This window comes from Empidonax traillii, unplaced genomic scaffold (genome assembly GCF_003031625.1).
Source record: "Empidonax traillii isolate 1590-97213 ecotype Southwest subspecies unplaced genomic scaffold, ASM303162v1 scaffold453:size478658, whole genome shotgun sequence".
Lineage (NCBI taxonomy): Eukaryota > Metazoa > Chordata > Aves > Passeriformes > Tyrannidae > Empidonax > Empidonax traillii.
The window spans coordinates 172,912-317,090 of NW_020955646.1; the positions used below are offsets into that span (position 1 = coordinate 172,912).

At 34.6% G+C, this 144,179-nt stretch overlaps 1 protein-coding gene across 4 annotated transcripts; it reads right to left on the bottom strand.

The window, feature by feature from the left end:
• Positions 1–3,909: 3,909 nt before the first annotated feature.
• CDH19 (cadherin 19) lies at positions 3,910–116,509 on the bottom strand. 4 transcript variants are annotated; one of them, XM_027895234.1, is made up of 12 exons: positions 116,395–116,509; positions 45,188–45,414; positions 41,666–41,960; positions 35,622–35,741; positions 34,820–34,984; positions 33,690–33,874; positions 32,358–32,611; positions 29,755–29,891; positions 20,047–20,168; positions 12,006–12,123; positions 9,613–9,864; positions 3,910–6,225 (listed from the first exon to the last, which is right to left on the bottom strand). In XM_027895234.1, exons 2-12 carry the CDS (start codon positions 45,383–45,385, stop codon positions 5,735–5,737), a joined length of 2,337 nt encoding a protein of 778 aa, XP_027751035.1. In that variant the 5' UTR covers positions 45,386–45,414; positions 116,395–116,509; the 3' UTR covers positions 3,910–5,734. The 4 variants fall into 4 exon arrangements, 3 of the variants coding, with proteins under 3 accessions (XP_027751035.1, XP_027751036.1, XP_027751038.1); XM_027895235.1 differs by lacking the exon at positions 116,395–116,509 and adding an exon at positions 70,315–70,431; XR_003572514.1 differs by lacking the exon at positions 3,910–6,225 and adding an exon at positions 10,716–10,869 and having other exon boundaries at positions 9,754–9,864.
• Positions 116,510–144,179: the final 27,670 nt, after the last annotated feature.

The window sequence follows — 144,179 nt, forward strand, 5'->3', positions numbered from 1 at the left end:
AAATGTATGTGAAGGTAGAAAGACAAAGTAGAATCCCTATACCCCTTATAAGATTGGTGAAAGAAGATGAAGCTTTGGCCATGATTATTCAGCAAGTTAGTGCCCTCAGTGACATGAAGGAAATGTATTAGTAGGAGGTCTTTGCTGTGGAAGGTCTGCCATGTATAATGCAGTCCCATAAGGACAGATGACTCATTTTGAAGCACTGGAGAGTCCATCTTGCCCTGAATTTCTGTGGTGCCTGAGGTAGTGGCAACACAGGATGGCAAGGAAGTTGAACAATTTACTCCAGTTTTTAGGTGGTTGTTGGTGGGTGAGATGTACCACAGTGGATGCAAATGCCTGTGGAAACTGAGTAGGATGTTTTGGTTTTCAGTGATGGAAAAGAAGGGTAAGACTTTTGTGACAATAAGATGCCTTGACAAGAAGAATCTGGATTATGCATTCCTATAGTCGCTGTAATGGATCTTTAAGAATGCTCATAAAATATTTGTTAAGTAATTGTAATAATATTTTTAATTCATAAGTGTTGTAAGCAGACAGGCATTTGCAACCATGAAATGAAGTTCACTGAATATAAATGAAATGTAGCCATATTAAATTAGATGTTTGAAAGCATAGAATAAGATGTTTAAGTATAAGCTTCTTTTATTACCTGTTTTACATCTGTTGAACATCTTGTCTGGACTTGTCAAAGTATTTGTACATATTGAATAAATAGTAAGTTATTGACTAAGCTATTTTTATAATTATTATTAATAATAATTAATAGTAATTAATTATATAAATAGTAATTCTATTTATATAAAAATATAATATAGAATACATATACAATTAATTATTAATTATTATTATTATGGGAAATATCTTTGGTTTACTTTGATTTAAATGAATCTGCAAATTTCAGAGACAATATTCGCGTGGGTGGTCAGAGTGATGAAAGATAATGGGATGTCAAATAATTAAACAGGTAGTCTAATACTAATTTAATTTCATGGTCAGCATTTTATTTTATCTACTGCATTGTACAGCTTTGGTTCATATTTGATTTTTCTTTTCTTTTCTGGACTGAATGTTGCTGTCATTTCATAGTTATTTTAGAAACTAGAATATCCTTGTCCTGTTTAATTACTCTTCTGGATAAGTGCCAAGTATAATAGCAGATTTATTTTTTTTTTAAGTACTATTTCCAGAGTGGATGATCTGTATTTCTGTCATTACATTTTATCAGTTTTCTTTCTCTCAGGACATCCAGGTTCTTACATATATCTCAGGTGTCCTCACTATTAATAATGGGGAATATTTTTGATATTTTTAAGTCCGGTTTACAGAATCAGCATATAAAAAATTCTTTCTCCACCTCCTAAGCTACTAAAATATTTGTCCAAGATATCCTTTATAAAATCCCTTTTCAGAAGCACTTCTGATGACAGAGCCTAATTTACCCACAACAATGTCAGAAGGAATTTTTTGTATATCTGTAGGGAGGCTTGCATCCTTTTAAGATTTAATCCAACAACTTCTGCTGTATTCTTTTGGTCAGATATATGTAAGCAGATTTTATTATCTCTCTACAAGCCAAATCTACTTGAACCTCCATATGCGGAGTATTATCTAAATTGTAAACTTTAATATTATGAAAGAATTAGCTAAATCACAATTAAAATGTATGGGCAATTAAACGCCTTTGAAATTCCAGTCCTGTTTCTGCTATTTGAGAGTTTTGTGAAGTAGTGATGGCTTCTAATTTTATTTATTAATATTTGTTCTTAATGTCCTATATCTAACTACCTTTACTGGCAAATATCCTGTTGAGTCCTATGCATATTTCTGAGTAATGCTATTATATCTTTTCTGTGGATAAAGTGTTTGATACTGATCCAAGCAGTCTCTATGCATGTTTTATCCTTCTGTGCATTGAAGTTAAATGTCACTATTTCTTGAATTCTGTATATAAGGCTGATATGGACCCTTATATGAAGAATTTCTCTTTTTCCAAACAAATATGAAAGCATTCAAATTATTGTTGTAAACATACTGTTTTAGTGCATATAAATTTACTTTATTTTTCTTTATAAATACAGGTTTACCAATTTTCTGGTGAAGAAATGTTACAGATTTTACTAATAAATACTGATATTTTATATATATAACTTCTATTTGCTTACAGTCTGAATCAAGGCTAAAATGTATTCCTTGTCAGAATGCAAAATCACATAATCTCCTTCTTCATAACTTCTGCTCCTTAGAGAGCATATAGTAGATCTGACTTTGAAACATAAAATGCACAGTCTTTCGAACAAATTTTGCTCTCATCTGATAGGGTTACCCATAAAATTAAGAATGAGTGTTAAAACAACCAGATTTCCAATGCAAATTTTGAAAGCAAAGCTATGAGTGTAATGACAATACCTGTGAGAAAATGAAATAGTAAAATTATGCAAATTAAAGACTAAGACTATCCTCAATGGTGTGGAGGATTTCTTCTCAGTGTTATGACAGTAAAACACCTACATCAGGATATAGAAAGTGAAAAACAATTCAAAACTTTTTATTTTCATTGAATGGATAAAATAAATACGTTTTTCCTAGCAGAACAATGAGTCTGAAGCTGCAATACATTATCGAATAATTTATACTTTTTATAACTTCGAACATCTAAATGTTAAGCATTTATTAGTATATGCATAGTTTTAATTTCCTTGGTTTTTAAATAATAAAACCAATAACACAACACTGAATCTGTAGGAGTGAGGCTGAAACAGAATGCCAGAAAAATCTCTTCAAAGAATCATACAGAAAAGCAGCGTGTATGAGCATACTGCCTTTGACAGTCAATAAGTCTTCTTTATATTCCCTTGGGCAGGTCATGAACAGCTGAATATTTATTTACTATCTTGTACCATACTTGCACTCTTCATATCAGCCAATAACATGGTGAGTTCTAGCTACTAATCATTTTTTAAAAGATTAAGGTAGTGGAGGATTCTATTGGTAAAACCATTGCACAATTTAATAGATTTCATCATCAAGAACTCTGATTTATAGCTTATCTTTTATTAATTTCATGGCATTCATTATTGTGATGTCTTTAGGTGAATAATTTTTGCTTCCTCAGAATGTTTACTTTCTTCAAAAAAGAAGGCAATTCTACAAAATCTTTTTCTAGACATTGTTCATCTAAATGACAGGAAGTATGAAATTATTAGGTCAGTTCAGTGGTTCTTTTCTTACATGTGGAAATGAATTGACTTAAGGCATGACTTAGATTGAATACCATGAATCCAATCAGATGCAGCCCAGTAACAGCTAGGAATAACTTTTTTCAGATCAAAACATACCATTTCTCTGTTATGCAAACACAATTTTAAGCTTTTTTCAGTTAAAGACCATTGTAGACCATTATTCTCTTTCATATAGAAATTACTGACAATGGCATGCATTGGTAGCAAAAATTGCATGGCCATGGTAAGCACTAGTTACAAAATTATTTATTGTTAAGTACCTTATGGGAAAAAGGGAAAATTATAAAGGCAAATACGGTTGAGTCTTCAAGGTTATTTCCCCACATAAATGGACAAAATCTCTGGGTTGAGAAAGGATCAGACACTGTTATCCTTTTTGTGCTAAATACAACCTGAAAACATGAGGAATTCTCTTAATTCCACTGGGACCATCTGTGAAATAAGGATTTGTTTAGAGTATAACACACTTAAATCTATAGACCTAATCCTAAAAATGTAGTTTTCACTATTTCCAACAATCAGCACATGTATAGTTGTTCTCTTTTTCTCTATTCCTCTTCATGGAGCAAATGACTAAGATGTATGATCTTAAATAAAAGTTACTTTGCCACATCTGTTTGAGAGTGATTGGAGTAAAAAGTTAGAGCCATTAATACAATATTTTTACTTGTGAAGCTTTTAAAGCTTTTTTGTAGCTGTTTATCCATATTGGCATCCCAGCATGAGACTGGAAAGAATAATTTATTTTTTTTTTTTTTTATGAAGCAGGTGCCGCTTCATCTGCACCTGTTTGGATGGCCACTCTACCCCCCACTCCCCGTTACATATCTTTCCAACTATAAATATAATGAATAATGTTTCTGTCCTTATCAGACCTCACACTGGAAATCTCTCTTGATTTTCAAACTCCTCCACATATTTTATTTTTAGCTACCAGGAATTTAAACTTTGCACTGGCACCTTTCCACTAAACCTACATGCCTTGGTTTTCTTCAGTTATGAATAAACATGATGGAAACATTGCAGAGCTTGTATTTTGCACGCCTTTTTTTGTGTTTTTGTTTGGGGTTTGTTCATTTGTTTGTTTATTCCTTGCATAAACTTTCCTGACTCTCTGTAATTCAGTTGAACTTACCTAAAATCTTACTTAAAAACAATAAAAAAAGGAAAACAGAAAGAAATATGTTGTATAATTTTCTTTATCCTTATGCCAGCCTTTAGCTGATTGAATCAGTTGATTACGTGATGTAATTTCTGTAAAATGAGTACCTGATGAATGAGAGATGAATGAAAAACAGATGGGTTGTTTTCTCCAGACAGACCATTTTGAAAACATTTGATGACCCCACTTCCAAAATTGCTACAGGGTAGTGGTAAAAGTAAGAGTAAAGATATATTCTGTGACAGCTTTATATTCATTACAGAATGCTTGGAAAAAATACAGTGGGAATTTAATTTGGAAATCTTACTTGAGACTCACAGAATGATTCAGGATAATTTTCAAAGTGGATTAATATTAAAGCATTTTATTATCTTATTATCTAATGTCATACATAAAATTTTATAACCATCAGTTTAGCATTTTAAAGATTCTTAATATTGTTATAATAAAACTGACTACTGCAGCTAATTTTATATTCCATAGTAAAAAAATAAATCTGTGCTGGTAAATCAGTCACCCTTTAAACTCTTAATAGAACTAAAAATGCCTCTATTTGGACAACATTTTGTTCTAAGTCAAGTAATATATATTATGTGGTCGGTCGCAGTATTTAAGTTAAATATTGATTCTTTTTTCTATCTTATTTGCTAAATTAAGTATCAGTTTACACATCTTCCAACAGTTTCATTAAAAACTAAAATGGCAGCAAATACTTGCTCGTGTTGTAATTGGTCTTGATTTTTATACTGATAGGAAAAGACATTTGTTTTAGTTTTATCATCTTAAGAATAATAAATAGATGATTCTATGAGCACTTCTAACAACTGTATTAGAATATCTAGGGTCTACTTTTTCACACAAGTATATTTATATAATGAAGCATTATACAAATATGTATGTTTAACTTTGGTTAATGAATGTATTCAACTGCAACAGCAAAAGTCTGCCTTAACTTTGGAAATGCTTTAAAGCTTATGGATGATAGAATGTTTTCAACATCCATTTATGGCTTCTACTCCTCCTTTTTTACATGCAAGAACCAAGTTTTCAGTATCCAGAAGAAGACCTAGATATCCAAAACAGCACAGTTTGCATTCAAGCACTTAAATAACCACAAGCTTTTCAAACAGCAGGCTCCATCCCCTCACATCATGACACCCCTGGTGTGATTTTTCAAGAGATTTCTACATTCAAGACTTTCTGTACTAAAACCCTTTGGCTCCTATTTTTCCATGTTTAAATGCGGGATGATCTCTTTTTTTAAAAATCCACAGCAGGTTTTTTGTTGCTGAGATTTAGGAAAATAAAAGAACCAACCAAAGGGTACCTAATCCACCACACTTCTATGGGAGGTGTACATGCCTGCAAGTTGTTTAAAGTGAGGTCCCCAGTCTGCAAGGTATTCATAACTCTGATCCGCATCTGACATGTTTGAACCCAACGAGCTGAGGGATCCTGCCAAGGATCCAGTCCCCTCAAACGCATAGGTCTGAAGTGAGTCATATGGAGGAACAGTAGGATCTGTATTTGCTTCTTCAAGCTTTTCTGAAATGAATTGCCTGAAGATTGCACTGTCGGGGCCAACCTGCAGAGACTGTCTGTAGAGGCTGTGGATTTCGGAGGTGACCGTCCTCCGAGGTTTGTGTGTTCGCATGAGAGTCCGTGTCCTCAGTGCTGAAATATCAAAGGCTTCTGTGTCCTCCTCACCACCTCCTTCATCATCATAACTGACAATGTTCTCTCTGAATTCTTCCATTTTCTCTGAAAAAGGAGATTTCTTCTTCTGCTGCCTTATGGTTACAATTGCCAAAAAGAACACTTACCAAGGGAAAAAAAAAAAAAAAGAAGAGAAGAGCAAAAGGAAAGATTAAGCAGATAAAAAGAACCAGAGAATTTGAATATGCTTGGAAAGACTTAAATGGTAACTTTTCTTAAGATCAGTGCTGTTATAAAGTGAAACTCCCTTAGTAAATTTATAGAGCTGTAATTTTTATGGATTTTATGGTTTTGAGATGAGCAATGGGTGTGTTGGGAAAACGGTTACAAAGGGACTTATAAAATAGTTGAATGAAATGGAGCAGTTCTTTTTGTAGATGTGAGTTTGGAACTGATGGATACACAGGTTATGCTTTTTGAAACTGCTTTTTTTATTACATAGTATATCCATTTCACATTCAGAATTTAAATTGTTAATCTCTTACTGTCTCTCTGATCAAAGCCCCAGGAAGATCAAATGAAAAATGAGACAATGAGTAAGATATCCTCCTCATCTAGTTGAATCATTCAGTTCCACAGGCTATGTAGAATGCAGTCTAACTATTTCTGTTATGTTGTTTTGCAGACTCTCACTAAATTTTGTGTCGTTTATTTGTCAAGGTCTATGAAGATGATCTCATTTCTTTCATACATGAAAACTTTTTAAAATTTTTTTTTAAAGCATTATTTTTAATCCCACCTAAATTCATTTTTAACTGAATGATCTCTTTGAATTAGTCTATGACGTTCAAGAGATTAATGATTTCAGTTTTTAACTATAATCAGGTGAAGTTCTACTTAAAAAGTAAGTAGTTTGTGGTCTGTAATTTTTCCTCAGGACATGAAATGATCCAACTGCCAACAATTACAGGATTTTACTTAACAACCAAATAAAACTTGAAATGAACACTGATCTGCCTGTAAACTTTAACTGTCTAAAAGGCACAAGGCAGATCTAACCTCAAATTTAACTAAGGTGACTGGAAGGGCAGGCAAGCCTGTTCCTGTGTTCTCTGTTGGAAACCAGGAGATGGATGCAGAGTGCATCTCTGGACTTCGTTATGGAGTTAAGAAATGGCTGATATCTTGCCAAGAGGACTCCCATTTAGACATAAAAATTATGAGGTTCCCTTCCATTGTTTTCACCCTTGCCCTATCTATTCAATGCCTAAGTACGGATAAATAAAACCAAATATATTATTTTCGTAGGCAGTTTTGGTTCTGCAGTTTCCTGTATGTCATCAGATCTTGAGAGTTCAAACCCATATGAAGTTGCTGAGTCATAGCTACCAATTATGTGTGCTGCTTCTTGACAACCCATTTTAGTCTGAGACTAAATTATAGGGTTCTATTTTAGGAGAAATTTCAATGAGTTTTCATCAAGATATTCAGTCAGGAGGTGAAAGGTACAACAGGAAATTATTAGAGTTGGCTCCTATTCCATATTCATATTCCATATTCATATTCCATGTGCTAAGGAAAATAAGCAATAACCTTGTGGATAGAATACAGAATATATGTGATATAAGCTCAAATTAATTCCATTAAATTTATTTGATTTGTCTTTTCTGTCTTCTGTTGCTACTATAGCAGATCAAAACACATTAGTATAGAGCTGCAAGCCTTCATTTTCAGGCCTCAGCTTTGTTGTAGGTAATGGTGATAAATATATTGTATGCTGTAATTTATAGACTAGTAGAGGTCAAACTATATAATGAAGACAGAAAAAAACCCTTCTTTGCTTAGATATCCTTAGATACCTTTTTATATGTAAAAAAAAAAAAAGTGTACTGTATAGTTGTGTGTCTTTCTTTCAGTAATATAAAAAATTAAAATATTGCCATTATTATATTTGCTCTCATTAACAAACATATTGAGAGAATAATTTTCACTGAATTTTTTTGTTTCTTAGGGCAATGTTCTTTTTGTTATTATTGCTTCTTTCTGTCTGGACATTGCATTTGTGCAGCTAGATATTATGCTGCAGTTTTCTTGTTTTGATACTAATTTTTTTAAATATTATAGAAAATCAGTTTATGCTAGATTTGCACAATTTATAAGTTTGTACCCATCAATTATTTTGTGGTATTTTTGGATATGGTGTTTTATAAACATACTGCTGTATGGCATATGCCCTATTATTACACAGGTAACAGAGACTTAAAGTCTTCCTATGTTGGTTTATTTGCATTAGCTTGAATTTGGTATTGAGGCCCATGACCATTGTCACTGACCAAGATCTAAGGTTAATCGTTTTACCTTGCAAAACAAACTACCTGTCTCTGCCTCTTTTTTTCCTAGCCTCAAAAGCTAACACACCTTACCCTCACAAACTCAGGCAGGTTCAGACTTTCAGAACAGATATTTAACCTTTAGCAAGTGATTAGTGCACCGTGCTTGCTGTTATAATGTGTCAGTGTCATTAAATCACTCACGGAGCACTGTGGGAATATCTTTTTGCTAAAAAAGAAAAATGCAATGTTTCAGCGATAGGTGTGTGCTTTATCAGGTGATGCAGGTCTTTGCCTGAGTGCTGGCACTCCAATATGTCTTGCAGCAGCCATAGTCCCATTCAGTGTGGGACCAGCCAGCCTTGGGTCATCAGTTTGGTTTTGAGTACCATTTACCAACCGTGCATGACCCTTTGCAGGGTTACTAGCACAACTCTCTATATAAATATTTATATGTCAGACTTTTCAGTCATGGTAGAGTGAATTACTGCATGTGTGCATACCTCTACATAGGGAAACAAAACAAAACAAAAAGCAACCATGTTTCTGCCATTAGCTATCCAACACATCTATCTAAACTCTGCATTTGAAACACTCTAAAACCCACTTTTCGAATCCACAAGATCCCAAATGTAATGGAGGTTAAGTCTATGTCTCCTGATAGGAAAAAGGAGATGTCCAGCATCTGGAGAAAATGCTGTCTGGAGAAGTAACCTTATTATTGACAGAGAAACTCCCTATTTGTGCCTGAATTTTCTTTCTGAGAATATCATTCTGTTTTTCTTTTATTATTTATTATTGATCTCAGCTCTTTATTCATCATTCCTAAGGCAGAATGAATGCAGTGCTGCTCCTCCTAATATACTCTTACACTAGCAAATTTTCTTGTGTAATGCTGTCTTCAGCTTTACCTGGGCTCCATACAGACTTTGGGCTCTGAAATCTTTATTATTGGAATGCTGAAGGGTTAAGGAGGTCCATGACTCAGCTACACCCAAATTTTAGTAAATAGTGTTAGAATTCAAATTTTACTGAAAAATGGGGAGGGGAAGGGAGAAATTGTAGTTAAGAAAACAGGAAAAAAATTGAATATTTGTCTTATTTCAATTTTTGCTAATGGCCCAGTCCTTGCAGTCTTCCAGTCAAGGAAATATGTCTTTGTCACTTAACTAACCCCCCTGTAAAACAAAAAAACCTAATTTCTCTTATTTGTTCTTACCTAGGAGTATTAGTATGCATGCCAAAACAGCAACTAATGCTTCTGTGCTGAGACCCAAGGAATACATGAAAGCTCCGTATCGACAATAAAAGGTGTTTACTTCAGTGTCACAGTCGCAGACAGTGACAGTGAGAGTATTTGTGCTTGTCAGCGATGGGGTCCCTTTATCCTCAATTAAGATTGGCAAGTAGAAAAAAAACTGCTCTTGCCTCCTGAAGCCACTTTTTCTTGTGAAAATTCCGGCTGTGTTATCTAGAAGATAAATTATGATGATGATATGAGTTTATATGTTTTCTAACAACAACAATAATATTCCAGTGGAATCTGACCTATTTATAATCAATGGCACTGTGCAAAGCTACCTAATAAGAAAGTTAAAACAGCAAACCCAGGCACTCATATTTGGTGAATATTTTGTCAATCATGAATAAATTGCATTTTTTTTTTTGATGTACATTCCATGGGTAATAATAGAATTTGTCCTAGGAGCTCTGTTTTTAATGTTCAGAGCTAAAGAAATTTGCACCATTTTCAGTATCTGATGCCTGCTCAGATTAATTAATTAGTTCTGAAAATAATTTCATATAACCAGCTGCTACTAAGCCAGCAGTTCACAGATAAAACATAGACAGTTTACCAATCAAAAGAGTTAAACAAGTGTGTCTAGCACCACATTGGGAAAACAGGTGGTAAGAAAAAGAGACAAAAAAAAGGAAAAAAAAGTCCATGAAAACAGTCTTTTAATTCTTTTTCTAGCTCAAAAACTGTAGCTAGTTGGATTCATACTATCTGAAATAACAAAAAAAGTTTTAGAGGTTTTGACTTTGCTTTGTATTTAACTATTAGTATTTAGAAATCTGTTCTGTGCAAAACACAGTAAGCAGCTTACTTTCAACTCTGCTGCATATCAATTAATTCAAATATGAAACATAGCTTGTACCAGAACAAAATACTCCTGTCTACATCTATGTGTAATGATAAAAAAAAAGAATTATAAATATTTCTATATCAGACTTTTTGTCCTGACAGAGTGAATGTGTCCATGCGTATACATAGAAAACCCACACACACACCAAAACAAAACAAAACGTTTCCACCATTACCTGTCTAATACATCTATCCAAAGTCTACTGAAGTTAACTCCCTCACATTTAAGTTGTTCTACGTTTCTCTCATAGTTCAGAAAGCAACTCTGAGATAAAATGCTGCAGTCACTTTTGCTCTTCCTTAGGATTATCACAATTCACTCAGCCATTTCTGTGGAATGTAACAGAAAGGGACAGATTGAGAGCTGATTGCATCATATTTTAAAAGGTGGGTGTTGGCTTTTTTTTCTTTTTTCTTTTTTCTTTTTTCTTTCTTTTTTCTTTTTTTTCTTTTTCTTCCCCGTTAGTAGCTACCAAAAGGGTCTGAATATGGTGCCCTGTGTGAGGGTCTGCTTGGGTTTTGGGCAGAGCAACTCAAGGTGGGAAAGGTTCATGGCTTTGTACACAATTTGACCTTAATGTAACAAGATATCTTTTCCTGGCAGGTAGTAAGAGGTTAATAGAGATGGAATTGAAAGACTTGTTGATACACTGACTAACTCTGAAGAAAATTGAGAGAGTAGTTTGCTGTTTTAACAGACAGAACTTTCCAAAACTTACGTCTATTGATTTGTTCCATTAGCCAGAACATTCAAATAATTAACAAAGTCAGTGAGAACAATGTATACTTTAGCTGAGTCTGAAGAAGCTTTTTTCTGTAGTCTTATGAGACTGACCCTAAAAAGTCATCTTCTTCGAAATTCCGTCTGATATTTCAACTATACTTTCACTGCAGACTGTTTTTGCTTGCTATTTCTCTATATCACTCTTTTAATAAAATTCTCAATCAATACTAGTTCTGAATAAAAATAAAATACATAAAAAACATGATGTGGTGTCATCAATAATCAGTGTAAGCAATTTAAAGTATATTATGAAATAAGAATGCATTCCTTGTTATCTGTTTTTATAATTTTACTGACGTAATGAAGCAACAGACTTATTAATATAAATCTTTTCTTACTGGTGATATTGTTTTTCAAACAAATAATTTTAACAAGAAAGTTGGAATTACCCATCATATTTTACATTAAGAAAACCAGTTTTGAGGAGTACCACTTTATTTTTTATCTCAACAGTTTTTCTTTCCTTGAAATAAAAACTGTCTTTTGCTGTTTATGTTATCCTTTTGAGAAGGAAAATAAACTCTGATAGTATGAAATTATTGTTTTGAAATAGAACTCAGGACAAGTTCATATCTTATAAAGACAATTTCTATTCAAGCGAAAAGTTTTACAAAATTGAGGACCTCTAGAAGCATGCAGCTTCCGTTAAGAAGGTCTTAAAGAGCTACATGAATGCCATTACCTTGATTGTCTTTGACAGTAAAATGTGAGTTGTTTGTGGCCTCTGGAGCCAATGAGAAGTTAAAATGGTGGCCTTCTGCTGAATCATCTCGATCCACTGCACTTATGGTTTTAATTAGCTGGAAAGACAGAAGAACAGAGTTGCACAAGAACAAAAGAATTTCCTTGTCCTTGAAAACAATAAAAGGATATAACAGGCATGTGAAACTACTGATGCTGAAGATGTGATCTGTGAGTCTGTATTGAGTGCCTGTTATGTAAATATTCACCACATACCCAGATAGACTTATTGAGACTCATAATCTGCAAATACTCTGCTTTAATTTTTCATCCTTTTGAGACAGACAGGCACTAAAATCTTGAGAAAATGTAAAAGATTTTCTAGATCAAGTGACCAGGAGAAAATGAAGACTCTATAAATGAAACAAATAATCATATATATAGTGGGTTGGTGTTTGGTTGTTTGGTTTTTTTTCCTCAAGGTAAAGAGTATATCATTCTACATTTCAAGAAATCCTACCATACAAAACTCATTTTCTTCCAAGCCACAAACATATTGACACTATTCAATTGATGTATTGTAGCTCCAGTAAGTGAGACTTGTTGAAAAATTCATGTGCTGAATTGTTGATTCTGTATAACAGATTGAATATGGAAATTTTTGGCTGCTTTTTCTCAAGAAATCAAAATACTCTTCATTTAGAAATATGTCAAACCAGATAGTCATTGCAAGATAAAAGAAAAAATGACATTCAAAAGAATATCTTTTATGTCTGTAAATTAGCTCCCACACAATTAATATAATTACCAATATTTCTGTTTTAAAAGAGCTTATATTTATTACTTTTATTAGTAAATATTTAATGCATATAACAGTGAGCATTCCTACTGATCAGGAGGAAAGCAAACTGGTGAAAGCCCACCAATTTTCAGAAAAGAGAGTGTTCTATTTGAGCTTGGGCTCTGTTTTATGATGTTTTATATCATGCCTCATAGATATTTGTAAACAAGACACTTGAGACCTCAACTTTTCTCAAACCAGAAAGCACCTGTAGGTTTTAAAAGCAAAGCAGTAAGTCAACAGAAGTGACTACTGCATCTTTCCATCTTTGCCTTTGAAAATTCTTCTGATTACAGCTTTTTTCAAACAAAAATCTGACTTCAGCACACATTCTTTTTCTTTTCAATCAAGCTAAGTTTGATGTAATCATCAAAGCAGAGAGCAAAAGGTGGCTTATACCACAGAAGCTTTGTATTCTTAACACTGTTCCCTTTTTATATGGGAAATTTATTTTAAATCTGTATTTTCACACTACAGACAAGTGAGGACACTTGAGATTTATTTTTTTTTTATTTCCTTTAATGAGAAGAGTAACTCTTCAGTAATATCACAGTGTACAAAGGATGGAGACTATTAAAGCTTTTTTTTTTTTTTTCTTTCTTCAGAACTAACGAAATCACTAAGGTGATGCAAATACAGGTATAAACACGCAGGTCAAGAAATCAGAGAGGAGCAGTAGCTGACTGCTAACATTACCTTGGTTACCACAAGCTTCACTTTTACAAGGAAATACAGTTCCTAGAATATGCTCAATATGAACAGCAATAGAGTATAAAAATATATATATAGTCTAAACTATGAAGACTGAAATATTTTTGTTATAAAATTTTGCCATATGCCTCAAAAAACTAAAAAAAGACCATACTAGCCTTTCTTGACAATTTGCTGGTAAAATGTTTGTGGTCACAGGTGAGAAAAATCTTGGTATGGATTTATATCTGTCCTTACAATTCAGGGTTTATAAGGGTATACTAAATATGCAGAGTAATATAGTAATCTTCAAAGGCATCTTAGCCTCAGCTAATTTGTTTTATTTTGTTTTGTTTTCGTTTTAGTTTAGTTAATTGTTAGAGTAGAATTACCTAATTACATAACAAAAAAGCCAAAAAAGCATGTGTGACATTTATAATTCCAGTTTTCATTCTGTTCAGCCAGGTATTAGCTCTGTTTTTAGAAAGTATATTTTTAGGAGCCTATCATATTTGAAAATCATAAAATTATTGCAGTTGTAAATTAGATATTGTTTTGCTTTTTCATTATTGACTTCCATATTCTACATACAGAACATATTTGGCCCTATAAATTTATAGGGTCTATATCTGATTTAATCCATTACATTCTGAGTAGTATGTGTCTAGCTTAAAAAAAAACAAAACAAGCCACTTTCCCTTGCTTTGGTCTGTACTGTCTTGTTCTACACAATTCTGAGATTCTTATGATTTATTCTATCCGTATTCATATGCCTTTAAGGATTCACCTTAGCAGCAGGGGAAAATCTGGAACATAAGGACAGGGTAAATCCTTTTTGTTTACTTCTTGCTGTATCACTTCCATTAAGATTCAGCAAAACCCAGATTAGTCTATAAAATATTTAGAGAACAATAGGTACCTCTGATTTTGCTGACTCTAAAGAAAAAAAAACACTCAAAGAGAAGGAAACTGCTGCGCTTTTTTTCCCTAGTTTTCTATATTTTTGTACATTTAACATAGGAAATACTAGCCTTTTACTGGGAAAACTGGCATCACAAACTCAAAAGCTGCACTTAAACCTGTGTGTCTAGCTTTACAAATTCTTACATTTTAGTGTGCAAGCAAAGGAAATATAGTGAATGATATGTTGCTTCTGCAAGGTTGTATCAGTTGTTGTATTGACTAGGCTGAAACTTAATTGCTTTAAAATTTCTAATTTCAAATCTCAATTATCTAGAAGCTTTAATAATCCAGCAGTCAATTTAAAACAGAGATTAATTTACTTGATTCTTGTTGAAAAACTGATTTAAGTTTATGGTGGGTGGGCCTCATTTACAATTTCTTTGCAAACACAGTAAGATCACATCTGGGAACAGCAGGGTCTCCTTTGATCTAAGGTCATAACAAGATGTGGCCTTCTGTACTCGACTTCCCCTTTCAGCTGAGTAGTGGGTACATTCATCTAATCATTATCAGTGAGAGAGTCTAAGATATCAGTAAGAGCTCTGATCTCCCATTGATTATTATTTTGTACAGAAGAGATTTTCAGTAAACCCCTTTACAAGACTGTTCGTCTTGTAAATAAAAAATTGTGGATTATGGAGTAGTTCACTGTCAAATAATCTTGATGAAAATTCATTGAAAATTTATTTTCTCAACCCCAAAGGTTCTCACTGAATTGGAATTATGGAGATTTCCAGAAGGAATGACAAATCTTCTCTGTTACAACCCTGTCTGCTTCTGCAGTTTTCTCTCAACCAAATTCAGCCTATGGCATAGATTGTCCATCTGAAAAACAATCAGTACTGTTCATTTTGATGCTAGGTACTTTGAATGTAGAATTTTGAGTCCTTTGGGTGTTATTCTACACCCAACTATAGTCTTGCCAATCCCACTGACGCACTGAAGGAAGTAGGAACATATTTGTCACCTCTCTCTACTTCAGATTTTTTGTTTTGTTTTCCAATAACATCCTTCAACAGGTAGACCTTCTACCTCAAGACCAATATTCTCCTGTTGACTGTTTCTGTTTTGAAAAGCAAATTGGCACAGTATTGATCTGTTTTCTCAGGCTCTACTGTAAATGTTTCTGCTCAGCTATAAATAACGTTATACTTATCATCATAAGATTAACAATTGAAAAGCTCATGCCATGGCACTGAGATGCTTTTTTTATGTTTGCTTGCATATGTTGATAAACTTGTCCCACCTGTGCCATTTGCTAAGAGGTAATGTTGTTGAATCATGGTCCATATAAAAGAGGATATAAAAGCCTCTTTGCCTACTATTTTAAAATGTCACAAGTTACATTCGGTGCATCTGCAGGTGCAGCTTAGAGTAAGAGTCTGCTACAATAAATGTTGCTTTCACTGCTTCTTCTTGTTTTTACGCTATAAGGGATGCATTCATTGCTATTTTTTTAAAATTTTTTTTTCTATCTGTACTGCTCAGACGTTTTTTGTAAAGGATGAAGAGCGCAGGCAATGTGAAATAATAAACATTGTATACTAACCTATCACTTTCACTTCTCTGCTATTAAAAATAATTTTGCATCATGATTTATTAGATAGGATCTGTTTTAGCAAACTGTTCATTTTTAACATTAATCATATACTCCTAGAAGATGTTTAAAGATTTCCTCTCTTTTCCTCTGTCATTTCATTATGTAGAGAAGAAATATCAAATGAGTATTTTTCACTTTCACTGTAGCTGATTATTATTTTATTGTGCGTTCAGTACTGAGTAAATAAACTTAGTTCTTTTCTCATCTCTAACTCAAAGTGCTCTGCATACTTAGTCACTTATTTGGATCTAATAAAAATTGATAAGCAAGCTTCAATATCAAAGTCACTTCATACATGATCCCCAAATTACAGGAACTCAGAATTGCCAGAATAAATACTCATTAGAGATGACAGCATGAATTCAGAATGTAGGCATGTTCCATGTAGCTTATCTTGAGCTGAAATGGGCTTCCTGCATGATATGAAGAAAGACCAGCATTCACAAAAGGGTTGAAATTCCTATGTATATAAATAAGTACACTCTGGAAGGTCAGGTTTCTTATATTTAAAAATTTTGCTATGATCTGCATCAAACTTTAAAACTACATTTTCCAGCTGAGTTAATTTATGAATGGAAATTAAGCTTTTAGGGTCAGATTCATTCTTGCTGAGATGCCCGCAGTGTTACCTTTGGGATAGATTTGGTCCACTGACTATTTGTATAGAATATTTTCTCTGAAGTTCAAAGGTTTATAGGTACTCTATACAGACATAAATAGTAAATATAAAAGAAAATATTGATGAGCACATTGTGGCCATCATTTACCATGTTTACATAAGTTACAAAGTTGTAAGGTCCAATAAAAAAGAAACCACGGGTTTAAATACCTTATTAATGTTGTTCTATTTGATCTGATAATAACTATAATGTAAATAGGATAGAAGACTACTTTTTATAGCCTTTTATCCTATAGATGTTCAATTTATATTCAATAAATTGATGTTCAATTTATTTAAACATGTTCAATTCAGGTTGAAATGTTCAATTCATTTTGAAATGTTCAATTTTAATCTTCATTTTGAAAATAATATATTTAATATTGGGAGTGCAATGAAAGTGGTTTTTCAATGTGCAAAAGAAAACTTCAGTTGTGGTTAGTATACAGCTGATTTCTGTATTATAGGACAGTACAGAACTATAACATTAAATGGATAGTGAAAAATCCATTCAAAATGTCTAATAAACATGATAAATGGATTTAGTATGATGCCAAAAAACACCTATCTGTCTTCTTTACATCCATTTTTATTGTCAAATTTAGATTATAGTCCCACAGACAAATATAATCTTTTTGTTTGAATGACTTTTGGAGGCTAAGCCAAACGTATCTGTAACTCTTACAAAAACACCATACAGGGACTTGAAGACCAGCACTCAGTCAATAAAAGCAGACAAAGGATTTTTATAATCTTTCAGAAAATCCAAAACTTCAAAACAAGCCTTCTTCTCTAGACTGAAGCTACTATTAACTGTGCCTGAGTTTGGATGATTAGGACAACAATTAGTTTTATTCATGATGTATTTCATACTCTATATCACAACCCAGCATGCTCTTAAGCTATGTAAAAATACCTTAATTGCCACATGACTCCGCATAGTAAACCAGACAGACACCAAGATAAAATCTAGATTGAATAAGACATTTCATTTTTTGTCAGTATCTTTCCCTTTGCCATGTCTTTCCTTCCATTCCCCGAAACACTATAAACTGGGAGATGCAAATATATCTGAAAGTAGAAAACTCAGATCAGATCAGGAAAATAAGTGAAATCTAGAATGTCTCTGAGAACATCTCTCAGCATACTATTTCCAGCTAAATGGATAGACATGGCTGGTTTAGAAACTGAAATGTGATAGTGTAGCTATACAAGCTTTGATCTCAACTCAACACATAAGCAGATTCCTGAGCTATTTAGAATCAATTGCAGAAATATAGCTAAGATAAAAAATATTTGATGTCCTGATTAAGTCCTTCAGCTGCTTAAAATGATTCTTCTGAAATGTAAATTTTGTTATTCAGCGGACAACCATGCCATCTATAAAATCACTTTTGAAATTTTGGTTTCTTTCTGATGAAAATAAAGGATCTTTTTTCTGTGATTAAAAATTAAAAAAAAAAAAAGATTAATAGCACTGAAGATACATGAGCTAACAATTCTGTTTAAATTATAAACACTGAATAAAATATCATAAACTCTGACTGTGATAATTATGCACTTCAGTAGCAATTTCCTGTTGTTCTTCCTAAGATCATTTGTTAATGAGAAAATTATTTAACACTACTGTCACAGTCTCCACAGGCTAAGCTAGAGATGCCTATAATTCTCAAAAGCCTATAGCAATGAAAAAAAGCAAGAACTCCAAAATGAAAGTAGCATTTTTCCTGTATGTAAAATGAAAAAAATAACATATACATCTCTCATTCATGTGTTACAATGTTAAAGGGGAATTATTCTGTGTACTGTGCCCAAAGCATTTATAATTATTGTTACCACTGTTACCACTGCTTTTACAGAGTAATTTTATCCATTGATTCCTAAAATATGTAATATACATAGTTAATTTACATTGAAAAGTAACTATTGATAGGTTAGAATACAGATACTATTTATTAGTAAGCAACTGCAGAATATTAAATCACCAGAGGTTTTATATCGTAAGCAAGTCCAAAACATGAATTACAAATATCCATTTTATAAACATCCATATTTAATTCATGGTGTCTTGAAGTCAGAGAACACAGAGTGCAGTTGATTTAATGCCTGAACTTTGATCTGTCAATGAGTTACCTAAAGACCAAAAGAAATGGTTTGTTCCAAATACCTCTGAACCAGAGGTACTCTTAGCAGACTGGGAAATTACCAAATGCAGAACAAACAAATTAAATGCTTATAGAGGAACATGGATGCAAAAGGCTGTAAAGAAATTATTTGAGCAACAGGAAAAGGTTTAATAATTGCAGACAAATAAAGGTCAAAGTAAACCAAAATGTCATAAAAAGAGAGGGGTTTTGATTTAGAAACCATAATACAACAAAATGTTTGAATGGAATCATCAAAGGTATCCCACAGGTCTTTTTTTGTGTGTCCAAACAATGCTTTAGAGTCGTGGGAAGACATATGGATTTTTCTATCTACAACTTTTACTATTATTTGTTTTTTGTTATTGCTTATTTTGTATCTTTTTCTTAAAAACCAAACCAAACCAAACCAAAACACAGAAACAAGAAAACCTAAACCAAAATAACACAAAAAAAAACCCCTAACCTCCTCCTCCAACTTTTAACATCCTTGTTTTTATTTTTACTGGAGGAATATGGAAAGACAGCAGTGTACCTGGGGAGTAGGGCAGCTGACTGATGCTACTCCATTCAGCAGGGGAAGAGTAGGAAATGCAAAAAATCTCCAGGGAAGGATGCTTAATACAATAGCTTAAGCTGCCAGTTGGGGAAGGTGTTGCAAAGGCCATGCTTTAAACATTTTCAGACTTCCATGGAACTAGACAGGATGTGAATTGAGTTCACAAAAAATGATTTCTAATTGAAGGATGCAATGAATCTGTTTTGAATCTGGTCTAAGCCTGGTTCTTCCAGACTATGTTGTGCTGTTGTTGAAGTTACTAGACCTATATTTAGCATCTGGGACATTAACTTGAAACAAATCTGTGCCATATGTTTCTTTGCATAAATGTCTGTACTTGTCTTATTACCTGGTTTTGGAGACAAACAAGATATATTGATTTTCTTTTAAAGGGGGAGAGATACCTGTCAGTGTTCTAAAATTTAAATTTAAAACTATAGATATATCAAAAGAACTAATTTTGGAAATAGACAAAATGTAGCCTGTACTCATAGAACGGAAATAATCAATTCTAAACAGAATAACAATGTCTCAGACCAAATCTTTATTGTGATGAAAAAACTGATGGCTAATTTCTCCATGCTTACCTGTCCAGAAACTGCATTTTCACAAACAAATGTTTCATAATATTTAGGGAATTCTGGTGCATTATCATTAATATCAAGAACTTGGATATACACATTTGCTTCTGAAATTTTTTCAGGATTTCCTAGTGGTTAAAAAAAAAAAAATCAAGAGTTATAAATAATCTACTACATATTTTAAGGTAATGTAAGCATTAGAAAATTTTACCTATATTCTGCAGAGAAGAAAATAATCACAAAGACCTACAGACACATTTTTATACTCTTATAATAGTATACCATTACAAGAGTCTTGAAAAAAGACATTCCATGTAAAATTTTGGATTTGTTAATACTTTTATTTACTAGATCAGAAATTAATTTAAATGTTAAAAAATAAAACCAGATCTGGAAAAATTAAATGAAGTTTTGTTCACACAGAACAATCTATTATACTAGCCATATACAAGGTCGTGTGTGAGAAGAGTGTCAGCTCCTCTAAGAATATCTGATCAAGGACCTTTTTTCAGTGCAACAGGAGTTAATAAGAAAAAGAGGAAGCTATAAATAGGAACATACAGGAATAAAAATCTGAGGGACAAATGATAAAGGGAGGGGATGAAGAGGCCCAAACCTGGTCAGATACACTAATTGTTGGTAGAACCTGAGAGTGTAAGAATGTTTATTCCCATGAAGTTGTCAGGTCAGTGACCTTGACAACTGATAAACCAATGGAGAAAAAGGGGAAAACAGAAACAAAACACACAGAGAAACAGACCTGACAAAGTAAACATGGAGACAAAGACAGGAAACAAACCTTATGATAACTGACCAGCTACCAAGAAACCACAGGGCTACAGTTCCAGGTAGATCAACTTGGACTTATAAGACTATACATCAGAAGGATCCCAGAAGTTGGGGGGGATGGGGAAATCAGTGGAACTGTAGGGACCCATGGGGAACATGCAGGGGGCTGTTTGTGTACAAAACAGGTCCACTCAGTGCATTTGCCTGGCTGAGCCCTGCACCTGATCACCAGTCTGCCCTATCACCTTACATTTTCTCAAATCTTTTCTCACTCTTTCTCATCGCATATATACATGTGCTGCAGGGACTAAGTGCCAGCTACTGGTGAGACCTGTATGTGTGTGAGTGAAAACCGGTCTACGGGGCCCTATGAAGCCAGTTACTGGGGTGACTGGGGAGAACAAGGGCAAAATGTCTGCATCTTCCCCAGGCTTGTTGTGCATGGAGTGTGTGTATGTTTTTGCTAGCAAACTTTAAGCTGGACTGAACAGTGAATAGGGGTCCTTGGATCCAGGACAGGTGCTCAGGGGTTCCATGCAGATATGCTCAGGGGGGGATATCAAATGTGGGGAGCATGAGGGACAAACGTGTGAGATCTGTGGGTTTGCAAGTAAGTGTCAACTGTGCACTAGCTGGTGAGCTGAGGACCCATGAAGCATATAAGAGGACTTAGGATACAGGAAGGGATGCTGGGCAAACAGAATTAGGTACAGAAGGGATCCATGAGTGTGTGTGTGTGCTTGTGAATCTATAGAGTGTTTAACATGTGTGTATATCTGCACCAGTGATGTTGTCTGTGTCAGTCTGCGTGACTGACCATGTCAGGGTCATCGTTGTGGGTTTCTGAGATGTGCTCAGCTGTGCTACTGGCTGAGCCTGCAAACAGGAAAGTGTCAGCTGCAACCCTGAGCCTGGGCAGAGGCTTTGGGCCCCAGGCACCACGTTGGGCTCCAGTGGACCAGTGGCAGGAGAGTTTTGAGCTGAAGTGACTGGAAGAGCTGGCTGGATTTTCTTACATCACCTAATGTCATGGTTACCACAGTGATTGGTCTTTTAAGAATTTCTGTTACTCTTCCTCATAAGTATTTTCAAATTTTGAAGCTTTGGGAGAAAAAGACCACCAAAATTTATATGTTTTAAAAATATTTTTGCCACTGCTAGACAGTGAAATAGCAGTGGGCACTGACACCAAACTCTAGCCAACACAGAAAACTAAGATTTAATTTAGAATGACAGAGCTCTTCAATCCACTAGTCTCCAAACACATACTTGCAAAGAAATCTAATTTTGCTCAAGCAAATCTAAGGCAGAAATGCTGATAGGCTTCTCAGGTTAAAGTTTTATTTTTGTTCCAAGTATTATTGTTTTTCTGAGTGTTATTTACACCACAGGTTTAATTCCTAGGCATTTTGTACTCACGGAAGACATACTGCTGCTGTTATGCAACTATACTTTATTACTGTGGCTTTGTATATAAAAGATTTGGCAGTAAAGCTTATTCCTGTATGAAAAGGAAAATAAACTCTGATAATATAAGGTACTTTTCCCCTACCTTTACTGCATTTACACAAGATTATATTGCTATTACTACCTGAGACAAGGAAAAGCCAGACATAACTATACCAGTATCATGGTACAAAAGTTGTGTGCAGACTAGGCTGAAAAAAACCTATTTTTTTATGTAATGAAGATGTTTATAAATACGCCAACTGAAAACAAGGGAAGGAATACTTGCAGGTAGAACATTCTCCAGGAGAAATCATCTCAAGGCTTGGACAAATGCACTGTTTTCTGGGGCAAAACTGGCTGGATGGCTGGGCCCTGAGAAAGGTGGTGTGCAAAGTTAAACTCATTTGGCACTGGTCACAAATGGTGTTCCCAGCAGTCACTATTGGGGCTAGTCATGTTTGATACTTTTATCTATCATCTGGATGAAGGGAACACATACACCTTGCCTCAATTCACAGTTGACATCAAGTTGGTTGGGAGTTGTTGTTCTCTTGAAGGGTAGGAAGGCTCCGTAGAGAGATGTGGACGGACTATACTGATGGGCCAAGGCCAATTGCATGAGGTTCAACAGGGCCAACTGCCAGGTCCTGCACTTTGATCAAAACAACCCCACAAAGAGCTATAGGCTGGGGCAAGTGTGACTGGAAAGCTGCCCAGAGCAAAAGGACCTGTGGGGTGCTGGTACACAGCTGGATGAACAGGAGCCAGTAGTGTGCCCAGGTGGCCAAGAAGGTCAGTGGCATCCTGGCTGGTATCAGAAAGACTGTGGCCAGCAGGACCAGGGCAGGGATCGTCCCCGTGGGCTCGGCACTGGTGAGGTCACACCTCAAGTACTGTGTTCACTTCTGGGCCCCTCACTTCAAAAAGGTCATTGAGCTGCTGGAGTGTGTCCAGAGAAGGGCAATGAAGCCAGTAAAGCGGCTGGAGCACAAGTCTTATGAGAAGTGCCTGAGGGAGCTGGGTTGTTTAGACTGGAGAAGAGGAGGCTCAGGAGAGACCTTATCACTCTCTACAGCTACCTGAAAGGAAGTTGCACGGATGTGTAGGTCAGTCTTTTCTGACAGGTAGCAAGTGATGAGAGGAAACAGCCTCTAGTTGTGCCAGGGGAAGTTTAGATTGGATATTAGGAAAATTTTCTTTCAGGAAAAGATTGTCTAGCATTGGAACGGGATGCCCAGGGAAGTGGTTGAGTCACCATCCTTGGAGGTATTGAGAATACATGTAGATCTGGCAGTAAGCACATGGTTTAATAGTGGAGCTAGCAGTTTTAGATTTACAATTGGACTCAATGACTTAAAGGTTCCTTCCAATCCAAACTACTCTTTAGTTCCTGGATTCTATATTGAGTATCTCTTGGAAGTATCTGACAGGTATCAAACCTGTCAGCACATTGAATCATCACTTACACAACACAGCTCTAAGAAATGTCTGCCGTCCCCTCGGTGTAATCTATTATTCTAGTAGGCAAGAAATTTCTCTGCAATAGCAGCATTCACATTAACGTTGACATGTTATTGTTTAAGAATCATAATGAAAACATTTTTCCAGTGAATAAAATAATCTTAAGACATTCCAAGAATACTGAATATCTATCAACTTAAATGTCATTATCTCGATCTGCCCTATCTAAACCAGAGGTATGTCAATCATGAGAATATTCATTATAGTTAAAATATGTCTCAGGATTGCTCCTAGTGTCACTGCATCTGACCAGTTTAGAGGTCGTTAAGGTATTGTCTTAAATTAGTTAAATAAACCTTTAAGACAAAAGGAAAACTCCTCTCTGCCTTTTTTCCAACTGCCTCACTTTGGTTGATTCTTATATTACTTTTTTAATGTATAATTCACTAGTTGCTTGGAGCAAACATTTGTTTTCTTGGATCTTATGGAATCTATGCTGATAGCTTTGAGTCTTTTGCCAAAGGAAATGGCAGCAAGAGCAACTACCACAGAGATAAAGGGGTAGATAGTCAGCAGTTTCTCATTTCTATTTCTCCTGTGAAGTCATTAAAGCTGTGCTAATTTTCCAAACCTTATGATCTGTCAGAGCCATCTCAGAAATAATTCTTTGTGAGATAACATTTCTCTTGTTGAATCAAACATTCATAATAATACAATAGGAAATGAAATAATGCTCAGCTTGTCTTTTAGATAAACATAAAGAGTAGCCCACATCCCTTTTAGAAATAATATCATGAGTCTGGGGTTACTTAAACTCTTTTCCTGAAGTCAGAATTGGATGTGTAGGGTAGAGATGTAACTGCATTGTCATTCAAAGGAAAACTTTGTAGCTCTTAATAGAAAGCAGGGAATACCTTTGGTGGCTTCAGTTGTATAGAAAGTGGAACAGGAAGGATCCAGCTAGCTTTGCCTATTCTTACTCTATTTTTTTGTGAGATTTATGGATACTATACTACCTTTAAAGCCTATATTTTGTGTACTTTGTTGGCACAAACATTTAGATCTGTTTTTGGAAGCACATCTGTTTTCTTGAAGTAAAAAAAAAAATATTTTTTTTCAATAGTCTTTTTTCTAATTCTTTAATATATTTGGGTTATTGTGTCATGGTTGTTTTGGTGTTTCAAAGAATCAAAGAATCATAGAATTAACTGGGTTGGAAGAGACCTCCAAGATCATCAAGTCCAACCCTTGATCCAACCCCACTGTGATTTGTTTGTTTTTTTCCTCTAGCATATGGTTAAATGACAAAAAATACAATTTCTGTATGTATGGAAGTTTTTAATGTTTCTGAAATCACAACTATTTTGTTTTGATAGCAAGCAACCTATTACAAAACCACTCCTGGAATCAGTGTCTGGTGGATATTTAATGATGGTTTTGGTGAAGCAGACGTGCTTTGGTTTCCATTGGGGAACAAGGTAGGCAAAACTTACTTTGCCTTTTATCCCTCACACAGGAAAATTATCAGAACTTCAATTCAGCTCTTGTACTTATATCCTATATTAAGCCAAATATCTTTCAATGAGCAGAAAAATTCTTTGTCACAACCTCTATGATAGAGATTAGAACTTGAAAGACAAGGTGTAAGAGAAGAGTGTGTCAAGTGCAATAGGCTGAATCTGTGTGAAAATGAAGATAATGCTTTAATTGCTAGGGACCAAAAGGACTAACTTGAAAAGAAAAGCAGTAACCATCTCTAGAGATAAAATAGTACTCAATACTTGCAGGGGATTAAAAAAAGCTTAACACTATCATCAGCCAGAAAAAATAAACTTGAAATAATAACAGTAATACTAGCACTATGTAATGCTGGGAACTGAAGTACTGGCCCTTAACCAAAGCTGAACTATAAGATGAACTCTCCAACCTAATATTCTATTTAGCCTAGTATTGTATTTAGCTGTATATCTGCTTAGTACCAAGATGCTATATAATCCTTAGTAATGCCTTAAGAATACTCACTTATACTTGTTAGCACAGCATATTATGAGTAATTAGTAAGGCCTGTATGTGTTATAAATATGTCTTTTCTTTGCTGCCAAGGTTGTGAAGAACAAAAGGCTTCACAGAGTCACATCTGGTTCATATTTGAGATATCAGTGTGGCTGTAAGTTCTTTATTTAGTGACAAATCAAGGCCGTGGGGGATCTGATAGCAGATGGGCCAGATTGGCTCGCTGGGTCTCCCTCCAGGCCTTAGCCAAGCTTCAGGGGAATACCAATGGAGGAAGAAAGTCAGATTATTTTTGCACGCCATTCAAGTGATGTAAACTGGTTTGTTCAACACTGTATAAGCTGAACCCTTTTACAGCAAAGATGGAGGCTTCACTCTACCAGTGGACGCACTGTCCAGGATTTCCCATTTACCAGGAAAGGGTTCTCCAGTCCTTTGCTGTGATCAGGGGCCTCCCCAGCTGAAGCGCAGTCTGTAATGTATTATTTAGGGTAGCTGGTAATGTATCTCTCTCTTAATCACTATAAGACTTTCTTTGTTGTAATGATTAGATGCATTGCTAAGTGTATCGTTTCATAAGCCACTCTTTTCTTTTGTAATTCCTCACTATTTTGCTCTATGGTAAACTTATACATTTATTCTTTAAAATTGGTGTCTCTATTCCTTGAATCCATCCTCAGTACTAGGGGGCGGGAGGGGGAAAAACAGGCTGACAAAAAACGCTACTACTAACAATAAATGTTGTCATAATTTATTGTAATATTCTTATAGTATGACTGTGTTTTGGTTAAAGCAAATTTCTTTACTTCCTTAAGAAATTTCTTTACTTCCTAAAGAATGGAAAATTTTTTTTAAAAAGGATTACTTCACCAAGTTAGAAGTTTGTCAACAAGTATATACATATATATGACCAAAGCAAGAAGACAATTAAATATTGAATTATTATATTATCCGTTATTTAACTATACAAAGAATTGTCGATTTTTTAGAAACGTATTAAGTCTGCAACCTACTATGAAAGAAAATCTGCAAGACTCGGTGGTAAAATTGCTTTGCTTTTTGTACATTAATTTGCTTACGACTGGCAGATCAAGTAAAATTGATTGCAGAATCATACAAACATGGGATCATTGAGGTTGGACAAGACCTTTAAGTTCATCAAATCCAAATGTTGCCATAACACTGCCATGTTCACCACTAAACCATGTGCCCAGGTACGACATTCATGGTTTTTTTCAATACCTCCAAGGATGGTGACTCAACCACTTCCCTGGGCATCCCGTTCCAATGCTAGACAATCTTTTCCTGAAAGAAAATTTTCCTAATATCCAATCTAAACTTCCCCTGGCACAAGTAGAGGCTGTTTCCTCTCATCACTTGCTACCTGTCAGAAAAGACTGACCTACACATCCGTGCAACTTCCTTTCAGGTAGCTGTAGAGAGTGATAAGGTCTCTCCTGAGCCTCCTCTTCTCCAATCTAAACAACCCAGCTCCCTCAGGCACTTCTCATAAGACTTGTGCTCCAGCCGCTTTACTGGCTTCATTGCCCTTCTCTGGACACACTCCAGCAGCTCAATGACCTTTTTGAAGTGAGGGGCCCAGAAGTGAACACAGTACTTGAGGTGTGACCTCACCAGTGCCGAGCCCACGGGGACGATCCCTGCCCTGGTCCTGCTGGCCACAGTCTTTCTGATACCAGCCAGGATGCCACTGACCTTCTTGGCCACCTGGGCACACTACTGGCTCCTGTTCACCCAGCTGTGTACCAGCACCCCACAGGTCCTTTTGCTCTGGGCAGCTTTCCAGTCACACTTGCCCCAGCCTATAGCTCTTTGTGGGGTTGTTTTGATCAAAGTGCAGGACCTGGCAGTTGGCCCTGTTGAACCTCATGCAATTGGCCTTGGCCCATCAGTATAGCCTGTCCACATCTCTGCATAGCTTTCCTGTCCTTCAGAAGATCAACACTCCCACAGCTCAACTTGATGTCAACTGTAAAGTGAGGGAAGGTGCATGTGATCCTCTCACCCAAATCATTGATAAGGATATTAAACAGGACTGACCCCAGTACTGAGTCTAGTGGAACAGCACAGCTGACCATCTGTCAACTGGATAATGGTGGCTTAAGGATTTCTTGTTCTCAGATATGTTTAGAATACTATTGTTTATGCTTCAGCTTTGTACTAGGTGAAAGCTGATTACAACCAAGTAAAAATGGATCAAAGGAAACTTGATTTCTCTTGAAAATCAAGAAATATTTTAGACACAAGTTGGAATAAGTCTCTACAGGTTGCAAGTTCTGACAGCTTGCATTTATATTCCAATGAATTAGACCTACTTCTGGATGCTGTTAAAACATGCTCTCTCAATGGCACAAGGATAGGATGATCCACACCACAGGCCTGCGGTAACAGAGGGAAGCTTCTCTTACTCATCTCTGATCTCTGTCCCTTCAATGGAGGGAAATTATAGTGTATTGTATGAGTTTCAGGGCATCAACAGGCTCCTAGGGAGGTTGCTGGTTTAATGCAGTTTTAATATGTGCTTCAGGTGCAGTGAATATCTTGTTTGAGTGAACTCTAATGGCATTTTGATTTGGTTTCAGTGGAGCCACAATGTCATCCACCAAATGTCTCATGCCCAGAGTATTTGTTATGACTATATTAAAAGGACTAAAATTCTACTAGTTCAAGGTATAAATCATTCCAGGTATGCCAGACCAAGGTGACCTAATTTCAGGGCTTTTGAACAGAGTGTTATGGACAGTGACCATATCATCATTAAAGAAATAAAGAATAAGAATATGAACATAATGAGGTCTCCATTTCTCTACAACAACTTTCATTGCTGTGAGAGACTCATTTTCTTTTGCTGCAGGAGACAGTTATTCACTTGAAACATTTAGTTCATTCCTGTTTTATTGTTTAACTAAACAGAAAAGTCTAAACCAAAGTCATCCTGCTGTGTTTCCATAGTGCTATTGAAGACAAGACAAAACTACACCAAAGATCAATTTTGACAACACCTACCAGCTGCCTAACAACATGAGAAGGAAAGCACATTTATGCTTAAAACCTCATGGAAAAGCTAAAAAGGCAGATAATACTATAAATTTCTAAATACAAATTAAAGACTTCAATGAAAATGGATACTGACTATCCTGTAGCACAGTTCCAACAGAAATGTTCTACACATATACAGAGAGGGGAATAGTGTTGTTTATGAATATGTTTTTAAAATGGCCTTAGCAATAAATAGCATTTAACTGAGTTTCAGGATTAAAAAAAGTGTTAAGAGTATTTGGCAAAACCTCTCTGATTTATTGATTGGTCTCCAGTTTCATATGATTTTTCTCCTTCCCGAGGATGGATGGGATTAATTTTTAAATAACATCACATAATATTTTGTTAAATTGTCTTATAAAGCAGTAACTGTTAAATTTCTAGTGTTGCCCCAGATTTAGGGAACCGAAAGCATCAAAAGCATAAACAGAGGTAATTTGCATTTGACTTTCAAACAAAATTGGCAGGTGAAATCTATGTAAAAGTTGCTTCATAGATTTAATTGTTACTGAATAGAAGTCTAGCTGATTTGGGCCTTGCATTCACAATTAATTTGATCCACAGGTTTCTGACTGGTGTTAAATTAGACCCTGGCTAATTTCACACTAGTCAAAAATCTGGTGTGAAATTAACCAGGGTCTAATTTAACCTAAGATCTTGCACTGCAGGAACAATTCATATGCTTCACTGTAACTTGAAAGCGTTACACTCTTGATCCTATTACAATTTCTTTTTTTTTGTAAGGTCATCTTTTATGAAAAAGCACAGGACCTTGGAGCTCAAATCCATTCTGCTTCTATTTAACAAACCATTTTAATAATGTTCCTTATGTAGCAGGCAAGAGAAAGAAGCATGTATTCTCTGCTTATAAGAAGGCATATTCAGTGGATAATTACAGTTCACAGTATATAAAACACAGCATTCCTTAAATTTCTTACTCACTTGTTTCTGTGGCTGTAACAGTTATGTTGTGCCAAGAAGCTGTCTCTCGGTCCAGAGGTTTAGTTGTGATGATTGTTCCATTGTGTTCACTGATGCTGAACAGTCTCTTTAGAGGCGTGCTTTGGACAATAGAGTACCTGCACCCCAAAAAAAGTAAAGAGATTTCCTAATACCAAAATTTTTCATCAGAGGCAAGGACATGGAAAGCTACTGCCAGTTGAGAAAACAGAGCTGTGTATATATGCATATAAATGTGTGCTGCAACAACTCAGAAATCATGAAAAATGTACACTTATAAACATTTAAAACTCACTGCTGCCAAGATCAAAGCTCTTCTTTTTATAAAACTAAATATGTCTCAGATCTATATTAATGTGAACTGAATCTGAAATGTATTATTCATTCATACTTCTAAGTCAGGCTCACAGCAGGTGAATGACTTCGTTGAAAAGAAACAGCAAAAGTGCCACTTGTGAAATGAATAACAACAGCTAAGTGGAGGTATAATGGCAAATCTATTTTATCATTGCTGACAAGCTCTTATGCCAAGGGAACGGGCATTATAAAGACAGAAAACTATCCATAATGAGGTGTCTAGGCAGGGTACAAAATCCTAATGTAGGAGATGATTGCAAATGAGTCCTGTGTTCCTGAGTGTTCTCTGAAAAGGCTCCAGATGCCATGTCCATATGCGGGCATGCACATGTGAATGTGCATACATATATACCACTCAAATGGTTGAAGTCTAACCACTGATCACAGATCAGAGGTGGACAGAAAAACCTGTCCAAAGATATTGGTGCAAAAAAGGATATTTACTAATATTGTAAATGACCTACAAAGAAATATATCATATGATGCAGTTCCTAGTAGAGTCTATTCCATGGAAATAAAACCTGTTTGAATGTTGCAAGGTTCTTTCCACTCTAAATTTGAATTCCCTCATGAAACTACTCCCTTTTATTATACCTTTAATTGTGCTTGACAAAGCCTTTCTGTTTCCTGTTGACACTGGGGACTCCAGCTCAATTAGTGTACCAGAAGTTGGATGACTCTCTAACTTATTATTTATAGTTACGTTTTATCTGTTTTGGAAAATCAGTAAAGGATAAATCAAGGAACCATCACAACACTGTAAGTGAAAGTTATTACAATTTGAGCTGAATTTTTAAGATTTATAAACATCTATTTTTGGTTTTTTGTATTTTTGTGTTTTTTTTTTTTTTTTTTTGTATTTTTGGTTGGTTTTTTTGTTTATTTGTTTGGTTTTTTGTGTTTTTTTCCTCTTTAAGTGAGCATTCCTCATACCCTACATCAAAGCTTGTTCAGGGTTTTCTAATATTGTTGTGTTTTTTGGTTTTTTTTTTAATTAATTTGAATCTTGATAAACAATTGCTAAATATTCGTTATTTTTTTAATATTAATAATAATTCGTTATTGCTAGATATTCGTTATTTTTTATTACTGATGTAGTGAGGTTTTGTTGCATGGTTTTTTTAATTTGTTTACTTGAAACCTGGGGTCCACAAGGAAACAATCTTGTTTTCTATATTATAAGTAACTGCTGTTGTTTATGGTAGCAATGATTTTAAAATTATATTTATTTGCATGGCACTTAGCCCAGTAAACACACCTATATATTAGAAGTGACGTGCTCCAAAGAAACTCAGTGAAGCAATTTATGTATCACTGTTTTGGGACTATGCAGACATATTCACTTTGAGGCAAGTGCTTTCAAAATATTTCTAACTAAGAAGTCATAGATATGCATTAACATTTAACTGTTCCATAGGAGATGCTTCAATCATCTAAATAAACTACCAAATGATCCCTTTTTGGGTGGGAATAAAAAATTGCATGTATATTTTTATTCTTTCTTATTTAATGTAAGCTTACTAAATAACAGTAAATGAATATAAAATCATAACAAATCATTGCCTAAACCTCTGAAGCCATAACATAATATATTTATATGCCTGCTTTTAGAAGTGTACATACCATAAATTATTTTATGTCTCAACCATTTTTCACTGTATCCTAGCTTGTCTACATTGCATAGTACAAAGTGATGTCAGGCAATTCAGGAAGTTATTTAAATTATAATTGTATGTTAAAGATTAATCACCTGTTTTCTCTTTAAAAATTATTTATTATTAAAGTTTGAAAACAGGATCTGCTGTTACTGAGTTGAGTGGTTGGGTATCAGCTGGCTGGCAGTGAGCAATTGTTCTGGGTTGTTTTGCATCACTTGTTTTCTCGGGGTTTTGTTGTGCGTTGGGCTTTTTTCCCCTCTATTACTTTCTTTTCCTTTTTTCTTTTTTTTTTTTTTTTTAAATTATTATTAAACCGTCTTCATCTAAACTCATAAGTTCTCACAATTTTACCCTTTCAATTCTCTCTTACATCTCGATGGCTGGGGGAATGAGTGAGCAGCTGTGTGGTCCTTTGTTGCCTAAGTGGGTTAAACCATAACATCTTGAGTAACGTAGGCTGTCACAGTGAGAGCACAATTAACTGTGGTTATGAACCAAGGTAAGGAACAAAAATACAATTTGGAAATCTCAACTACATTTATAGTTGAGACCTGTTCACATTTTAAGTACCTGACTGGACTGTCATCATTATCTGGATCTCTGGCAGTTACGACCCCCACCAGGGAGCCACTCATAGCCCCTTCAACAACCTCCATCACATAGTTCTCTGAGGTGAAAACTGGAGGTTCATCAGCATCTTCCACATTGATTTTGATAATGGTTTTGTCTTCATATGGTCCTTCTTTCAAAAAACGCTCATCAATGTACTTGTTCACAACTTTTGCGTGAATACTGTATCTTCTTTTGCTCTCATAATCCACTGTCTGTTAAGAATAAAAGAGAGATTTGAAATACTTCTTTCTTTATATTTGAATTAAATATAGTTCCATAAATGGTGTGAGATTAAAGACAAAATAGTGTTATAATTCATTTGGGAATATTTGAAAAAAAACCAGTTATTTTTAAAACTAGTTGATTCTCATATTTCTTTCTTTTTATGTTAGAAACACTTCAAAATTAAACTGGTTTTGTTTGCTTTCATATTTAGGCTGGTTTTAGTGCTACAGTCAGACAACACTGTAAAAAAAAATCCTAGTTACATAATTATTTTAGATAGTCTTTATCTACTCAAATAATTAAAAAAAAAAAAAGACTTGTTAAATAAATAGCTTTCTGAACAAATTCACATAGCAAAAGAAACAAACAAACAAACAAACAAGCCCCTAAACCAAAATTAAATAAAACAAACAAACAAACAAACAAAACCACCACACTTTTAGCTTTCATTTCTTCCAAACCCTGGATTTCACTACACTATCAAACTCTATTTCCATTTCAAGTGATGTCCTAGATGCCCCAGAAATACTCTTGTGTGATCCAAAAAAAAAAAAAATTACACAGTATCAAAGACTTATAAGTATCTTAATTCATAAGCTGGTATTTTTGAGTGTATTTAGTGTCTTTTCAAAGTTATGTCATAACAAAACCTTCACTGTCTATCTAATACTGTAATAAATTCTGGCTTCACGTAACAGGAGATGTTGGAAGTAAGTAATATTGTTTGCACTGATAAAAATTGATAAAAATTTTACAGATGGTGCACAGAAGAGATAGAACATTTTCTCACAATGGGATACACTGCGTTGCACTGCTAGAGATGACATTAAGATACTCTGACTGTCACTGTTGTATTCAGCAGTAATAGGAATGAGTCAAAAAGGTAAACAGAAAGAAAAGCATTTTTCTTTTCGTCTGCCTAATATTCCAATCAAATCACAAAACTTAAAGAAAGAAAAAAAAATAGTAGAATCCAAAGAAAAAGGCCTTTTTTAAACACCCAGCTTGTTTGTGGAAATTCTCTCTAGTATTTAGGTATTTTTTAGAAGGTTTCTGAGATCTCACCTTTTTTAATAAGATAATTCCTTCTTGAGTCTCACTGTCAGTAATGATGTCAAAAACATGTGAGCTATCTCCTTCAATGGAATAGTTCATGGCTGCATTCTCCCCTATGTCGTTGTCTTCTGCAAAGACTTTACCTACAGTGGTGCCCACAGGAGCCTCTTCAGAGACACTCATATGGTAGAGTCCTAAAGAAACAAATACTGGCACAGTTTAGTGATTTGTCTTAGTTAATAGCTGCTGTAGCTATCATGGCATGTGGCTCTCAGAAAGCTGGGGAAAGTTCTCAACTTTTAGTAGAGTAAAGGATAAAATCTAGCATTGTATAGATCATGGGTACAGGGCATGACAATCTTTCCACTTACAGGTCCTCCCCTCTCAGCCCTCCTTTAGCAATAAATAGAGCAAAGGGCAAGAGGCAATGGTTTTAAAAGGAAGGAGGGAATATTTGCATTAAATATAAGAAAGAGGTTTTTTACAATGAGGGTGGTGAACACTGGCACAGGTTGTGCAGAGAGATGGTGGATACCCGTTCCTGGAAAAATGCCAGGTCAGGTCGGATGGGGCTCTGAAGATCTTTGCCCATTGAGGGGTGGTTGGACTAGATGACCTTTAAAGATCAACACAAACTATTCTATGATTCTATGAACTAGCAGAGTGAAAATACAGTGGAGGACTGCACTTCACTAGTTTATCCTGACAGCCCAGTGAGCAGCTCCCACATCTGCTAGAAACTCCCTGGACAGATAGGTTCACATCATTTACCAAAAATTTAACAGTATCTGCCAAAAAAGAATGAAGAGAGGAGAGGAAGAAAGAAGGTGCGTGAAAATAGTGCTTAGGTAGGGCAAACTAAAGGGAAAACAGTTTAGTAAGTGATTTGTCTCCAAAGTCTTGCAGTAAGTAAAAACAGCAGGCCTGAAACCTTTTGCAATGATATTTTTTTCTCATGATTTTTGAGCTTTTGTGGGGGCTTTTTTTAAAATTTTTTTTTAATTTTACTTTTATTTTAATCTGTATTCTGAAGTCGATCCACTGTCCTGTTCTGAAAAGACCTGCCCGTGAACCTAACAGAACTACAATGGATCCAAATTTCTTCAAGACTTCAATTAGTGTAAACAACCTATACTCACGCTGCTGAAATTTAGGTGGATTGTCATTGATGTCAGAGAGGTTAATGGTAACAGTGGCTGTTGCTGAAAATGCCCCTGGTTGCCCAACCATGTCTTTGGCTTGGATGATGACCAAATACTGGTCTTTTGTTTCTCGATCCATTTGGGCAGCCATCCTGATGACCCCTAAAAATGAAAAGTATAGTGTAATAACATATAACAGTCTCATTTTTTCCCCATCATCTGACAGTATAATATGGGTATAAAAATGTATCACTGGACCTAGCTATCAATTTCCATTCTAGACCATGCACAGCAAAACTGTCCTAATACTGGGAATTAGTACTCATGGTAGCAAATGTGCTGTATGAGAGATCCATTCTGCATATTTAGAGTTCTGGGAAGCAGAATACTCCCTATATTTCCTTTACCATATATAACCATACTAGAAAGTAGGTTTTTGGAGGGATGTCCCGTATCTGTGGTTCCTCCAACATAGAAGTAGAAATGTCACATAATGAGTCATAGAGCTGTTAAATGAGAAGTGTTCCTAGATGCATTTGTTGAATGGGGTACTAGTAATCCAATTCTTTTTTTTTAACACGATATTTTGCTAACTAAAATTTGGATGTTTTAGAGAGAAAGAATTTCGACTTTCTATGGGAAAGAAAAAAATAATTTTTTTAGATCTAGGAACTATGCAAAGATGTAAGAGTGTAGGGTGTTATCAGTTCATCTTTGTATTGACATGAAGAAATATTTTTGCTTGTATCCATTATATTAGTTTATGAATGTTTTCAAGTTACAAGTTCATTTGTAATACCTGTTTTTGGCTCCACAGAGAAATATGGCTGTCCTTGAATGAGACTGTAAAGCAGACGGGCACTATTCCCATAAGAAGGATCATCACCATCTGTAGCTGTTACCTGTATAACTGAAGTACCTCAAGGAAAAAAAAAATAGATTATGTTTATTTTCTTCTTGTATAAATTATCTCATAATTATAGAACATAAAGTCTTTCAAAACCTTTTAACATACCAGATATATTATCAGAGTCCTAAAAATTTACAAAAGCAAATGACATCTTCTAAAATTTATCATTAAAAAGGGAAAATATTTCTCCAGCAACTATTCTCGCTGCATTCAAATTTAAAAATAATTAAAAAAATGTACAATTTTTTAGCACTACATTTATGTTGCTTAAAATACTACACATATTTTCCCTAATTTCTGATATGTGAATGGACTATAGCAGATTGTTTCTCAACCCCTTCTATATTCTTCAAAGTATTTTATGGGAGTTTCCCACAGGAATAAGAAAACACAGATACTTTATCACCAGTAGACCCATTGGTGCTAAAGAAATTAATTGTTAGCAAGCAAAGCAGCCAGGAAGTATAACAAGGCTCAGATAAAATTTTTTATCGTTGACTCTTTAATGAGCTATCCCAGTGTAAAAAATGATGGCAGAATTCCCAGTACAACAACCAGCAAGATCAAACTGTAGAGCTTGATTTCATCTCTGATGGGAAGCTCTTTATATCCTAGGTAGAAGATTGACTGGCACTACCAGTAATGACTGTCCTTTAAAAGAAAACATTCCCAGTAACATAATTTTGTAAGGTAATAATTATTTTTATCTTTTTTCCTCACCTAGGTTCTGCATTAGAATACAAATATCACTTCTCATGAGGAATAGTGGGAAATCAAGATACTTTCTAAAAATTTCTGGCAATATGTTCACATGGTTGCACTTGCTTACCAATATAGCTTGCATAGTTATGCTGTAGGAGAAAAGAAGAAGAAACAGTGGAGTGCAAGGGAGTTAGATCAGAAACACATTTTTTATGACAAAGACAAAGTTGATACTTGTCTCCAATAAAACAAATATATTCATTGCTGAGTTTTCTAACAGTTAAACCGTTTTATTTTTAAGCAGAAATGAAAAATGATTTCTCATATAAGAATATGCTAAATTAAATATTTTGATTTTTTTAAAAAGTATGTTTTGCATTTTCTCTCAATTTACTCAGCAACACTGCAAGTGATTCCATAATGCATGTTATCTTCTCTCAGGTGGAGAGCACAATAAACTGTTAATAATTTTCGTGAAGTTTTGGACCTATATGTCCTTCAAAACGTACCTACAATATTGAATATCTGATGTTTATGTGAGCTTTAGATGTGTGTATAGATGTATAAGTATAAATACAGATCCTGTTGCTCTAGAGAAATGTTAAACATAAAATTACAGATGCATATTTAGTCAGGGCACATATATGCTTCAGAAATTACAGAATTCCGTGATAAGACTGAAGGGTTAATGAAATCTTTAGCTACACAACTGTTAACTTTGTATCAGCTGTGATCTATGGAAATTACTGTCAGTATTACGGAACCCTCATCCTCTAAGACAATTTAGCATAACTAGAATGCAATTGCTTTGAAAAAGAAATGGAGTGCCAGTTAGGAAGGGATCAAGAACTATGAGTAATCCAGTGAGTACGGTCTGTCATGAATGCTATTTTCTACTAAATAAACCCAGCTACCTATTTCTAAACTAAGTTTAGAAATGGAGTTATTTGCAGCACCATAATTAGTAAATCAGCAATAAAATCCAACGTATTAGGACTACAAAGTTATTATTATAGCATTTGTGCATCTCACACATTTAAAGGTAGATTTAATTTTTACACAGTTTCTAATCATCACATAGAAATCTTGAATCTAAACCAACATTTCCTGCTTCTCTAAGAACCAAGCACATTTGTCTGCTTGCCTGTTGACTCTTCTAGTGTATGGCAGAAGGCAGAAGCATGGAATTTGTACAGTTCGGCTCAGTGAGATGCAACTAGTAGATGTAATAGAAAGGCAAACAGGCAAGAGGAAGCTGACCTGGAGGGAAAAAATAACATCTCCTACACTCTCAGGAGGAAGGACATTTCTAAAATGGAGTGACAGGAGGCCACGCAAAGAGCAGGCTATAGTTTCTCCCACTTTTTTTAGAAAAAAAGGTTTTGTGATCACTATATGAACCTCTGCATTAACTATAGACTATACAGTAAGCAGAAGAAAAATATTATGCGATGGAACCTATATTTTTTTATACATTTAACAATCAGGAAAAAAAAAACAACCACCAAAACCAACAAATCAACCAAAAAAGAAACCAAACAACCCCCCTCCAACAAAATAAACAAAGAAAAACAAAACCCAGAAAAACCCCACAAACAAAGAAACAACCAGAAATCAACACAAATCAGGAATTGAATGGAATAATGTTTACCATTTTTATCTGAGAAACAGATATTGCAATGTTAATATTCTGTACTCAAAAACTCTCAAAAGACATTATTTATAAGTACATGGTTGTGAGAAAATACAGATACAAATCATATCTTAAAACAACCAATTAACATATAAATATGCACACAAAACCTCCCCCCACCCAGGAAACCCCAAAACCCTAGCTTCTAACATTGTAAGCATGACATGACGTAATTCACAATTGAACTTTTTGATCAGCTTTATTTAATGCAAACTATTTTTTATCTCTTCAGGCTTGAGTTTGCCCTTCTTGGGCAAAACATGGTAGTGCAATTTATCTGTCTGCTGTAGTCCATTAGGTACGCTATGGGGTCCTCATATGGCAAATAGTTATTCATTTTTCTAACTAGAGCTTGAAATCTATAAGGACATTAAGTACTGATAGATTATTGTATCTGACTCCTAGCCATTCCATCAGATATACTGCATTTGTACAAGTTTAACAGCTATATGGAAGACACTTTAGGTAAAATTGCACCAAGTGCCTGAGGGAAAAGCACAGACCTGTATTCTCAGAAGAGAGTCCATTTGCTGACATGCATTTCATTTACTGTGACACTTCCTTTTAAAACCCTAATAAAATTTAGTACTGAAGATAGAAGAGAGTTAATAAAGAATTGAATTATATTTTAATTTGCTGGCACATTAGTATATATATTGATATTTGCAACTAACTGCAGGCAAAATTATCCATGTCAATTTTCTGATTTTGCTGTGGTTCTCTGAGGCAAGTGACCAGTTCTGAATTATTCTCTCCTCTCTTTATTAGTTCCACACAAAATTTTTACTAGCAATGACCTGCTTTCCCAAATATTGACCACACTTTCTGAGTGTTTTTTGTGAGGAAAGTACTAGGAGATCTAGCATCAGTAAGCTGAGCCAGTGCTAGAGAACTCTGAAACAGAGCAAAGGGAAAGGCTCTCTGCTGCACTGTATCACTTAAAATAATTCTATTCTTCATCCCTTATTATGCAAGAGTATGTTCTAGTTTATTGGGAGAAAAGCACAGGTATATTGAACTGTTATGGTATCAGTGCTGTAAATTTTAGTTGGTTACTCTTTTTGTCTGCTAGGAGGTTATAAATTTCCTTGTAAGGTTGGTTTAGGATACACGTTGAAATAGGTTTTACTTCAGTAGTGCAGTCTCTACCTTTTGAGAAGCAGGGTAAGTGAGCCTAGAGAAGTACTCATGTTGTGTGGCTCAGCTGTTTCATGTGTTGGAGCTGACCACTATCAAGGTATAAACTCCACTTACATTGTATATTCCAGACATACATATTTGTATTCTAGTAGCATCTATAAGAAAGAAACAGGTGAAAGAATGATCTCTGGAATAGCTATGGTGTTAGTGCTATAGAGGTCAGGCACAGAAGACGCAATGTAGAAAATATTTCAAGATCCAGGATGACCTAGATTCACATATCATACGCTGGATGGTTGTGTATCTGTGAGTGTACTATTTCAGGCAATGTGTGTCTGAGAGAGGAGGCACTCAGGGATCTTCATTTTCCACTCATTCTGAAAAATGGAAGATGGCATTACTTTTGATTTTTTAACTTTTTTTTCTCATGTATTTCTACATTTCACTAGAATATTTTTTATTTATAATTTCACAGGAATATCAGAAAGTATATCTGCAGCTTAATTAATCTTATTCTGAAGTGATATAGTATTTTAGGAATTTAAATATATAATGATGACACATGAGAGTGGATAAAGACAGCTGAGCCTTTCAATTTTAGGTTATCTGTTTATAGCAAACTCAAGGTAGTATAGAGTAAAACTTCTCATTTATCAGTTGCTTATTAATGGTTTCAGGTGAGAAACAGAGGCATATGATAAAAGGTTCCTACTGTTGTTTTACCCTTGAGTACTGCCCTACCTGAATATTTTTCTTTTTTTTTTCCCCATATAGCCATCATCAAAACAGAAAGACAAAATAGAAAAAAATTGTCAGTTGTTCATACAGTTATGTGAAGAGTTACAAGTCTCTGTGAGTATAAATGAAACCGTACTAAATCACCAGCTATTTAAATAAAAACATTTTATAAGAGACTATGTGCCTTATAAGCAATGCTTTCCCACAGGGGAAAAAAAAAAAAAAGGGAGTCATCAAAGTCCTACAATTATGCAATGCCAGATAATTCTCGACAATGAACTATACCCATTTTTACTGTGAGCGCACAAAAAAATAGAAATAAAAAGGTTCTTTGCAAGACACCTGTCTTCTCATCTCCAAACTTGAGTAAATGAGCAAGACGTAAAGTCTAGAAGAACCCTCTGAACAAGCAACTGATTACGTTAGAAATAGTTATTTGACCAAGATCTCAAATGCAGATGAAGTCTGTCTGGATGGAAAAAAGTGGCAGTGAAGAAAAAATCAGAAGTGATATCCCTGGTAGAAGTTGGTATACGCAGCGTGACTAGCAAGTAAACTAATTAAATGGAGGTCTTTTGTACTACTCGTAGTGATGGTGAGCTGCTGCTTCCTCGCAGAAATTAGGATACTAACCCCATGATTAAACCCCAGGCATGAATATCGTTTTCTTGCAACTGCTATTCTGAATGGTAAAAGAACATAAAGTTTACGATTCGCTGTGAAAGATTCAATGATTCTGCCCTAAAAGTTGAACAGGTAATGCTTAATGATACATAGTTTTTATTATCTTTTATGATCACTGATGCTATTGCATTAATGACCTCATTAATTCATACTGTTTAAAGTAGCACAATAATTTCTGTTTAATATCAATCACAAATAGAAATAATCAAAAGAGGTAGGGGTATGAATTAAAAAGATTATTGGGATTCTTTCTGTAAGAATAAAATAATCTAGTTTTCTTTTGATTTTGAAGATAGCTACTTGGAGATAGCATGTATAACATGCTTGTTTATGTCAGCTGTATTCACACTTTGGGGTTTCTGAAGGCTTTAAATGTATGTGTCCACATATTATGCATTCATATGTGTATGTACACATAGATATATATATACACCTATATTTGTTAGATGTTAGCTTTGCTTTGTATTTGCTGAAATAAGTTTCCAGATACATGACAGATCCTAGTACAGGTCTGTTTGATCATTTGGATGGGAGAAAGAAGCGGTGCAGGGATTAAGTTGTTCCTCTTGACAGGAAAATTACAATTCACGTCCTTAGGAAAATGGAAGATAGTCCTTCATTGAACACAATCTAATCCAAACAAGAAGAAGCTGACTGATAGGAAAGAGGCTTGGTAGTGTAAATAAGTAGGCAACGTATAGAGAGTGAGAGTGGTCATCACATCTCCTTCGCAACTGGCTTCAGTGCTCTACCTATTTTTATTGGTAATGCTGTATTTGTAAACAAGTACAAAATAAATACTCAAAACCAAGGATGTTAAGTAGAGGTATTTATAACCTTTTCCAAATCTGTAAAACAGTTTGCTTTCATCTCACTGAGAAGTTGTCTGTTACTTAAGTTATTAAGATTTTTGTATCCACAGAGCTATCTAGAAAAATATCAGGAAATAAAGATTTTGGTTCACAGCATATCATACCTTCAGGTGACATCTCTGGAACAGTAGCCTCATAAGGCCCATCCAAGAACTGTGGTTCATGGTCATTGACATCTCTAACCTTGATAATGAATTCTGATTCAGGTTCAACAGGAAGATGAGTGCTCTTATTTATTGCTTGTGCTTTTAGACTGTAGAAAGGTTTTTTTTCTCGATCCAGTTTTTGTTTCACATAAATTTTGCCATCGGTTTCATTCATGAAAAAAATGCTTCCTGCTCCCTCTCCAGTCAAAACGTATTTTAGGTTGCCATCCTGCTTGTCTAAATCTGATTTCAGCTGAAAGCATGAAACAGAAAAGTAAGTCACACTTTGAGAGGAATAAATTTTTGAAATATTAATTTGAACATTTGTTTCCATGTTTCAGTGAACCCTGTCACTAATGAGCCTTCTTAGAAACTAATATTTAAAAGATGGTATTGTCACATTTTCAGCCAACCATTTTAATTTTAAAGTATATTAAAGTATTTAATTTTAAAGTATTTATATAATAGACTTATGAATGCATGATAAATCTGAAAAGAGATGCTTCAGCTACTTTGAAACAAAGGGAATTAATGTAAGTACCTACTTTAGTTTGTTGCTTTATCAGCTCCCATACAACTCTACTGAAAACAAGGCAAAGGCCATTAAACATTATCTAGAGTTTTTATTATTGCAAATGACAAGTGTACTTTGTAAGTTTTATGTATTTTTTTTCTGTACTCAGCAATACTAAGTGCAAATGTGAGCAATAGTGATGTTCCATTTCTGTTGAAATATTAAGGAGGTGAAAAGCCATTCTGTAGTGTAAGCCTATATTATTTGTTCTGAAATAAATTGATAGACATTTTCCATTTCCTTCCAGGATGATCTATATCCTCTGTTGTCTTGCTAAGTTGAACTTTATGATGATGATTCCTTTGATGAAGCTGAGTCTTGGAGACAATTGTGGTCCAGCTACATTTGTTCATACCCGGTTAATGTTAGCAATATGTAATACAACCTTTTTATTAGCAATAACTTCATTTCTTAACATGTTAAGCATGTTGAATTTTATGGGACCAGCAATTTCTATCATAACATGAATTCTCTATTTTTCTCTATTTATTTTGGTTATAGAAAAAAAGATGTCGAATTCTCTAAGAGCCTGGACAATAATTGAAAAATCCAAAGTTAAAAAAAAAAGAAAATTATTTAACCTGCTTCTCTTATGGAGCAACAAGTTCAAAATGCAAATAATATGCCTAACCACTGACTTCAATTACATCACTGTTTTATTTCATGCTTATTGACCCTACAGGTTAGTGTAGGATATGAGGACACAGAATAGGAAAGAAGTAACTAGAGGGTGTAAAGGACCTGTTTCACTACTGGATCTACTCAAATGTTTTGTAATAACTTCAGAAGTTGCAAAAATAATTTTAACTTTTCTTTGGAACAATGTCTATGCCTTTTGAAGATTTTCCTAAAGTGTAATTGTCTGCATGCATCAAATGGGTACTTTATTCAGAATGGGATGGGGACACTGCTCTGGGATATGAGGAACAGTTTTGAATTCCTGCTCTGAGTTCTCTCAAAGTATTTAAGACCTAAAATATGCAGAGTTAATTACCGTTGACAGTACAAAAGAGAACTTCCAAGTCTAGGGAGCTAAAAACCATTAAAAATATGAACAACTTAAAGTCAAATATTTTCAACATAAGTAGTTGTGTGAAAAACACGGTCTAGTCAAACTCATTTTAACACCATTGAAATTGGCAACTGGCTAAAGGACAATTCTGTGTTATCCCCAAAACTTGGTTTCCTTGTAATGAACTGCAGGGCACAGGAGAGGTGATGTATGTCTAGATCTTTAAGCTAACATGGGGTTTGGATGTGACCACAGAGTGCACAGAACCCTTATTTTTCTTGAAACTGCCTTGAACTGGCTGCTTAGACAGTTTAAGTGACTTCACTCAGGATCTTTTATCCACATTCATGACCTTGAACATGTAAAATGAGAATCTCTTGCATATGACATTTGCTGAGAAAGCATACTAAAGGTTCTCAGTTTACTTGGTTTGTTTAGGCTAAACACAACAGAATATATGGTCTTCTCATTGTAACTGAGAACTGAGAACAAGAATTTTTGTACTTGCTCTCAAATATCTGTCATTGTTTTTCTTAAGTTTGATAATGGAAAAGGAGTCAGGAGTCTATGTTAAATAAAATTTGAAGATTTAGCTCTGACTGTGAAAGGAATTTTATGTGGAATAGCAACTTAAAAGCAGACTCTCTACCTGTGTATTTGTATCGACGCAGTTTTCTTCAGGGCCTTAATTACTAAAAATTCATGTGTTGATCACAGACTACCACTTAATTTCCTGAAAGCAGAGTATATTGTGCTCAATAAAAATTGTCTAACTAGACCATGGTAACACTGCAACAAATTAATGATAATCTTCAATAAAATTCCCAGTTTACCTGTGAGAAATAGAAAGTTGAGATCGTGAAAACACATGAAATTTATGAAGTTTCTTTGCAGGAAACTGTTTTTGACGTACTGTAAGAGTAATAATGTTTAAAAAAAATATACAGCATGTCTGAACTTGTTATTTCAGAAGTGAGACATCACACTTCCATAGCAGTTACTTCGAAGGGGCTGGAAAAAAGTAATTAATGAATTTTGAACACTTCACCCTTTGGGCTCAATTAAATTTTAGTGCTAGTTAATTAGCAGTTAAACTTTTTCTAGTTCATTCATCTAGAAAGAACCTTAAAGAAAGGAAAACTAGATCTCAAGATTACAGTTATTTTTATCACACAAAAATAAATAATAATAATAAGAAATATAATAATGATAAGCAGAGAGAGTAGAAAGGGGCAGATAAAGCCTCATTAAGGCAATTATCTTAAAATACATTTTTAAAGGAGGGTAAAAAATAATTGCTCATTGTGCTAAACCTACATTAATCTAATGAACCATGCAGATTCCTGTAGTTTCTCAGTGGTAAAAGGATTTAGTATTAATCTGCTTCATTAAAAATTAATGACGGGTAAATCAGCTGCTACTTAGTGTAATAGAAAATCATGCTAAATAGTGTTTGTAAACTGCACTACACTCAGTATGGCTGCTCTGATGCAAAGCCAAAAATAGCACAAGCAAATTGCCAGATGTTGATAAATGAGTCCTTAACTTTCATTCAGAAAAGAAAGGAACTTTTCAGCTTTATACCTTCATCTGATGTGTATGGAACTAGTTTTAGTAACAGATTGAAAGTGAAATTTCCTTGACAGTAACCTACGTGGAGAAGGTCCTTGGTACTACCATGACCTTGAACTCTTGGAGTTCTCTGACCCTCAGTAAGGTCACAGGAAAGGAGAGGTGTAACAATGCCTAATTACAGCTTCCTGATCTCCTGTTTCTACCTTTCTTACTGTTTCCAGGTCACTGGAGATGTTTGGTCTTCCAAGTCAAGGCAGAAGCTGTTAATCAGCATGCTAAAGCTAACCTTGTACTGTCCTTGAATCATTACTTATCATACCTGTCCAATATAAATAGGACTGAGTGAAATCTGTTCCTCAGTTGCAAAAAGTGGCTCCCACAACCAGTCACGTTTCACTCTTCGGACTGCCATGAAAGACAGATCTGTGTTTTGAGCACTGTGGTTCTGCATGCTGAGGGAGTAAGGCCAAAGTTGAACCAGCATCACCATGAGAGGTAGCAGTGCAGAGAAATTCATACTGAAAGCTTCTTTCAATCAATTTTAATCTGTGGAAGAGGAAAAAATAATTAAAAAAAAAAATTGACAGCGTCACTTTTGTCTTTCCGCTTTTATATATTGATTCTGTGCTAATTTAAGAGCTGATTTGCAGTGTTAAAACCTCCTCCTCTCCCTAAAAAGAAAGAGTGGAAACAAAGTCTGTTTCTGTTTAAAATAGATATTCTTTCAGAGTCTCTGGCATGAAAGTCAAGTACTCAACTGTCCTTTATGAATATCCTATGCAGGGAGTTTCTATGTAAAAAAAAAAAAAAAGGAAAATCATACTTCAATTAATTCATCTTTCAAATTAGGCTGGGTAATTGTATTGTGTAGCCCAGGAATAATCTGATTGGAATAATTGTATGTTTCTGGTTAGGCAGGGCTCATTTTGAGCTGCAGTCACAGAACTGCCTGAAGGGTGAACATCTAGCCTCAGCGGACCTGATTTCTGGCAGCTGAAACAAAGTGGTGCAGATATTTGTTTAACCTCTTCTTAACCACTTTCCCAGTGGTTAACAAAATCCCTGCAAAAATGCTGAAAGTGGTAGAGCATCATGAAGAAGCAGAAAAAATCTACACCTTTCTCCTTCCTGGCCGATAGAAATTGTCTTAACTGATTTTACCACCTCTGACATTATTGTCTGCAATTAAACAGTCAAAAGGCAAATGCATCTTAAAAGATATAGGTTTCTGCAGCTAGTTTCATAGGCACAAAACACATGTTCAGAAAATAAAGTCTTTTCACAAATTATGAGCTGTTAATGACTTTTCAGTGATTTTTGGCAGAGTAAAGGAACCTCTGAATTTTAAGTATAATACAGTGCTCCATTAAGAATAGCCATCTTCCATGAGGAAAAAAGGAAAATTTTGAAAATACACACATTTCAAGTCTTAAAACCCTATTTGGCAATGCCATTATCTGTTCTTTTCAAGGTTTTAGCCTTAAAGAATAATATTTTCTATGCAGGAGCAGTTTGGTTTATGAATTTGTCAGTTTTTACAGCACACTGGAAAGAAATATTTGGATGTATTTTTCTTAGGCCTGAAAAATCCAGAAGTCTAATTGTCTAGAATAAAATATAAAAACATTTATTTTAAGTTAATGATTAAAGTAATAATGTTATAAATGCCCATCCTTATCCAAAGGGAAACACCATAATTGCTTACAAAGACAGATAACACAGAAAACTATTTATTATCTTCCAACAATTTTGTATGATGTAGGACAACAGTTTGTTAAAATGTATATATATATATATATATATATATATGTAGAGAGAGAGAAAAAAAAAGATAAGGAAATTCTAATAGTAAAGTCATGTAGATGTTTAAGTGTACCTTCCAATTTATTGATGTTTTCTGGGTTTGGACTTTAAAGCTGTAACAGTGCAAAACAAGACTTAAATAGAAGGAATGTGACTTCGGTACTCTCTAGTTTCGATTTCCAGTGGAAAACATCTTATTTTCCTATAGCTGAAAGAATAATATTAGTGACATGGAAAGCAAGGCCAACAAAGCTCAACTTGGCTCTTAAATAAAGCTTGAGTGAGGCTTAAAAGGCCTAAAGACCTTGGAGAGGCTCTATGCAATGAGTGTACTTAACGCTAAGCAGTAATCTGTACAGAAACTAACCTTGAAAATGAACATTCATTTTATTGCAGCACATACCAAAAGACAGACAACTCAAACAATGAAAGCTGAACAGTCAAAGAGACCTTTCTGAGGAATCGTACAAAAATATACTTTCAACATTCAATATGAAGAGACAGGTGTTCAGTCTGGGCCATAGAAAATACTCCTGCCTACCCTTTTGCTGTTGTTTTTGGTGCTTCTTGTGACATTGTCCACATTGTTCAACCAGGTATTTCAGGTTTGTGGGGCAGTATTTCACGCAGAGTTAATGTCAAACAATCATTATCAAATTCATCTGAAGACACCATGTATACACAGTAACATAGTGAGAGTACAGAATATGGCTACACAGATATATTGCTGGCCACCCTTTTGCAATGTGCTCAGCAGTTAGATATGAACAGTATAAAGAATAAAATTAGTATTTTGGTCTATTTTGGTGTCTCCTTTTTAACAATTTATATTAATAGTCCGTGTTACATGAATTCAAGCATTACATCTCAGACAAACTGGGAACAAATAAACATTTTTAGATTTTGACATGTTGCACACTGTTACGGTATAAAAAGATTTTGACTTGAAAATACAGACACTAGGCAAATTTCTGTAAAAGACATAAAGCTATGTAATGGAACTGAGAGCTATGTTTATCTCTGCTATATCAGACATACTCAATTTGCCTTTACTTTCAGGACCTTTCAAAACATGTTTGCTTCCAACATCTCCCTACTTATTTGGCGTTGAGATTCTGCCTCCAGCCTCCGGTCAGCACATGTTCCCATTCTTTATAAATGCAGTTGTTCCCTTGTGAAGTAATCATCTTCTTTCTGTTCCACTGACTGTAGCTAACTCTTAAAAGTGGCTCTCATAAAATATACGGAAATTAATTTTTATTCCCTCCTCTATTTCTAGTCTTTCCTTAAAAATCTAAATTTCAATGTTACACACTTAAAGTTAAAAGTAAAAAAAAAAAAAAAAAATGCTCACAGTGTTTAAGATGATTCTGTACTGAGACTACTGCCAATCACTATGACTAGTACTGTCTCATTATTCCCTTGTTCTCCCCTGTCTTTCCCTATCCATCAGTTGTCTCTTGTTTTACACTCATTCAGTAAGGACTTTGTAAACAAAATGACCTTTTACACTGTTTCAAGTATAATATTCAGAAGAAGGGATGATTTGGAAAAGCCCTGAGATTTTGGTTGCTATGCACAAATAGATTTTTTAGTAGAATAATCTGTAATTGGAAAATAAAAAGAAAATACATTTTCAGAGATGAACAAATGATTTGTCAATAATGATTTCCCAAGGGAAAGAGAGAAATGGGAACCACTCTTCTATTCCTAGTCTTCAGGAAGTATGTCTCCACTCCACACATGCAATGGATTACAATAATAAAGGCTGATGCTTAGAATAGAGTAATGAGAATATCAGTTTCATTTGTTATGACTTTTAAAGCAGCATCTTCCTTTTATATCCAATTGAAAATAATGAGTTTCCTGTAGACTTATGATTTACCTTCTTGACACGAAGTTGAAACATCCTTTGTTGGGTTTGTTCTGGAATTATCACCAACTGACGTCTTTTCTCCATTTGAAATAATACCTGTTACTGCCTAACATTTCAAGAAAAGCAGTAGTGAGAGTAAGAGGTCTAAAAAGGATACAGGGAAGATAAATATTTGTTGATAGAGAAAATAAAAGGCTAAAGGTGAAGACAAACAACAACTTACTAAAGCACTAAAAATACCCCAAACAACAAATTACAGTGAAGATGATGAAAATTCTGTTTCAATTCTGTTAGCTGGAGGAAAACAAACTTAAGTTTGGAAAACCAAACTTAATTTTGTACCAACCCTCCCATAATTTGATATAAGGATAGCCTTTTAATTAGGAGGTAGCAAAACAGTGAAATATGGTAACATTGGATGTGGTAGATATTCCTTAACTTGACACCATTAGGACCATCTTGTATATGTACTTGATCTTATTTATATCTGAATTTTGAAACAGTGACTCCTGATAAAAACAAATCTCTCTGTCCTTAAACTACTCAGCAGTACCAAAAATGCCAGACTGGAAGACATTCCTTTTGTGGAATTTGGTGTTGTCTTTGCTTGTTTTAATAACATCAAGCAAACAACAAGCGGAACAATTTGTGTAAACGAATCTAATTCATTAATATGCAGCTTCTGAAACATTTCTTATCTCAAGAAGAGCCCTAAGATGTTTCAGTTACATGTTCTGTTTCAAGCATCCATGTTATTATAATTGTAGTTAAATTTGTCTCCCTTGTATGTTGCATCTTTAATTTTTTTTTTCTTAATAGGATAAAGAAGAAAGGATATTAGTAACTAACCCCTACAGATTACTGATAGTTCTAGTGTATTGTAGTGCTACTGCTCTATTTTCTTTCCAGAAAACACTATATATAGACTAATTTTTTTTGATGAGTTCAGGTTTTGCACAACATGGTAAACACCTAGGTTATATTACTTCTGGAATTCTCAAATAATAATATATAATAATATATATATCAATTAATGCAGTTAATACATATGTTTTGGAGGGGGTTTGTTTGTTTATGTTTGTTTTATAATCTGTACAGAACAATGATAAAATCTTCCAGAGTGTGCAAAGTAATGGGCCTAATCTTATTCTTGCTGCTTCTTACTGTTGCTGAATTTCACATAGATTAGTGTAATAATTTTTACAGGTGTGGTGTGTTAAAACTCTGCATTATCTTTTTCATTGATTTTGTCTGTGATTTGAGTTTTTGCAATCAGTGCCAATTTTTTTTTAAAGTAAGTTTTTCATTCTTCATGTATTTTAAGTATTTTATTTGGAGACACTACAAAAAAGCATACTAAACTCCTAAGGAACAAATATGACATATCTAGCTCCAGCTGGAAGCCACTATTATGACTGTAATATTTGACCAACTTGATAAAAAGCAACAATTAGAAGAAAGGACAAAAATTAATAAGAATTTATTTTTTTACGTGAACTTAATTTTTACTAAATGTAATCACAATTGCTATATGTCATACATAAGTATTGTGTAATCAACTGATTGATTAAGTGATTTTTGTGAATAGATAAAATTGATTTTATTGTGGTAAAGGTCACCTTTACCACAATCCTGTCAGCTTATGGTTATCTGCCTGGTTTGTTCTCTTCATGGTTATTCTAGTATTCAATATTATTTTAGGTTTAGCTATTATTTTTATTTAATCTAAATATTTTGACTTTCTTGTATTTCACACATTTTTTCTTTCTTAAATTTTGACTGCTGCATCTAACAAGTATTCTTAATTTAATTATACTTTGGTTATCAGAACTAATATCTAAATGTAATAGTGTCTTCAATCAATTAATTACAGGTAACTCAACAATTGTCTTGCTAGTCTGTTGCAGAACTAGCTATTTTAAAAGCTTCTACTTAACCTTGAGAAGTGTCTTCTGTAATGTACATCCAGATGTGACATTTGACCAAATTATGTTGACTGGTAATGCATCCTAACACAGTATGGCTTCATGTATCTCCACTAGTCACCCAGAACAAAACACACACACTAGTCACCCACAACATCAACTAGTAATATTTATTTCTTGAAATCCTATATCTCCAACTAAAAACTCTAGGGAAAGGTAGGAGATTTTTTTTAAAAAGAGGAGAAAGGGTGCAAGGTGAAAGGTGAGATTTCCTGCAGTGAGTAAAGAAAACATGTACTAGATCTGTTCCCTGTTCAGCCTAGGAGCCAAAGGAGGTAGTATAGAGGATGTGGTAATATATTGTGTGTTCTACAAACTCATTCCTCAGTATCATCGGTAGTTCTCATTTCCTTAGTGGAACTATATTAACCACCAATAGACATGAGTAAACCAATACTGAGAAATAAACCTTTTTATGAATTGAAGTCAGTGACTGCTGTTGCTACTCTATTACATTTGAACTTTGGAATATAACATTGGCTGCACAATGCCTATGTCCTGATGGCTGTGAGCATACAAGATGAGGTAGCCATTCTCTTGCCTTTTGCAACCATGTTCTACCAGTATTTTTAGAACCGTGGAATTGGTTGCTGTCCTAAAGTTTGTTGGAGATGTATGTAGCTGGGACCAGCTCAGTTTTTCTGTGTATGGTTCAGCATTCTTATGTTTGACTTCCCTTATGGGACTGCTGCCATTGATGTGACTCTGTAAACAAAGACTCTCATGATTATGGAAACATGAAATCATTATTTCACTCACTGTTATCAATCATATTATGTAGACCTGAAAGTATAGCCTCAAAAATTTCAGTCGTGCCCAAGGCAGCAGGAGACCCAAGTCTTCTCATTGTAATTGTAATTTCTTCGCTCCTTGAGAGAGAACCTGGAAAAGACAACCCAACTCCCCTAAAGTGTCTCTGGGTACAATGAAAAAGTCACTCACACCATTCCCACCTGCAAAATACATCATGTGTAAGGGCAAACTTCTGGTGTAAACTTCTCTGTCAGACAGCTTTTGCTTTGCAGGGGTGATCTTTAGAAATGTTGGTTAAGGTAAACACTGTGTAGGCATCAAGCCAAAGGCAAGCCAATATTTCTGTAAACTTCCTCTGAGAATGCTTGTGTTACTTTTTCTCAGATAATATCAAAATTAAATCTGCAACATCAGAAATTAATAAAGAAAAATTAGGCCTCTTTTTTTTTTTTTTTTTTTTTTCCCAGTCTACTGAAATCCCCCAAAAGGACCAGTAGGTATCACTAAGAATGTAACACAGATACAGTAGATTTCCCCAGAGACAATTAAACCTTAGAATTGCTCCCTGGTTGGTGTGGCATCTTGTCTTCTTTGGAAGTATAGCTTTTCTATATGTTATTAGCTAAAATATGAAGTTATTTGGTGAATAGTTTCACAGATTAGACACAGATATTCCTACTTTACTTTCTTGAAGGGAAGAAAAATGATAGAGGAATATCTATGTCTCTTGTCTAAACACTGGTAAATTAATGATTATATTTCATCTTTTTACACGGACTTTTTGCCATACAGCTGTTTCCTACATCAGTCCAGATGCTTCCTAGATAAAGAAAAATTAAAATGTTTACTTAACTTTATGAAAAAATATGTTTATTTTCTGCAAACATTCAATAGCTTCAGGAATTTTATTCTGATTTGGTAATTGATTTGGTAAACAGATGCTGAGATGCTAAAAGATTCAATTATGCCAGTAGGTGTGGTAAACTACACTCTCTACACTAAAAATAAACAAACATTTAGCTTTAATTGTAGGTTTCTTCAACTGTGACTACTATTTATTTTTAAGATAGTTTGCACTATGGAAAATTACAACTAAACCCTTGTATTTTAGGTTAAATATTTTGCTGACTAAAAACACTATCAAAAGTACACAATAAAAACAGAAATTCTTGCCTTCTGGCATTTGCTTTTTATTGTAAGAAGTAGCAAATCCAATTACAAGGTGTTTGATTCACTGGGCAAATCCTACCGGAACATTTTCGGCTCTGCAGGATACCACTCAGTACTGAAGAACCACTTGTCAGCATAACCATGTAGAGGACCACATTCTGTGCTTCACACTTGAATCTGTTTGCCAAATGATTTTTGAGATGACACTTCATGAAATGCTCCAAAACTCTTTTCAGGATTTCAGTCCCTTTTATTGCATTCATTCATAATTATTCTTTGCATATGTTAAATTTACCTTTGTCACGGTTTTGGGGGAGATTTAATACATCCAAACATGAGATAAAAAGAAACTTCAACATTTCATTTAAGATGATGCTCTTTGCTAGAATTTGACCTATTGTTAAACTGTTGGGTTTGGCTTTGGAATTATTTTTCCACATAAGATGAGATAAATCAGAAAACCCCTTAAGTGAAATCATGCAGTCTATGTCAATGGGAAACCAGAATTAAATCAGATGTTAATGTTTATCTTTGATGAATCTCATATTTGTAAAGTAAATAAATATTCAAGAAAACAGTACCCTAAAAAAAAAAAAAAGGGAATGAGAATTGTTTGTTGTTTGTTTGTTTGTTTTTTTTCATTAACATCATTTGTTCTCTGTTTATTCATAAAGAACAATAAGGTAAATATAGCAGGGAACATTTATTTTATCAGTATTAAGAGTTTTCATTATAAGCTAGAAAATCTGCTCTGATACATAATCTATGGGCACCACCATAGTGGAAGCCAGTTGGAAAACTGCAATGGAATCACCTCAGTTTCAGTTCTGCTTAGGTCTCAGTGATCAGAGGCTTGTTTCTCCCTTACTCCTGATTTTAATGTTTCGCTGTTCTTCTATGCTACCAGAACAATTTTTTTCTTCACTCATTCTATCAATTACGTTAAAAGCTGATATCCTTTTTCAATCTCTCATATATAAAAATTTATCAAGAAAATGCAGTTCTTATTTAATTCCATTAAACTTTGTAAGCACTTTTCAGGCACTGAGGTGTTCAAAACAGCATAGGAACAGAACATTAGGTCATCCAGGCAACAAAAAGGGTGTTGTATAATCAATTTTATGTCAAAGATATTCAAAAAGGATTTCTTTTCTGTGGAGGTTTGGAAAAAAATTTCAGGGTATAGTCCAGCAAATTCCATCAGGTTTGCGAATTATGCATTTTTTAAATAAAATCATTTTTATAAGAGTCATAAAGGAAGCAAATTCTAAAAAAAGAATGTTTTTTCTAGCTATTGGTACTGCATTCTCCAAAACTTTTTGACTTAAAAGCTATTTTTAGAGGATAAGTTTTACTTTAGATGTTTCTATCTGTTTCTGATGTTTCTATATGATCACATAACATCAAATAATATTATCTGGTTAAAAAAGAGAAAAATTTAAACAATAAAAGTTGCATAGTGTCTGGGACTTAGATCTTGACACTCTTCATAATCAAGTTGCCTTTTGATGTTTCAGAGCATAATTTTTGTCCATTACTTGCATACTTACTAATTTAAAAAAATTTGCTTTCTCTTATGTTGCTACTTGGTACATGAAATATATTTCATCCTATAATAGGGGAAAAAATACTGTTTCTACTTTCATTATCATTCAGTGTAGTCCTTACCTTGAATCAAATAAAGATATCTTTGGACATTCTTATTAATTATTAATTCCCTTTGACTAAAAATTCATAAATAAGAAAGGAACAGCACATAGAAACTGTGTTGAAACTTCCCTTTTTAAAAGTCAAGCTCAGGCTGCACTGTGTTGTTGGGTGGGTTTTGTAAGTATTTCATCAATGTAGGAAATAGCCTTTGAAAAGTTCCTAGCTACTATTTGGTGCCTTGAATACCCATGCATGCTGCCCCTTCAACACATTTTTATCTTGGGTCCTTACATTCTGGTTATTATTCAAGTGTATTATATTGTTTTAGAGGGGAAAAGAAAGAACAAAAAGGTATGAGAGCGGTGGAAAATTGGATTAAAAATTCAACATAGTTAAAGACTTCAAAATACCCCCAAAATTCAGATGATGTTAATTCAGGTAATTTTTATTATTGTCAAGATTACTTATCTCCTGGACCAATGCCCTTGACAGGAGATAGACACCTAGATATCTTTGAAGCTGACAAAATATTTTTTTTTATTTCTCCATATTTTCTGTTCTGATTTTTTAAACTTTTCATTAATTTCTTTCCTTTTCTGACCATTTTTTTGTCTTACTACAATATGATTCTTCCTATTTCTAACCTACATTTAGGTCTTCTTTCTCACTGAGAAGCCGAGGCACTGAATGTCCCGCCCCACTTTTTTTCCCTTTCTTCATTTGAGAACTTTTTCTGTTTGCACAGAAGATTAATGAATTACCTATTCACCTGTCAGCTCTGTCCCCACTGCTATAGGTCACCTGGAATAAGTTTATTGCATCTTTAGACAAGCTTTTTCCCTCTTTATAATCTTTATGTGACATTCTCCTCTAGTTACCTGTGTGAGCCTCTTTTGCTTCTCTGCTCAATGTTATCTCTCAAACAGACCTCTCTGTGCAGATTTCTTTTGATATTTTACTTCATAGAAGCCTATTGTAAAAAATAAATTGTGCTGTATTATATTGTTGAGCCAGAATCTCTGTGAGTCATTCAGAGGGTAATTTTGCCTATTTCAAGAGCTCTTATGCACTTTGTAGCCTTAGCTTTTGTATCTCCAACTGAGCAGGTATCCTCAATACTTCATGTGCTACAAAAATATTAAAATGCACAATCATACTCAACATTTTTAAACTTCATCACCTACTCTTTCTTTCAATCGAAGAAGCTTCTTGAGCCAAGAAGCAGATGGAGGAGGGAGGCAGAAACAGGAGGAGTTAACACAAAAAGTAAATCCTGGCTAGAATGACTTTAGTATGGTAATAACCATGGTGAGGGGTAAGTGACAAGAAGTGAGAGACTAGAAGAGTCTGATGTTTCAAATGTAAGACTTGATTTTCATGTAGTGACTAGGAAAGAAAGGAAGAATCTGTAAATGGAGTCAGACCTGCATCAGAAAGGGGCACAAACTGTGCTGAGCCAGGGACCTTCCAGTCCAGAGGAGGCATTCAGTGGATAACTTGCCTTCTGGTTAGTGCAAACTGCTGTTGAGCAGGAAACTAACAGACAGGTCCTTTGCATGTTTCAATTTTCTACCCATCTTTAATATCTTAGCTAAAATCTATAGATATATCCAGTATAGCTAAATTGAAGTTATTCAGAAATATTACTTCTGCTTGGTTTTGTATCCTTTCCTCTGAAATATGTAGGAATTGCCAAAATTCAGTGCAAGAGCCTCATGTTTGGTAGAAAGAAGCTAGGTACTCTGTTAATTGTGAAGCACTCCCCCAGTTTCTTAAAAATAATATTAAAAACACCAAAGGCTGGTGTTGATGCTATGACATTAGTGTGATGTTCTGCAGGGTCAAAGTAGTTCCTCCAGAACAAAGGAGGTAAGAGAAAGGACTAAAAAAACTACAGAAGTTATTGTCCTCAGACCTTCATGATAATGTGGCCCAACACATATTACAAAAAGAAAGTTTTGCAGTCAAGAAAGGAGCAGAGTTCATGGAAGGCAGAAGTAATCTGAGCAGATTTCAAGGGTCCATGAAGAATTCTGTTGACAAGGAGGAGATTTGGGAATTGACCTAAGAAACATGAGGTCTTTGCAAATAGCAAATTTTTCCACAGATGATACATGTTTAAAGAGCTGACATTTTCAGGATTTGTGTGTTTATTTTAAGTAAGAATATGTAAAGGTGAAATTTCCTGGAAAAAAAATCTGAATAAAGAAACAAAGTAACAAGGTAAACTTTAAAAAACCCGCAAAACAAAAACACAATCCAGAAAATAAACAACACCAAACAAAATGAAATTTGAAAATATGAAAATAATTGAAACATATTATGAGTAAAATTGAATGTATACAACTAGTTTCATATCATTATCTATACTGATTTTCTTAAATAGAAACCAATAAATAATAACCAATATTTGATCTTGGAATTTTGCCTATAAAAATTAGAGACTTATGGCTTTTAGTTGGCAAAATAGGACCATGACTATTTCTACTATGACCATTAACAATTTATATTAGTAACTTCTATATATCTCTGTAAATTCAACCAGCAACTCATGAAGAAGAGCAGTAAAAAAAAGCATGGATTGTAATGCCCATCCCTCACTGCGTTAATTACTATGATTGTGAGAGATATGGGGGAATTTCTTCCAGAAAGCAATGTTTTGATAAAATCTCAGCATAGGATATAGGAGATCTCCTCATATTTTCTAAAAGTTACGTGCAAGAATTTGGGTACTTCTTTCAAAATTAATCCCTTCATGGCGGTACGTGAAAGTTTTCAGTGAAGAAACTGTGCTTCAGAGTTCATTGAAATGAGTGGATATTTTTAAACCACGTCTTGGCCTTGGACCTGGCCATTGACATGCCTGCTTCATAGACATTTCCTTTCCTTCATCAGACTCTAGAGCATTCTTTCGTTCCTTTGCAGGTGAGTGGATAACTTCAATGCATACAAACATACGAATATGCATGAATTTTCAGAGATCTCATGATTCACTTAATCAGAATGTTTAAATTTCCCCCTCAAATAAGTTTTTACAAAAGAAATTACTGTAATAGGTTTCTATGGATATCTCACTTCTTTAAAGCCAGTTTTGTCCACATAATTCCCCTTCTTTCAGGAGTCTGTCTGAGTTTCTGACTTTAATTCATTGCAAGCCAACTGAAACTGGAAAGTCCATGAAGTTGCCATAGTAACTCAATGGACAAAGACTTAATTCACTGGTTTATATAAGCCAGAACTCATATCCTGCAGACAGTAATGATCTTAAATTATTTAGGTCTGTAAAGTCAATGGATTATATATATTTAATAAACAAGAGTCAGTTCCTTAGTTAGTGAAAAATGGGCTTTAATTGACCCAAGCTATCTCAAAAGAATTTGTATGTTAGATAGTAAGTCCATTAAAAAGTCAAGGAGAATGAAAAGGAACATGAAACCAGGGTATGGTAACAGTAGTGTTAATAAAGGTTCTGAGTTATGCTATTAATGTATTAAGAATTTTTTGGAAAAAAAATCCCAAATTTAGCTGTTAAGCTCCATAAAACCATGTGGATTTAACAGAAAGAGAGGATGGCATACCTTTTTACAATCTAGTGAAAACAATGGGACTGGAGTCAACTTTTACTGTTCCCGTTCCACAGATATAATTTTCGGCAGCAGTGCTGAGGGAACCAAATGTGGCACAGCAAGACTGAAGGAGAAGTCTTTGGAACAATTGAATTTTAGAACAATTGTGTAATGAACCACATCATTTTGTCCTGGGTATCATGATTTACTTAGGGTCACTGCATACTTTTGGATTGAGTATGGCCTAGTCAAAAATTATACTGGGTGGAGTCAAGATGAATGTGACAAAATTAAGTAATAACAAATAACTATGTGTTTGCTTAGTTCAGACAATTCCCTACTTCTCAGCTTCTTGATCACAATAGGAAAATCTTAAAACTGGTTTAAGATCACCACTAACTGAGAACAGTAACAGGTTGTTTCTGTCTGTTTAATTTTTCCCTCCTTCCCCACACCTTCTGCTTTATGCCACATTTAGGAACTGGGCAGATTGAAATCGTAAACCAGTCCTGCTGCATTGCAACTTCTCTAAATAGCATTGGTAAATATTATAGATATAATAAACATTCTTTGGGAACATTACACTAGTAAATAGATAGGGAAATTTTAATCATCAAATCTACCTATAACTTCAGATGTCTTAGAGAACAAATTCTATTTCATTTAATTCCCTCAATTAATGAATTCTGTATTACATTTTTATGAGATTCCTGAGTACAACAGTTATTTATTTTAATCATACGTGTGAAAAGATCAGCTCAAATGGGAATTGCCACTACAGCTTTATTCTGTGTTGCTTCATTTCATTCTTTCCCTGTATTTTAATTCTAGTTCCAGCTTTCAATAGGATATTGAACCTGTAAGTTTTCTCTGCATATTTAATTCAAGGAGTAGATTGACATCTATATTTCTCTCTGGATGAGAGCTCATCATGTCATTAGATTTTATCCCTGGATTTATATTTTGACTCATTCCAGTTATCTCTGATCATTCCAGGCAGTTCTAGTCCTTTTATAGTTTCCTGTCTGGGACTTATAAAGAGTAGATAAATTGCATGAGAGGCAACAGGATATGGAAAACTATTCAGACAAATAAAAAGAATATTGTTAAAAAAAGTGCAAGAAAACAAGAAACAGATATGCCACAATCATGAATTTCTATATTGTCTCATACAGTAATAGAAGGGTTGGTTGGTTGGTTGGTTGTTTTTTCTGATTTTAGTTAAGTTTTGCTTTGTCCAGGAACTTCTCATCAGTTTTGAGATAACATAGGCAGTTGCCTTGCTGACAGATTTCCTCTCATCTTCCTTCTTCAACCTCCACTGCTATTCAGCACGTTATGAGTTTTTAGAAATTTCTTATGGAAAATATTTTTTTATTAGAAAATGTTCTGTAATTCTGAATTCTGATATATATATATGGGCTTGGGTCTTCTTTTGGTTATATGTTTTGGATTTTTTTTCTCTCAAAGGCTATTACAGAGTATATGAACTTTGTATTGTGCATGCTACAGCCTATTTAGTTTTCAACTGTAAGCATTAATTTTAATGAAAATATCTGTCCTCTAGACACTCAGAATTAAAAGGTCATTCTTAAAGCTAGTGTCTAAATCACAGAAATAAACTTAACTGCTTTCACAAAGTACATCATATTCCTTTCCTATGTAAGGTGTTGGCAATATACAGACTTGTTCTTACTTAGCTTGGATTGAAACTTCATTCAGTAATGCATCATAATTTCATTACTGCTTTGTTTAAAAAAAAATCAAAGTACTTATACAACTGGATGAAAATTCAAGGAGAGAAACTGAGATTACTCCCTGGTTTCATGGTTTTGAGGAGCATATACAAAAGAGTAATAAAAATATTTTAGTCCTGAGTTCTTGCTGTTATTGCCAGTGCCTGTCAGCCAGGAAAGTAAATTCTGTACATTTTCACTCTCATTTTCCTTCAAATTACTTTTGTGACCTTCTTGCCCGTAACTAAAGTAAGACTCAAAATAGAAGTCGCTAATGCTGATTATGTTATTGTACTATTTCACCCTCACTGTGTAGCATCAAAGGAGTAGAAAGAGAGACAGAGTATTGGCATGGTACTGTGGAACCTTTAACACAGCACAGAAATCCCCCTCTCTGGGAAGGGGCCAGGGCCATTATCAATTCTAAGAACATTAGCACAACAATATGAAAACAAAACAAAACAAATCCCTACTGGATACAAAGTATCATTTTCCAAATGAAGAAATACAAGAGTTTCAAGCTTTCTTAGTAGAACATTAAAAATAAGCTCTACTCTGTAGAGTAATAAATAAATCTAATGTGTTGATTCTACTTGTTGCTGAAATAGTGTCAAGAAGGATAAGGCAAAAGTAAAGGAAATAATTGCATAAAACATTCACATACAACCTCCAAGAGAAAAGAAATATGTTTCTCTGTGAAAGAGAATGAGAAGGGAAAGAAATTATCTTCTACAATTCCAGTTGGTTCATATCAAACAGGAAAAGATGGCAGGTATTTTTATCTGAGGATCACATCACTTGATTTTTCTCCAAAAAACTGACAACAAACTGGATGTTGAACTACTTGCAGCTAGGATCAAACAGAGACCAAGCAAGGTTTGTGAAAGGGCAACCTTAAACCAAAATATGATCTGTTATCACGATTCTTACAGCTCAATCTTACAACACCATCTTTGTGGAAACAGCAACTGATTTAATATACAGGGCACATAATTCCTCTGTAATGAAAGCATTTCACCTTGAAGAGCACTTCCACCGGCTTTCAGTAGAACATTGTTCAGTATTGAGAGTTCAGGGGAGTTTTTTGATTAATGGCTAATGAATTGTAAGAGTCCCCTTTTTACCCCCTTAGAAGAATTCCTTGCTCTTTTGCTATCCTCTTAAAGGATAGTTTGCAGTTTATTGCTTAGAGTTTAACAACTTTTTTCAATAGCATTGTGATTTTAGCCTGCCTTTTCCCTCTCTTTTATCTAACACCAGACCCTTTTGCTGCCCCATCAGTCTCTCTTGTTCTTTGAATGGAGACATTGCATGCTATGAGTTGAACAAACTAACAAAGACAAACAAAAAACCCTCAGAAATAAACTCCAAAACTAAAAAGGTGTTTGATTTTTTTTTTCCCCAGGTTATTTACTACTTGTACAATAGAGGAGAAGGTTTGAAGGGAGAAAATGCCTGATAAGGTAGGATGGTGACTGGGATGGTTGCAGCATGTTTATGGCTTCAACTCCTTAATAAATATGGTTTCTTTTGAAGCCTGAGGTTAAACTATTCATGTCACAGGGCTTTTTCTTTTATAGTGCTGAGTATATTGAGCAACTTAATACAATATCTAAGAACTACTTCCAACACCATTACATCTAAATCCTAAAGCTCATTTCTCTTTAGAATGCTTCTACAATATCCCCAAAACTACGGAGTTTATTTCTGTGTAAGAAGCAAAGGGATGAAAATAACTGAAAGAAAAATATAATTTTAAGATAATATAATTTATATTATTTAGGCACAATATCCTAGCTGATATATAAATATCACAATGCAAAATAGAAAATACTCAGAGCTTAATCCCTTAATCCATCTGATAATTAAGATCTTTCTTGATATTCTTTATAGAAAGAGGTCTTTGTCTGGGTTTGAGTTCAATGGAGTAAATTGAACTCCATAAGTTTTACTTGATTCTATCAGCAAACGACAGATTAATTGCAAATCTTGGCAAAAAATTTCTCCTGCTATAATTGTAACCTGCAAGAAAATTACAAGTGAAAGAAACTATAATTATTTTTGTTTTCTTTATCACAGATGCAGAAATGGAAGAGTTAGAGTGCATTATGACTACTGAAAAACAAAACAGGAATTAAATATATGGATACTTTTAGAACTAGTTCAGAAGTTCATAGTATAAAATAGCTTTCAACACTTAACACATTATTAGCATCACTGGTGGACTATTCCTGTACAGCCAGGTTATGACCCTGTAAATGACAAAAAAAAGAACACCAACTTATGTTTGCAATCTGAAGAGCTTATATGTGATTTAATGGGCATGCTATCAGATTGTTTATCTTTTATATATTTGTATACGTAACTTATTTTTCAAAAAAATTATAAATAGTTTTAAACCTACAGACCTGTATGCAAACTTGCCATTACATGTCTATAGCTAGGTAACTACTGTCCTGAAGATATAAAGCCATTACTGCTGAGGTATGCCTTCTAAAAATCTTTAAGTCATTGTGTCATCAGTGCTAGGTACTAGAAAGAAACTTTTTTTAGAAAAACAGAAAATTGTTTCTGTGGTATTTCACGACCATTATTAATAATTAGGTTGGTGTTTAAAAATTATGGCAGAGGGTTTTGTATGTGAAAACTATACAGTTTAATTTAAGATTTTAATTTTTCAAAATTTGTTTTCTTTAAATTAATTTCCCCTCTTGAGAGGAGGATGTGGGAATATAAATCTTTACATTTGATTTTCTTTTTTTTTTTAAACTGAGTTATAACTGATTGTGAAGGAATTTCAAACTAATCTTTAACTAACTGTTAACTTCGTGAAGCAATATCAGGCAAGACAGACCAGGTTGTGACTAATAAATCCCCCGTGATTAGTCAGCAGCACAGTTGTATCCTGCATGCCTGAGCTCAGTGGTGTGACTGGCAGCAGGGCTGGCTCAGAACCCCAGTTATCTCCTTCCCCCAGCTGTGGGAGGCAGCAAGCCATCAGCAGCTGCTGAGGCTTCACCCATGGTGCTGCCTTGCATCAGGCAATCCATGAGTCTCATGGGCAAATACCTTACAGTGTCTTTTACACAGATGAACTTGCTGCCACTTGACAGAGTTCCAACCTTTTATACCTATTAAGGAAGGAAACAATAAAGCTGCCCTCTTCTCTCCAGGGTTTTCTATATGCTGCCTCTGACTGTGTCCTAAATGAATCAAGAAATCAATTTGCAGCCTCTCACCTCAGTTAAATCAAACTTATTCACAGTTTCTGCTGAGTAAAAAACATCCACTGCTTTTCCTCAGTACCCACTGTCACTTTAACAAGCTATATCACTGTCCAAAATGTTTATTTTGCTTTTTTGTGGTTTTTTCCTCTCTTTTTATCTTTTTACTTGTTACCTGTTTACTATTTTATTACATTGCCCTTATTAATAATATTTGTGTCAATTAATTCTACTCCTAGAATCATTGTCAGCTAAATACAACTGCAAAATGAGGTATAAAATTAATTTTATCACCAGAATAACAAACCATCATATTGGAATAAAATTCTTTTATTGAAAAATAGTGACTACAAAATGAAATATTACAGTGTTTATTGTGAACTCATAGATATTGTAGGTCTGGTAATAACCTAAGACTTTATCTAATTTTTTTTTCATACCTGTGAAAGTTTATTTTATGGCACTGATAGTGTTTTTCCTCTTAATAACATAAAGCCTCAGGTTCCCATTTTTTCTTGAGACAGCATTTATTAATTTAAGCACCTGAAAATTAAATACCTAGTATAACACAGGTTCCCTCAATAGTCAGTGGAAAGAGAAAAGCGTCTGTGTTTTACAACAGTGTAAGAAAGGTAACTAGCATGTGGAGTCTAAATCACTCTCTTTCTGTCCAGAGTTAATAAATTACTTAAAGACATCTACAAACAGGTCACAATCCCTCTGTTCAGAATGTTTTTCATTTTAGGTAGAGAAAAATTATTCCAGTAAAGGAAATTACACCAGAAAAAAGTTGTTTCATAGATTAACTAATTTAAAATAATGTTTGAAATTCTTAAAAAAATATGCTATTTATCTTCTTGGTATTGATTACTTTGAATTATAATACAAGAACATTTTTTAAATCATTTGTCTCTAGACTGGGCTAGAGGAATAACATTGTCCAAAGGAATTGACTTTTCTTCGTATTTTTCAGTAGATTAAAAAAAAAAAAAAACAACAACAAACAATAAAACTTCAGATGACTTTTTGCCTAAACATTTTGCATCTCTGCTTAACACAGCTGATTGCCAGAATACTTTCCCTCCATGTGATTACTAAGATTTATTATCAATATGATTGTAAAGCCATAATATTATGGTGTCATATTATCGTGTGTAAATCCTAAATGTTATGTCATGTAGAAAGAGAAGAAGTATCCAACTTTCGGATATGAGAAAACATTGAAGCATAATTAAATTTTCCTTATTACCTCACTTCAGAGTTTCCTTTGATTTTGTCACATAAACATTAAAAATCTCACACTTTGCATTCATTACAGGTAAATATGATTTCAGTCTTTTACTGACATCAATTAATTCTCCAAAAGATTCTACCATATCAGCCTGTAGGTTAATTTCATTTCCCTGGTTTAGGTATTGTGAGCATTACTCCAACATATCAAGACATAAAAAAGAGAAAACCTACATGCAACAATTATGAATTCCTAGAAATCTAAAGTTGTTGCCTGTGAAAGGCCACTTAAATTGTTCCAAAAGAGTGTATCTTGAGATATTCTTCTGAAATAGTGTACTTTTTACTCTCTCTGACATTTATGATTACTAATGCTCAGGAATATAGTCCATCATTTTTATGATGCAACATTTTTTGCTGTGCTGTCTTGTTTTCATTTGAATCAAAATGGACTGAATCAGATCGTAGTAGCTCAGACTTAAGCAGTATTTCTCCACTTAGAAATCAGCTATTATTCTGGAGAGGTTATCTGTCAGAAAAAAAAGGAATAAGAAAGCAAAACCCAATGGAGAGAAAAGCAAAAATCCATGATTTATTACAACTTACCAGTTATTCACATCTTTAAAATTATTTACTATTGCAGTTTGTATAATATATCTGGCAAATGTGAATATAAATTTATATTTCAGAGTGTCTTTGAATGCTTCATATATGCCACAAACCCATTCTTGTAGACACTACATTTGGGAGTAAGCTCTTGTTCCTTATTTTCTTCTCTTCTGAGAGAGTAGCTTCACTTGGAGAAATAAACAATATTATCCACTGAGAAAACCTTTTTTTTTTTTTTTTTTTTTAATTCAACTATTAGGGGTTTTTTTAGGTTAATTCTTAGGTTTGGTCTTTAAAGACTCAGAATATTAAAAGTTTTTTCTTTCTTTTTATTAGTTCTGGGTTGCTAAGAGGAAGCAGTTGCATGTCTGGGTTGCTCAGAAGGTGATGGGGAAACTAACTAGCTCTGCCTATCAAATGAGGATGCTTCAGGATCCAGCCTTGTGTTGACCCTTGAGGGGGGCTTGGGCTCCCACTGCATGCAGCCTGCAGTGCTGCTCTGTCCTAGCTGCTCCTGGCTGCAGGAGCCACCAGCAGAGGAGAAAAGCTCAGAAGGGCCCAATAATAGCCAGAGGCATGGTCTGTGGGTATTTGAATGAGGAATCATAGTCAAATATTGCCTGTGGAACTAGTAGTTGATGGGACTTAGGTTGCTCAGAGAGGTACATAGAGGAGGGACCCCAAAAGCATGTGAGGAGAGAAACTATTTGTGTACATGTGGGGGGAATCTAAGAGGGAATCAGAGAGACCCATCCAAGACTGAATACCACAGGGTGGGGACTGCTCTGCTGACCTGTACCATCTATGTCCCTGCCTAACTCTGCAGGCCAGAGGAGTAGTGTCACTTGTAAAATAGGTCTGATTAAAATATTCAGGTAACTGAGCCCATTTAGTCTCCACGCTGTCAAATTGGTCTTAAACTGCGAGAGTCTTTGAGTCCAGGCTCTGCTTTCCCGTAATCTATAAGTGGGAAAAAATCTTTTTATAATATGATCACTTAACAAAATAGCTGAGATGAAGTGAGTAGAAGAAAATTGCATGTAAGGCACCAGAAAATGGGTCTAATTTTATAACATTTGCACACTCCTGAAAGCATGCTTGTGAAAAGCTGAGCAATCATCACAGTTTGTCTCTATGCGTCATTTCCAAATGCTATTTATATGTTTTCTGGGTCAGTCTTTTATGAAAATAGCCATGTATACCAGCTATCTAATGACCTGGCATTTGAAACCAATTCAATTTATATGTTAAATTTGATGTTAGGGGAAAACCAATACACATACTACATTTTTGTGCTTTAAGTCTAGTTGCCATCCTCATTTGTCTGGAAACATCTTTTTTATTTTTCAGGGGATATAAAGTAGCATAAATCATTCTATCTCATCTATCATTGGGAATTAGTGCTGAGGGTAAATTTTGGCCTAGTCAATACATATCACAGTGATATACAAAACCAGTACCAGCAATTCCCTTAATTTTCTCCAACGACTATCTACATCACATGGAGAAAGACAGAGTGAGAAGTCAGCTGTTTGTGGTTGAACAGGGTAGTAATCAAAACTAGTACTGGTTTCTAATTTCTTAGCAAAGATGGAGGCTTTACAGTTTGCACTATATTAGCACATGCCCTCCTTTCTATTCTCTCCCTGAAGTTTTCTGTAGGCTCTATGGGAAGCTGAAGCACCTGGGAAGGATGTCATGAATGTGACAAATTTCTGTGGCTCATGGACCCTTGGATAGTGATCTCTTTTTGTTTTCTTCATCTGAAATATGAGAGAAGAAATTCTCTCCATTTAGAGAAAAAGCAAATCCCATTTCATATTGCTTCAAATTTCATAGATAAGTCAAAAAGTAAGCAAAGTTAGGACTGATCCTAATTTGTTTCCATCTTTTTCAGAAATACAGGACATCAGGACACTAGGGAGCTTCTGTAGCAGGTTGTATGAATATGCTTATACCAACATGTAACACAGAGCATGTTTTTGTGTTATCAGCATGTGTGCTTGTATTACAATTTTTAGTAAATTTCTTTAAAAATTGCAGAAAATATGTAGAGTATTTTGGATTGTATAAATTCTTACATGTTGCTGTGTTATGATTTTGTTTGTGAAGTTTCTTGCTTTATTTATGAAGTTTGTTGGCAGATTTCTTGAATTTTTCAGAATGTTTCCAATCATCCAGAAATCAGAGATTAATGATTTAACAAAGATTCACACCTTTTCAGTTTTTGGATACCCTGTTTGCTCACTGTGGGTGAAACTTCTAGGGAGTGAACTCTGTTCACTTGTAACTATATGCAGTGAACCACAATTTATTTGCAAAGGAAGATAAGACAGAGATCCTTGTTCCATCTCCCAGTAAATTGTTTGGGATGGCTAGATCTCATTTAACAGTTTAAAATTCATAAAGAGACATTAATAAAATACAGATTGTTTTGCAAATTTTTCGATCTTCTTTTTTCTTTCTGACCCCTTTTGACAGATTGCGTTATCCCACTTCTGCTTATGAACTGTGGAAGGCTGATTTTCCCCATATACTCTAGATGTCTTATTCACCATTCTTAGATAGTTCTCTACAGGGAAAGGAGTGGGTAACTACAGTGTCTTCACGATTTAACAAGACTCATTTCTTTAAATCCCTTTTTAATTTTTGTAACCTTTGTATTTAAAACGAACTCATCAGTTTGACTACATCATCAGAATGTTAACAATGAAAAGCCACAAACCTACTTTATGCTGCATGACAATGAGGGCAAAGCATTTGAAATATTTTTAAATATATTAGCAATATATAATATTGCTTAATATACTTGTAAAAACAATCTTAAACAGAAAATCATCAAGCAAAATAAGACTTCAAGAACTCTAATTTTCTATTTTATTTACCACTGTCTAAAACATCTATAAAATACTGAAAATAGTTTATTTTGCAGATATATTGTATCCTGGCTAGGTTTTAATCACAATCAATACATAAAGACAGTGTTGAGTCACTTAATTCAGTTATTCTTTTGTTATTTACATTCTATAATTTACTAGGATGTGTTTTGGCTTCCGGTGTATCATAATTCCATGTAAAAAGTAAAAGAAAAGAGGAAAATGTTAAGTGACATCTTACACTTCCTCTAGTGTTTAGGTAGCAATTTTAAGGTTGCAAAAATGGTCTCTCATAAGTTATAAAAATATATATAGGGCCAATGCAAAAAAAGACTTTGCCCTTCCCAGATTTAACATTGTATCAGAACATATAAGATAGCCTTGGTAATCTTGTTTCAGGTATTATCATATTTTTAGTTCCAGTACTGTATTTGCAGATACAAAGTCTGAGGTTTTACTTTCTTTTTTCCCTACCTTTTTCCTAGTTGAATATCCTTTATCCTTAATTTTGTTGTATCAAAAGCAGTTTGCTATAACAGTTAGGTCAGGTAGCCTGGGAATGAGGAATTCTACTTTAATACCACCTTCCATTGACAAGGTCTTCACTATGTTTGTGTCCCTGATAGAAAGCCTGGCAGCAATGTTCTTTTGCAAACATAGCTAACAGTTACATCTTGTCAGCAGGAGAAACTGCAATTTCTTGTATGCTACAGGCAATGAACATGTGGAGGAGACCTTGCTTTGTGTATCCAAAACACAATTATGTTGCCAGGTCTGTCCCGTGTGGTTTAGCTGAGATTGTCCCATCTACATCAACTTCTTCTGTAATGGATGTGTACCTTGTCTACTTAGCAGGGTCTGGAATGAATCCAGGATAACCAGGATAGCGGAGGATACCATGCACACTCTCTGGCCCTTTGAGTCATTAATTTTCAGAAATAAATATTTTGTTAGGGGAAGGAGATAGGAAGGACAGATAAGAAAGACATTGTGTTACGCCTCTCTCTCTTTAGCATCAAAGGAGCTGGAATAAAATTGAAATAGAAAAAAAATTAAGGGACTGTGGTGGAACCTATCTCTACTGCCTGTAGAAGAAAGCAAAACTTTCTGTGACTTACAGAGTAAAAGGAAAATAATGGTTTTCACCTACAAAGGGACTAACACTTTAATTCTGTATTGTCTACTCTATCATTAGATTTGTTGGCAAAATTATGTCTTTTAAATTCGATTGATATAAGAAATAGACAAATCTTTCTGATTAAGCTAAACAAGAAGTTTTCAAATATATGTACAGTGAATGTGATGCAAAGACTACACAATAGAGATTTCATCCAAAAGAATTATAAAGTGTAAAGAAAATAAACCAAAGGCTAATGATGAGAATTAGCAGGCAGCTTAAACCATGGGCATCATTAAAATCTGCCTGTATAACATATGAAATATTGCTTTCTTATTTTAATATCAAATTGTGCTGATATTGTCTGAAATTTACTTCATGTTGGGAATTGTAAAAACTTATGATACTGAGAAGTATATTGAGTCCATTTTTGAGATATTATACATTTTTGCGGTTTTGAATGCGAAGTGCACATTATTATTTCATAAATTACTTTAGACAGGGTAAAAATAGTTGCTTTTTGTTTCTAAAAATGCATGGCTTTCCATAATATATTTATGACTTTGTTCTTTAATTTTAAGCTACTTTTCTTAGAGTATTTTGTGAGCAAGTCTCTCTTTCATCCTCTCTCCATTACCTAAAAAATAATTCCAAGACTGGATTTTCATTATCTGCTAGCTCTTACATCAATGCATTTTTTTTATTCTGTAAAAATGCAGGTAGTCTGAACTCCAGACACAGCCCTATATTCATTTTATTTAAGTGCTTGCTTCAACACTTTTAACACAAAAAATACTGAACATTGAAATTTATCATTATGACTCCTAAAATTGAGTCCACAGATCAATTTTTGCACCTTAGTACAAATTTATCCAGGTATAAAATAAAAGTAGTTTATCTGGAGTGCTTTTGCAGCCATAACTAATTTTAAATAACAATCTATTAAAAAATAATGATATAATCCAAAAACTGTGTAATTCCCAACAGTTTCATACCAAAATAATTTGTAGAAATGAACAAGCTGACAGATATTTGGCATTTTAATAATAAGTCAACAGCTATTAAATATCTCTGGGCTATAATGCTACTGGTTGTTTCTTGGCTACAGTCTATTTGAAGAGTTTGAACATGAAAAATAAATTCTAGTTATACATCCTAATAGAAGGGTTACAAAAGAAACATACAATGCTAACAGTTTGCTAGTATATATACTGCACTGCTGTTTGAAAATCTTATTTATTAACAAGCTATCATTTTACACTCCAGATCTGACAAAAGTAGAAGCATATATTTTTTTTGTGATCTGAAAGAGTGCAGTTGTTAGGTGTAGGATTATAAAGAGAAAAGAGAACAGAAATGTCAATGGAAACAAGACAAAAGATATTGTTTCTGTTACATTAAGAAGAAGAGTATCAAGACATGGAGTATTTCCTTTAAAACATGAGAGTTTTCCCTCCTCCTGATATCACCCTCAGAAACTGTAAACACATTTTAGTGACAATCACTTGCATGAGTGTAGCTGAAGTAATCACAAGCACTTAGTCAGAGTGTTGGGCTTGGAAAAACAGACTGATAATCAATGTGAAAATTTTAATGTGTAAGTTGAACACAAAACAGGCTAAGTAACTATTTCCTCTGGTAAATCCAACTTAGGAAGTTGGAATTCTACAGATATAGAAGCTAGAAGGTGGACTCTGAGGAAACAACAAAAGCAGATTTCTCTTTCTAGAGGTTTTGAGTGTTTCTGGGTTTGTCTTTGCCTTTTGTAGTTTTTGCACTGGAGACACCCAGATGAATGTTTTAAATTTGATTTTAGAAGCTAATAAAGAAAAAAATATATAGATATCTTACCTGTGTAACTTCAGGGCCTTCTAGGTATAAAGAAGTGGGTATTGCAAAAGTTGAATGAAAAGTGATGCGGAGAAGTTCTGTTTTACTTCACAGATCCTCAGAAAGGTTTAAGAGTTACAGCTTCCTGCCAGTATAAGTCACTTCTGCTTTTACTTTTGAAAACTCACAGTATGACACTGCTTACTGCATGCTATTTTGGGTGCCCTGAGTAAAACTATGAACACAGGCACTTTTGTGCAAAACATCATAAGGCCCCTCTGATGTTCATTCAGAGTTCAGAATTAAAATGCAGAAGGCTCTAGCAAGAAAAATACAAGCTGATTTTCTTTTTCCTAGTGGAAAAATAAAGTACTCCTGGCAAGTAACCAGGGTGGTGGGAAGGTAATTCATTTTGTGTGAGAGCATTTTGCAAGTGAAAGGGATATGCCCTCTGTTTAGAGATTAGTCAGGGAAACAAATGGTCAATTTAGAGTAGTCACAAAAGTTAGTCAAAGAAGAGAGTTTCTACGGTCTGTTTTTTCCCCTCCAGCCATTTTCCCCCACAAAATAATTTAGTTTCAAGAATAATAAAATCTTCAAGCTGAGAAAAAAAGCACATGCCCAAGATTCTGGTTTATCTCTTTATGTATTTTTAGGGACACTAAATAAATCCTTTTCTTTTCTTACAACTGTCTACAAAAGTTATCTTTTGTCTACTAAATAGTTCTGGGGTTTTATAGTCAATGAAAAATAAAATAAAAACAATATAATATCCCCCCAAAAAAGACCCTCAGAATATGTGGATTAATTATGCGACAGGTTATAAATTTTCATAGAAATTAAGTTTTATCTTAAGTCAAGTTAGGAAATTTTGAGTAATTATTCAAACATTCATTGTGCTTTTATAAAGAAATGAGGATATTTGGGGAAAAACAAGAACTGTGTATTACAGTAACACTTCAGTAATTAATACGGAAAACATATTTGTGTTGAGATAATTTAGAGCTTAGTGCTACATCAGTTATAGCTCCAGGCCAAGAAGATTTCTGAGAAGTCCTAAACGGAAAAAAATGAACATGACATTTTATCAGACATAACATATCTTGTTAATGATAAAACTAAAGCAAACTCCAAGCAACTCCACTCAAGAAAAGTTGTTTCTCCCTCTTTCCTGTTTCTCATCCAGTCTTGGAAGATTAAGCAACTGCTTCTATGCTTCTATGTGGAAATCGAAAAATCTTGTCTGTACTTTTGACATATATTTTTTTTTTCCCAGTGTTGTTTTCCCAGAAAGGAAGGAAAATAAATTCTGACCAGCCCTGCATATCTTACTCAGATGTTCAGGAATTTCATGACCAGAACATAAGGGCTGGCAAATGAGGAAATGTGATCCTTTAGCATACGTAATACGATGAGACAAAACAACTAAATCAAGTTGCCAAGTCAGAGAACAACAACAGAGCAGAACGTGTTCTGCAAAGGGAACAGTTCTGATTGCTGTGGATCTGAGCCCTGGTACCTTGGTTAATCCTGAATCACTATTCACTGTATTTACATTCAGATGTCAAATCAGCTGGTTCTAAATAAATATAACCCCCCTAATATTACAGACTTTAAAGCTTGAATTGAGTGGGTTTGAAGTAGCACAGGAAAGCTGTCCACCTATCACGTCCATCCTGACAGAGTCAGAAAGATTTATACTCTATAGGAAATGCTGTGTATACTGTTTGAGCTGCCAGATTTTTGTAAGATTATTCAAAATCACTTGTCAGTCTTTTGAGGATGATCTCCTGGTAACTTCTTGTGGAAGTTACTCATCCTAACCACTCCAGTATAAGTAATATAATTTCTATATCAGGCTGAAAATGAATACACAATTTATCAAATTATACACAGTTAATAGTTTTTTCTCAAATCAAAGCAAGCATGATAATATTATGCAGCTTCAGGTTCTTTGATAAGCCTGTGTTCTTACTAAACATTACTTAATTATTTATTAAATTAGTTATCAAAAACAAACTGCCAAAGATTTATATCTGCTGCTCTTACCTGAAGCATTTTTTGTCTGTTAGGCTAAATGTGATTTCTTTGTGTAGTGGTTTTGCCTAACACAGATTCTTTTTATATCTAACTTTTAATCATGCTTTGGTTTTCTTGTTTGTTTGCTTGTTTTTAGACACATCAGTGTTTGGTTAGAGCTGTTATTGAGTACTTTTGGTTTGTGGTCTGACATGAGCTCTGCACAGGGTGAGGTATAACTGCTGCAGAACAGAAAAATGTGAAGAGGAGAAGGGGGCCTAAGATTGTGGAAATGGAAGAAGCGGAATCGGAATTATGTGATATGTTACTATTTACCACCTAGAAAAACTTTTTTACCAACTCTGCTTGTCACTGACTTTCTACCAATACAGAAGAGGTGATGTTCCATTCACCAAGGCAGAATTAAATAGACATAGGTGTAAGAAAAGGGAAAAAGCCATTGGTGACAGTTGGAAAAAGGATACGCTCATTTACTGGAATGTTGAGTATTATCACAGGATGTAATCTAAGATGTGCTGTGTGAAGCAAACATTAATGAACAGTAGGAAGCAAAGAAAAATGGAAGTTTCTCAGAATTCTTGTTAAAGAACTGATGATGCGAACTGACCAGAATAATGGCCAGACTTTTTAACAAGGTGAAGATAGTATGCAGCTATAAGGAATGACAAAAAAAAAAAAAGTTATATAACCTGCACCTTAAAAAAAGAAATCAAATAAGAAGTGTAATTAAAAAAATTATGAGAAAACATTTCTCAACTCAGAAGAAAACACATACTTATTCCCAGCACAGTGTTCTAATATGATGAACAGTCTCTGCTTCTCTTAGTCTAGGCTTCTACTAAAGACAAGGAGTCTTTTGATATTAACATTGTAAGAAAAATAGTTTAGACTGTCACATATTCAGGAAAACCTTTACCCTGCCAACTCTTTCCTGATCTCGCAGATGGTGGTATTTTCTTCAGAGAGGGACCTCAGGGATGTGGCAGCATTCAGCAGCTACAGGCACCTTAACTGCTGTCTCAGCTTCCCTTCAAGGTGTTTTAAGAGCTTATCATCTCGCTTCGCAGGGGAGACCCACTGACTGCTGACAGCAAAATTAGTAGCACAATCAACATTACTGGGCAACTCAGTTCTGAGTGAAGAGGTGAGAAGCTCTACTCATCCTCTGAGAAAAACCTCGTTGGAGGCTTGGAAGAGTTGAGTGAACATTTTTTTACCTAAAAAAATAAGCCAGTTTTTAATACAGACAATGGGGACTGAGAGAGAAAATTCATAATTCCAGTCAAACTGCTTGCATTTCTAAGAATATATTCTATTTTCCAGAAACTGAATAAAAAATAAAGACGTGAAGCCCCAGGAGAACTGTTTTTTTGTTTGTTTGGTTGGTTGGTTGTTTTTTTGTTTGGCTGGTTGGTTTTTGGTGGTGGTTGTTGTTGTTGCTGGGTTTTGGGGATTTTGTTTGTATTTTTGTTTGTTTGTTTTTTTGATAAAAATAATTTAAAATCAACCCACCAAAACTCCAAACATTTCAAGGGATCAGTTTGCTTCTATAGGATTTCACTCACCTGAGCTCATTCAGTGGGACTACAGGTAAACAGTCTCCCTTAATCACTTTCAATCATGAGAGGAATTCTTTCGGAAGAGCAAAATGTTTTCTTGGAAACCCAAAAGGGGAGACAAACAAAACAAGATAAACAGCAATAACAAAATAAATAATTAAGTAAAATAATAAAATTTTAAAAATTACAAAACCCAAAAATCAATGTTTTGTTTCTTCTTATTTCACTTATTTGTTGTTTAGTTATTCCTCTACTCTGTACATGGGCTGCATTTACCCAAAGCAGAGGTTTAAAGAGAGTTCCATGATGGGATTTCAGTGGAAGGATTTCCCTCATAAAATACAGGGAATAAATTAAAAACTAAAATTGAAAAAAAAAAAAAGACTTTATAACCAAAGCAAAGCTTGATCATTTTTTTCTTTGAAGATATTTGTGTCTGAAAGAGGAAAAGAAATTATTAAATTGCATGTATATCGGTTTGCAGAGAATAAGAAGCTGTGGCCTTATCAACATATAAAGGTGATTATTTTAAAAAGAAAGTTTTAAAAAGTTTCATATTTTGGAAAAAGTTAAATTAAGTTAGCCCAACATCTGTGAGTTTTAAGGCAAGTTGCTACATAAAATTAACATATTTAAAGACTTATCAAGTAAGTCCTTTCCTTTGTTTTGCACAGGAGTACATTGCCTCAGTAGACTAGAACTGGAGGGAAAAGGAAATATTCATCCCTCTATCTAGTCTCTGAATACAATGTAGATTGGGATTTTTTATGTTTTTGTAAATCATTGACATGAAATATGGGAAAAGTAAAGTATTATTCTTTGGTTATTTTTGTTTTATATATTGTATTAGCTTATAACCTTTGCTAATTTATAATGGAGAAAATAAGATAGGTTATTCAAATATTGATCTGATATCCGAGTAAGGTTAAATTACTCAATGAAGTACAGCAAGATTGGGGGAGAGGGATAGAACCTGTGGTTTCAAGGGGTGTGGTTCTCCCATATCACCTACCCCCAAATCATGGCTCTTTGTTTGGAATTCACATTAGGAATTTTCATCAAGCTAAGCACAATCACTTCAAGCTAGATAAGAAGCCAGCACATCACTACTAGAAGAGTATCATGAGAATAGAAGCAGTGGAGCATCAACAGTAACAATGAGACCATTCCTAAAATCTTTATCTCTGGAGACTCAATTTTGAATTTGGGGGATTTGTGCTGTTTGGTTTGTACTGATTTTTTAGTGTCGAGATCTTTGCCATTTCTAAACGGACATTTTAATGGCAGCCTTTCCCAGAGCTTGTCTTACCTATAACCACTTAAGGGAGGCACAGCTGCAAAAGGAGCCAAGTGGAAGCATGAGAGCAAAGAGAAGCGGGTCTTGGAGGGCTGCATAGACTGAAAAACAATAACCTCTTTTCTTTCATTTCTGAGTAGTCTCTCATCACTATACAAAATAAATATAATACAGTGAATCAAAGAATTAAAAAAAAGTTTTTGTTTCTTCTTTAATTATACTACAACTAGAATTCCAGTCCTGCTAAAATATCTTACAAATCATTGCTTGTGGAAGAGAAGGCAAAACTACATGAGTCACTATAAATACAAACATGCGTAGATTAATCTACAACACTAGTGAGACTTTTTTCATAGAATTATATGGAATTAGTTAATTAGTTTAAAAACCTCTTTTTTTTTTTTTTTTTTTTTTTTTTTTTTTTTTTTTTTTTTTTTTTTTTTTTTTTTTTTTTTTTTTTTTTTTTTTTTTTTTTTTTTTTTTTTTTTTTTTTTTTTTTTTTTTTTTTTTTTTTTTTTTTTTTTTACAATATTTAATGATAATCTTGTGTATTTTTTTCTTCCTGTTATGATTTCTATTTTTTTCCAGAGGGGAAAGGGTCTTAATGAATTGCAACACATTATAATTACTTAAGTGTGTACTTAGAGGCATGTGTGAAAATTCTGTGGAAATGATGCATAACCATGCATTAAAAGAAACTGAATATTATGCAGTAATCAGACCTTTCTAAAGAAGTTTCTTTTTTTTCCTTTTCCCTTTCCTTTTCTTTTCTCAGTGAAAACTGTTATGATAGAATACATTCTGTTTGGAAAATAAAATGCAGACACATGTTTATCTTTTTCCCCCCCTGTTTATCTTTTTCCCCCCCTGTTTATATTCCCATCAGAAGATACAATCAATAAGAACATATTCAGGGCAGGATGATTTTCAAGATGATCCCCTGAAGGAATGGAGTACTCTTATTCTTTTATTATCAAACACTGTTTAGTTATACATGGAATGAAATTGGGGATGTCATCTCATCTCTGTCTTTAGCCTAAGGTCTCCCGCTGATGATTAAATCCTAAGATCCTGAATTGGGCTGATATCTGTAAGTAACTAGTTCATATTTTCCCACCTGTCTCCTGCAGAGAGACAGTAGCTGCTATGAGATACAGATCATATGTAGTGCAAGTCAGAATTTCATTGTGAATTAAAAAATATGTTGAACAATTCAAGACAAATATTTCTTTCCATTTGTCTACACAACCCTCATACATTTTTTTCACATACATAGTCAGTTGGCAACAAATGTTAGAGAGCTATTCTACTTCTATGGTAAGTAGCAATGTAAGTCTTAGCATATTCATTTACATGTAGAAAAAAAAGAAGCATGGAGGTAGAAGAAATATTAGAAATATTAAATGCAAGTTTATGAAGACAAAATCTATAGCTGTGCCTGATCAGCCCAGTATTCTGCTGCAATAAAATCTCTCAGTTTAAAAAGTAGTGTAGAAATTAGTGCAAGAGCTGGTACAGGGACAGGTCGGGTCAGCCTAATTTGGAAAATACATTTATGCAGAAATTTCAGTGGCAGAAAAATATCCCTGTTGGATTAGTTCAACAAAACTAAATGAAATATTCCAATTTCAGAAATGTCAATGTGTTTTGGTTTTAGTTTTGTTTTTGCTTTTTAACTAATCCCTATGACATTTCCATTCTAAAAAATGAATGAAATCAAACAGAACAAAATAAAATAAAAGATTCCCATTTGAAGAATTTCATAATGTCAACATTTCATCCCATGTGCCACTAGCAAAGCCTAAGTTATAGCTTGGAAGACAATTGTAAAAAGTTAAAACCCAATTGTTTGTTTGGTTAGTTGGTTTTTGTAAATGTGTGCTGAAAAGATTGCATATGACAAAGTACCCTTATTCTATGCTCCACCAACCTATATATCTACATTGTTTTAATTTCTTGGTAGGAGATAGAGGAAATCAGTAAGGTAATTTTTTGGAGTTCTCTGATTTTTTAGAATGAAAAAAATGGGCTTTTTTGTTACAACATGAGAAAAAAGTTTTAAACCAGCAAAAATTAAAAGAGAAGAACCTTGGTTTTTCTGGGTTTTTTTGGTTGGTTTTTTTTTTTTTTTTTTTTTTTTTTTTTTTTTTTTTTTTTTTTTTTTTTTTTTTTTTTTTTTTTTTTTTTTTTTTTTTTTTTTTTTTTTTTTTTTTTTTTTTTTTTTTTTTTTTTTTTTTTTTTTTTTTTTTTTTTTTTTTTTTTTTTTTTTTTTTTTTTTTTTTTTTTTTGTTTTTTTTTTTACATCAATGTTCAGAGTAGACTCTTGACACAATTGAATTTAATACAGAGTTTACAGTTGCATTCCGGGTACAATTTAACCGTAATTGTGATTATAAAGACATTTGCACTAGCTTGTTTTCATTTGTTTTTACTTACGGGAGTTTGTTATTGGGGTGCCTGCACTGTCTACCCTGGTTTTGGGCTGATACCTCCATCTAAATTGAGCTGCTGAGATTCTACAGTGCAGACCTCAGACTGGAGCAAGAGCCAAGACCTTTCTCCTAGGGCAGGGACAGGCAGCAAGGGGGAGTAATGGCTTTAAACTGAAAGAGGGTAGACTTAGATTAAATATTAGGATTTAATTCTTTACTGTGAGGGTAGCAAGACACTGAAACAAATTGCCCAAAGCAGCCGTGGATGCCTCATCCCTGAAAGTGTTCAAGACCAGGTTAGACAGGGCTTTGAGCAACCTGATTTAGTGAAAGGTTTCCCTGTCTCTGTCAGGGGAGTCGAAACTAGATGACCCTTAAGGTCTCTTCCAACCCAAAACATTCCATAGAGTCATATTCTATTCTATGATTCTATTCTATGATCTTTAAACATCAAAGACAGTGCAGGCACTACTGATTAACTGCTGATTGTAAAGTACTTCTATCTGATCTATGAGCAGGATGGGCAAATGCAAACTTTTGTAGCTTCATTGACTGCTGTATGGAATGTGCCAATTAGACCAGCTGAAGCCTCTGACACGAATGCTACAGCATGACTAACAGCATGGAAACACATTGACCTCTAAGAGAACGAGTCAGTGGCAACCAACGAACAAGACCTTGTGTGATAAAGTCTGAGAAGAAAAATCAGCCTAGCTTTTCAAATATTTTACAGCAAACTGAAAATATTCACAGAGGCTCTTTTTTTAAAAATCATCATCTCTGTATATGTTTTATTTTTTGGAACTAAAAATATAAGAATTTAATACAGAATTAATTTTTATGAATTTGTGTTGTTAGTCTTCACCCACTGGAGAGAAAAAAGTGGATATATATATGTAGTTGATAGTGATATGTCAAAAGGACAATTAAAATACAGTAAAACTATAAAATAGAGATGTTAAGCTTTCTACTTTTTGAAATGGTATTATTTTTGCAAAACAGGATAGAATAAATAGGATAAAATAAACAGGAAAAGTATGAAACGATGCAGAAGTGATCTTGAGAATGACAATTACACAGTATTTAGGAAACCTGCCAGCTATTGGAGAATAGAAAAGAGTCAAAGGAAAAAAAATATTGAAAGAGAGAGAAACAGCCAGATCTCCTCTTCACAGTTATGCAGAAATATGGCCAAAATTAAATATATGTAGATGCTGTAAGTAGGCTGGGGAAAGAGGGTAGGAAGAAAATGACTATTCTAAATTAAAATATCTAGTTCATCTTTCCAAGAATAAAGCAGATGGAGAAACTGTGACTGGATTGGGTTGGACACTAGCCAGATGGAGGACCAGTTATTCTAGCAGTCAGAAGAAAGGGGAGAGCAACCTGTGTGAAACACAGCAAGGTCTCAGACAGATGAAGATGTGAGTAGCCCAGGAGCAAGGTCAGCCCTGCCTTGGGTGCTGGCCAGCTCACCCACAGCAAGATGGAGAACAGCGTGTGCAGCAGTCAGGCCACTGCCTTCAAGAGCCAACCTAAATCCTGCCTAAATGGCAAGGCTGTGGAGTTTCACACAGAGAAGAATATTGATAGAAGAAGGAACTATCATTGTTATTGGATGACTGTACTCTTCAGAGTGTTTAGGGATTCAGGAAGCTAAATCTAGCAAAGATGCAACAGGGCACTGGAATTCTGTTATTTGGTACAAAATACTAAAGATCTACTTTCTATTTTTTGCCTTGTCCAGATAACTTACCTCCTAAAGTGCAAAATGTTATTTATTCAAATTTCAAAGAGTTTTCAGAGTTTATTTTAGGCCCAGTCTCAAATTTGACTTCTCGTTAGAGCGTTTACAAGTAGCATTCATATTATTATTGCTATGAAAACTAAGATGTTTGTTCTTTATTTCATGTGGAAAAAATGAAACATTTTTCAGTGTTCACTTAAGAAAATAACTCTGGTATAACTTTCCTTAGTATTGTTCTGTAATTTATTGCTGTTATTTGTCCTTTAATTTCAACATGACAAATTAAAATCATACTTAAATCACAGCCCTAAAAGAGTAGATTCGACCATTAGAAAAAATTTTTCTCTGTATTGTGTTTTTTTTATACCATGCCTCTATTCAGATGCAGATTGGAAATCTGAAAGTTTGCACCATAAAACTGTGCAAAAATGCATGTGATAGAGGAAAACTGAGTTAGAAGTCTAGAAACTATAATCCATGGATAATATATGTGTAGTTTCCTTCATAGGTACAAGTATACTAAAGGTAACAAAAGACAGTGTTTATCTGCCTGGTTGCACTTCTGATCTTATGTGATTGTATGTAATCTCATAAAATTGATTGAATTTAAAATAAAATGACACACACTGGAGTAGTAATTAGTATAGCTCTTTATCTCATCTCTCATTTCAATTTTGATGATGTCTTTTATATGTGCTGGAAAGCTAATTGTTCCCTGGCATCTAGGGACCCCTTATGCTGTGGAGGATTCTCTAGTGATGGAGGTTACCTGGCCAAAGTATGGAAGATCCCTGAAATTGGTATGAAGTGTACCTTATACCTTATACAACTAAAGTGTATATATATCTAAAGGAATTGCTAAATTTAATAAAGTGTACCCATAGATATACAGTTCTACATTACATTATATAGGCTTGCCAATTTGATTTCTTCCACCATTGGTATCTCCATTTTACCATCTCTATAGAATTGTAGTTTCCTGATGAAGTATATTCTTAAATTCAAATAATACTCCAAGACTTTACTATCTTCAGTCTGGATGGTATTAGTAATGAAGAACGTAGCAATTTCAGGATTTACAGCTTGTTAGTTTAAACTATGCTACAGAAAACAAAATGAAATGGCGTATGCTGTTGTGAATTCTGTATTAAAAGAATGCTTCAGGCCTGACCTGCAGAGAATAATTTCTTCATAGTCTCTCACATGGCTCTATACTAAGTAAAACAGAAAAAAATCAAAAACCAACCAACAAACAAACAAACAAAAAAACCACAACAAAAATCTACTATGCTGAACTATGCAAAGAGAATCAGATCGTCAGATTTCTATTGTCAATGACCTGTTGTCTGACTTTAGAATAATTAGTCAGTCGGTGATTCTATACTTGGACTGTGTCTTCTTAGGACTACCTCTTTCAAGAAAGCAAGGTCAGACTTCAAGCTTGGTCCAATGATGACGTTGCTTTTAATGGGCTAAGGGTTTTGTTTTGAGGAAAAAACACGTAATCTAGGATTTACTATGTTTTGTCTGGATTCATCTCTGAAGATCTTTTTTTCAGGTGATTTAGTTATAAAAGAAGTTTACCAATGATCAGATTAATAGTTATCTAATTTTGTTTTCTCTTTGTTTAGCTTTTTAAAATTGTGTAACTCTGTATACACATGCATTTGTATTTATAGTTATATATGTTTTGGTTGCTGCTTGATACTCATATTCTGCAACTGTTTTTAGTGTAGAATGGGCTATCTATGACCCTGGAGTCAAATGCTGCAGAGAGGAGGCACAGCATAGGCCTTAATATTATGGCCATGGTGTAGTAGTGGAGATATACCACTGTTACGAGAAGAACGTAACCTGTTAACTGGGGTGAACATGTAAAACATGTCATACATGCTGCATTTAGATGTAAAATGATCCTGAAGACCAGTGAAGAAAGACCAAGGTACTACAAATAAAAAGAAAATGGCCTCAGGCAGTGAGGGAGAAGATGTCTGAAGTAAGCTACTTCTAGTGAAGGGATACAGAAAGTGAAGATCCAACGTACAATTTCCCTCCACCCAAACTGAAGGTATTGACCTCAGAACACAATAGGACACTAGACAGGGTTAACACTTCACCCCCCAAAAAAAGGAGAGCATACCAGGAAACTTGAATTTGTTAATTTTAATTGTCTATTTGAACTATTATGAATTTTGAATTTATTACATGGTAATTGTAGTAATATTAGTTGTTATTTCATTTGACTCTTGAGACTTTAACTGGAATAAAAACATCTTGATTTTTAAGATAATATGTTGGTTGCTTATAAAAAGATTTGGGACCAATTAATTCAGAGGAATCTAAGCAAATTATTCTGCAAATTAGATGCATCAAACTGGTAGCACAAGTGTGCACGTACCACAGTGTTTTGGAATTTGAGATTGTTTATCCATTAAATGAGTTAATGTTTGCCCTATAGCATGACCTTTTGGGGATTTTCAAACAAAAAAAAGTAAATGTTTATGAGTAATAATTTATGCAACTTTGTTCAGCATTCTGAACAAAACGAAGAATTAATCAAAGTATATAATTTGCACGTTCAATTATCGGAATTAGTAAAAGTAAGTTCCATCAATTTAATAACCTAAATTTTATTATTATAAGCAATAAACCAAGTTCTCAAAAACTGGTATGAAAACAATGTATCATGTCAGTTGACTGAAGTCTAAATTGACAATTTGTCCTGGATCGTAAAACTTTCTGGAACCTACACTTGTAGAAACATGAGCAATCAAATATTTAACACAATAAATTAATAAATTTCTAGTCTAGTATATGATTTTTCCAGAGGAAGTTAGTTATTTTTTTCCTTAAGTGCCCAAAGAACCTCACATATTATTTTTTCTCAGTTTATCTGACTAACCAGCTACAATGGGTATATAGAGTATTATATGCCATAAGGACTCTTTTAAAAAGACCATCTTCAACAAAAGGAGAAACAGAGTTCAGAATAAAACCCTAAGATTAATCCAACAAGATAGTAAGGCCTTCTCATTTTGGGATTTTAATGCCAAATAACATAATATTTACAAATTATAGGTTAGTAGTTTTTTTAGACATAAAGTTTTGCAATCATTCTTAAAATAAAAGATATTGAAAGGGAATGTAGAGCTGTTCAAAACATAATTTGTAATTAATACAATTAACACAGGAATATTATAAGTTATAATATTAATTTTCTCTAGTTCAATGAGAAGACATTTCATTTTTAGTTGTATTTGACTTTCTGCCCTTTTTGCTTCTGAGGCAAATGCATTGACACAAACCAATTCAGTCTTTCACATTACATCTCTTCCACTTGATTTTATTTCATAAAACCTTCAAACTACTAGAAATATAATTGTGTAAAAAAATAAGGGCATTGCTGAAGAAATAAATTTATTCTGAAGTGCTGCCCCACTAGGTTAATGATACTATTAGTTTTTCATATTATGCACAGTAATATCTAGGAGACTCTAACAAATAGTATTTTCACTGTGTTACATACAGCATATGCAGAGAACACAGTTTCTTTATCCAAAAATATATGTACCCTAAATATTTCCGTTAAAAATCAGAGGTTCTGATGATCCTTCTAAGTGTTGTCTGATATTCATACCTTGAAAACAATAATTCATCATCATCTGTATATGATCTGTTAGTTTTAAACATAATCAGAAAAATAACAGAAAATGGATTTTTCTTTCAATAGTAAAAATAAAACTTTTAAAAATTTGTACGTTTATACCAGAGCACTTCCAAGGCAAAAAAAATTTCCATCTCTGAATTGACCAGTGCCCGTGAGTCTGAAAAACTAAAAATTTTCCAAAACCATATATTTCCATAAGAATTTGAATATTCTGTTCAGTGACTCTAGCAGATTAGAAACACAAAAAAAGTTCCGAGACCTCAGCTTCGATGTACTGCCATTTAAGAAGTTTTAGCTACAAGTACGAATGAAAACTAGAAGTACAGATTTTCATGGATATTTTTAAAAGTAAAAAAATTTTGTGTCCATGCCTCCTTTGAATTCAGTTCTTAATTAATGCAAATTACTTTCCTTGTGTTAAAGGAAAAAAAAAGTTTTTTAGTTGCTTTATACACATAAAATACATTTTGACTATTTAACTGCATTTCTACTATATTGCTCAGTTATGCCAATTTTCAACCAATATTCAACCAATACTATTGCACCAGTACTTATGAGATCCGATTTTCATGTTAACTTAATGCAATTACAGGTTTCTTTATGTAAACTGCAATAAATAACAGGAATAACTAATAATCCTAAAAGATATTTTTGCATTACCATGATTTCTTCTGAGAATGTTTATGACCATGACTCTCAAGGGTATTTAACTTATGTTCAGCAGAAAGTTGAAATAGACGTAGTATCAGTGCAGATGGCATTGCAGGAACACTGGAATAGCCACATGGGATGAGACCAAGGTCTAACTAGAACATGGGCCAGTTTCCAACAGTTGTTAATGTTAACCTGATCCTGAAAGTTATCAAAATGATTCTCACTTCCTATTCTGAACTATTCTAATCAAGAGCTTGATCAAATCCTTCAGTGGTTTCAGATTTCTCCAACATTATCTTGAAGACAAAGAAATGGGGAAATTATTTCCTTCAGAGCAGGGTAGATCTGGAAGAGAAATCAGGTTTTTCAAAAGATGCTAATACTTCACATTGGCCTGAATAACTAAAGCCTTTCCGTAGAGTAAGTTGAAAGCATGTGCCATAATTCCCTCCACTACAGTGGGAGAAAGATTCTGAACAAGGCGCAAGGACTGGTTGAGCTGCACTTCTTAAAAAAAAAGAAGAGAAATATAGGATCTGAGCAAATAACACCAGTAAAGTTCTAACATTTAAAAACTGATAACCGATAATTTACTATCTGACCCATAACACTGAAGATTTGGGTTCACAATTATTCTATTTCTTGCTTTTGGAGAAGGTGCATTAGCAGTCCAGGGGTTGGAGTGGTTTCAAAAAAATTATCATAAAGGTGTCTGGCCTAAAACACACGGTCTTCTGAAGTATAACAAAAATAAATTAAAAAAATAAAAGAATGCTCAGATCTTGTGGGAAGTAGTTACTAGAAAAGAGCAATACTACTAGGTATTACATATCAGTACAGATATGTACTAAATTCTATCCAACCAAAATCTTGCTCAAGATAAAGAGGTAATATGTTATGATTGTTTTGGGTTTTGTTCCCCAGGCTTGAAAGAAAGTAGTTGATGGAAGAAGATAAAAAGGATTGCTATTTGCTCTGTCAGATTTAGCCAAGGTGAGAGAAATAGTAATCTGTTATAAGCTAAGAATCAACTATATAATAAAGGAAACAAAATCAGTTATGTAGTAAAATACATTGATATGAAATATGACTTGAAATTAAATTGGGAGGTTGAAAGCAAGTAATTATATTTAAATATGGCACCAAATTAAGGAACAGTTGGTGTTTGCTTAGAACAGATGTTAAAGATCATTATTATAACCACTGGCAATATTGTATCTTACAATATGCAATATATTATCACAAAAATAGTGTGGAAGGAAAAGTAAGTCTCTGTTGTAAATACTCACAATTTTAAGGGGGAAAAACTGTTTTGATTAATATTAATTGAGACCCAAAAAATATAGCACATGCCTTAAGTAATCTAAAAAAGTCATGCTTTGCTCATAAAAAGATAAAGTAGAATAAAAGTTCACCAAAATCTATGAATAAAGAAAGAAGCATAAAAAACTATGAGAGTGACACCTTATTATGTAGTGCTAAGTGAGAAAGAGCTTCTCACATCTGCAATGGAGCAGATGACAAACATCATTACTGTGAACATCAATATCAGCATCTGAGTTATCCACACATTTGAACAGTACAAAGGTACTACTTCCAAAGGGAGATGTTGCTGACTGCTGTTTACCAACCAAGGAAAAGAACGGTGTTTTGTGTACCTTGTTGTAAATATAGTGTTTTGGAATCAATGGGACATTCAATTGAGACATTAAAGGAAAGATATATAAATTTAAACCTGTAAAGTATCTAGCCTAAAGCTTAGGCAGCTATTATAAGAAACAGGAAGAAATTACTTGCCTGAAAACAAATACACATAAAAAATCTCCAGAGGAGTTTTCAGGAAAAAAACCCCAACCCTGTTAAATGTGTGTCCTGGTTTCAGTAACACTGGGGTAGATCAAAGGATGGGGATGGTTGTTGTTTCATTTTGGTCTTTTTTCCCTAGAGTTTTTCCTAGATATTGTCAAAAGCTGGAAGCCTAAGTGAGCTTTGATAAAGATGTTCTGATAATGGTCCATCTTGATCCTCCCTTCTGTTTGTTTTTTTTTTTTTTTTCTTTTTTTGTTCTCCTAACACTGATTTGTAAAGATATTTTCTTGAGAAAGTATGCACCATCGTTTTGCTAAAGATAGCAGCAAAAGTTCAGGTACGCAGATTATGAAAATACATAAATGAAAACCCTAGGGTTACAAGTTTCAAAATGATATGCTACTGTCTGGAAAAAAAACCCAACCCAGAAAGCATATCCATGTAAAATATTAAAGCATTGGAGTTTACCCAGTTTATATGGGAGAACCTCACTTGCATTTTTGTGCAAGGTTTTAGACTGCCTTTTTTTGGGCACTTAAAATATCTTCTATAGCTTGAACTTGACTTGATAGTCCCAAGTTTGTGTTGGAATATTGCTGCTTATTATACTTATATTTTATTTGCTCTCTTCCTACCTTCTAATAAGGAAACTGAAACTGCAAGGATAAAAAAGACAGAAGCAGAAAGGCATACATAATGTATTCATACAAAAGTGCTCTAAGTGGCTCAGTTAGATATAGTTTTGACATATGGGCTAAATTAAGACTTTAAATAGTGCAATACATCTTTTAATGCAAAAGAAATAGTATAAATGCGACTCAATTAACGAGCGGAAAATGTAAGAGACATTCTGGAAAAGCTATAAATTGCTTACTAAAATAAACCAGCAAAATTAATAGATAATGACTCTTGCAGCTCACTGTCATGTCCTCTTAACCACAACATCCATCAGAAAAAAAAACATTCTTAGATCCAGTTATTTTACTCATTGAAGCTGCATGGGTGAACACTCTGATGAGAATAATTGAAAGTCTCCTAAATTGCCAACACAGAGGTAAAGCAGGACTTCTGATTAAAAAAAAAAAAAAAAAAAAAAAAAGTTAGCCCTTCCAAGACCCATATGTTCACGCATAGATCCCTGCTCTATGGGGGATCTCTTTTCTTTTAAGTAAAAAAGAGGTATCTATCAGTAAAACATGAATCCTCAGATTGAGGGAATGGCTGCTGGTCCCTGCTTCTATTCCAAGCAGGGCCTTCCTGCCTCCCAGCTTGTTCCTCCTGCAAAAGGATCTGGCCTGCAGATGGAAGGCAGAACAATGGTACAGCAGGCAGCCCTTTGGGAAGGGGAAAAACACAGAGAGAGGTGGGGAAAGGGCAGGTCTGTGCCACATTCACTGCCCCTGACGTGACAGTTTTTCTTCCCCAGGGCCAGGGAGGAGGGGTACAAGGCAACAGGACATGACGCTGTGTTTAACCACAAAATTATTAAAACAACAGAAGTTTTTATTTCCTTCCCTGTAAGTGTTGATGTTACCGCTATTGCCATCTTCTAAGATAAATAATTCATTTCAAGCTTCAGCAATTTTATTTCATGCTCACAGAAGAAAAAATGATGAGGTGGTGTGATTATTTATATTACTGCTGGGGATAGTGACTTTAACACTGACATTCCAAATTGATGTATAGTTCTGCTTTACACAAAACTACATGATAGTTACGATGTCATCTTTTATAAGTGAGCTACCATTTAGTTCCTCAAAGAACAGCAATTTTTTTCTTTTTTTTTCTTATTAGACAAATATAAATAATTCAAAATATTAAGATGATTTCTGTTCTTTTATCTACTTGTATGAAGATTTTTTTCTTGTGCAGGTATTTTTATTTACTTCTAAGACAACCTAGCCAAGTATGCAACTAATATTCTACCCCTGTTAAAAGTACCTTAGATTTCAATGAACCTTTTTGTATTATTACTTAATTTACCTGGTGTCTACAGTTCTAGGGTGTTTTTTTCTCTAATTTTTCCTCCTGATGTTTATTGTACACATGGTACTTAGTGATTATCATTTTATATGTCATTTACTATGACACTCTTTCCAAGGTTGCTAGAATGCTCTCATTTATTCTCTACAGAGTAGGTTGTTTGTGTCTTCAAACGTTTAAAACTTCTTTACCCCATTTATTCTTTTTCCATTTCTGTTTTACACACTGTTGGAATTGGTCATGTTCTGATATTTCGAAGAGCAGCAGGAGAAGACAGAAATTCATCAGTAGAAGTAAACCAGGCACAATATGTTCCACTTTTAGACTATAGTTTGTGATCCAGGAGGTCCTTAGTCTGAAACTAATGATAGAGGAAACTTCTTTGAGGAGGAAAGGTGGTCCTTAATCCTCAGTAAGTTTCTGATGACAATATAAATCGAAATACATATCTCTTCAAAACATTCCAGGTTTCACAAACTCATCTTTTCACAAAAATTTCTCAAGCAAAAACTTTCACATAATTTCTATTCATTTTGTAAGCCATTCATCTTGCAGTGGGAATTGCTGGTGTTTTAAAATGATGATGTCTTTGTCAGAGAATGTAAAGGATGTTGTGGAGAGGGAGGGGCAAGGGACAATATTTTCATAGTAATACTGGAGCAGGTTTACAAATTTAGAGAGAAACACAGCAAATGATAAGTCTGTGATGACATTCTTGGGTATATTGTTACCTGAAGGCAGAACTATCAGAAATTATACACTCATGATAAGCCTACAGAAACAAATATGGAAATCTTCATGTGTACATCCTGTTTCTATGAGCTACAGACATCTTTCACCAGAGGAAAGACATGGTCACTTAGGTATATTTACTTTCTTATAACTGCACACATTCAAAAGCCTGAACCTTTTTTATCTGTAGTTTATCATAACTAGTTTAGTTGTATCATTTTGTCTTAATTACAGCGTAATATTTTTACATATAAAGCAAAACGTATTTTTTCTGTTTGTTATGGGAGCTTCACCAAACTAACATCGAGTTTTGTCATTCATACAATCTCAGGGACAAATAATATAATTATTTAGATATAAGCTGGCAGTGTGGCAAAATGTGATTGAGAGAAAATATTGAGGTCAGACTCTTGAATGGAGAGAAAACTCAAGTTTTTTAAAAGAAATTGGAAGTTCAAAATGAGGGTAAGATTTCAAGAAAACAGAAAGTGATAGATAGAAATCATTACATCTGAATGTTGTTTAACCACCTTGGTAATAAAATTATGCTATGGATAAGGCTACACTTTCACAGAACTGAGGAAAAGCTCAGCATGCAGAATATTTTGAAAGGCCTACCCAGTTACTGTGGTGTTTAAGAAAGAAAAACTTAATCATGAAAGGGCAGTCTGTGACTTTTTGAAATAGTGAAATCTGTTAAGAACATAGGAAAAAAGAAAAAGAAAGGCATGAAGGAATGGGTTAAAGTATTCCCTGTGATATCATAGGTAGGATAAAAAAATAATGAATGTCATTCTACATGAGACAGCATGAGGATAAATATCAGGGGAAAAATGTAACAATGAGAATAGGTAAGTGTTATTTCTTTGTTATAAACTGATAAGCATTAAGTTAAGGGTGATATATACAGGAGTTTACAATGTGATATAGAAAAAAAAATAAAATTGAGAGTGATGGAGGTCTAGATGCAGGAGGGAAGATGGGTAATAACGTTTGGCTTTTAGACCAGACTATTGAAACATCTATCAGCAATGTTTTAAGTTCAGCTGATTTTGCCTTTCGGTAAAGAAATGATCTAATGATGCCTAAAGTCTATCCCAGCTTTAATTTCTATGATTCCAGGGTTCTAGGATATAAGGTTATCTCTAATATCATGTTTTTTAATATCAAAAGGATGTCAGAACAATTTGTTCTAAAAACTAGTTTTCAACAATGTAATAATTGTCCTTAGCCAATCTTTCTATCTATTATCCAACAGTTAAGGATTGATTTATACCGCATGGATGAACATATTTTCACTCTTCACGAGATTTTAAACCAATTGAATGAAATGTGGAAGGAAGTAGCCTTTCTTTTAAAATTTATTTCTCTATACTTCTCTGAAATCTTTTAAATCCTATGTCATTGGCTTTAAAATGTGGTTTTTTTCTCCTTGTTCTTATGCTTTTGTAAGCTCTCATCAACATCAGATAGTCTGGCACCAAAAGTGGTATAAAGACAGTGATTTTGATTTGCACTAGTGACTACAGCAGCTGGACCTCATTTGAAACTCAGTTCACATTGTGACTTGATTATAAAACCAGTAATGCTCTCTATTTTTGCTAGATTATGAAGACAGTGTAGCAGGGGCTAACCTCAAGTTTTATCTTCCCATCCAATCTTTGTTTCTGAAATCACTGAAATAGAACAATCAATAATATGTCTTCCTTAATAGAATTTATTTCACTTCTGGATTAGGATTAATATAAAAACATTCCTGAGGCTTCAGACCCTTGCCAGTAGATAGAAATTGCAGTTTTAGGAACCCGTCAATGAATGTGCCATTCACTCCTACGCAGAATTAAATAACTATGTCAAGTCAACCAAACAAAAGAGAAAACTGGGAAGCTTGCTTCATATATTCACAAAAATGCATCTATTTTTACATTAAACATTTGAGAGTGGAGAAGTGATGCCAGAGAATGAGGTTTATTTTTAATATACGAATTTATCTATTTTAAACAAAAGACCTCACAATACTCCTAAATGCTTTTTTTACTTGAAGATAAATAGCCTAATGGCACTTATGGAATCTCCTAAAGTGCTTTACATCAACAAAAGTTACTATCATAGGTATTTGAGTGAATTTTTACTTCACTTTGAATTATTATTTATGTCATCACAGCAGATATATGACTCCTCTACCATGTATTTTCATTAAGTTTTAATAGGTTATTCCTAATGAGTTGGCTTCTTTCTTTCTTTGCAGTTTTTCCCCATAATAGCAGTTGTTACTCAAAAAAACCCCAACCCTGTATTTTTAAAATAGTGTATGTCAGTGACACTTTTTTTTTGAGTGGAGAATGTGTTTCCAAACTGTTAGCAGAGAAATACTTAGGAGATGATATCTCATAAAGGTTAGAGTACTCTCTATTTTTCATGTGGCACTATGATAAGAAACAACATGACAGACTGGGAGGAAGAACCTTGAAGTCGTAGCTACCTGCATAGAAATGAAAAATGGAGGGAAAGAAGTTGAGCAACCTTGCCCTGTCATATGTCATACTCCCAGATCAGTGATCAATTCTAGCAGGATACAGGCACTTGTTTTAGTAACCTCAACTTGCTAGTGCTGGTGAGAGTCAGTTACTGCTGCAAAGAACAAAAAGAGGAGGTGGACAAATGATAAATAAGAAAGAATGGAGGGAGAAAAAAAGAAAGCAGTTGGATAGAAATCTGCACACAGCATGAGTTCTTGGAGAAGGACTGTTGGCCCAGAAAGTATCTTATTTGCTGTGTTTTTTTCCTTTCTTTTTTTTTTTCTTATTTTTTTGTGTAATTTCATGAAGTTTTGTTTTTCTGTCAATATTTCACATTTATGTACAGCCAACCATGTTTTCTGAATTGTAAAAATAAGAATTATTCTGATGAAAGAATACTTGAATTCAACACTTACATGTTTCTAACAGAAGTCAAACAAGGAAATACTTACCAATATATAGCAATATTCTGTAAAGAAAAGGAAACTTGCTTTGCTGATTGACTAAAGATCATATCAGATATAAGATGAAATAGCCAAACTCTTATTCTGGGTTTCAGTAGATGGTGGGTCTTTTTGAACTCCATAATTGTTAGGGAGATGAGTGAATAACTAAGTTTGTCCCAGTTTTTTACATTGTCTGGTCTTTCCATTGTGAGTTTGATCCAAAGTAGAAGCCTCCTAATTGACATACTTTTAATGTGAATTCCATTTTAAAACAAGAACAGAAACCAAAGAACAACTCAAATATGTGAATATTTAATTGCTTCTCCTGTGTAAATTGAAAGCAAACCCAAAAGGAGTGATCTAGGATAATGAAACTAGCGATTTCATTCAGTGATTATAAAATTTATTAAAAATATGCAGTGATATAGATATAAAGAATAAAGGCAGGAAGATAAATGTAAAGTTGCAAAGACAAATATAAAATAAACTCCACATTTCTTCTATAGTGGAGAGTTTTCTCCTGCCATGTGTATTCTATGGGAAATATCACAGGGAAGATCAAAAGAATTCAATAGTCGGTTCTAAACTCTGTCTTACTTTTTATTTCAGCATAAAGAAAGCCTTTCCATTTGAATCCTCTATACTGAACAAAATACCTGTCCATGTAATTCTACTTGCTGAATATAATCATAAAGTACTATACATGCTTGTTGGGTTTCTCTAACTGAGGAAATATGAATTAGCATGAGCAAGGGTTATAGTCTGCTTCTAAAATGTTCTTATGGGCGATTTGCACATTGTATCTTTGACTATCACTTAGTCTCCTCTCTGGTGGTTATTCCTTTTTTTCTGGACTCACTAAATACAAACAGCCTCATGTAGCACTGGGAGACGATGCCCTCTGCCAAGCAGCATGTCTCTGCCCTGGAGGATGTTGAATAGTACATCTGAGACAGTTAGGAGGACAAATCAAAATATATGCTCTTGTTGGGTTGCCAAGGGTACTTACACCCTCACCAAGCCGACAAAGGTTTTGAATTTTTCTCTTATTTTTCTTCTAATGACCCTTTCTCTGCCCCTGAAAACTGCAAGTATATTCTGTTTTGCACTCAGTTTTGTGGTGGAGTCATATTTGAGCTTATATAAGAGATATGGAGGTAAAATAAGTGCCAAGACCTTGGAAATCTATAGACACACACAAATGCATACCCATGTGCAAATATATATATGAACTCCTATTTGCATACAAAAATCAATATTGCTAGGATTTGTTACTTCTTCCTGCAAACAGGAAAACAGAATTTCACACAGATTGTCTTAAACATGGCAAAGACCAGTTAAGTAAAAATATGGTTTAAATGCTAAGATGCATGAATCATGTGGAACTTGACTGCCTGTATCATGTAAGTGGACTGTTATCAATGCAAGGAGACATCTGTCTGTATTAATTTTGATTTAAGTTGCTGGCCTGTTTTGCCAAGACAAATAGAGTGGTAAATATAATAAATTAAATGTTTATTGTATGAGAAAGTAAATAGTATCAGCATCTTGGTGAAGAAGTAAAAGCCCCAAAAGATATAACTGTCATCTTTCCTAAAAGATTGACTCAAAAAGCTGAAGAAAAATTAAAATTGTTTCTGGAAAAAAAAAAAAAAAAGCAGCAACAAAGGTGCAGGGGTGGGGGAGAGGGAGGGTCAGCCCTGCTGGGGTAAAGGTTCATTTTGCCCCCAAAAAAAAAGCTCAGCAAACAGTGGCAGATGTCACCCTGACAGGAAAAGTGGCAAGCGGCCATCTCAGCTCTGCTTGTAACTTCTTTCCCAGGAGTCAAGCTGCTTTTTCCACTCCATTCAGCATGTTTATGAGTGCAGGGTTTGTTCAGAAGACAAAAAAGGGCAAGAGTTCTAGAATTCAATAGAAGGTCAGAATGGCAATCTTTTTTGCTGGGTTGGGCTTCCTTTTATGCTGTGACATCTGGAGCCATTATCAGAACAAATTAGAGCAATTCAAACCACCAGCAGGGAAAAGTGGGGTTTCTGTTTTTCATACAGCAGAGCTACAAATTTGAGAAAAGGAACTGGGGCTCCCAGCGACTCAGCATAGCAATAGATTTGCTACACTTCTTTTGCAGATTCATAAGGCAACAAATGTAATCAGTGATTAAGCTAAAGATGTCCATCCTTCAGCATAGCCTCCACAAAGGAAGAGAAGAAATAATTACACTGATGAGTTTGCACTTCATTTTCAGCCTGTTACAGCATGAAGTACTAACATTTCCAAGGCAGCATGCTGCAGAATACAGAGCACAACTCCTCTTCCCCCGTTTGGCATTTTAATATCAATGACTAATGTAATTCCTTTTTATTTGAGTAAATAATAACACATATTTTACTTGTAGGTAAGGATGTAGCCTCCTTATACTATTTGGAACATTAAGTCAGTTACTAGTGTTAAATGTTTTGAATATGTGTCTGTCTTTAAGCTTTAGTGTTCATTTTCATTTCCATTTTCCCCCATACTTAAATAGAACAAAATTCTTTCTACTGCCTGCAAACAGGAGAGCTGCACAGTTAATACATCTTCTAGGTACATTAGCTGCAGGCAAAACTGGGTCTTACACATGTAATCTATACTTGTTAGTGGGACTCTGTTCAACAGTAAAACAATTTATTGTGTCAGATTGGACTGAATCTCACTTTCAGGAGACTTTTACAGCTTTTATTGTTAAAATCTTTCCCCTGTAAGAATTCAATTTTCATTTCGATTGTATAAGCTTTTCTTTATATAACATACCTTGCTGTGACCTTCCACTCAAGCAGAAAAAATACATCTTGATGAGGTTGAGCAGAATGGTATGTGCAATATCAAAGTCCCTGCTCCATTAATAGGAAATATCTGAATATCAAACATATTATGCTGCCCTCTGTCAACTCAGCATTTGTAAAAATATCTCCTTCAGGTGCCAGTCTCACCTTCAGACTGAGAGCCTGTTCTGACATGTTCCTGATACCTTAATATTGGGCTGATGGCCAACTGATGATGCCTTTTGCTTAGAGTGCTGAGAGGACTTTGGGGACTTAGACTATAGACTCATAGAATGGCTTAGTTTGGAAGGGACCTTAAAAATCATGTAGTTCCAACCCCAACTTACCCTCTTCCATTTAGAAGTCATTCCTCCTTGTCCTATCAATACATACTTTTGTAAAAAGTCCCTCTCCAGTTTTTTTATAAGATCTCTTTAGGTACCAGAAGGACACAATAAGATCTCCCTGGTAACTTCTCTTCTCCAGGCTGAATAGTCCTAATTCTGTCAGCCTGTCTTCATAGAAGAGGTGCTCCAGTCCTCTGATCATCTTCATGGCCTTCCTTTTTCTTTCATTGCTTCTTTCAAAATGCAGATTATTTGACTGATTATGTTTATAGAGGGCTCCTGATTAAATCTACAACATAAAAAGTAAGCTATTGAAAATACATCTCTTGGAACACCACAGGTACACTATAAATAGAGAGGATCCATTTGTTCATGCATTGATATTAGAAAGAACTGCAGTCATTGAAGATTGAGTAGGATTGAAGGATCTAAAAGATGAGTTCCAGTGACACTAAAATTAATTGTGGAGTAACTCTTCTAACTCTGCCAATAATAGTAATTTTTTTCTTTATTTTATATCCTCAATCACAATTTTTAATTTTACAGAACAGTGATCTCATGAAAATAACATGTATTACTATCTTACTTCATAGGGACATGGTGCAAAGTTTTCATCCTGCTGTGTATTACTTTTTACGTGCCACTGTTTTCTCATTACATTATCTCCAACCAAACATGTTGTTTTCTCAGCAGAACCCTTGATACCAAAGGACATCAGTCATCAAACAGAACAAAAACATTTTGAAAAACTGTTGGGAGACTGATAAATGCTTCCTCATCATCTAGTTTGATAAATGAAAAATATAATAATAATTAAAAGATAGAAGAAAACCACCAAATTTTTCATTACTGGTTATCCAGAGGACTTCAACACCCCTTTAAGGTGAAGACCTCTTTATATAGAGGTGATCCACAGTTATTAACCAACAGAATGGGATGTTTGTCCTATTTATGCAGTGTCTTGTGTTCAGTAGGACCCCTAACTATGAAAGCAGCACTGCATAAAAAAGGTAAGCTACTCCCCTGAGGAGCAGGGAGTTTTACTGAATGTTCCTTCCAACTCTAGACACTCTGTGATTCTTTGGAGAGATTAGAGCTTGTATAACCTCTCTAAAAAAAATTAATTCAAGCCTGTTCTGATGGAATTTTACTGTAAATTCATTATTTTATGTGTTAAGCCATAAAAATTATCAGAGCTGATATTTGAGACTTAGTCAACAAAACCTGCATCACTTGTTTTCTCATGGAAACAATAGCAGTAAAGATAAATCAAGACTTTCACTGTTAAGTGTGAACTAATATGTAGTCGCCAGAATAAATCAGGTTGACCATACACTTGCAAATACAAAGACTAAAACAAAATTTACCCAGATATGATCTATTTATCCACTCACCCGATGCAAAGAGTCATATTACTAAGAGTAATGTACAAGTTAATATATCGCTACATTTGGCCCTTACCATAACATGGGATTACTATGATGAGCAACCTGAATTATTAAAAAGTGTCTATGAATAGTTTTTATTCAGAATTTGGCAAGCACTTAATGGATTTTAAAAGGTCTCTATGATTTCCGCTAAGTAAAAGAGTTACCAAGTTGAGGAGTTTTTAGTACAAGCTGTAGCATAGCTTGTTTATAGCAACAAAAAGTTTTAGTTTTGAGTGACATCCAAAAAAAAAAACCCTTTTGTCCTTAATCGTCAGTTTAATCTAACTAAAAAAAAAAAAACACCTTAACATACTAGATATGCTGTATTTATTTACTGACCTATACCTTACGTCTTTGAAAGCACTCACATAACCACAGTTTAGGAGCAGTGGCAGCACAAGCATATATAGGGCTTTAAGAGAGTTGTATTTCGCAGTGCATATTTTTACCTGGAGGCATTTACTTAATGAAACTATTTATTTCAGAGTCAATATTCTGTGTCTTTATTGTTTCATAGGAATATACAGATTCCTGCAGATTCCTAATAATTATTATCAGTAAGCCCTCAGGAAAGGAGCAAAACTATTTAGAGTCTCCTTTACACTTAATCACTTCATGACTTTTGACAGTGACAACTTCCTTATGTTTTAGGATGCTTGTTTTATGTATTTATTTCAGATTCAAAGTAGCATTCATTTTATTTTTGCTGCAAAAGAACCTACTACTTCCTGAGCATGCTGACAGAGTGTGAATCATATTCAAGGTTGATAATATACTTTGCTGTTCAAAATACATGTCAACTCAGATAGCACTTTGTTAAGTTTTTTCATCTGGCCTTCCTCCGAGCTATTCCCCTTTAAACAGATGACTTTTAAATGCTCTGTAATTAACGTTAAACTGGTCTGGTTAGAGCAGAGGAAGATATCCTGACATGATCGATATCACAATACTCTTTTCTACAAAGTTGAATCAAATGACCTGTGAAAAGTACTTTCTATTTTTATAGCTTTACACCTTCATATCTAAAGACAGTAAGAAGAAAGTGTAACTTGGATCTAAAATGAAATGGTCTGTCCATCAATATCTAAAACTAAGATTTCCAAGCTGAGTAGTTATTACAACTAGTAAAGCAGAAATACGACTCAGCTGATGAATCACACTTAGATAATAATGTTAAAATGCAGGGATTGAAAGGAATGCATTTTATGTATTAAAATAAAATTATTTTAAGTTAACATTTATATTAATTTATTACTCATTCTCACTAGAACACTGTACTGCAGAGCTTACTGAGACATGGCATCATAGAACGTTTACAGGCATACAGGGATATCGTTTATTACTAGACACATTTCTAAAAGTGTTTTCTTTTTGTATTCCCTCCCCCTCCCCCCCCATTATGTACTCAGATTGCATTGATTCTCTCAGAGCAAACCCCAGCTATATGTGGGTTTCGTGTGCAGAAACATTTTTCTTATTCACCAGGGTGGATAACCAAGGTTACTGTGCATGTAAAGGTAAAGGCTTGTACAAAGCCAGGGCAGCAAATCTCAGCTGAGATATTCTGGGGCAGGTCACCTTTCCAAGGGTAGAAATTACTCTCCCTTCACCCCCAGTACACAAAGAGTCAAGGCTGGCCTTCTCTAATGCATGAGAAACACATCCGCCTGAACACAAGGCTTTTCTACTGATTTGTTGTAGAAAACCACAGTAATGGTTATTAAGCTGACTCTCACAGAAAAGAAAAAATAAATCTGCAATTCTTTGTTCTGTATGTGCAGTGCAGCAGTCATACACTGTTCTCATAACAGTAGCCTGGCACAAAACCAGCCTACTTCCCCTCTGGTCTTACAGTCAAACATTTTGTACAGGCTAACAATAGAAAATGATTTCATAGGCACAGGGTCTGCCCTGAGCTCACCCAGAGGCTTGAAGTCATTCACACAAGCTCCCCGTTCCACTCAGTCCTTTCCCCCTTGTGCCCTTCATTGACATCCAGAACACAAACTATCCTGACTAAAGTCGTAATTTATATGAAGTTCTGTCTTGCCTGCAAATGAGAGATTTCCAGTGCCTTTAAGTACCTAGCTAAAACCTCGCTGTGAAAAATTGGAATTCTGAGACACAACACAGCATTCATTTCCATAGTGGGATGAAAACATGATAGCTTCTCCAAAATAGACAGAGTAATTTTATGTGTACAAAGGCTTGCTACTTTTAAATGAGGCTTAGTCTTTGGATTTCAGGTTAGTGTAGCGAAGGTGTCGAGCAATATGAAGAGCCCCCCTAAAACTTCAGTTCTCACCTGACAACACACCTACATGAATGCAGCAGTGAGTCGCACAGGACCTACTTCTCAGACGTGACTAGGAGCTGTTACTAAAAGAGACTTATCTCACTTGAAGAAAAGTAAAATGATAAGTGGGATTTTACAGGTACTAAAGCACTAGCCAAGGACTTAGGCATTTGATCTCATAATGTGATACCTGATAGAAACTGTCTCTTTTATGTGTCACAGAGGCCTTCTTCACTGCTCTCTAAATCCAGGAGCTGTTCACTGCCTGGCTGGAGTCATGAGTCTGGGGGAAATTTGTCATGGATATCTTTGGGTTCCAGACAGCCATTCATTATATATAGTGGGTTCATATATCTATAGAAAAATGAGAATCTTTTTTCATCATGGTCCTTTGCAAATTCATTTCTCTCTTTTAATTTCATATGTCAGAAGTGGGAAGGTAGTGCACAATGTACGTTCTATACAGTCAGTGATGTAGTGAAAAATTCAGATGATTAAAAAGATGACAATGAAAACTTTTCTGAGATTGGTTGTCAGATCCAAGGGGGACCTAATAAAACTTTTCATCAAGGTTTTGTGTTGTTGGGAGGTTTTTTCCTTCCTCTAGGTGGGTTTAGTTTAGTTTTTTTTTAAGTCTTCCTATTCCAAGGAAGCTGGAAAATCCAGAAGTATAGCTGGATGGCTACCCCTTTAAAGGACAGCTTCAACCTACAAAATAGTTCTGGTTTTAGCAAATAAGGGTATCATGTTATAATAATATTTCGTAGACAGTATTTTCTTCCCAATTTCTTTGGCTAAAATTTTACCAAAAAAAAAAAAAAAAGAACATTTAGAAATGAACTGTGTCCCAGTGTGTGACTAGCTAAATTGTTCCCTACCTGATTTGGAGACAAAGAAGGACTGAAACCATGACTAGATACCTTAAATGTATTCCTAACACAGATATGAGATTAGTTTTAATAAGTGGGGATGTTTTATCTCCCCAGGTTTGTAGAAGTAACCTGCAGTGCTTAACTGAAGCATTATGAATGCTTAACTCTCCCTTCCCTTTTTCCTTCTCTTTCAGTTAAAGAAAGAGAAAAAGTAAACTTTCATAGCACATTAGCTTTTCCTTTGGAAGTTTTTATTTTAGCATGCTACTTCTTTTATTCTCTTTTCCTTCTCTAGCCTTTATTTATCTCCACCTCACTAAGAAACTCTTAACTTCAAGAGGCAGAAATGGATGTGTGAACTGGTGATTATAGCTTGTTTTCATCCCACAACTTTTCCTCTGATTTTAATTATCCAACATGGTTTTTGCATAGTCATATGGCCTTTTACACAGCACTGGTACAGTAATCCAAACCCATTTGAAATATACTCCACAGCGTTTTCAGTAACTGCTGCTATTTGTAACAGTAGTTCATGCTAAGTCTTTGGAATTACTGTGAAACAAAAAGATTGTTGTTTGTTTTTTTCCCAAGCATTACTCGGAATGATGGCTATTTTCCACCCAAACTGGAACATCTAAATGTGCTTTCAGATATGAAGTTTCCTTCACTCACACTGAACACTATCAAGTCATGAATACATAGAGTGGAAGTCAGAAACTGCTAATTTGCTTTGTGGGCTGAGAAACAATCACACTTGTGGTATATCTTAGGTGGAAGAAGATTCCAAGGACAGTAAAAAGGAGAGATATATGTAGTTGTTCTTTATGGCCCCATGATACATATGGTGAAAAAATAAAGAATTCATGTGTTTTAATCATATTTACAAACATCTAGTAATATTTGCACATCTACATTTGATTAGAATGCCTTTTATCTGTAAATTTTGTTCAAATTAGACTAAATTGTCAGCTGTGAATGTGACAAACTCAGCACAGGAAGAACAAAATCTGTCCTAGATTTAATTGAGCACCCCTGCTTGAACACTGCAGGACTGCTGTGAGAGCTTTTACAGACTTTAAATCCCATAAGTCATTCTCTGGACATTCTTTACCTTTTTATGTGTCTGAGGCACATAAAATATGAGCTTCCCTAGTGACTCTGATAATCCTTTGGCACCAAAGTGCCCAGAAAGACTAGGTCTTGGAAATAAGATTCACCTTCCCTAGGCACCTCCAGCAGCTCTGGTTGAAGATGAAATTCTTTCAGCTTTACAATAAGTGTTTTCAAGAATTTGTGATAGGTATGAGTGTTACACATATGGGCACTTTGCTCATACTTGAAAGCAAATTGCTGTCAGACTATATGTCAGACTACATGAGACGTATCAGACAAAACCAATAAACAACAAACCCCCCTTCCCTGACTTAGTGGTTTCATTGCTCTGAAGTGTCCTGGTATACTTCCTAGACCATACTCTTATGTATCCTCTGCATTTCAAGGATACTCTAAAATCAAGTACCTTCTGTGCCTCATAGAATGTTAAATGGTTAGAATGGACCTTAAAGATCATGAAGTCCCAAACCCCACTGCAATGGACTGGAACATCTCCAACTAGATCGGGTTGCTCAAGGCCTTATCCAATCTGGCTTTGAACAATGCCAGGGCTGGGGCATCCACAACCTCCCTGGGCAACTTGTTCCTGTGTCTCATCACCCTTAGAGTAGAAAATTGCTTCCCAATGTCTAACCTGAATTTCCCCTTTTACAGTTTGTACCCATCACTTATTGTCCTATCACTACAGTTTTCGATGAAGAGTCCCTCTGGGGCTTCCTTGTAGGCCCCCATCAGATACTAGAAGATTGCTATGAGATTTCCAAGCAAACTTCTCTTCTCCAGGATGACCAGTCCCAACTTTTTCAGCTTGTCTTCTTAGAGGATGTACTCCAGTCCTCTCATCAACTTCATGGCCCTCCTCTGGACTTTCTCCAACCATTCCATGTCTGTCTTATGTTGGAGACACCAGAGCTCTGTGCAGTACTCCACGTGGGGTCTCACAAGAGCAGAGTAAAAGGGGAGAATCACCTCCTTCAACCTCCTGGCCATGCTCCTTTTGATGCAGCCAAGGATTTGTTTGACCTTCTGGGTTGGTAGCACACACCACTGGCTCATGTTGAGTTTTTCATCAACCATTACCTCCATGTCTTTTTTTACACCTCTCCGTTCTTTTTTTCTCTTTTTGTGTTTGGTCTTGTAATTAAACCAGACAATCATTCTACCTCCTCCCTGTCTTAAGAGGATTAGTTCTCAAATGCAAGAAATCAATCATTTTTCTTTCCAAAGTATTCTCTGTGAATTTGTAGATTTCACCCATTTTGTCTCATTTTCCCAGTAATGTGTTTCTGCCGTTCTGTGTTCTACAGATATTCACTGCTCAAGCTTTAGTTTCACAAAAGTTATATTCCCACTGAGATGGATAATGCAATAGTCCCTTTGACTCCCAAAGGCATTACCATTACCTGATAAGAACACAGGTATGATGATCTCTTTGTTCCTGGCCCAAGAGAGTTTTGTTTCAGCTTCTCTTTGCCAACAACAGCTTTTACATTTGCTGAAACATTCAATGATGCAACAGGTAACACTAGTAACCTTTTTAGTTTTATAAATTTATTTAATCCTCCCTGACTTCTATAAAGATCAGTTTTTAAGTTCCTGAAGTTATTTCTTCCTTCAGAAAAGAATCAGCATCACAGCCTTCTTTGTGTGTCTGTGTATGTGTGAGTGTATGTGTTCACTTGTGCCTAACAGAGGTCTCATGCAAGAGTAACTAACTATGAAATTCCTTTCTAAAGTAGAAATTGAGTGTAAAAGAAAATGCATTTGCAATGGAAGAAAAAAATCAACATTTTCTTTAGTTCCTCTATCACTGTTCTTTTTGTCTACTAAGAAACCTTTGTTTCCTCTATATGGAGGATAGAGAAGGATTCCAAGGAATCATTTACCTGCAGCAGACCTTTTAGGAACTCAGACATCCTAACCTTGATGATAGCAATGGTTAAGGTGAATGTTGCCCTTCAGGAGAGTCAAAGTAAAAAACTGGAACACAGAATAGAATCATAGATTTGTTTAGCACTAAGGTCCAGCTGCCACTTGTTCTCCTGACCCCTTAACCATCTTTCCAAGGCCCTTAAGTTTCTTGTGATTGTCTTTCAACCACTTGATTAACTTGTTACCATTTCATCACTGGGAGCACATGATTCCTACGTTATGAATGGTTAGTCTTTAAGAACAACATGGTACTTGGAACCCCAGTATCATGATGTTTGAGAAATACTGGTTAGAGAGTGGAATGTGGTTGGTTTGAAATCCAGTCCTTGGTTCTGATACTTGTCTATCATTCAGCTGCTGCTGCTTCAATACAAAAATACAAACACTGTAGCTCAAATAATTACATACAGTATATTAGGACAATACTGCATGCTGATGGACTCAAAACAAAATACAAGATATCCCTGTGCTGAGTTAGTATTATCTTTAGGACAAAACAAGTAAAATGGAAAAACAAGAGAGTATCAGATGCAGTTGCAACAATGTCAAAGGAGAATGCAAATCTGTTTCTTATATTACTAATTTAATTTGTATTCAGGATTTAGAATTTACTGATGAATCTTTTTGTCACACCATCCATCATAGCCTGGCACTAGAGAGAAAGAAGATAGAAAAATTAAAAACCTGCTTGTTACTGTAAACTAAAGAGCATGAACAACATCCATCAAAGACAGACAGATAGAAAATAAAAGTGATAACCAAAGCCAAATGATGTATGCTGATTTTCTTTTAAACATTTATTAAAATGCTCTAAATGTAGATTCCCTTTCCCTTGGTAAATATTTATTGTTATTGCTCTTGCCATGGACTGGAAACCGCAAACAGCGATAAATTAGCTGTAAAGGTCTATAATTTTCATCTTGCTTTTATAAATGCATTTACATCTTTTACTGAAGTGTTATTTTTTAGCACAGATTAGCAAGGTTGCGTCCTATATCAGCTGTTAATTAAGATTCCTTTTCTTTGCTGAGTCAGAGGACAAGGCATAGGTCATTAGTGGAGGACAGATGCTGCATGAGGGACCTGCTAGAGGAAGTGTTCTTACTGATTCAGTAGGCTTTAGATTAAGCTAGAGATCAACTCCTTTGTACTCTCAAATCATAAACATCTGAACTTTTACTTATGAAGAAATACACACATTTATGTTTTAAGAGGTTGTCTGAATTCTAGTCTGTTTCCAAACTGGAGCTAATGCAATTGTACCCTCAGACTGTGCAGTATCCAAATATATTTTAGAATGACTTATCTTTCAGATAAAATTGCAAGATATAACATTTATGATAATAGTGCTATTGGGACTGTGCTCTGACACATAATGCACAGTGGTTTCCTACGTTTTCCTCTACCAAAGGAAACCCAAATGTGAACAAAACAAAACTCAAAGGGTCTTGCTGTGAGGCAACTCAAATAGCTCTACCCAGCAATTGCACCAACAAAGCTAAGGGGAATGGAGAAGATCTCTTTTGACTACAGAGGAAAGAGGTTAAGTTTACAGCGCACAAGGCGATGATCTGTTTGGCATTCTGCACTAGGCATCACGCGGGTGTGACGAACATCGCGGATATCTCTCTGTCTGACCAAGCAAGCGTGGGTAGAGCCCCTCTCAAATCTTCGTTCGCGAAGCCTAGCCATGATGATGATGATGACAGAGGAAAGAAGAAAGAAATGCTTTTGTGGAACTTCGCAATTAAAGCAGAGATAAAAACCTGAAGGTTTGAGGAGGGTTAGTTTAAGTCAAAGAAAGCTTAGCCCATGTGCATGTTAATGAAGGGCAGGGGGACTATACAAAAACAAAAATGAAAACATATGAGAGGAAAGAATATTCTTTGTAGTCTAGAGCAATACAATACACCAGGAAAGCAGGAAAACAAATCCATACAAATTAATTGATGTAGAATTAATTTTAACCTAATGGGAATAAGATCTATGTATCAACACAGGCAGCATGCTGAATGTGGTTTCTCAATGCAAATAAGTGCTGAGAAAAGCTAATAATTTTTTATTCCATTACGAGAGGGTAGAGAAAAATATGATAAAGTGTGTTAGTATAAGTTGACACTCATTTTCAGCACACGACTGATTTGTACTATGTTTTTCCAGTTTTGTGTTTAAAATCCTATAGTATCACAAAGCACAGATAGACAGCCAGCTGCCTCACATTTTTATTTGTAGCAAAAGTGTTCATATCTCAGCAAAAGCATATTGGTTCCTGGCATAGTATTCTCTGTAAGAGACTCCTACCTCTGCAGTTGTTCGTTCCACAAGGTCAAAAATAATCTCTTCATCTTATTCATAGACTACAAAACATGGGCCCTGGGAGAAACTTCAAGATCCCTGTTTCTGCACCAGGCACTCACAGATGTCTTATGATAAATATTCATTTATCAATCCCATTTAACTTTGGGCATTTGATTTGGAAGTTGTCAGGGTCTTGCATCCTTTGCTGAGTGTTGAATCATTCTTTGAAAAATTTGTTAATGTATTTGCAGGCAAAACTAAATTATCCAACTTTGAAGGTGTATTTATGTCTGACCGTAAGTTAGGCTTTTATGTGGCAATACCACATCAGATTTCCCTGTTACCTCTTCTAAACTGTCATATCCCAGTGGTGCAGTTATGTAGAAACCCCAGATGACTTAAGAGCTTTCTACCTTCAAAAAGGAGACTGCATACTCCCCTCCCTCTGCTGCTTCAACATTTCTCACTGTACAACCCTTCCCAACCCTGAGCCATCAAAACATTGCCAGTGCAGTAAATCAATTCAGTAAACTAAACCTGGATGGAAAAAAAACCAACAAAACCAACAAACAAAACCCCCCACAAAATACACACAGGCACAAAACCAAACCAACAAAACAAGAGAAACAAGTCTCTTTGTATTGTCATGACAAGTCGAATAGGCTTATCGACCCCTTGCTTTCACAAACTCTTATGTGCATTTGCCTTCAAGAGCAGATATGTCAGAGTGGATGCAAGACAACTGGGATTGCTACACAGAGATTCAGGCAAATATGAAGTGAGAAAGAAGCAACTGGAGATGAGAGGAATGATTTTAGAGGAGGAAGAAGAGGGAGTTACCTCAACCCCTTGAAACACCAATGTTGTCTCATTGAGCTACATACAAAGAAGGGATTAAATCCAATGACCGTATTTTCTCCCACTTTCAGTTTTTAATATGGGGTAACTTTGATTAAATTACCACATAGGTAATACATCACATTTACTATGTAAGTTCCCATTTCCCAGTTTTTAAAGCACTTATCTATCAGCAGATGGAAGTCTAAGTTGTGCTTATGCTTAGTCACTAATTCAAAACAGAAGTTAAATATAAATATCTCCACTGCCTCTCAGAATGGATGGTGTTTATTAGTTTTCTTGAGAATGGAGCTTTATTTTAATTTTGCTACTGAGGTTAGAGGAACTACACTGCAGTAGCAAATTCACCCAGCATAACTGACACAGAGAGAAGTCTGTATCAAACATATTCATATACCAGTAAAATAAATATTCTACTTTTCTCTGCCTAAACATCCTTCCATTCTCTGGGTGACATTTGTTCTGTTCATTTTCTTTGTGAATCTAAAAGATAAATGGTAAAAATTCTGAGTTCCTCTTTTCCCACTGAAGTGTAAACTCAGGCTTTAACTCTCATTTTGATCTTAACTTTATTCATATTCACAGTTGGAGACTTCTCTCTAGAGTTAATGAGCACCTTCAGTTTGAGTAAGCCTATCAATGTGATATTCTGGGTTCAAAATCAAGAGCTCAGTTGTTTTGTGTGGATATTTCGAACACTGAGCAATGACTTCATAAAGGAGTTCGCTTAAGTGCTGAAAACCTGAGTTAGCATCAATGTGATGCTAACAAATAGATTTGATCAAACAAACCAAGAGCTTGGATGAAGGACTGATTTCAAGATCACCCTAAGCTGTACTAGCTGCTGGTGGCCTCAACAGGGCATTACAATAGTCAAAAACCAGTAGAGAACTCCACCAAAATGCCTTAGTCCAGAACTAAGTCTAACACCAGAAAAAAAATTATCTTTCCGAATGTCTTTAATTCTGAGCCTCTTTGATGAAGTTCCTAAACAATTCTAGTTCTGCTGATGAATTTCCTGAAGGACACTTGCCTCCCAGGAAGAGGTCCGTTACAGTCACTGCAGTGATTTTTGCAGGTGATAGGGAAGTGGACTCTGAAAGTACAAGTATCTCTTGATTTGAGTTAGGGATCAATAAACTACAGATTAAAATATTTCCACATATTAGAGCCAAGTGGAATGCTCAGTCAAAATTAAATTTTTGTAAAAAATTGCAAAGGCATTTCAGAAGACTAGGCAATGAATTCTTATACTGCATACACCTAGAAACCTTTTATCTATTTGCTTCTTAAATGGAGAGATAAAAATCTATGTATGATGAAAACCAGATATTAGGCAGTTCAATGTTTATAGTTTTATCTGGCTTGATTAGGTATTTGAAAAGGTAGATCTATGGGAATGTAGCTAAGAAAACATGTCTTAAAACATTATGCATATTTGGTGAAGACGTAAAATGTATCTTCATAACAAGAGAACATTCTTCAAATTTCAAGAGGTGAATCAAAAGCTTTCCAGTTTATGAAAGAACCTGATAGGTGCTGGTGACAGATTCTGGTTGTGAAGAACATCTTTTTGCATTAAGGATCTAGGAGTAAATAGAAAATTAGAGCATGGCTTCTATAAAAATAATAAAGCCTTAGAACAAGGTTCAAGGTTCAAGAAGAAAAGAGTTCAAGAGATTCCTAGGATACAATTGTTTCTCAACAAGGAAGAAATTGATGGATATGATGAAAAGGTGAGAAGTAGAATTGTGGGAATAAGATAAACCTAGGGGGGGAAAAAATGTACACATGCTGAGTTTCTTGGACACTTTGTAGTTCAAAAGTATTTCATGTTCAGTAACCTCTGATAGAATTCTTTATCAGTTTGATTTGATTGTACTTCAGGGTGCACTGTGGCAGACTTTTGCCAGAGCTGCCCATTGCTACAATGAGAGCATTTAGCTAGAAAATGTGATGCTGTCTTTAATTATTTCCCTTGAAATATGGAGCCCTATTGTGTGTATTTCGTATTATTTTTAAATATGATTCAAACCTTTGAGAAAGCAACATGTGGCCAAGTTTGCTGAAGCAGCCCTAGGTTTTTGTATGCTATTTTAAGGGACATGTTCTCTTTTTCTTTTTTACAGGAAGCTTAATGTGACTTGGCTGTCATTTTGGCAGTCAGGTTGTCCAGGATGCTGCAGTTACCACATGTTTGTTTAAGTTATATAATCACCCTGATGACACAGCCCATTACACTATCTGAGTGTAGTTGTTGTGACAGCTACCGTTTGAAGACAAATTTTCAGGTTTGCCCAATTAGTTGACAACTTGGCCTAATAATAATGAACAAGCAAAGAAAAACTGGGGACAAGCCTTTCTTGCTGCACATCAAGAATAGGTGAGTCGTGGAAGTGTACAAATGATAGGTTCTTTTCACTTCCTTCACTTTTTGAGAGACAAGCATGGTTCCTCTGTCTTCCTTCAGTAAGTTCAAAACTTGCATACCAATGACAAATTTAGTGATCTTAATATATAATACTAAAAAGCACAGGTTTACTTTTGCTTTTTGAAATATTCCTTGTTTCCTAAGCTTACTTTCCTGTTGTTTTAAGGTGGAACTACATCAATCCTATAAGAATGTCACTTATGTTAAATTAGATAGACTCTATTTTCTGACATCAACTGATGTGTATTCTGTGAGGGTATTTATACACACTTAAAATTAGAGGCTTTTTGGATTTTTTTCATTTATCGAAGTAATGGAGGCCACAGCTATAATTAGGAAAGAAATTTGACAAAGGAAGATGTGAACATTTTATGCCTCTGTCTCTAACCTTTCACTTGGTTTCTTCTGCTTTATCTGTATCCCCATCCATACTCAGTCATTATGTCAAATGAAAAAAACCCAATTATCTGAACCTTGGAAAGTCAAAGTATGTTTTTCATTTGCTGGTTTGTTTGTTCTTTTGAGCACAAGCATCCCACGATTTAATAATCATCCCACCCTTCTGAACCTATTCAGTCTGGTTATCATATAAACTCTATTCTGAAAAGAATTTTTTATCTATTTTGTGAGCCTTCCCTCCAAACACAGAAAAGAAAACTCTCCTTTCAGATTGGATTTGCATTCACCCAATACTGAGCACCGTGGCTTTGATCCAACAAAGCATTTAAGGTTAGTTTATCTTTAAGGATAATCCCATTGAAGTTAGTGGCATGATCCATGTACTTAAATTTAAAAACATAGTTGAGTGCTTTGCTGGATCACAGCCAGATTACTCAGTACCTTACAGGATTGAACAACCTCTCTTCTTTGACACTGGCCTAAGGCAAGATATACAGATACATGTGAATATATGTTCCTTATAGTATAGACGTTAAATACAGTATTATTCTCAGGATTCTTTCATATTCCGTTCAATAAAAGGTATGCTCCAGTTTCTTGAAACTCTTGCCAGTTGTATTAAAAGTGAAAACATTAAAATTCCAAAAGAGTCTAACCTAGACTGTCACTGTATTTTTTTTTTTTTTTGATCATGCTCAATTTTATAACGCAGGAGATTCAGGTCAAGTTGGTGTTCTCAGTGAAGGTAATTTGTTAACACACGTTTAAATCCCTGCAATGTTCTGCTGACAAAGGCTAACTTAATACTCAACAGATTCAACATATCTCCAGTGATGGTATACATTTTAAATTAAAGTGCATTTTAGAGTTTGGACTAACTGGAGCCATTTGGAGCTGACTCAATGTGAAGTGCTTCAGCCAGCCAAAGTTAAGTATTTCTATACAAGTTTGCTTAAGGCTGGTTTGGAGAGTAAGCCCTACTGTTCCTCTTGAAATGTGGGCGTATTTTATTGGCTGCATCACAGAATATTTAAAGGTGATCTCAAATCAGTCTAACATTATTAAGTTTGGCTGCAAACATAGATTCACTTCAAAGGTGTTTTTCTCCTCCTCCTTCTTAGTGTTTACCCCCCTCTTAAGCATCCTTTTAAAATTCAAAGTCCAGATTCCTCATCTGAATATCAGCCAATCAGACTTTGTATCTGTATAGACTAATGATACATTCCAAGCATTATTTGCTTGATTATAAAGCCTGATTTGATGGAATACAATCAGTTTTCTGTTCTCAATGACCTACTGAATGATATTACTCAGAATTCCATTTAGATGATGCAAATGACCTAATCAGTTTGTCTTCTGCCATGGCAATAGCCAAACCCAAATGTCAAAGAAAACTTAGTAAATAAAATCTCCCTTTTATGTAACTGAAATTTTGCTATGGTAAGCCTATGAATTATTAGCTATGGAACTTGTTTTGTTTCTTTCACTTGGACGACATAGGTAATCCACATCTACACTCATTTTATGTACTGGCGTTTCAGGATTGTGCTTTCTAAGCAAAGAAAGAAAAAAATGCAGAATAAACTTGTAAAATCGCATGAAATTGTAAGTGCAGCACAGTTATATTTGTTTCCATTTCTATAATAAGCTATGTCTTAATTCAAGATTTGGGCAAAGTTTTCAATGAAGCAAGTATTTCTCCTCTGTTTTTTCAAGAGTTGATCACAGTTGTTCTGTTTCCTCTGTTTCTCTTTCTAGCATTATAAAAAGTCTGGGTTAAGCAAGTTATGAGATAGTATCAATATTGTACTGGAAGAAATAACCACCATAGCTCAAGGTTATTTGTGTCAGATATTGTGATATAGGTCACACAGAGACATCAAAATTATCTGTATGGTTTGCTAACAGTTTAATTTTGTCAGCACTGAGATTTCTGGAACACTGTTTCTGCTTTGGAGGCCTATGTAGCTAGGCCAAACTACACTGAGTTTGCCGTTTTAGCTGCTTTATCCAATGTTCAAGGCATCTAGTAAAAAATAGATGAATAATATTTGCATCACCTGCTCTCATATCTTGGCTACACAGTTTTCCACAAAATTACCTCCTGAAAAGATGGGTGTAGTCTTCTAGATTGTCTCAGATACACATAGGAGATTTTCCAAAAGCAAAGGTTTGAAACTCCAATCCAGTCTTTGTTTGTACAATAATTTAGTGATATCATGGCAAAAAGTCTTGCTAGGTAGTGCTAAAATTCTGCCAACTAGTTTTCCAACTATTTCACTTCTTTCTCAACATCATTCTTAGCTAACTGTAAAATGAAATTTGAATTTTTTGATGGAGTTCCTATGCTGAAACAATGTCAACTACAGTATTTCTGCAAGAGTGAGAAGTGAAAGTAGCTATCCATGTTAACAGTGGCTCATTACAAGTGATCCCACTTTCCAGGTTGTCTGTACTTTCGATTTTCGGCAGATTTACATGGGCCACAGAACATAATGATCTTTCTATAACCAAATTATGTTACAGACATGTTACATGTGTTCCTTTAAATTGAAGAATAAGATTGAATTGATATCTGCAATACAAATCATACTTGAGATTCCTTGAGAAAAATCTAGAGTATTTGGCCCATTACATTTTACAGCATTGGTGTGATAAAAATTTTCTTCCTTTTTTTTTTTTTTTTTTGATAATAAACATACACATATGAGCATCTGTAAGAAATGTTATAGATTTCTGATGAAAACATTCACTGTTGGAGAGTCTATGGCTCAATGATGCAGTGCTCTCTTCATATTAGTGAAATTAAATTAATTTTTACCTAACCAATGCCTACCAACAGAGAGATTCTTATAGACATCTCATTACTGATAACACTGAAGTGCATGAATCTAACATAGAGACAGAAGTACTAAATTTGAAATCAGTTCAATGAGCCAATTAGGGATTGGCTCATTGTGTGAAGGTCTGATTTCTAAATTCATTACAGTTTTGGATTTTCTTCAAGAATTAAGATCAAAGATATTAAAATGGATTAAATAGTGACTTTAGGAACAAAAAAAAATTTAAAGTAGAATTATATTGATTTTTACTCTTTTTACATCTCAGCAGTGATGTCTAAATTCCATTTTTCATACATTCTTCATACATTTATAAAAAACAAATAATAAATACTAAATACTGATGCATTACTTTGTTCTAAATCCTATGTCCAAAAAAAGTATATGAAAAATATTTTCTATGCTTTGGAATTAATGCATAATTTTGGAAGTTCTATAGCAACTTAAACACTGTACTTGTACCTTTGATCTGACCATATTTTCCATTTGCAGTTGTCAGTCCACTTTATTAACTTCTGCTTAAGGTCAGCAGTTCAAATTCATAAAGCATATTTCATTGTTATGTATGTGTATGTTTATACACACCCACATCTGAAATAATATTTGTTATCTTTAGTATTAAAAACAGAAACAACCTGATCAGTTTACAATGCATTGTACAGTTTGAAGGTTAACATCAGCTTCACAATTGTTTATAGCATCGGTGGTCTTCTAAGATATTTTTATTATTTCCTGCCCACTTTTTTCTCTTGATTTTATCTGAAATAGGATTAATTAAATTTAAGATCCCAGTGAGTCTACCATGACATTCTTGGGAATCAGATAATAAATGTCCTACAGCAGCCAAGCCATGTCATCAACATTGTTTTACTGCGGTTTAATGCTTTTTGCCATAAAGATCACATGCACAAAACTGTATTGACTATCAACCTTACATTTCAAATTTTTTCCTCCACCTTTTCCTCCTTCTGCAATACTCCCTGCCTTCAACTGGATAGTCTATAATTCCTTGGTGTTTTTAAAAGAACCAGCAGCGTTTTCAAAGCCTTAAACAAAACAGCCTTTCTGTATTCACAGGAAATTATTATTGAATTCTCAACATCATCAGTCATGAATGTTTGACTTTCAGCTGTCACTATTCCTGGTTATTCATTTCATAACTGATTCTTAAAAGGAGAGGACACAAGTGTATAAGGAACCCCTTTTCCTTACTGAAACAGTCATATATAAGTATCCTCAAGACTACAGTTTTCCCTGGATTTGGTAAATGGCATGTAACAAATTAAATCATAATGAGACAATTTGTCTATTCAATGTCTTAGAGACAGCACAATCCAAGAGCACCTTTGGAAACCAAAATCAAAGAAAGATTATAGTCAGTAGTCTGGTAAAACTGGAAAAACCAAAGAGCAACAGTTTTCATCGCAAATTGCTTTATTCATTATCATCTTGTCTATGCTGAGCATTCAATTTTTTTGTTTAACTGAGAGTTCTTGCTATTCAGAATTAATCTTAGGTGTCCTGGGTCTGTTACTTCACAGCAGAATAACAATCATGGTTGAACTTATTAAAAGACCGTCTTATCTTACCTGAGAGTTTTCCTCTTCTCTCATCTCACTTGGTTAACCTCAGTTATACTCAATTGTATATGTTCTGCAAGTATAAGATCTGATTTGTAGTAAATCACTGAAATAATTGTACATAAAACTACACCTATAAAGCTGGTAAAATGCACTTCATATTTAAAATATTGTGTACATTTGACATACTTCAACATCTCCTTTAAAGCCGCACTGCTATATTAATTCTGTGCTTGCATATAAGAAAGTCTTGAAAAAAAGGATTTATACCAGAAAAAAAGCAAAATGTAACAAGAAATCCAGTGCATACACAGATCTCCATAATGGGTTCTATTTTTCAAGTACACTGAAGACAAAAGAAACAGATCTCCAATCTATTCTAATTCTTGGCATGAATGCTTCCTTATTCATGGATCGTTGATCTGACAGACTGAAAAGGCAATGACTTCTATTTCTTTTGGTGACTTACATCAGTCTGTTTCTAGGGAAATAGACAAAGGATTCAATTTGTGTACGCTGGCATTAGACTGAACTCTGCTGATGGATGTATTTGGCTTCTGTAGGAAGAGTGGGATTATATCCTATTCACTGTGGGCACTGTTACCAAATGTGTTTTTCATAAATGTACTTGTAGTATCAGTTCTACATTTTCTGTGTACTACAGTATACTAAAGTTTCTAGACAAATAAGCTTACAGTGGGGTAACTGAACCATCCTGTTCTTTAACAGTTAAATTGATAAAGGGGAATGTATATTTCTTTACATTCTTGAAGAGGCACAGAGAATGAATGTTTGTGGCTAGTACGTATCTCATAAGCAAGTAAACTGAGTTATCCAACTGAAGACTAAGCACAGCCAGGCAGGCAGCATGAAGAAAAGCAGTTTTGCAAAGGAAAATGCAACTCAGTTTTCTTCCATAGGAGGGATAACTCTGGAGTCAGACTATGGAAAACAACTGTGAAACATAAAATTTTGTTGCTTTTTCTGTTATATTTGCAATTTCACATCATAGTCCATAGCAAAACATGCAAACAACCTTCCTTATCCCATTCTATCTGCCTAGAAATATTTCATCCTTCACAGTGGCCATAAAGCTTTCACTCATTGTTTGATTTTCTTTACGATATCATCAACATAAATACTGTGGTAAGGTGGACTTTGTATCACCATTGTGGAAGGAAAGAGTAAGATGCATCCCAGACTCAAAAATAAAAATCTTCGAAGTTTTATCCTCTTTGGGATGCAAGGATAAAAACGTGGTTCCACTGTAAGAGAAAGAGCAGACATAGATACTGATTACTCTTCCCAGGTCCCTTCATGACCTTTTCCTGAGTAAAAGAGTTTTCACTCCAGTCTGTTACAGTTCGAAACACGACCCTTATTACAGTCAGGGTAGGAGGGGTAATTGGATCTGCCTGTCTACCATGTAATGACCCAAAACCAGAATGCCGAGGCATCTTTGCTTAGTTGGGCTGATTGGAAAGAAGGGGATGCGTAAATCCTTAAGCCTCTTCTCAATCTCAGCAAGCATTAGAAGAACAAAAAGTATCAATTATTATAAAGCTAGTGTGACATTTTGCATTGAGGCCTGTAATTACTCGTAGAAATGGAACAGAAAAATTTTACTTCTATTTGTGGCTTCTCAGGACTGAAAGAAAATTCATTAACTATTGAGTACCATAGTATACTATTATATCACACCTTCCACTGATCAAGTGGATTGATGATTAATTTATTTTGTTGCTTAAAGCTGGACTACCTTGGCCATTAAATAATTCTAAGCTCTAGGACTACTTCTGAGAGAATGAATAGGGGGTAAAGAATATACTATCCTCTGATGATTAACATTAATCTTCCAGTGACCAGCCAAATTACTTTCTGACCAGTTTGTACCTATCTAATATTTTAAATTGAACATAGTGACAATGATCATGAGAGGCATGGCATGACCTGTAACATTTTCCATGTTTATATTATAAAGTTGAACTGAGAAATAAAGTCTACGAAATTAAATGTGAAGAATGTGGATTAGCTTATTCATTTTTCTATTCCTAGCTGTAAACCATTAAATGGAAATATATATTGTTTCCCTGGCACATCATAGTCCTGAATTCAATAAAAATTAAAAGTTAACATTAAAAGAAATAACTTGGAAATCTCCATAATTTATTATCTTATAATTAAAAATTAATTTTAAATTTTCTATATTTTTTCTTCTTAAAATTAAATACATTCCTAAATAGGTCATTTCAGTCAAATAACTAAAACTTGAACAAGTAAGTAAAACTTAAAATTGTTAAAGAATAACACTTTTATCTTATAAAAGTATTTTTCCTTCCTGTGTAAAACAAAACAATTTGTGAATAGTTACATTTCTCCACCTATTCATATAGCTTTCAACAAAACTCTTTAAAAAAAAAAGAAAAAAATTTTTTCATTAGGACATTCACACATATCTGTTAGCAATTGCCTAAAGAGAAACACTTTAAAAAGAAAAAACAAAACAACTCTTTAACATCAGCAGCAAGACTGTTAAAACAAGCAGTTTTTGAAGGTATTCAAATCTGCATGTTCTCATGGTTGCTGGACGATACCACTTAAGATGTATCTACTGTCATCTACACTGTAGTGAGTTTAAAACATCCTCAGTGACTCCAGGATCAGTGTCAGTGAGTCAAACTGACTCTGTCAGTGGTTCAGAACCTAAGAGAAAAGTGGATAAAGGACTATGATTTCTTTTAAAGACTCTCCTATTATTGCTGGAACTAGATCAGAGCCTGGTATAATATATTGCAAATTCTTTGATTTCTACTTTCAAACTCTGGTGTTTCTGATAAAATTATACCTATTCTATTAAATAGGTGCCGCACTGCAGTCACTTTAGACTATAATTTTTATGTTTCCCCATAAATAGGATGTGATATAACGCAGAGTCAAAAGTGTTCTTTATCTTTCAGATCTTACACAAGCTGCTGAGCTTACAGGTCAGGATTTGAAGGTGGTTTCAAAACCAGATATTGAAGAATAGAGCGAGCCAAGATTCATAATTGAAAGATAATGACTGAGGCATTCATCTGTGAATTGTATACGTGTTTTCAATTAGTTGCAAATGTTCTTTACACAGTTCAATATATGAGGCAGGTTAGTCTGGTGTCATGGTTTAACCCCAGCCAGCAACCGAGCCCCACGCACCACTTGTTCACTCCTCCAGCAGTGGGATTGAGGAGTGAATTGAAAGGGTAAAAGCTTGAAAACTTGTGTGTTGAGACAAAAACGATTTAATAGGGAAAGCAAAAGCCACACACACAAGCAAAGCAAAACAAGGAATTAATTCATTGCTTCCTGTGGGCAGCAATCACTCCAAATGTGCCCCCCTTTCCTCTTTCTTACCCCCACTTTATATACTAAGCATGATGTCATATGGTGTAGAATATCCTTAGGATCAGTTAGGTTCAGCTGTCCTGGCTGCATCTCCTCCCAACCTCCCTTGCACCCCCAACTTCCTTGCCAGTGTGGCAAAAAGCAGAAGAGGCCTTGGCTCTGTGTAAGCCCTGTGCAGCAATAACAAAAAGATCTCTATTTTATTAACTCTATGTTCAGCACAAATCCAAAACATAGCAAATCCATAGTAGCAAATGCGAAGAAAATTAACTCCACCTCAGCCAAAATCAGCAATCAGGACAACTAAAGAAAAACTGAGAAAAACACATGATCCGATAAAAAGAAAGGAGGAAAACTAGGATGATGGGATAACAGGAGCCATATTGAATCACAGAACCCCTTTTGAATGTGCACGCTGCTTTCTCAAAGAGTGGAACACCTTTACAAGACCAGCATTACATGCTCTTGATCACCATATATACCTATGTAAATCCATCCTGGCCACAAAGAAACAAGGGATTTGTGTTGTCATGACCAAGACTCTGTCTTGAAACAGAGTACCCTGAGAGAGTCAAAAACAAGTCTCCAATTTTAGATAATAAGAAGACAGATGTGCAAAGGAAAAATAAATGCCATACCTGCTCTCTTCATAAAATGAGTTGTTTCTTGCTGTCAAGGAATTCCTCTTAGATACCCTTTTCTCTGTGCAGCTGTGTCTCAGCATTCACTCGTGTTGTACATCATTTATCAGTTCCAGCACTGGGAGATAACCAGCATCTGTGGGATACGTAGTATGTTTTGGATGAAAGCTCTCCCTGTTACCTTTAACAATGCCAATTGTTCTACATCCCCAGTGTTTTGCACTTGCCTTTGGTGGTTAGAAACAGCATTCCCAGCTGCAGTGAGAAAGGGTTTTGAATAAATAGGCAGACAGCAAACATACTATATATAAGTTATGCATGAAATGTATTTTAAACTGTAATATGGTAGGGTTTAACATTGTTTATGAGTGTCTTAATTAGGAGCCTATTTTATTAATTGTCAGAAGGTGTCTAAGGAAAGATCATTATTGTCCTGTACTTTCCAGTCAGTAAAAAGTCAGGCATTTTTGATGCAAGATGTTGAATTCAAACTTGAGATCTCAGACCCAGGAGGCTCTCACATTGAAGATACGCTGCTGAGAGAAATTCCATCCACACTGTACTTTGGGTAGAAGCAGTTTTTTCCTTCAAAAATATCTACATAGTTTTGTGCCACAACATGATAGCTCCTCTAGTACAAACTACAGAATGCTAGGCATGAGGAAACTTCATCTTGCATAGAAAGGTCTGACTCATCTGTCACTATGATGTCCAAGCAAGTTCTCTGTGACTGCTGTGAGAGCAAGAAAAACAGCTGAGGCCTGTAAGAAGGAGACTGCTTCAGGATCTCTGTGGTCCCTGCTTGGAAGTTGTAGGCTTTCAGAGCTGAGAAGATGGAATAATTTCTCAGTTTCTGTTCTATCTTTGGCACTGGGAGTTTCTGGAGGTATCCTCCAGATGGGAAATTACAAATCTAGGTTTTGGCAAACAAGGTCACAGAGGTGTTCTGCCTTCTGCCTTTCCAGTTACAGTTGTGGAAGACAGAGATCAACACTCAGTGGTAGGATCCCAAGACTCCTCAAATATACATGTTTTTGTGAATCATTTGGGTAACAAGACTAAAGTATTAAAATGAAAATCAAGCTAGGATGGTATAATAAAAACTGTGTTAAAGTGCCTAATTTAAGGGCTTATACTCTGAATTTATTTTTTTTTTTAGCAACTTGCCTTTTCTCATTGACACTGTGGAGCTTAGTATTTACTTCATAAATGACATGGCTGGGATTGGACATAGTGGTTTGGTTCACAATTGCTCAAAGGCACTGGAGAAGAATCTGTCCAAAAACAAGACTTTACTCTTTCCGTTAATTTGACAGTTCAGAAGTTGGCGAGAACACAGTACCAATGTTTTCAAGTCCAAAAAAGTTAGTGGGTTGTTGTTGTTGTTTCCAGTTTTAATATATAAACAAAATACTTGATCCAAATTTGTTTTTATGAGTTGATTTTGTTATTGCCTTGGACTTCAACGGCTATTCTGCAATCATGAAAAAGGAGGTTGCCAAGGAGAACTTTTCTTCTGCTTAACTACAGGCTATTTATCATTCTTGCATGTATCTCTTTATATTTGCTGAAACATAGGTCCATCAGTCATCTGTCATGTTTGCTGCTAGATCTGGATTGCCCCCCCCCCCTTTATTTTCTTTCCATGCACAAGGATGAAAGGCCATGGTTGTAGTCACTTTAGTCTTGCCTTGAGGTTTTGCCAGGGCAAAACTGGAAAGTGATACCAAGTTCTACAATCTAGTGCATTTTTCATATCCTCCACTTTTGAACTACACGCTTTTTCTAAAGTCTTGGCAGGTTAGTTAAGGTTTCAAGTCCATTTGAAATTTGATTTTTTTCAGACACTGTCAGGTGTTCTATTAATAGTGAATGCAGTGGGAAGCCTTGTGATTATCATTTATATGATAAGATGAGATAGACAGTAAAATAGACAAAAAGATAGAGATTTATACAGGGATAGGAGGACATACCCCTTAAATGAATGCTTACAGTCACACCATAGTCAAAGATATTAAGAAGTGATTCCCTTCCGCAACATTCCAAACCCATTGCGCAGAAGTAGATTTTTGAGTGGTACAATTACAATGTAGAATGTAAACCTAATTGTGAAAATATTTATACACTTTCACCTGTCTGTGGTGTTTCTAAGCTTTATTGGCATTCAGCAGCTTCATTTAATCCTGTGTGGCCCTAATCCTGCTTCATGAGACACTGATTTTATGCATAGTAAAATAACTTCTCTGACTTGATGGGTATTGATAGTAAAGGAGAGAACAGGGTATCAAGTTTCTAGTGTATTCTTGGACATTGATATAATTAATGAAGACAGAAACATGTTTTTTGGGGTGGGTGATTTTTCTTACAAAACACTCTTCAGTGTAACGATGTCTAACAATTATTGTGACCAGATTTTTTTACAATTCATTGTTTCAAAATGAAATACACATTGAATGCTTACTGAGTTTTAGTTTACACATGTGCTTGATATTCCACAAGACTCATTTGTGAAAAAAAGAGAAAGAAAGAATTAAAAAAAAAAGAAAATTAATTAAGTTGAAAATCCTGGTTTTATTGTCAGTGAAGAACAGTCATTTAATTGCAGCATTTCTTGCATGGTTTTACAGACTTTTAGAATCACTACAATAGTAGGAGAGATTGAGAACTTATGGTGGTGACATTTTGTATTACATACATGTGGAGAATGCAAAAAACTTTGTATGGTTCAGATCAGATTCAGTTTGGTCATATGGACATTTGCCATGCAATACCAATCTTTAGACCAGTATAAGAATTTTTAATGTTAACAAGAACAAGGGAAAAGCCTTTGGAGACACAATAATTACAATTCCTGTTTATCTACATTTGTCTTCTTTGATAATAAAATAGTTTACAGATTACACTGGCTTATTGCAGATTCACAGTTCAGTTTGCTTTCAAAAATTTCTGCCATTGGGTATGACTCATAAAGAAACTGAAAGTTTGATTTACTCCCTCAGAAAATTTTCTTGCATACTTTGCCTGGAAAAATGATTTAGAAGTTTGTGGTTTTTTGTTGTTGTTGTTGTTGTTGTTGTTGTTTTTTCTCTGAAGGCTAGAAAATGTTACTTTTAATCCTTTACTGGTTGTAACCTGCAAGTTTTATTTTTTCAAAACTGAAATATTGTGTATGATGTATACATACTTCACATTTATATTATTGAGCAGGAATCATTTATTTTCTCTATTGATATTATTCACCTGTACTCCAAAATATGTTTATATAATAGTAAATAACACAACAGAACAGCACTCCTATACAGAATGAAGGAGACTTATTTATACAGAAAGGCACAAGACAGATATTGGGAGATGGGCAGCTTTTCTGCAGATATCAAGCCATGAAAACTAAAATAGATGTAGGTCCCTTAAATGCTCATCTACTGTCCTGCCCCATATGTTTGATTTTTCCAAAAACTTTTAATAAACAGTCATAGGAATACACAAGAAGTCAACAACCACCAGGCCACAGTATTTTAAATTTAGTTTGGAAATAACATTCCCCAGCCATAAAGCACTACACTCCCCAAAGCAATTTTGATTGGAGTCCTTGAATATAGAGAGGAAACCTGGCTTTTATTGCTATACCCTAGCTGACTCATAAGCAAAGCAAAAAAGTTGAGAGACACTTGCATGAACACACAGTACCCATGTAAGCGTTCTAAACGGATATGAGTCAATCACTTCACATGCCCTATAACCATTCATAAACTCAGAATACTAAGAAATGATTGAACATTATCTGTTTGCCTGACCTTATCAGCATTAGTGCTTAAGTTCTGAAAAAATTCTAAAGACATCATGACTATATATAAACATATCCAAACTATGTGGGCTCAGCAGAGCAGTCTCATCAGACCAATCATTTTACTTATTTCTTCAGAGTCTGATAAAGTCTTTTACTTAAAAGCAGTTTAAGTGGTAAAAGGTAAATGTTCAAAGGGTTTCACTGGAGAATTTTTTTTCCATATTTCTGCAAGTGAATGTTATTTTCAATGATTTCACTTGAGTCACTATTGTAAAACTGAAACACAGGGAAAAAGAGGAAGTATATCTGTAACCAACCTTCTAAACTGCACCACTGATGTTTCTTTATGTATTTATCAGTGGTTTTAAAAAAATTTTGATACCCAGAATCTTCCCTGTTGTTCATTATGACAGATGATACAACTTTATGTGTGGCAATTGCTGTAAGATAATAACTTGTTGATCTTCTTCACTGAAAAAAAAAGCCCAAACAACAAAACAAACCCCACAAGTCTTTTTTACCCTCTACAATGCCTCAGTTGTTGAAAAGAGGTTGCCAGGTAATCGTGTGGAAAGGTTCTGATCACTGACACTATAGTCAGTTTGGAATCTGGGTGTTGACATGAATACTTTAATATTTTCATTTTTATCCTGAAAACTAAATTATTATTTGGTTGCTTATGGTTTTAAAATTTGACTTCCAGATGAATGGGTTAATTCTCTTTTTCCTTGTTGTTTTGCTTTTTTTTTTTTTGTTCAAACCCAAAATTGTACTGTGAAGCATTTAGAATGAGAAAGCAAGCATAGTATTAGAAAAACTAAGATATGATTACCCTCATTTATTTCTTTAATAGAGACATCAATCTCTCTTGTCATGGTTTTGTTTCTATACATATAGAGCACACCTCTTTTTTATTCTGACTGATTTACTTTTTTTCTAGATTGAGGAAAACTAACAAACTAGAAAACAGCAAAAGAGGAATTGTAACATGCTTCTTCCCAATTGAAACACTAAATGGGAGCTGTTTCAGCCGGGTGCATGCCATATTTAAAGGTGTAGTGAACACTGAATAGTTGTTTTCTTGTGCTATTTATAAAAGTCTTCCTGTTTTGTGTTTTTTTTTTTCAATCCCATTATTATATTGTATATGAATAATTATCACAATCTTTCATTTTATATAACATATTGTATGTGAGACCTTCAGCTACAGCCACAGTGATAAACTACAGCAGCCAGCAGTTATCATAGGGAATGCTGCCTTGGACATAGATATGATGTCTTGAGAATAATTGTGGGTTTATTCTGAGCAGTTTGGCTCTAGTCTTTATGTCTTTTTTCCGGAATTAATAGCTCACAGGTCTTTGTTTTGCCTTTATTTGATTTCACCTTCAGAGATCACAGGGTACTCAGGTGTTGCTGCTAAACCATGCTGATGCAAAATAAGGGCTTCTGGGAAAGTCCTACCTTATGTTTCTTATGGCCCATTGATTCTGGCTTGCTCTTTTCCATTTTTCTCACCAAGGGACCACTCTGATGGCTCTTAAAATTCATGCAAACCTACAGAAATCATCCCATGTCCTATTGAAGTTCTGATATTTACTTTAATCACTAAAATAATTTTAGAAATTAACTGTAAATATGTATGAATGTATGCATGAAGTACCAAATATGAAAAAACAATCCTCCTCAACATCTGCATCTGTTCATTCAAAATATCCATATGAAAAAATAATTTTAAAGGTTTTTCTAGCTCTTTTTATAGTGATTAAAAACAAAGGTAGTATTACCACAGGGCATCTTACACAGTAAGTACTTTCACTAAATTCTTCATATTTTTCCTTCTTCCTTTATCCCAAGTATAAAAAGCCATTTTAAACTCTAACTTCAGCCAATACTACAGAAAAAAAAAAAAAAAAAAAGGATCGGGGGATTAATGAGCTATTTCATTTTAGTCTGATTTAATAAAGGCATCATCTCTAAATTTCTGAGGGTTTTTACTATGTAGAGTTATTTTTCAGAGTAGCATGTTCAGACTGAACATGAAAATTTTCCCCCAGAAAAAAAAAAAATCAAAGACATTTCAAAGTGAGAGCTAAAAATTCTAGTTTATCCAGGTTGAAAAAGGCAAATAATATTGATTTTTGAACACAGAAAATTTTACTGTATTTCATAGTAATAATAGAATTAATGATCAGGACAGTGAGGATTGCGACTTAATTCCTCAGTGTCTCTGAGAATTCATTACTCCAGCACTTTCAGTCGTGATTTTTCCACACTAAATAACTAACACTTCAACAATCAGTTCAATTTCTGAATATACTGAGCAAAACACACAGACACAAACACATATCTGTAGCCTGTTTATTATTTACAAGAAGGAATATGCACTGCTCCTCTCAGCCAACATTTCAGGATATGTCAAGGTGGAGGTATTACTCTGGCATAGATTCTTCATATACAAGAATCTTAGTCAAAAAATACTTTGGTCTTCCAAACCAATTAAAGATGCCAGCTTTCAGAAAAAAGGATATATAACTTCTAATTGCCTTAAAATCTACAGCTTGAGTAAGATACTTTACTACCTAAGGAAAATGTTAAATTTAGAACAAAATTATGAAAATCTTCTTGCCCTAATTCTATAAATTGCCATGCTTCCAGTTAACAGTAAAACTTAAAGTCTTTTATATGCTTTTTTTGAAACACTTTAAACTTTTACTTTTTTTAAATACTTTTTTAACTTTTCCTCATCATATAGATCACTTCACAGATCACTGAAGTTCTCAGAAGACATCAGTTTTTTATAATATCTCCCCCATACTGTGCATATTCAGTGTTTCAAACTCTGCCTAAATAATTGCAAAAGTCCCTGGATTGAGATCTGGAGAGCACCAGGTTCCCCTACTGCTGTTGGCGTGAAAATCTCAGTCCATTACCAAACATCTGGGAGGGATATGAAGAGAACTAACAAAATGCCAAGTTGCTTCCTGTGATATTTAATGTCATATTCAAAGGGCAGCAGATTTCTTGTCTGCATATGAACCATGGTGAAGCTGCTCGGAAAAACAGATACTAAGATCCAAACTTCATACTGATCCAGAGACCTGTCAGTCACTCTGCACATTCTGTGTTTTTTGCTGTCTTTGCTTGGTCTGCTCATGTTAATCCTTGAGACTAATAATAAATTTAAAAAAATCTCTAACCCTTCCTAATCCACTATACTACATGTATTATTATATTCCTCAAAAAATAACAATATCTTACTATTTTGAAAAGCTTCTGAAAGACCTAAAAGCATTCTGAAAGACCTAAAAATCACTAAATGACCACTGCAAAGTATTCATTCCACCTAAAGTTTTCATCATAGTTATTTTCTCCCTGATTTCTGGTTTAAGAGAATTTTATTTGATGGAAGTTTATTTTGTATTAGATTATCTTGTTCCCTGTAAATTCAAATGGTGGAAACCAGTGATAAATCATTGTCAGAGCTAAGCAATATTTTTTTATACTGCTTTGGTATTTCACCAGCTTTTATGCTTAGGTTTCCTCAGTAACACAAATTTGATCACAGACACACCTTTTCAAGAAGTGATTAAAAGCTTCTATGATGAAAATCCAAATCTTTCTTGCTATAAACTAAAAATAAAAAAAATAATTAAATGCTCATATACACTAAAACTTTGCAGAGTCCCTTAATACAGGTGAAAACAGCATGATTCTGAGATTGTAAAAACTTGGCATGGAATAGGAACGTTCAGAGAGTAGCTACAGCATATTGTGCTATACTCTGGTTTTCCTACAGAACATATTTTGTTTTATTGAACTTTGATTTGTTGTATACCTTTCCCCTTTCTTTAGTCGTTTCCACTGTTTAATGCCAGTGCATTTTCAGCTTCACTAATCCTGGTTATTAGTCACCACTCGGAGCAGTAGAAGACAGAGACATATCAACCAAGATAGCTTGGTGCCCAGCTGTTGTTATAGTCTCTAAATAATGCTGTTAGACTGCCTAGGCACCCCTGTCATTTTTCCTGATTTCACAGAACTGAATAAATGTTCTTAAAAAGATGATCATAAACCAAAGGTGTAGTATAACACACAGTGGGCATTTTATACAGTTAATGCAAAATTCTTCAGGTCTATGTGAAGAAGTATGGTTTATCTCTAAGCTATCTACCTGTGACACTGTCTAGTCCTCTTGTAATCTATCTCCCTGTTGGAGAACATTCATGAGTAACATAAGTCCCTCACTTTTGAGGTTTAAAAGAATTGAATGAATTCCCTAAATCATAAAAGGCTAAGAAAGAGCATGAAATAGAACTTATCCCTTCTATTTTAATTATATATATATATATATATAAAATGTAGTTAACTGCAGGAAGAAGTGGGAAATTCTTGCAAATTAGACAATATCCCTACATGAAGATAAATTTCCTTCAATTTTTTTTCAGATTCAATTATAAACTATGGAAAATGAGGCTGGGTGCATAGTTGAAGATATCTACACTGTTTGAGAACAAGATTTTTGGCCTCATTTCTTAAACTCTTAGAGCATAGATTATCTTGCAAAAATAGTATTCTATTTACTCTAATTTTATTTCCTTGCAATTTACAAGTGTTGTTACTTCATGTATCCACACGCCCCTACACCATTTCCATGTGTTAGAAGTCACTAAGAAATGTAATCGTCTCACAGTAGCTTGTACTATTAATATTTTCCCATATTTCCAGAAGCATATCTACATCACTGGTTTTTTTTTCCCATTTAGTTGTATTTCTGGGGTTGTTTTTGTTTTGGTTGGGGTTTTGTTTGTTTGTTTGTTTTTGTTTGTTTTGTTTTGTTTTTTGCTATAGGAGCATGCAAGGTCATCCATAACTATTTTGCAACATGCTATGCCATATATTCTAAAGTTCCTTCCTTTCCCTCAGCTTCTTAAACTTTTGGTCTTTGCTTGCTAAATGACAAATGCCTCGTTATTCTAGCATTGCTCACGCATTGGTTCTCCACCTAAGAATCAACAAGGAAGCAAAGAAGAAAACAAACTTGTTTTCAGTTCTGGATGACCTTATTTTCTGGTCATTCTGTTTCATGACAGCAAATGAGGTTGACATCACTTCCAGCAAAAGAACTTATGATTCTGATTTTCTGTACAAGTAATTGTGGTTTCATAGACAGATAGAGTCTGGTTCTGGAAATTAAAGACTTGAAAGAAAGCATTGTTTTTTGATTTTTATGAATCGCTTGTCTAATAGTACTTTTTCATCTGCAGTTTTAAAAAATATTCTAAAACATCTTCAAGTAAAAAAAAAAACTGTTTTGAAATATTTTTCATATAGTTCCTGTTAATTTTCTTTGTGAAAGAAAAACCAGTTGATTATTTCTTCGCTCGCTTTTGATTTCTGTTGTTAGGAGGAAGAAGTGGAGTATATATGTGTTTTCTGTGCTGCAAAGCAGATTTTGTGGCCTCCTGTGGATTTTCCTGCTTAGAAAAATATGTTGTGTTTTGGTTTTGATTTTTATTATTATTATTATTATTATTATTATTATTATTTCAGAGTCCTTATTCTTATTTTCTAGTATTGTTATTTTTCATCCGCAATTCTGAAGCAGTGGCAGATTGCTTTTCTGGGTTAGATAATATAATCAAATAGATCAGTGTCTTAAGGAATACTATCATCTCAAAAATTACTTCTGTTTGAAAACATTGTGCTTGCTCTTGTTATAACTTACAAGAAACAGACCATATTTCTATAGACAAAGGTGATGGGAGGATAATCTAATTTCTTTCAGTGTGTTTACTATGTGCATTTCATAGCACTTTGTCTACAGTCAGTTTTAGTTTCTTGTGTAATGTCTGCTACACAGATTCCTGTTTCTTTGGTACAGGCATGAATACTGTTTCAGTTGGAAATCATCACTAAAATCACAAGAGGTGAAGGAGAGATTAACTACTATACACAATACTTGAAATTTATTTTATGTAAATTCTTCAATAGTTACACTTCAGACTGACAGTGCTTTGCCAAGTAAAATAGTATTTTCAGAATTTTCAGTAAGAATAAATTGTTCCTTACTTCTTCTGTGCATTAACAAATCATGCATCTTTCAGGCTTTAATTATTTAAATTATTTAATTTTTTTCTTCCTCTGAAGCAATATAAGAGTACATATACTCGAATATGTACTATTTAGTTATGAATAATTGCACATAGACTTTCTTAATCTCAAGACTGAATTTTAATATGCAATACATTTTAATATGCAATGTTCAAGTTTGTACTTGCTTAAGGTGTGATTCAAAAATCAAGGGATATTTGCATATATAAAATTCTGTTACTAAAACCTATTACTCCTTCACAGTGAATCTAAATCCAAATAATTTTAATAAAGATTTCTATATAGTTGTGTCACAATGGCCAAAGAAAATACTTCCTTTGCTTCCTCTTTTTTTTTGATCAATTTTTCTAATTACTTACTGTTAGAATCCAAATCGGTTTACCTTTTTTGTATATAGAGAGGTGTCGTGGTTTTGCCCCCTCAGCCCATCCCTGGGGCTGATGATGGTTTTGTCCAGGTAATTTCCTGACAAAAAGACCAATCAAAAGTCCAGAAACGCCTTTGCTAATTACATCTTCAAGAAAACGGAAGAGAAGGTTGTTGGCGCAGTTGGAATTAGAGTAGCAGCCATGTAGGGGAGAGGAGTAGCGGGCCCGAACAGGGCCAGACTCCCTCCTCCCCCGGCTTGGGCCGGGGGGGGGAGCAGGTGCAGCACTGAAGTCCTCCCTTCTCTCTTGTAAGAGAGTGAAGAGAAAAAAAAGTTTAAAAGACGGACTGCTTGGACAGAAACCGCTGTGGAAGAATTCCAGCCGAAAGATAACGGAGCTTCCAAGGTCGGAGCTGGCAGCCAAAGCTGCAGCAAAGAAAAGTAAAGTGCGAAAGGGGGGAGGCTTGTTTCCCCCCTGCCTTTCTGCTCTCTCTCCTTAGCAGGGAAAAGACTGAAAAGTAAACCCTGCTACTTGTAAAAATTTGCTGGAGTAAGGAGACCCCCCATGCAGCTGATAAAAGAATCTGTGGATGTACCAAAGAGAACTGAAACTTCATGAAAAGGACTGAAGTGAGGCAGAGTCCTGGTGGAGATTTGTGACCCTGAGGGAAACCTGTGCTGGAGCAGTGATGACTCAGGTGAGATACTGGATCCATGCGTGTGTGGATCTATACTACTATTGAAGATTTTGTGACTCTAAAAATCTCATGCTGGAGCGAGACGGCCCATGTGAGATGCTGGAATCCGTGTGTGTGTGGATTCGTGCTAAATCCATGTCGAGAAGTCTATCAAAGACTGTTCTCCCATGGAGAGGGACCTCCATAGGGAAACAGGGGTGGACTCTTAAACCATTAGCCCCTGTAACCCTGTGGAAGAAGATCCATAGTAAGCAAGTGTCCCCTTGCAAGCCTATGGAAGAAAAAACCCTTCGAGACCTGAGTAATCTCCATCCTTCAGTCTTAGCCCAGGAGGGGGGTAAGCCCAGCCCTGGAAGCCAACACAGAACGAGAGGGAGAGAGAAGAAATTCCAACTGCAATGAAAGTGCTGCTGCTGAGGATCTGCTACTAGAAGGAGAAAACTGGAACTCCAAAGATACAGAATGAAACTACTTCTTCTCCTTGGACTAGTATAAAAAGGGAAGAAGTATTTCTGTGTATATATTGCACTTCAACTTGAGTAAAAATTGTTATAGATATAGTTCTTTAGTTTTTAACTTATTAGTAGGTTTTATTTTACTAGTAATAAATGTTTATACTGTTTTCCCCAAGTCCTGTCTCTCTTTTGTCTGCAAATACCTTCTCTCAACTAGTGGTAATTATGTGGGGGGTGGAAGGCAAAATTGACCCAGAGCAAAACCACGACAAGAGGAACTAATATTTTCCATAAATTCTGCCACATCCGCTGGGGATGAACTCTTGGGGATGGACTCTTGGGGATGGTCCTGTGCAAGGACTTGCTGATCCTTGTGGATCTCTTCCAACTCACTATATTCTGTGATTCTGTGACCAAACTAGTCTTTAACTTCATGAAGCCTTTGAGTGGGCTTCCAACATGTCACAGAATTGCAAAGGTATTAACAAGAGTTCAGAGTGTTGGATAGAGTCCTTATTCTGTAAATTAGAAAGAATAATCAAAATCTGATCTCATGAATTGGAGGGTAAACTTTAGAAAATAGGCAAGTGGCCCCAAAAACTAGATAGACAGAAAACAGTATATCATGAACTGAAGTGCTAATGATCAAGAGGTTATTTGACTGGAAAGGAGAAAGAATGTAATACCTACTGTGAATTGTAAGACAGAAACTCTGCAGAAAGGCAGGGAACAGAAACTGGGAAGGATTTATCCCTAATTTGACCAAATCTAATTTACTTGAACCAACTGAAAAAATTTGAACTAGAGTGGCCTATGATTTCACTTGAGTTGTTTTTCAGATTAAATTCTGGGTTTTTTTAAGAATTGGAGACATCGTTGCATAATAAAAAAAATCTGAAATCCATGTATTTCAACTGAAATGACATTTTAAAATAAAACAGTGTTGGAAAATATACAATGAAAATTAAGTGAAACAAAAACTTGTATTGTTTCTTCTATCAGGATGCCTATAGTTTTTGGTTAAAACTTCCATTTTTGTTTATATGGAATTGAAATTAGGAGCTTGGCAGTATTAAATATTTAAAGAAAATAATTGAATTTAGATATACAAGTTGAGGAAAATGTATATTTAGTTCATAATTCTTGCACAAACAGTGGAAAACTGAAACACTAGGGAAACTAAGAACTATGATTTCATTGTTAGTCACTTTAAATGAATTGCTTATAAAACAGGATACACTTTCAATCTCAAACCCTATCTCAATGTAGCTTGTCAATGTCATCGACATCAATAAAACTGCAGAACAGAAAAACCTCTACCTAACTTTGCTTACCTTGTACATTTATAAGGAAAAATAGGTTTTCTCTAAAAAACCATTGCACATAAGATTATGCAGTAAGCAGGATAAGCACAGAATTTCCAGCATTTCTGAAATTAAATTTATATGGAGACATAAGTACTCTATACATATTTTATCTATATACCATTACTACAATATATTTATATTATATCATATATTAAAGATCATAAATATGGTCTGAAACCCACACAACTGAAAGAAAATAAAGTAGGTTGAGTGGTGCAAGGATAAAAACAGGGTCATTCATGTGTATATGAAACTGTGGCAGACTAAGTTTTGCACCCATTTCACATTTCAGCCATAAGAACAGTTCATATGCCACTCATTAAGAAATTGGTTCATCCCAAATGCAATTCAAAAGTTTATTTTTTTAACTTGATGTTCTTAGACACATGGATAATTCTGTGGTTTTTAAGTTTGCTGTTTGTTTTACTTTCTTTTTTTATTGGTTTGCCTTTTTTTTTTTTTAATTCTTTTGGTTTTAAGGATGTAGAGCAGAAGTACAACCTTTGAAATAAAGTAAAAGAGTAATCATTCAGACTGTATATCTAATCATACCTGTGGTTCAACTTCCCTTCTTAGCCAGGGTTAGGTGTGATTTAATTACAATTATTTTATAAAGGTTTCTTGGAAAATGCTATAATAAGTTCTGCTGGGATTCCCAGTTTCATATACCAGTTTCATAACAGAAACATAATTAAACTATAAACATATATATCCAATAATCATTAGTTTTTAATTTGAAGTTCAATTCTTAATCCAGTAGGATGAAGTTTAATCTCAAATAGCCTCAGGTTAGGTTTAACAGTATAACCTTATTATAATCAAGGGGTTCTTTATGTTCTATATTAGCTATTAAATTGCTAATGTAATGCCCCTTTAAAAAATGACTATTTTTTTGTAAATTCTGGAAGGAAGTTTAAAATACCACAAAATATTTTCTAGTCTGAAGTTTTCATTTATATTTGGTTCAAAGAGTTTGTCTCTTCTAGTGATATATCATTTACAGTATTGAACTACACTGTATCTATATTTCTTCTGCCTAGAACAAACCTAATTCAATCAGCATTGCTATTATAAAGGAAGTATTTTGAAGATTTTTGTAACATTTGGTGTTGTTGTTCTAAGCCTTTTTTTTTAAAACTAGAAATTATCTAAAAAATATATGTAATCAACTTATTCTTGTTTGAAAATGAAATAACAACTCTCTTCTAAACTTTCCCTTTGTTTAGAAAATATTGTAAGCAATCCTGACTCTGCAAATATTCTTAAGATTCATGAGAAGTGAAGATGAAGAAAATACTTATTCATGTGCCCTGTTGAAGTAAAGTACATCACTGGATAAATCCTTTGAATAACTTTAAATATGTACCTTAAGTGAACAGATTTCCATAGCTGTTCATGGATTGTAAATGATGTGAGCAACAAATTCTGCTATGAGTTAACAGAGAAATATGTGAAGTTTGACAGATGAAGGTGGACAATGAAACAAACAAGTTCTTAAATGGAGGCAGTTATTTTTTATTTGACAGTGTAAGGAAAGACATATGTCATGCCTTCATTTTATATTACTCTACTCCCCCATTCTTTACCCATGATTTTTGAGTTATAAAGGAATTTTTACTTAGTGCTCAGTTGATTCTTGAATCATGGCACTACTGAGACTTTGTGAAACAAAATTTGCCAGCTCAGATTTCTAATCATGTGAAAACAAAAATAAGCTTCATGGGGTACAAGTGCTTTATGAATTTTGAACTTAAATCTGTAAAATATGTTTTAAAAGAGTGATTTCTTGGAATTTCAACTGAAAAAAAAGAAAGGAACCAGTGAAGATGAAAATATTCTTTTTTCTCTTCTGTTACATTGTCTCAGATGTAGGAGGTTCCCTTAGATTTCAAAAATGCTGGTTTTCAAGTAACTCTGCAGTAAAAACCCTACATCAAAACCAAACCAAACCAATACAGCCACTCCCCACCGCCCCCAAAAACATTTATATAACAAATACAAGCATCTATAAATACATATGAAAGTTCTAAATTAATTAAATATTTTTTTTTTCATTAGGTGGGAAAAATAGCATGTCACAGTCTAAGAAATATAAGTCTTTTATTGATGAAAAAAAACCTATATAGAAAGATTAGACTTTCAGTAGCTAACTACATGTAAGTTCCTTCCTTACCTGCCCTGTGTTAGGGATATGCATTATACTCAAGTGATATTTTGAGCATCTGGGAATGTTGAGATGTATTTAAGCTAGTTCAAACTAGAAACATTGACCCCATTCAAAGTTATCCCCTCCTGTATTGTACACAGACAGAAGCATACTTGCAGTTCTGGGAAACATTCTAAAATAAAGTCCTGCTTTCTTGCTTACAGACTTACAAACAGTTTGTACAGGTTTTTATTCAGAATAATAATTCTCTTACTCATGACAGTAATGTATAAATGTAATTAAATACATTTTTAGTAGCCTATACATTTCCAAACACTGAAAATTTCCATAGAATGAACATTTCTGGTTTTATCTGTTTTAAGTTTAATCATGTTGATTAAGAAATATAATTCACTGTTGTAATAACAGCACAATGGGAGCCCCTGGTGGTCTAGTGGTTAGGGACGCGGCAGGTTCGATTCCCGGTCAGCGCCACTCCCCGGGCAGATGGAGCTCGTTAGCCCTGTAAGGCAATCCATCTACGACCTGAGGACCTCGCTGCCACCGTCCAAGCGTGCTTGGCCCCGGCAGACGAACTTTAGGATTAAAGGGTGGGCTCAGTTCCGCGCACACTGTCTCTCACCTAAAAAATCCAATGCGCAGGCTGGAAGGTGTAAAGACCTTCCCCGAATCTTCGTTCACGAAGACTGGCCATTACATTACATTACATAACAGCACAACGAATTCTCTGTGGGCTTTTCATTGGTTTTAATTTAGTTATAAACACCCACTGATTTTTCACGCAACTCCTGTGGAACTTGAGAGGTGCAGTAGGGGTAGGAGAGTGTTCCGAGCAGTGCAGAAGAGGCATGATTCCTGTATGCTTTATAGTAGAATAAGGAACCCTGTTGAAGAGGGTTACCTATCTGCAGAAATGCTCAAATACCTGGTCAAAGGATTCTGCAGATTTTTAAAGTTAAAAAATCCTAACAAACATAGAGCAAGGTGAACTGTATATGAACCAAACATGATCTAAATTCAAGTATTTTGGTGGTTTTCTGAAATTTGAGGTTCCAGTTTGTTAAAAGCAATATCACCCATGATTTTCTCCTTTTAACACAGAAAACAAAAAGGTCAAATGTCACACAAAAGTATTTGCTGTGAATGAACTTCAGAAAATGTGAATATTATTCCAAGTACAGCTCTAATTCGTTCTTATTTCTATGAATTTTACTCCTAACACTTTTAGAATACAGCTAATGGGAGTCAAACTGTCAAACTGTTTTTAGTAATCTGAACTTTTTCATAGGTTTTCCGTAGAAATTCATTCTGTTACTGCTGCTAGAAAACAGCCTGGCATCTAAGAAAAATTTCTGCTTGTTTGAGCATCTCAGCTATCTAAACATACAGAATGATCACAGCCAGTAGTCTCTCATAAGTCAAAGTAATTTTTCCACATGGTTTTTAATTTACTCATACAGCATCTTGTAATGATTTTGTGGAACAGAAACCGGAATGCAACCAAAAACTCATATTTCAGTGCTTTCTAAGATATGAGAGAATAAAGATATATGAAAATAAGATGATTTATTTCATGAGAATGATAAAAAGGTCCATCAGAAACAATTGAACAAGGAAATACAGGGCGTATGTCTTGAATCCCACAGCTCTTCAGAGTGCAAACACCACATTGGAAGACTAGATGTTTAGGTGTTTTTCTTCTTTTCTCTTTTCTTTTTTTTTTTTTAAAAAAGCTATCCACTCTTTTTCCCTTTTTTACAATTGTAGCAACAGAACATATATTATTCAAATGATCTTAATGTTTGAAAATATTTGTCTAGGTGGTTAGCAGCATTAGTTTTGTTTATTTTCTAGACTAAAGGAAACCAAATCCATGATTTATGGATGCCTGAACTGTAGTGCTACTTTTTCAAGTTTGAAGGGAATGATACCTGTTATTAAACTAATTGATAATAGTGAGTAAAGTCAATCAAGTGTTCAGTCTGTTAGGCTCTCCTTTTCAGACAGCAGGAATACAGAGCTTAGTGTTCTGGTAACTGCCCAACATTTCCACTAAAGCTGTGACAGGACATATGTGGGTCATCTTATTATAGAACAGGAAATGGAGGACCCAGAATTGTCAGGGACCTACATTTTAAAAGGATACAACCTCTCACTGTAGTAGAGATACCAATTCCTCTGTGCTATTTTATGAGGAAATAATTTTTATCCTTTTATTACATGAGCCTATTTATCCCTTGGTCTTATGGTTTTATCCATTGTGGAATAAAAGTATAGTCTCATAAAAGAGTGCAGTAGTATTCCAACTGCATAATTAGAATTCAATGTGAAATACTGCAGACTGTTATTAAGAATTGATTGTTTTGTTTAATTGCTGATTATAAAATAATATTAAACACATTTATTGATTTATATATAACATTTATAGGTAAACCATTGTAAAGATATGGGCAAATAATATACATTGTGTAATTATTAAACATATTTAGATGATTTTTTAAATTTCATAACTCTTGCTAAATACTTGGTATTCTTTTTCCTACTATATAATGGACTATTTTAGCTCCATTAGGAAAACTTGTTTCTGTAAACTCTTGAGGTAATTTTACTCTCTGTATTCCTCCTTAAAAAATATTGTGCTGCAATTTTTATACTAGACTGTCCTGCATAGTGTAAAGACTTCTTTGATTGTGGCTAAATGAATCTCACAGTGTTAACATTGAAGTTGAATTGAGTCAAGACTTAACTGAGTCAAGACTAGAGTTGATTAAGATTGAATAATTTCTCAAAATGTTAATGGTTACCTGCATTTAAGAGAATACTCCAACACTGAACATAGAGACTAGAGACCTTACCTTCCTAACGTATTTTAGTCCTAATTAGGAATCTAATTATGAATCTTTATTCTTTTGTTAATCCAAGAAATACTGATATTGAGAGAAAATCAAAGTAAAAACCACTTCAGAAATCTGACTTGAGTTTTCACAGAGATTGGGTCTGCATCCTAATCACTCTATATTGCTCTCCTCCTTTTTAATAAATGCTAGAATTTAGAATTAAAAATACTATACTCTCCTTCTATACCAAAAATAGAAATTTTAGGATACTAAATTAGCAGTTAATCAGAAAGTCTGATAATACTTTATTGCTTTTTCAGTAAACTGGGAGTCACTGTTAGCTTAAATGTGGTTATAAAGGATTGTATCAGTAATCTTGCTAAATTTTAGCTTGTGTCCTAAATTCATGAACCATAATATTTAATACAGCTGCTCTTTAAGGCAGCTGCTCTCCTGGCTGACATAATAGGACTTGAGCCAACGAACTTCAGAACTGAAAGCATAAGCTATTACAGTAGTAGCAAAAGAGTCAAAATGTTGTTACAGGAACTATAAGAAGACATGTCCTTTGCATAATGGCTCTAAAGGTTACTTAAGATGTAGTCTCACCAGCAAAATCCTTATTTCCATTGTACAAACCCTTGAAAAATAGATCTGCAACAACTATAACAGAAATTTAGATGCCTAGTGCACATGTCGGAACTTACATGTAGACACATGAACCTATGAGTTTAAGTTTAATGTTGAATTTCAAGTTGATTTTGTAACTGTTAATTCTCCAGGGCATAAGAGTGTTGTAGGTTTTAGAGCGCATTCAGCGGCCCCTCTGAAGCCATGAAGTATTCTCTTCCCCAACTGGTAACCCATGAAGACATCTCTTTTAGTCAAACTGATGTTTTCTGTTATGTCTCTGAGGGCCTTTCAGAGCCAGCTCAGTGAAATTTTGCTGTCAGGAGGTAATCTGCTGCAGCAGAAACTAGGTAGACATAGTGGTTGTACAAGCAAGGTGAGGCCTTAGTTCCAGAGAAAATAAAAATATCTTTGTCGAGAAACCTAAAAAAATTTTCTAAGGAGACAGGAAAAAAATATAGATACAAAGGTGAAAAGATTGCTTAAAGTCTCTTTTTTGCCAGCCTTAAATGCAGAGTGCTAGCCAACTCTTCTCATGATTGATTATAAAAAATATTGTTACAGGCAGAGCTAAATGATATGGTAAGCACAGAGAATTTTTTTTATTGTTCTTGATAATTCATTTCATTGGCTGCTTTTGTTTTAATTATCTCTCAAATAAACCTAAAGAAACACCTGATTTAATGAAACACAGGGTAAAATTAGCCACACAGAAACAAAGGTTATGGTACTAAGCTATATATTTTTGTTTAAAAAAGACTGTCTCTGACCATTTCCTCTATTTTCAAAAAGTACCACGATCTTTCCGAAAAGTCCCATCACTACAGGTTTTGATAAAGAATGATAGGAATTTTACTTTCTTTCTAAAGAGCACTGGGCTATTAAGAGATATACAGGTGATAAAATATGTTTGTGGCAGGCTGAGAATAAGCCATATTGCTCAAGTAAGCATCAAATTATTTCCCTTCTCTTTGCTGTCTTTGTGCAAGGGGTACCCCTACTCTTTTCAGTCCAAGCAAATTCACCTTTGGGAGAATATTGTCTGGTTCTTCATTATTTTCACTGTATCAACAAATACTTTTAACTTTTCAAGAACCTGATTCTGGATGAAAATAAGACCTATGTAGAGACATTTGGTAAGTATATGTTAGCTAAGTATCTGTGGCTGTGCTCCTCTTCATTTGCTGAGAGGCATCATCAGCTGTGGGCTCTTGGACATCCAAGCCACTGCATTTATTTTCTTTGTCTGGAATTAGGAATTTGTATAAAAACTTCTGTGATCTTTTTCTTACCTTTCTTTATTCCTCTTTTGTTATATTCCTTATTCCTTCCTTTTGTTATATTACCTCATAGTGTCAAGTTTTAGAAGTAGGAAAAAAATCTATGTGTTCAAAGAGTGGATACAAGTACCTTGTATGAACAACAGTTCTGATTTGATTTAGTACAAATCAGAAATTCTACTTTGAAATCCATAAACATGGACAGGACAATTAACTCTTGCAAATAGATCGTGGTGTAAAACTGTTAACATTTTATTACTAGTGAGTACTACTAAATAAAAAGGAACTGTGCCTCAACTCTCAGACCTGAAGTAGAGCTGACAGGAGGCAAGGAGTTAAAATAGATTTTTGTCTGTAGTTTGAGAATGTTTGATATAAAAATTTCTGGGAAAGGCAGTAAAAATAGGATCCTTTTAAGTCGTTTGTGAGTCCTAAAAAACAACAGTGGGATACATGTACTATAGGCAATACCATCTGTAAATTACTTCTGTAGGAATTATTGATAAAAAAAATTAGTGGAGTTCATAATAAAAATTATAAAACTGACAGTGAGTTTTTTCTCACTGAACTTGCCAGTTAGAAGGAAAGATTCGGTAGAGGGCTATTTATACTATTTATAGTAAAGAGAATATAGAGGTAACCATTAATGAGAATAAATGTATTGGGAGCTTTTTGGAGGTTTTAAATGCCAGTAGATAATCTACAGTTCTCCTTAACTGCAGGGAAAAATGGATTCAGATTGATGGGGAAAAAGGACTTGAAAATGTGGCACACTGCTCCTCAATTTGTGTTCTCAGATCACAGTGACAGAAAAAAGAAAATGGACACCAACAGATAATAAAAAACAAAGAGTCAAGAGGGTAAACATTTATCCTTAACAATAATCAAAAAGCATGGGCAAGAAATTTTCAACAATAAAATTAAATGTAGAGCTGTTGAAATATCACATAAGGCCTTGGAGTTTACGATAGTGACCCTATTTCTTTTATAATAACTTTCTGAAGCTACTCTCTGCTTAAATCTAATAGATGATTCTTTGTACATTAGAAAATTTCAGTTCCACATGCAAAAGCCCAAAAGGACAATAGCAGAGGCAGAGATACAGTTTTTATAATGTGTGCTAATCTCGTGCACAATATGAAGTAAGCATTTAAATCCTTCTAAAAGCTATCAGAAGATCAGAGTTTCTTTCTTCTTTGACTTTTTTACAGGAAGTCAAAACTTTGAAGAATTAAACAAGCATGGAGCAAAATGTTGAGTAATATAACCATCTGAATTTCAAGAACAGATTTAAGATTTTTCCTAGTACAAAAAAAAAAAAAAAAACAGTCAACAGAAGAAAATACAAAACCTTTAAGGAAAGTAATAAATACAACCATAGTCTTGGAGACTGTTTTTTATAACAAAAGGATATAGTTGTTAAAATAATTTTTATTTAAGTAATTTTTATTAAAGTATTGTTCCATCTCTGTTGACTTGTTCTGTTTAGAAGTGTTCTCCCCTTGAAAAAAATGAAATGAGTTTAAATTGTGTTAATTATATATATGTATGTATGCATATACATACATGTGCAAGCACCTATCTGTGTATTAAAAATGTTACATTATACTATAATCATTTAGCGCTTACAAGTAATACATTTAAGTATTAGCCATTGTTCCTATGTATATATTAATTTTTTCATTTTAGTACATACTTATGAGACTGAGTTTTGGTCTACCCTGCAAAAGAAAGTTTGAGATTTTTTATGATACATCAGGGTGGGGTTTTTTTATGTTTCATTGTAAATTCCATACCGCACTGGTTTTAATACCACCATCTCCCTTCTCACTCAGAAGTAAAAAGAAAAAAGGAAAAATCAAAAGAAAAAAAAAAATCCAAAAGTAAAGAAATAAGACTGACAAGAAAATCAAGAGAAAGGAAAAAAAATAAAAGAAAAAGGGAAATACAGAAAAAGGAAGAAAAAACCACAAACAAAAATAGTATATCTGAGTCAAAATCAGGAAATAATTGTTTTCAACTGTCTTAAATTGATGCTGCCTCAGTATGGAAATGCAGAAGGTTTTTTGGGGAAGGGATAACTATTTTTAGTCTTTTTTTTTTTTTTTAGCTGCATTTGTTTAACTAATTACTTCTGAAAATCTTGTCTTGCTTTAAAAACTCAACATATCTCTATTGGTTTTTTTTAAGTATTTTCAAGGGGCTAGATATTACAACAAATCCACCTGTGGCTTTGGAAAATAATAATATTTTGTTGATTAATTAATAAAGTCTACATAAAATGTTACTGGTTGGCCTCTAATTGTGCCAGTATTTGCTTTGTGGGTGACTCAGTAATGACTCTATTCAGTTGTATTATTGAGTACATCAATCAGTTGTAATGCTTTTGCTGCATTCAGAATTTGTTCAAATTCAACTCATTATAGTTCTGTACTCAATTCTGGACATTAAGTGGTATGCCACCTAACTGACCTTTCAGATTGTGATCAGATCACGTATAGATAATGAATAAAGAATTCTCCTTGAAATGATAAAAGGTGAAGGAATTCCTACATTTATGATCCTGGCCACCTACTAATCATTTGAACCACTCAAAATGAAAATACTCACAAAGATCATTCAAGAATTGAGATAATCTAAAAATAAAGAAAGATAAATTTACAAAGTCTTGAATGAATAATGAGAGAATGCACTTTGTGAAAATCTATGGCATATGCTAGCATTATAGATCAGTGTGTTGGGACTTATAAGTTCTTCCCACTTTGCAGACACAGGAGACCAGAAATGATGACTTCAGAGCAATCAAACCAACAGGTTATTCCAACCAGTCATCTTCCTAAAGCTTCCTTCCAGAGTCAGAGATCTGACCACAGCACAGACCTGAAGGTATATGAGCACAGATTTGTGTCCCACTTTGAAATCTAATGCAGCCCTTCAGCTGTCTTCAGGCTGCATCACCTGCAAACTGGAAAGAAATTATCACGGTAGTCAAATAAAACTGCCAATAAGAAGCAAGATACAAGTCAGAATGAATGGTCCAGCTGCCATCAGGTATTCTGTGCTGCAATATATCTGTGGGGCAAGGTAGATATTTGTAACATGACACATGCTGAAACTCTGACAGTAAGATGCTCAGAAGAGTAAATTAATGAATATTTTAATACTGCTGGTGTTATTATCATTTATTCCAAAGAAGGAAGCTATAGAAAAGTACCTTTAAGAAGTTCTTGCCAGAAACTTGAAATTGGCTGCTACACTATGCTTATGTATCCCTGACATCATACAGTTGTCTGATGGATTAGATTTAGATCCTACGCAGTGCAACTGAATTCCATTTTTGCTTTTGGTCTGTGACACTACTTGGAAACTGCTTTCATAGGTCACATTTCAGAAACCAGAAAGGCATTAAGATTGTGGGGGTTTTTAAACCAAAAACCAAATAAAGTGCTTTGTTTTTTCATCAAGTCAAAAACTGCAGGCAGCTTTTCTTCCTTGCTGCGTTACCTGTTTCTGTATTTACAGCCCTGTGCGGTCTGCTGAACAAGAGAATACACTGCAACAAATCTCAGCTGTAAACATGTCTTTTTCTCAGAGCTGGTTGGGACATTTTGGTTGCTGTCACAATTTTATCTGTCTTTCCCCGCTCTCTTCCTCCTTCATTTAAATATTATGATAAATGAATATAAATAAAAAAGAAAATCTCCTTTTATACCTATTATGTTGTTAGCAGTGACAAACATCAATTTTCTTAGAGCATTCACTGTGTTTCCTTTTAGCACCATACCTAGAAGATTTTCTGAAATGGGATGGCTTCCTTTACTCTCATGGAAACTTTGGAGTTTTATATCCTGTTATTCCTGTTTAACTGACTTCTTTTCTGAGTGTTTGATTGTTAAAATAGCTTCATATATATATATATATATGTATTTCTAGAAATGCTACATTAATAATATTTGCAAAAGTACCAGTAAGGTTTTATACCTTACTTTGTATGTATCTTATTATAAGGTCGGGTATCAGAATAAGTGCTAGTGCCTTTCTGGTCAACAAGAACTGAATGAGGCCAAGTTCTATCAGATTCCTTAGCTCTGAGCAGTTCCTGTATAATCCACCACACAACATATCTTCTTTGGGTAAGTGCTCAATGCATGGACAAAAGCAATCAAGCATCCCTTCTCAGGGACTAAACAGTGGCACAAGTTACACAGTAAGAAATTTTCAGCTGGTGAAAATTTCGTGCAAAAAATAGTGTTTATGGTGGAGCAGAATAGCAAAACACGTAAAACAGAAAAAGGCTCAGTTGTCATGTCTTTATTGTTCATATCTTGTGTAAGTCAAAACCAGAACTACTAGCACTGACAAGTGAGTAATGATAATATACAGCAACCCTGATGCCAGGGGAAAAAACTCACAAAAAAACCCAATCAACAAAACAAAACAAAAACAAAACCAACACAAACAAAAACAAGGAAAACAACTGAAGGAGCAGGAAACTAGAAGCTTTGAATTTTCTTTTGGAAATTCTAGGTTTTTTCTCTTACACTACCTGAGGTACAGATCCAACTAGACTGCTGCTGAGCCTTAGATAGATAGATAGTCACTTGTAGATAGAATTTGTCTGGAAAATAAATTGGAAGGGGGGATGTGGAGGGAATCTAAAAAGTAAGCAAATTCACTGTGAATCTCCTATTCCTGTTTGTCTTCTAACTAGCAAACAGAAGAGTAATTCTGTAAGTTAAGTGCAAATAGTAGGTTACTTTGAATTCAGCATGCTCTTAATCCCCATCCCACATTGAAATCAAGGTCATCAATTTTATCTCTGCATCTTTATATGAAGCAATTTCAAGCATTCTCCATATTTTATACAGACAATGTTGATGACAGCGATTTTAAGTCACCTTAAAATCAAAGAAATCCAAAACTGAATTAATAAAATCTCTGAGTAGATATGTGTCGAACTCTAGATAAAGCTCTTTTACCTAGGATGTGTGCAAGCAAGCCTTGAAAATTGCCCATTTTTCGCTTCTGTGTTTTGATTTCGCATATTATGTGAGAAACAAATTTAAAGCTTAAACCTTTAAATGTTGTTATATGTACAGGAAATTTTTAAATCAATAAACTACCTGTCTCGATAAAAATTATTCAAATTTTCAGTCAATTTCCATTGAAGATCTAAATGTAAAAGACTTTAATTCTTTTGTCTCACTGTTTGTCCCTGTTTTTTCAATACTAGTAAGAGAAATCTTGTGAAGTCTATAAAATAAATTTATAGATAAACATTAATATATAGCTTGAGTTTTAAAACAAAAGTCTGCTTCTATATTGTATTATTCTTCTCCAGTGGCTTTTCTTTAGTGCACTCCGTAGAGAGTCAGTGGTATGATTTGTATTTATTCTGGGCATGCAGTGCCACTTGAAAGAGCACCTATGAGGAATGCTTAAGCCATGTAGAGGGCACAGATTAAATATCATGAGTACTACAGAGTTCAAAAGCAAGGATCCTCTTGTTTCTTCTGGTACCTAGTCTCATGCTGAAATATTTTCATAATAATTTCATGATGAAATATTTCATTCAGAAATATTTTCATAATTTTACATTCTGTTCTGGTCTCATGTTACTCTCCCTGATTTTTCAGGACAGGTTACTGATTAGAAGACTCAATCTCAGAAGATAGAATATTGACATCTAAATGTTTTATTGAAATTATTTCTAGTATAGACTTAAAAGAAAGAGGCAAATTACATAACATGTAAGGTATTTTAATGAAGCACTTTAAATTACAGGAGGATCCACAACTCTTTCTCCTTCATTAAAAAGAATTTTAATGAAGTTTGGAGTAGGCTATTATTCAACATTTTGAGAATACTGACTATATTAGATTAATTAGTTTATTTCTACCATGTAATTGACATTTTTTAAATCCTGGAATTAAAAAAAAAAAAATCTAGGAAAAATCACCTTAAAACTCTTAATAGTTACCTTTATATTGACATTTCTTTATATTGCAATTCCTTTACATTGACAATAATTCTTATACTATTTATAATGACTATAATGTTCAAGACTTTTGCATCTGCATTTATAATTAATGGAATAAAAATAGTAGTTTTTCATCCTCAAGGAAAACTCTTTTTTTCTTTTTTTTTCTGATATTTCTATATTGTGTGTTTTGTTTAATCATGCTGAGCCATCTGAGGGCTATCATACTCCTTACACATCTCTGAATAAGGTATCTGAAGTGTTACAAGAACAGCTCTGTAATTTCAGTATGTGCAACATCTCTCATCTTAAGAGTTTTATTACAAAGGTCATTACTGAATGAATAACCTGTAGAAATAAGGTGTTTAACAGAAGTGCACACCATGGTAGCAGTTCAGTTAAATCTAAGACTATAGAAAATCTGAGAGACAGGAGTGATATTTTGAAGGATAGACAAGGGAGTTGTTTTTAGTGTTACACTTTTAAGTCTGATACCATTCCTTTCTCTCAAATGTCAGTGTCTAACCTATGTTAATAAGTAAGATCTTTTATAATGACAAATCTGAATATTAACAGAAAATAAATGGATGCTGCCAAACACAAACACTGTAAATTACTAGATATATGGTTTCACAGAGCAAAGATAAGTATTTTTTGATTTTCATATTGAGAGAAAGCTGACATTTCTGTTTCGCAGTTAAAAACCTCAGGAGATCACAGCCTGTTTTGATGATTTGTATGTGGTCCAGAGACAGAGTTGAGAAGTAAAATATTTGCCTGTGTCTATATATCTTTCTCCATAGGCACCACCTTTTGATATTTTTGCACACTATGACTGAGACATAATTAATATTTGGAATACCCATAAGTAAATATTATTTTTTTATGACTAAATATGCTAAGTAAAGAATAAGGGTGCTTTAGTGACTTCCAAGATTTCTGATCCATTTTTATGAACTTACAAGAGTGATTGTAAGCCGATTCATCTTCTGTGGCAACCACTTGGCACAGCTGGTTGCAAGGCATAACTCTACCAGGGTTATGCTTATTCAGATAATGAAGCAATCTGAACAGCAGGTCACCTGTTTGGTGGCTAGGAAGGACCTCTTTTATAACTGGAAGCAGGTTTTCAGTACCTAAAGGGGCTGACAAGAGAAATGGAGAGGGACTTTTAACAAGTGGCAGGGCAAAGGTGAATGGCTAAACTGAGAGAGGGTAGGTTTAGGTTAGATATTACATTTACTGCAAGGATGACGAGGTAGAGGTACAGATTTCCCAGAGAAGTTGTGGATGCCTCATCCCCGGAAGTGTTCAAGGCCAGGTTGGATGGGGCCCTGATCAAGCTGATTGAGAATTATAGAATCATAGAATCATCTGGGTTGGAAAGGATCTCTGAGATCATCAAGTCCAACACTTGATCCACTACTGCCACGATTACTAGACTATGGCTCTAACTGCCACATCCAGTTTCATCTTAAAAGCCTCTAGGGACAGAGAATCCACCACTTTCCTGGGCAGCCCATTCCAATGTCTAATTACCCTCTCTGTAAAGAATTTCTTCCTAATATCTAACCTAAACCTTCCCTGGCAGAGCTTAAGACCATACCCTCTTGTCCTACTGATAGTCGCCTGGGAGAAGAGACCAACCTCCACCTGGCTACAACCTCTCTCAGGGAGTTGTAGAGAGTGATGAGGTCTCCCCTGAGCCTCCTCTTCTCCAGGCTAAATAACACCAGCTCCCTAAGCCTCTTCTCATAGGACTTGTGTTCAAGTCCCTTCACCAACCTGATTACTCTTCTCTGGACCTGCTCCAGCACCTCAATACCCTTCCTGAACTGAGGGGCCCAGAGCTGAACACAATACTCAAGGTGCGGCCTCACCAGTGCTGAGTACAGGGGAAGGATCTCTTCCCTGTCCTGCTGGCCACACTGCTCCTGATACAGGCCAGGATGCTGCCTGGGCACACTGCTGGCTCATGTTCAGCTTCCTGTCGATCCAAACTCCCAGGTGCCTGGTAAAAGAAATGTGTCCCTGCCCTTGTCAGGGTGAATAGAACTAGATAACCTTTAAGGTCTCTTCCAACACAAATCATTCTGAGGT

Excerpts from the sequence above, each read along its gene's own strand:
- CDH19 (XM_027895234.1), bottom strand. The coding sequence starts at position 45,385 with ATGAATTTCTCTGCACTGCTACCTCTCATGGTGATGCTGGTTCAACTT. Across the intron at positions 32,612-33,689 it reads GAATTATCTTATTAAAAAAG|ACAGTGGATTATGAGAGCAA; the intron begins GTGAGATCTCAG and ends TATTCTTAACAG. Across the intron at positions 6,226-9,612 it reads ATGCATACTAATACTCCTAG|TGTTCTTTTTGGCAATTGTA; the intron begins GTAAGAACAAAT and ends TCCCTTGGTAAG.